Source organism: Myxocyprinus asiaticus, chromosome 26 (assembly GCF_019703515.2).
Source record: "Myxocyprinus asiaticus isolate MX2 ecotype Aquarium Trade chromosome 26, UBuf_Myxa_2, whole genome shotgun sequence".
Classification (NCBI taxonomy): domain Eukaryota; kingdom Metazoa; phylum Chordata; class Actinopteri; order Cypriniformes; family Catostomidae; genus Myxocyprinus; species Myxocyprinus asiaticus.
Window position 1 is genome coordinate 3881797 of NC_059369.1, and position 144179 is coordinate 4025975.

The 144179-nt window shown below is 41.9% G+C and overlaps 1 protein-coding gene across 1 annotated transcript; it reads right to left on the minus strand.

The window, feature by feature from the left end:
- Nucleotides 1-12959: 12959 nt before the first annotated feature.
- On the minus strand, nucleotides 12960-101423 carry LOC127417334 (chromodomain Y-like protein 2). The gene is made up of 7 exons (XM_051657300.1): nucleotides 101296-101423; nucleotides 56767-57322; nucleotides 49029-49246; nucleotides 33916-34088; nucleotides 20727-20937; nucleotides 20049-20192; nucleotides 12960-17625 (listed from the first exon to the last, which is right to left on the minus strand). Exons 1-7 carry the CDS (start codon nucleotides 101317-101319, stop codon nucleotides 17467-17469), a joined length of 1485 nt encoding a protein of 494 aa, XP_051513260.1. The 5' UTR covers nucleotides 101320-101423; the 3' UTR covers nucleotides 12960-17466.
- Nucleotides 101424-144179: the final 42756 nt, after the last annotated feature.

Consider the following 144179-nt stretch of genomic DNA (forward strand, 5'->3'; position numbering starts at 1 on the left):
GTAGGACATATTATAGTACAAGAAAATTATTTAAATTCAACACCCCCCCCCCCCCCCCATTAAACTGTGGCTGAAAGTCTTTGACAGCATCATCAAACCTATACTTCTATATGGGTGTGAAATCTGGGGCCCCAAGTATAAACTAAATTAAGAATCCTGGAATAAAAGCCCTGTTGAAATTTTCCACCTTCCAATTTCAATTTTCCAGACCTTTATGTATCACAAGCAGCAGAAAGCCTGGTCTGGTGCGGTCCATTGGGGATAAGTTAACGGTTTCATGTGTGTCCTTTTGATTGACATATCGATGGAACCAATGGCAGCTTGAAATTGTGCTCCACCTACCCTTCTTCCTTAAGGCCATTACAAACTGACCCGAAATCAGATACATATTCCATCTTAATTTCGCCTCAAGTTTCTATTTATAGAAAGCTGAGGTGAAATATATATACACAGTATATATAACTCAATGGTATAGTCCAAAAAAAAGTGGGTATTCTATAAATGTGGGCCAGCTGGTGGACCTAATTCCCAACATACACCACACAGAAAGTGCATAAAGAGCAGCTGGCCTATAGCAGCAAATTAATTAGATTGTTCTGTCGAATTACAATTAATTAAAATACAAGATATACAAGATAATTACAATTCTTATTTCAAATTAGTCTACTAAAATTATTAAATCCTTCAAATTATTAAAATTGTGCCCTCCAATTACTCAAATGACTCAACTACGTTGTGTCTACAAATCAATATGGATCATCTGAATAGAGTTTGGCATATTATTCTCTCCAGCCATTTCGCCAAAACTATACTGCCTTTTGGTCTACTTATCAGTACATTTCAGCCAGAATACAATTTAACACATGACTTAACACAACGACTTAATTACTACAGACCTGTTGCCTTGACGTCTGTGGTCATGAAGCCTTTTGAGAGACTAGTGTTGGCCTGTCTGAAGGATATCACTGGACCCTTTCTGGATCCCCTGCAGTCATCGGGCGAACGGGTCTGTGGATGATGCAGTCAACATGGGACTGCATTACATCCTGCAACATCTGGACAAACCAGGGACTTAAGCATGGATCTTATTTGTAGATTTCAGCTCAGATTTAAACACCATCATCCCTGCTCTCCTGTGGACTAAACTGACACAGCTCTCCCATTCCTATCTGTCAGTGTATTATCAACTTTCTGACAGACAGTAGTCAGTAAGGCTGGGAAAATTCACTTCCAACAGCTGCACTATCAGCAGTGGCACCCCCCAGGGATGTGTGCTCTCCCCACTACTCTTCTCCCTGTATACCAATGACTGCACCGCCAAGGACACCTCTGTCAAACTCCTGAAGTTTGCAGACGACACTACAGTCATCGACCTCATCCAAGATAACGATGAGTCTGTATACAGAAGGGAGGTTGAACGGCTGGCTCACTGGTGTAGTAAAAACTAGATGACTGTGGACTTTAGGAGGAACACCTCAAACACTGACCCCCATCACCATTCTAAACAGCACTGTGGCAGCAGTGGAGTCATTCAAGTTTCTAGGCTCTACCATCTCACAGGACCTGAAGTGGGAAACCCACATAGACTCTATTGCGAAAAATGCCCAGCAGAGGTTGTACTTCCTCTGAGAGCTTAAGAAGTTCAACCTGCCACAGGCTGCTCATACAGTTCTACTCAGCAGTCACTGAATCTGTCCTATGCACTTCAGTAACTGTCTGGTTTGGTTCAGGTACAAAATTGGACATCAGAAGACTGCAAAAGACAATCAGGACTGCTGAGAGGATTATTGGGGTTCTCCTGGCCACCCTCCAAGGACTTTACACCTCCAGAGTAAGAAAAAGGGCTGCAAAAATCACTCTGGACCCCATACATCCAGCCCACTATCTCTTTGAACTGTTGCCCTCTGGCCGGCGCTACAGAGCACTGAGCACCAGAACTGCCAGACACAAGAAGAGCTTCCTAAAGCAGTCTTCCACTTGAACAATTAACTGCCAACAGGGACTTATTGTGCAATATATCCATTTGTCTTTATATATAATTTATATACATATTTATTCACTTATCTATCTCTTCACATTCATTTCACTTCCATTTGCACATAACTGTATATCTGTACAGTATTTCATATCTGTCATTCTGTCTATTGTGTATTTTTATATATGTTTTTTTTTATTTGCAGGCAAAATGTTATATCCTTGTTTATAAAACGATCTGTCATCTCAGCCTCAATAACATCCTCAAAACATTATACGAATGTTGCAGTGAGAATGTTCCTCCTTTGTTATTATGAAACATTGTGCCAATGTTTTATAAAAGAACATTGTATAATCTGTTACCTCAACAATGTCCTCAAAACATCCTCAAAATGTTGAGGGCAAAAATGTTCTACCTTTGTTAACACATCACATTACAGGAACGTTTTATAAAAAACATTCTGTCATCTCAGCCTCAATAACATCCTCAAAACATTATACGAATGTTGCAGTGAGAATGTTCTTCCTTTGATGTCATGCAACCTTATGGGAACATTATTTGAAAAGAGAAAACATCCTTAAAATATTCTTTAAACATTAGATTAAAACATTTTCTTTAAAACATTAATAGAACTTGTAGGTAATGTTAGCCAATGTTGTGGGAACATTCCCTGCTAGCTGGGGAGCAGCTAAGTTCTGGTTCCATTTGTCAGACACACCTCCAGATAACTACCATCACTGTGTTTACACACAGGGCAGGACACCCAGAGAGTGACTCTATGCACTATTTAGTAGAAAAATATCAACTAAATTCATCCATCCATTTCCGACCGGCAAAACTGAAACAGACAGAAAGTATAACCCAGGAAGAATACATTCATGATCGGCAGCACAAAGCCACACAAGTACATAAATTAAGCTACTTCCACACAATCAAGACTGATTATAAATTGGCACCATATTTGATCCATATTAAAGACTATCGACAAAGAAAGATACTGTCAAAGTACCGTGTGAGTGAGCACAGTCTGTCTGTAGAGACGGGTCGACACAGACAGAACTGGAGACCCAGAGAGGACAGACTGTGTTCACACTGCACCTGAAGGAGTTGTGGAGGACGAGCTGCACTTCCTCACTTGCTGCAGTAAATATGAGTCAATTAGAAACACACACTTTACACAAATAGCTCATATTCTACCTGAATTCCAGGAAATAAATGGTTTAGACAAACTCTCGTATCTTTTGGGAGAGAATGTAGAGTGTGTTCAGCTGGCCCCGCAGTATGTGTCCTCCTGTCATCATATGAGGGAGATAGACTGACCCCTCATCATATTACAGCTCTTTTCTAATTTCCCTTTTTCTTCCCTTTCTCATTGCTCTCTGTATTTTACTTTGTCATTTGTGTGTATTTTATTTTATTATCATTATTATTTATTTATTGTATATACATGTTTTTTATGTTTGTAATATGTTTATCACTCAATGCTTTGGCAACATTGTACATTGTACACAGTCATGCCAATAAAGCTCATTTGAATTTAACTGAACTGAACTGTATATATCATTTGTAATTTATAATATATTGATTATTCCATATTTTTGATACAATATCCATAAATGTAGTGAATAATTCAACCCCATCACAGGCTGACAGTGAAGAAATATGACAGGATTGTGTGTGATGCAGTTGTGTTTTTTTGCTCAAAATGGCCACTGTTCCTTGTGTGGTGTTGGACAGGAGACCTCATAGCATGCATGAAAATTTCTCTCTCTCTCTCTCTCTCTCTCTCTCACTCTATATATATATATATATATATATATATATATATATATATATATATATACTGTATATATACACTCACAGACTTTATTAGGTACACCTGTACACCTACTTATTCATGCGATTATCTAATCAGCCAATCGTGTGGCAGCAGTGCAATGCATAAAATCATGCAGATACAGGTCAGGAGCTTCAGTTAATGTTCACATCAGCCATCAGAATTGGGAAAAAATTGGATCTCAGTGATTTTGACAGTGGCATGATTGTTGGTGCTAGACGGGCTGTTTTTTTTTTTGTTTTTTTTTTTTACATTAACATTTTTTTTATTGATAAAAGCAAGAACATATACAAACAGAATCAATACTTAACCCCCTCTATTATTACCCCCAATTTTTTATAAATTTGTCCCCCAAATTTATGACTGCTCCGTCACCCAAAATACAAAGTCTGGGGCAAAGCAAAACTTGAGTGCCCAAAACGTCAAACATATAGCTCTGCACTTTCATCCAAAAATCTTGAATCTTAACACACCCCCAAAAGTCATGAGTTGTGTCTTCTGATTGACAACGCCAGCAGTTGGGTGTGTCTTTAAGACCAAGCCTATATAATCTAGAGGGGGTCCAGTAAAATCTATGTAAAATCTTAAATTGCATAAGGCAAACCCTTGCATCTCTAGATGCAGACTTGACATTTTTTAGAATCCTAGTCCACACTTCTTCCTCCAATACCAAATTCAAATCTTTTTCCCATAATCTCTTGATAGAATCTAAAGCTCCATCCCCCAGACTACGAACCAGCAGGGAGTAATACACTGATGCCTCATGACCTTTTCCAAAAGCAGTAATCACCTCTCCCAAAGCATCTGCCACTTTAGGGGGGTGTGTGCTACTCCCAAAAATAGTACAGAGCATGTGGCACAGCTGTAAATACCTATAAAACTGAGATCTGGGAATCCCAAAATGATGACCCAAATTCTCAGAAGATCTCAACACAATACTCTCATACAGGTCGCCGAGTGTAACAATCCCTCTCACAATCCACTCTGACCAACAGAAAGGGGACTTATTGATACATAATTTTGGGTTCAGCCATATGCTTGAGGCAACATTAAAATAAATGTCAGAATTAAATACTCTGGCCACTCTTGTCCAAATCATGTGCAAATGTGAAATAATGGGGTGTGACTTAACTTCTCCGGTTAGTTTAATAGAAAGACTTTGCAATGGTGAAATAGGGGCAAGGACTTCCTGTTCAATAGAAAACCAGGGAGGGGCTCTCTCAGGTGGAAGCGACCAATGAGCCAAATGCCTGAGACCGAACGCATAATAATAAAACAAAATCTTGGGTAAGCCTAACCCACCTTTGTCAATCGGCCTATCAAATTGCTTAAAATAAGAGAGGGGGACATCTATAAGGAGTGACTGTAGCAGGTAGTTGAATTTTAGAATACAGTTAATTTTAATAACATTAATCTTCCCAATCATCGATAAATGTAATGAAGCCCATCTGTCCACATCGCTCGAAAACTTTTTAATTAAAGGGTCAAAATTAACTCTAACTACATCACACAAATTTGCTGGGAATAAAATACCCAAATACTTAATGCCCTGTTTGGGCCACTGAAAGGCGCCCGGCTGAAAGGCCGTTACTGGGGAGTTTGCAGTCAGAGATAAAGCTTCGGATTTAGACCAGTTGACTTTGTATCCAGAGAACTTGGAAAAGGAATTAATAATTCTGTGGAGGCAAGGCATAGATCTAGTGGGGTCAGAGACGAATAATAAAATATCATCTGCGTAAAGCAGAAGCTTATGCGCCACAACTCCCGCCACCACCCCTTGAAAATCATCCTCCTTTCTTATCGCGGCTGCCAATGGTTCCAGGGCAAGACAGAACAATAATGGGGAAAGAGGGCAACCCTGCCAAATGCCACTATCCAGAGTAAAATAATCTGAAATTAATCCATTTGTTTGTACCGCTGCTACAGGGTGTCTATAAAGTAACTTAATCCAAACAATAAATGTACTCCCGAACCCATTCATTTCTAAAATCTTAAAAAGATAATCCCATTCTACCTTATCAAATGCCTTTTTGGCATCAAGTGAAATGGCAGCGACTGGAGACTGATCATTTGCCACATGATATTAATAAAACGCCTAATGTTATCAGAAGAGCTGCAGCCCGAATAAACCCCACCTGATCTATATGTATAAGAGATGCCATAACCTTACTTAAACGATTAGCCAAAATTTTGGAATTTTTTTTTTGCATCTAGCTGGATCAGGGAAATTGGATGGTAACTTTTACACACACTTGGATCTTTGTCCTTTTTAAGAATCAGACTGATCCGGGCTTGTGTCATGGTTGGAGGAAGATTTCCATTCTTTAATGATTCCGTATAAACTTCTAACAAATGTGGAGCCAGTTCTGTATCATAAGATCTAAAAAATTCAGCAGCAAAACCATCTGGCCCTGGAGCTTTGCCTGTAGGTAAGGCCTTAATTACCTCGTCAAGTTCCTTCAAGATTATCTCAGAATCAAGATAATTTTTTGCTCAGTCGTCAGTTTAGGAAGATCTAATGGTTCCACAAAGTTTCTAATATCTTCATCAGTAGACGAAGACATAGAACTATAGAGATCAAGAGAACTCTTTAAAAGCATTATTAATATCAGTGGCCGAGGTAAAAATTTCACCACCAGCAGATTTCACTGAAGGAATGGTAGAAAAAGACTCTCTCTGCTTTATATATCTAGCCAAAAGCTTCCCTGCTTTGTCCCCTGACTCAAAATATGACTGTCTTGCCCTGAATAACCAAAACTCCACTTTCCGGGACAAAATAGCATTATATCTGTTTTTCAATCGAGTCAATTCTCTGAGGCCATCAGACGACATTCTGCGCTTCAGCTATGCCTCGGCACTTTTAATATTCCCTTCCAACTCCACAAGTTCTCATGCTTTGGATTTTTTGGTGAATGAGGCATATTGTATGATCCGACCCCTAAGAACCGCCTTAAGTGCCTCCCAAGCCACGCCCACAGAAAATACTGAGGACCAGTTGGTCTCCATATAAACATTGATTTCGGACTTTAACATTTGTTGGAAATCAGGATTTTACAAAAGGGATACATTAAAGTGCCAACTATATGATTTCTTTTTCCCGTATGTGGCAACATCTCCAAACTCACCAGGTCGTGATCCGAGACTAAAATGTTTCCAATTGAGCAATCCACAACAGATGAAATGAGGGACTTTTATATATATATATATATATATATATATATATATATATATCTATCTATTCTAGAATAAATCTTATGGACTGATGAAAAAAATGTATAGTCTCTATAACACGCCCACGAGAGCCCCCACGACAACTTTGCCATCGGATTGCTCAAGTCCGGTGCTTCTATACAAATTTTGTGAGGCAAAATTACATAACAAAAAATACTTTGTAAAACAGACCCCAGCCAACAGGCAGAATAACAGAAAAAACATGTAGACTCATTCACAGAACCGCCTTGAAGGTATGATCGTCTGCAAAACAAACTCCAGCTAATATAAAGCCGTTCAGTTTCCTTGGACAGACAAACAATTGTTCAGTGAGCCAGCTGTTATGAGTTCAGCAGATGACGTGATCATTCTACTGTCTCTTAAAAATACTCCACAAAACAAACTCCAGCCAGCAGGAGGCATAAGCACAAAGAAGGAACAGATTTATCCACAGCTGTTCCAAAGGAGTGTTATTCAACAGAACAAGCTCCAGCCGCTAGGCGGAGCCAGCACAATCCAGAGCCAAACTGGCCACACAAAAAAAAGAAAAAAAAGAAAAATACACCATAACTTACTCAGCCCATCAATTTTTGCGGTCATCCATAGTGTCCATTCTCGATCTGGCTGGGAACTTCAGTGTAAAAAACGATTTTCCGTCAATGCAAAAGTTTCTTGGTGTCATGCCACAAAACAAACTCCAGCCGCTAGGCGGAGCCAGCACAAAAAGAAACAAAAATAGCACCCAGCTTCCTCAGATAATAGAGTACTTGAACCGTGAGTCAGTCCACTAATATAGGAAACATCAAATGGCTTCAACATCAAATCTACCGATGTGCCGTCCAAATCGAGTCCCTGGTCCGTGTCTTTTAATGTCTCCAGAGTCTGAGGATTTTGACTTCTTTGCCATGTTTACCTCAAAGAGCAAGTATGTAACTGGGTGTATCGAATCTCACTGGATTAAAACATGAAAATAATTAAAAACTAGCAAAGTTCGCAGAGCTCGTGTCTCACACGTCTGCTTCTCGCATGGCATCCGTGGACCTCTCCCTAGACGGGCTGGTTTGAGTATTTCTGTAACTGCTGATCTCCTGGGATTTTCACACACAACAGTCTCTAGAGTTTACTCAGAATGGTGCCAAATACAAAAAACATCCAGTGAGCGGCAGTTCTGTGGATGGAAATGCCTTGTTGATGAGAGAGGTCAACAGAGAATGGCCAAACTGGTTTGAGATGACAGAAAGGCTATGATAACTCAGATAACCGCTCTGTACAATTGTAGTGAGCAGAATAACATCTCAGAATTTACAACATGTCGAACCTTGAGGCGGATGGGCAACAACAGCAGAAGACCATGTGGGGTATCACTTCTGTCAGACAAAAGTGGTACCCGGAGGGGTCTTCTGCTGCTGTAGCCCATCCGCCTCAATGTTTGATGTGCTGTATGTTCAGATATGCTTTTCTGCATAGCACTGTTGTAACGCGTGTTGAGTTATTGTCACCTTCCTGTCAGCTCGGACCAGTCTGGCCATTCTTCTCTGACCTTTGTCATTAACAACCTGTTTTCACCCAGAGAACTGCCACTCGCTGGATATTTTTTGTTTTTCGTACCATTCTCTTTACACTCTAGAGACTGTTGTGTGTGAAAATCCCAGGAGATCAGCAGTTACAGAAATACTCAAACCAGCCCATCTGGCACCAACAATCATGCCATGGTCCAAATCACTGAGATCATATTTTTCTCTATTCTGATGATTGATATGAACATTAACTGAAGCTCCTGACCTGAGTCTGCATGATATTATGAATTGCACTGCTGCCACACGATTGGCTGATTAGATAGTCACATGTATAAGTAGGTGTACAGGTGTATACCTAATGAAGAGGTTGGCGAGTTTATATTAGGGATAAAAATATAATTTGAAAAAGTACTAATTTAATATTAATTTCATGTGATGGGGTTGAATTGTTAAGATTGACGATACTTGGATGCTGTACTTGGAGTTTGAGAATCCATTTGCAGAAGTTTAAGAAAAACATGTAGAGTTACAGTCCTGCTTCGGTATGTGGTTCAAAAGAAGCGGAACAGTACAAGTTGGGTACAAGTTTGAACCCAGTAGTCACATCAGTACATTTAACTCCCCTGTTAATAAAATTTTACTGCCCAGCCCACAAGCATAATTATTTTCCAATCTACACATTAATAATCAGTTACTATACTTTAATACATTGTTTTATTTTTAACAGTGTAGTAACTTCTTATATGGCTTGAGCTTCACTTGGTTATTTCTTATTTATAAACACTTTAATGAACAAAACAAAAATATAATAGCATTGATTATGAATTTTATTCATAAACTTTGTCAGCCACAGCAGTTTACAAGATGCACTTCATTTTTTTGGCCACCGGATGGCAGTAATTTGAACTGCACACAGAAGTTTTGAGTAATTAACCCATTTTCAATACATTTTTATTGAAAGCGTCTTTTCTTCATAAAGCTTTACTTTCCCATCACTACTGAATGAACCACATTGACATTTATACTAACAAACAGGAAGTAAATGACAGGTGAAATGAGTAAAACAATCATGTTGCTTCATGAAGCTACTGTCCAGGCGAGGGCTTCCTCTTGTGGGCTGGAGGAGAAACTGCAGCCTCTGATGTCACAGAATCCCCCTCTTTAGGAAGGCCTCCAGTGACATTTCTCCTAGGCCTACCCCTTACTCCTCTGTAACATTTTTTTTTTGTGACAGATAAATTGCACAATGTCGTGGAAAGCTCCTTTATTTATCTGGAGCAGGGGCATAGATTCCAGGGGGAATGGGTGGGAGGTAACCCCCCCCAATATTTATACCATGATTAATGGAAACAAGTAAATGCTTCCTGCTGCACCCCACCTCCCCCCAACCCCCAGTCAGATTTTTCAGGTAAGGCTAAAGTTAAAGTATGTTAAGAGGTAGATGTTGTTAGCATTGTAGGTGCAGACGAAGAGGCATGGTGTGATGGCAGCGACTGAATGTATTTGGCCATGCTTTCATTGGCTTTAAAGTCGGCAATAAACAGAAGTTTTGACGTATTTCCTAGTGAAAGTTTATCGAACAAGAAAAAAAATGTAGGGCGGGATTTGAGTTTATCCGTTGATTGGATTGTGAAAATATGGCTGTTGCATAGCGGAACGGAGGCAGATCTAAATGCAAGTTTGCAGTGGACACACACACACCTACCACCGTGCTGCTTGAGCACACTTACTAGTGCTGTGCATACCAAGATAACCGTATTCAAAAATATAAATAAACTCCACAGGCATCTGAAGTGTTGTATTCATTAGTGATCACCTCAGCAGTTCAGTCATGAAATGTCTTGAACACAACTGCGAATTTGCCGTTATTCCTCCTCATTTGAAATGTAAATTCAAGCCAGCTGACCCGTAACCAAGGAAATTTGGGTTAAGTAATGATAGTTTTGAAGGAAAACAGATGAAAATACACCTTGCCATCTTCACCAACATGCAATTGACGCTTTGCTCAGCTACGCAAGGTTGTGGTATTTATAAGAAAGGGGCGGGGTTTAAGCGGACTAAATGATTGGAGAAGTCCTGCATACGTCACCAGAGAGAAGTCTGTCGTTTCACTGGAAGATCGAGTTATTACATTTTGATTAAAGATTACGAGGCTAAAAAATAATAAAATAAAAAATAAAACATATGCATTGATGAATCGTTCACAATAAGATCAATAACATGCATTTAGAAAATAGATAGTGTGCCGACTTTAAGAAGGGCTTGTAAATGTTGTTTGTGTTCCTTGAGAATTTAAGCTTGAAAGGAGAGTGTGGTCTGTAGGGACTGCACTTCTGCTGGATCCTGAAGTGGCGAAGTCTTCTGTAACAAAAACGCTGAACTTGGAGTTCAAGTTTAATAAAAACATGTAGAGTTCTCACACAACAGGCAAGGCTCAGAATCCAAACAGTCAGAATAAATCAGTGAGCAAACCTAAAATGAGAGCAAAAAGGGATAACTAGGCAAGAGATCAGCAACATAACAGACCGAAAACAGAGAGTGTAAATGCTCAGAATTACACGATAATCGGCAAGGCTTCGCAAAGCACTGAACAAACCACATTGCTATTTATATTAACAAACTGGAAGTAAATGCCAGGTGAAGTGAGGAAAACAACCAGGTTGTCACAAAAGTGTGAATACAAATTATGATGTTTCTTACCTATTTGTCCACCACGCTGTTGAAGAAAGCTGATTGTCACTTTTGATTAAAAATGTCACATATGGTGGGCCTGGGTAGCTCAGTGAGTAAAGACGCTGACTACCACCCCTGGAGTCATGAGTTTGAATCCAGGGCGTGCTGAGTGATTCCAGCCAGGTCTCCTAAGCAACCAAATTGGCCAGGTTGCTAGGGAGGGTAGAGTCACATGGGGTAACCTCCTCGTGGTCGCTATAATGTGGTTCTCACTCTCGGTGGGGCACGTGGTGAGTTGTGTGTGGATGCTGTGGAGAATAGCGTGACGCCTCCACACGTGCTGAGATTCGTCCTCCGCCACCCGGATTGTGGCGAGTCACTACGCCACCACAAGGACTTAGAGCACATTGGGAATTAGGCATTCCAAATTGGGGAGAAAAGAGGAGAAATGAATAAAAATCACATATGGGTGGAAAACGTTTTGGAAAAAATCATGTTTATTTTTTTAAAATATGTTTCTCAACAAAGGAACACATATAAATGTTTACATTAATGACAAAAAATTATAAACAAGTGCACATTGTATTAATTATTTTCTAGGTAGAAGTGGAGTGCCTCAGGGACAAGACCAAATGCTTTTTATAATATAGAAAGACATTGTTTTATGATAAAGATTATTTTAATGCAATAATTCTCTTAATTCATTATGATGGACATATCAATATTGTAAAAAGCTTTTAACATTTCATTTAAGTGAACCATCACTTTAAAAAGTCTGGGGGACTGAAATATTATTTGGATCCCAAGAATGACCCATATTGTAATTTTTAATCGCAAATATGAGCAAAACTGTCACACTGTACAGCCCTGATATGTGATTTCTTGAAATGCTGTTGCCTTTACTGATCCTCAGTCAGACAGGATGAGACATCTGACATGTAAAGCAATCAATCACAGTTCATTTTGACATTACGTATCATTTAGGAGCGGTTTAGGGGAAGAAATTACTTAAATAATGGTGCGGCAGTCTCTGCGAGTGACTGCACAGTCAAAACTCACTGAAAAATAGCAGAAAATGTGTAGACAGTCTAAGTAGATCATGGAAAATGTTAACAACCACTATTTCGTAGACATAAGACAAACAGAATATGCAGTTTTGCTTGCAACTACATGCCTAAAACAAAACTTTGATGTCACTTACCTGGTGAACTTTGGCAAATCCAGTGATTATTTCATCCTCATATGAAAATCAGCCTGTTTGTTGTGTCAACACGGAATATTGTGAACACGACTCTGTTTCCAGGGGGACTAATAAAATGTCCAGTGAGATTAAAGCTGCTTAAATCAATATAGCATGTTTCAAGTTTTGTGTGCAATATACATCAGATGGTTAGTGCATGACTGTCTGAGGTTGAGACTAGTCAAGATTAGACATTGTGATTCAAAATGAAACCAGTAGTCTGCATTCACTGAAGCTAAACTGCTCAGACAATATGCATCTGCTCAAAGGTGCTGTAAGCAATGTTAGCTGTTCTGGAACTTCCATCAGACTTAGCTACTGAATTAGACACAGCCCTTTTTTCCAAAACCCCGCCCTCCAAAGACACGCACACAGAGATGTTGAGAGATAGCTGTAATCACATGAAGCAGGAGAGCATCTTAGTGAATAAGTCATAACAATATACTGTAGATGTAAAGCATATTGAACATCACATTTCGAATCACCAAACTGAAGTCAATTGTTTATTAAAGGCAAATCTCCCACCCATACAATAAAGACACAGCAAAATGACACAGAAATACATAATCTAAGGCACACAGAGATGTAAGGGAAAAGTGTACTTCGACACTGTATGACTGTAAGAACAGTCGTCTGGGAGATCTGGGGTCCTGAATGGAAAGCCTTCACCAAATATAGACATCAATACAATACTCATATCTTCAGTGAAAATAGATGATTTAGAATTATTCTCAATATTAGTTCTCAAACAACAAGTGCACTGTCTGCAGGTAAAAGCTTTGAAAGGGAAAATAATTCATAAATAATAAAAATACTCTACCATTATTATGTACCACTGGTTTTTCAATAGCCACACGTAATTCAATAACACATTTTACAAAGATGATGTTTTGGAACAGATTTTTAGTAATTCGCTTTAAAAAGTGACAATGAAGAAATATCATGCAAACATCCAGTTTCTAAATGAAGATGAACACAACATGGTAATTTTGTTTAAAACTGGGCCAATAATCAATAATCATGTTATACACCAACAAACAGAACATTTACAACACAGAATTTTCACAAAATCTTAAAATAATAAAATGGCAGCTGCTGTAATGCTGTCATTATACAGTTGTGTGTAAATTGCACCTGTGTTTGTTAGAATTTGTCTAAGCATCAAATCAGAAGCTCATGTGACTCCGGAGGCATGAAGAGAAATAGAAATAGCATTTAATGGCACTCCACAGGATTGAAAACTGCAATATATTCTATTTTTTAGTCAATAAATAAATAAACAGTACAACCTTACTTAATTACTTACCATGGAAATACAAAATCATATCCTGAAATATAAGACAAATAAATAATTTACACACATTATAATTTACCCTTAAAGAACAATAATATTGATCTATCTATCTATCTGTCTATCTATCTATCTATCTACCTGTCTGTCTATCTATCTGTCTGTCTATCTATCTGTTGTATGTCTGTCTGTCTGTCTATCTATCTGTATGTCGATCTATCTATCTGTCTATCTATCTGTCTGTCTGTCTATCTATCTGTATGTCTATCTGTCTGTCTATCTATCTATCTATCTATCTGTCTGTCTGTCTGTCTATCTATCTGTTGTATGTCTGTCTGTCTGTCTATCTATCTGTTTGTCTATCTGTCTGTCTATCTATCTATCTATCTATCTATCTGTCTGTCTATCTATCTGTCTGTCTATCTATCTGTTGTATGTCTGTCTGTCTGTCTATCTATCTGTATGTCGATCTATCTATCTGTCTGTCTGTCTATTTATCTGTATGTCTATCTATCTATCTATCTGTCTGTCTGTCTGTCTATCTATCTGTTGTATGTCTGTCTGTCTGTCTATCTATCTGTTTGTCTATCTGTCTGTCTATCTATCTATCTATCTATCTGTCTGTCTGTCTATCTATCTATCTGTCTGTCTATCTATCCGTCCGTCCTTCATCCCCTTTCATTTATTTATTATTATCTGCTGAATATCTTTTTTCATATTGTACAAAACTAATTAAACATACGTGTGTATATACTTGTATAACTGATTGTAGTCATATATGTATGTGCACTTTTCCTGAAATCAACACATGCAAAAATAACATCAATGTCTGTTATTAAATTATAATATTGACATCAATCCATAATCAAAAAGTGCAGAGACAGGATATGTTTTTGGAATAAATAGAAATGTCATTTACTATTTTTTCACAAAAATACACAACAAACTATACATATCACAACCTGACCATTCTTAAATATATTCTCACTTATAGTACATAAGCTGCACAAGATGTGAACACTGAAGTCTACAGAGACTAAATATCCAAAGATGTTTCTTTTGATGGAAAAACACTTCACAAATCCAGATGCAGAACGTTTTTGTTAACGTCAGCATGTCACAATAATGTGCTATTCACTACTCTAACCAACAGTATTGCATTTCCTCTGCTCAAGAGGTCAATTCAGTGCCAAATGAACTTAGAGTCAAGTGATGGTTTTGGCAACTCCAGATGGAAAGAGGCTCTAAATGAACCAGTCTGTGAATGCACCCAAAGTGTGAGTTACATTGGGAATAAGAAAGATATTTAAAGATAAGACAGTGAGAGAATATAGACAAGTCATTAAATAAATAGATTTTGGTTGAATAAGTAAAAAAATCATGTTAATTCTGTCATAAATTATCTTTTTTTTTTAGACGAGTCAGTTATGTGGTGAATGCATCAAATTATAGTGATAATTTTGCCAATACTGTAGGTTGAATCATTCTAATGACGTCCACTCAGCTGTGCTCATCAAACTTCAAATCTCTGAATTGGCAATCACTCCGTCACACAGAATAACTGCCAAACGACATGCATCAGTTCTTTTCAAAGCACATTACATGCCTACCCTGTTGATCAGATGAATGCAACTCATCAAATGTTCAGTTGGTGAACTGCATACAGTAATGAGCCCCTCGCAAGCATCGCTCTAACTCACACACACAATATTGTGAATGAACAGAGAATGTAACTATAGTCATCTTTATATCATAGGTTGCTTGTTCTGGTAACTGAATTTTCTATTTCATATGATAGTTATAAAATAAAAAAGCATAAATGGAGGTTATAGTGAGGCACTTACAATGGAAGTCAATGGGGCCAATTTTTGGAGGGTTTAAAACAGAAATTTGAAGCTTATAATTTTATAAAAGCACATACATTAATTCTTCTGTTAAAACTCGTGCATTATTTTAGCTGTAAAGTCATTTAAATTGTTGTTTTAGGGTTAACTTACGTCATCATGGTAACAAAGTTGTAAAATTGGATATACATTTTTCACAGAAAAGGTTAGTAAGTGGTTTTATCACACTAAAATCATGTTAACACACATATTGTTTATGTCTTGTGGCTATACTTTTGAAACAGTGAGTATTTTAAAGTTTCCGATTGGCCCCATTTACTTCCACCTCCATTTTTGCCAATTCTTTAGAGAAAAGGAGGGACGGGTCGAAATATATTTTTGTGGTAATCAATACTATGCCACAAATGCTGTCGATTGAGCTTAACTTGTATTGAACCCGGAATATTCCTTTAAAGGGATAGTTCACCCCAAAATGAAAATTCTCTCATAATTTACTCATCCTCATGGCTTCTGCAGAACACAAATGAAGATTTTTAGAAGAATATCTCAGCCCTGTAGGTCCTTACAATGCAAGTGAATGGGTGGCAAAATGTTGATGCTCCAAATATCACATAAAGGCAGCATTAAAGTAATCCATATGACTCCAGTGGTTAAATCCATATCTTCCGAAGTGATATGATAGATGTGGGTGAGAAACAGATCAATATTTACGTCAATTTTTCCTTGAATTTTTTTTTTCCTGCCCAGTTGGGGACGTATACATGAAGAATGTGAATCACCAAAAACACAAGAAGATGAATGTGAACGTGGAAGTTAAAGTGGATATTGACTGAGCAGGGAGGAGAATTTATAGTAAAAATGTACTTAAATATTGATCTGTTTCTCACCCACACCTATCAAATTACTTCTGGAGACATGGATTAAACCACTGGAGTCTTATGGATTACTTTTATGCTCACTTTCATTGTATGGACCAAAAGACCGGATAAATTCTTCTAAAATTCTTAATTTGTGTTCTGCTGTAGAAAGAACGAATGTCATACACATCTGGGATGGCATGAGGGTGAGTAAATGATGAGAGAACTATCCCTTTAAGCCATATTTGATATAATATTCGATGTGCACCATGGAAGTGTTTTTAAAAGGAAGATGAAACATATCAAATATCACAGAGGCTTTGGTTTTCAAAACTTCATTCCAGACAATAATAATAATAATAATAAAAAAAAAAAAATCTACCAAAACCTCAAACTCACTAAACAAAATTTGAAACAACAATCAATCTAGACTGTACATAACATTATATTATAAGCTTTTTTACCTTTGTAAAATGGCTTTCATTGAATATCACAAATAAAGAAAGAAAACAACAACAACTAAAACATTAAAAAATAAAATAATGTTTCTAATTAAATATTATTTATCTTTTGGCGTATGGAATCCTGGTTGGAAAGCATTCGAGAAAAACCTGAATGCCTGTAACACCAAAGCATTCAAAATTCTTTAAAATAAATAATTTATTCTTGGCTCTGTTTGACTTGAAAATCATGCCATTATCTGCTCTAGTTTGTGTCCATAATGTCTTTTGTATGTCATACATACGAGACAGTGAAGCTGTCTAAAGTTCTCACAGTGAAAGTTCCTCTAGCAGATCTTCAGCCCAACTAATGCCTCACTGTTCCAGTCAAGAAAGTCAAGATATAAAACACCAACCACAACCAGGAGGTTGTTTACCACATTGTTAGCCTTGATTTTGTTTTCTTGCTATGTAATCCAGCTGTAATTGGGCAGTTGACAGTCTTAGACACGCTGATTCCACACAAGCTGGTTATTTTAAGCTGGACTGAAGATCTGACCAATTGGAAGGGGAGACTGTAGTTTAGGCATCATAGCCCTTGTTTTGCAGGTAGTTAAAGAGAGCATCCAGTCCTTTAGTGGAACACCAAAGTTGTTTGAGCATCTGACACTCCTTCTCATTCACATCTTCCAGAATAGACTTCAGGATGCTCCGCATCAGGCATTTGGACTCTTCCAGAACCTATTAGAGGGATGAAGAAAGGAGAACGCTGGTATATGAAGAAAGCTTTTTAAATGAAAGAGAACAAGTCCTTTACAATTCATTTAACACTTCTTTAAATTACATAACAGACTTTCTAATACAAACATACCAGAGAATAGCGTTGGTAAATCATTCAATGAATCAGTTAAAAAATAATTCAGTGACTCAATGAGTCAACGCTCAAGTGTTCCTATACATCCCATCACAGTTTTTTTCAGGCATTTCACTGGGCGTTAAAAATATGACTTGCTAAGTTCTCCCACATTTTTGTGCTTATATTATCCCACACGGACGAGTGATGCACTAAAAGAAATGTGCACTTAACAACCACGCAAAATACACTCACTGAGCACTTTATTAGGTACATCAGTACACCTACTTATTCATGTGATCTAATCAGCCAATCGTGTAGCAGCAGTGCAATGCATAAAATCATGAAGATACAGGTCAGGAGCTTCAGTTAATCTTCACATCAACCATCAGAATGGGGAAAAAATGTGATCTCAGTGATTTGGACCGTGGCATGATTGTTGGTGCCAGACGGGCTGGTTTGAGTATTTCTGTAACTGCTGATCTCCTGGGATTTTCACACACAACAGTCTCTAGAATTTACTCAGAATTGTGCCAAAAACAAAAACAAAAACATCCAGTGAGCAGCAGTTCTGGGGACAGAAACGCCTTGTTGATGAGAGAGGTCAACGGAGAAAAGCCTGACTGGTTTGAGCTGACAGAATGGCTACAGAAACTTGCGCATGAAAATCCTAGAAGATCAGCAGTTACAGAAATCCTCAAACCAGCACGTCTGGCACCAACAATCATTCCACGATCCAAATCACTGAGATCACATTTTTTCAACATTCTGATGGTTGATGTGAACATTAAATGATGCTCCTGACCCATATCTGCATGATTTTATGCACAGCAGCCACAGGATTGGCTGATTAGATATTCACATGAATAAGTAGATGTACAGGTGTACCTAATGAAGTGCTCAGTGAGTGTATATGATCTTTCAGTCTTTAACAATTAAGAAAACTATAATTAATAGTATCCGTCTTTTTGCCACATCACTGAACAACTCCTAAACTCCTTGGTCATTCAAAGCTCAGAAGATTTAATGGAGTTCTCAATTTTGTTTCATTTGACTATCAACTCTGTCTCAGATGTTTCTCTAAAAATTCCTTATAGACACAACAGACAACTGTTGACATGATTATGGAACAGCCTGCCCTGGGAAATTAAATCTGCTGAATCTGTGTCTGTTTTTAAGTCTTGTTTAAAAACTCATTTATATAGACTTGCTTTTACTCCTTTGTGAATTTTTATTTTTTACCTTGTGTTATACTGAGTGTGTTTTGATTTTATGTTTTGTGAAGCACTTTGTGCTAAATTGCTAAAAAGTGCTATAAAAATGTTATTATTACTATTGAACAGTTATATACTAAATGTTTATTGCATAGATCAGATTACAGGTATTTATCAGAAGAATATGAGAAATGTTTGAATTCATATTTGAGATCTTTAGACTTTTGATTGCAGACTTTGGTATGTTGGGAAATCTGAGCACAATTTGAGACACTGAGATCTCTTTTGAAACTCTAGATGAGAAATGTGAGATTACTAGGTTTTTATCTATGTAAAATAATCTGAGAAGCAGGAGACTTCAGTTGGCTCTCCATTTGATCTCATTACTGTCTAAGTGAAACAACTGAGGTATTAAATATCTAATTTGTGATATTGGTTTTCTTTCTGATGGAATAGCAGTTTCAGTGTTCAAAGATGAAACACAGTTTTCACTCATGAACAACTAAAGCAGCAATCAGCCAAACTTGGTTCGATTTCAATCAATTCGGTCTAATTTGCAAAACTGGTTTGACCAATTGATTAAAAAAGAAGCAATTCAAAAGAATGATTTGCTCATTAAATGTCACTACAAGCTAGTAGTTACATTACCAAAAATGCTGGTCAGCCAGCATGGTCTTTCTGGTGAAGCTGGTTATCCAAGGAAGTCTAGCTGGTTAAATTAGTTGAAAAGCCTGGTGGGGACACCAGTACACCAACATCCCATGCTGGAGACCAGCATAAAAAAATCAAAACGACATATGCTGGTGATCTGACCAGAGAAATAGAGACTGCAGTCACAAATTGCAACTTCTAGACAATGGAATAATTTAGAAATTAGCATAACAAGAAAAATCCTATTAACTATAAAAAAAATTCCTTACATTTCCAGGCCTGGAAATCACAATTTCTAAATCCCCTGATATGTTCAGGTTTTTCATGACCATGTGAATCTTGCACAGTTGTGATTATGTTGATGAATAACCAGTTGTGTATATTTAGTGTTTAATACTGAACAGACATCGTGATATCTTTGAACTTTGATGACCAAAGACACTTACCACAGCACTGCAGGCAGCCATCTCCTTTACACGTAACATGACTTCCTGGTTGAAGGTAGTGGGCCAGAACACTTGAGACACCAAACCTCGAGTACATGCCTCCTGTGCCGTCAACCTGCGGCCACAAAACAACATCTCGTTGGCCTAGATGGGGTGGATTGGAGACACAGAAGAGAAAAGGAATCAGGATTTTTACCCCAAATTGGCTGCTACTAAATAAACATGTTATTTAGGCCATTTCTAATTAATTTCATGTTGGCTACAAATGTACCAGTGCTTCCAAGACCCTGTTTACACCTGATCCAATCACAAGTGGACAGCGCCAAATACAGATGTAAATGAGGTTTGAAACAATTTGTGATCTGATCACTCCAACTACATTCAGACAATGGAGTGATGGTTTTAAAACAGTACAACATAACAGAACCTTGTTTGTTGAAATCACATGACATGGCCACTTTGATCACTAGTTTTAAACAAACGATTTGTAAAGGTTTCATGAAGCAGTCTTTCTGTTTTCACCCATCGCTACTGATCAGATCAACTGTGACAGATGTTAATACCAGGTATAAACAGGGTCCATGTGCTAGTGTGAAGTGCAATTGCAATAATCAAAGTTTTGTGTGGAAATCCAGGCATAAATACTCTCTGATAAGCATCTGAAATGAATGAACTCACTAGTGCCACTCCCAGTATATTTGGGAAGGTGTATGAAGAGCAGCCAGAGGGGGTCATCCGCAGGGCCGCGCAGGGGGTCTGGAACCAGGCTCTATCACTGGCCCATACAATGTCACAAAGGGGCAAGATGGTGGCTCCCAGTCCCAAAGCTGGTCCATTGATGGCCACCACGATAGGTTTCTTAAAATGGATGAAGGCCTTCACAAAGTCTCTGTTGTAATTTCAGAGTTACAGCAGCCATGTTTATATGTGTTTCTGTGTAGGTCAATGGGTGTTATAGAATTACAGTGCTGTGAAAAAGTAAGTACACCCAATGAAAAGTGTTTTCCAACATAAGCATTTCACCAATGTAGATTGATAGAAGGCAATATAATTTAAAAAATGACACTTGGAATTTACATTTTGTATTAATTTGTATAACAGAAATGTCCATTTCTTTTGTGGAATAAATTTATGCACCCCTACATTTATCACTACATCAAGTGGTAATAAGTAGAACATCATTAAAGATGAGAGAAGAAACTGGTTAGTCATTATTTATTTTAATTATTTAAATATGTATGTTTAAATGTTCAGTATTTTGTGGACAGTTAATTAAAGGTATAAATCTTTGAAACAAATATATATATGGATACATGCCATAGAATCAGTGGATATGTTGTTATTAAAAGTTGGGCAAAATCTTCTGCCACTTTCCAGGGTACTTTTTGAAAAAAATTGACCCTTTTCACACTTCCAGGTTTTGGAACTTGGAAGTAAAACCATTGCAGGGTAAACTTCAATAGCGGTGAATAAGAGTGAATAGGAGACCATGTCAAAAAATATTTTTGCTTACCCATTTGCTCCAACATCAAAAGAAAAATGCCACTTCTATGTTTTCACAACTTTCCAAATGAAGAAAGAATTAGAGAGCGATGAATTATGACACAGAAAAGAGAAGATGGCAAATTTACCATCACTCTCTCAGCAGCTTTATTAAAAAAACCTCATCGCCAGGGCCGTCGCTAATGGGGTGAAAGGTGGTGACAATTCTTGGGGCCCACAGCCCAGCGGGACCCACAGAAACTCCAGTAATTACGCTATGGGCCCCTACACTTTGACTAAATGACCATTTAGATACAGCTTGTATGCCTAAGAGTTAAATGAAAACCACAAAAACATAAAAATATTGCTGATATAAGTCAGCCAAATCAATGTCACCCATCTCCCCTCCCCTCCCTAAAAAAATTGTTTAGTCCCGATGGTTTACTTGCGCTAATATAAATTACCTCAGGATGACAAACAGCTGCGCAACCCAAAAAAATGGAAAGTCCCTCCCCAACCAATGAACACCACCAATCAGCGTTCAGAACATCGGCACTGATCTGAGAAGAGTTTTGATTTCCACTATGGCGATTCTGCTTGGCGAGTCTGACGCGAAATTAAATAAAGTAGTGGAAATAACTGGAGACTAAGAAAGACACACACTAGAAAGTATCAGGTGAAAAAACAATCCTGGGGATCAGAAACAAATGGAAAAAAATGAGCAGGAGGCCAGGAGAAGTGCAGGAGTCCAGTCTATTCAACTCAGACATTGGCTAAGTTCGGATTTATTCGGACCATACTACTCATACTATTTCTGCCATAGACACGTATGAGTAATTTGCTATTCTGAACTCAGCCACTGTTTTCTAAGACAGGTTAGTGCACAGTAGGGATGTCAAATGGGATGGGCCCTGACCAAATCTGATCAAAATCCCTGTCATGGCGAGGTATTAATGTAAACAGATTTGGTTTGTATAACGTGCAGGAAAAAAACTGTGTGTCAAGACGCAGGATGCATTAGACTTTACAGGGTAAATGCAGCATTATAGACCTGCCCCTGTTTGAAATGTTTTACTAAGACAACAATATTGTCAATAAAAATAGAAAACAACTTTCTGCCCTTGGGTGGATAACTTTAGTAGCTTTAAGTATCAATATATTATTTACTTGAATTTACTGAAATACTTGACACTGCTGTAAGACACCTGAAAGACTTGAATAACTTTTTATTCCATTGCTTGTATTTGTTTCTTTGTTCTTATTTTAGTAATTACTGTTTGTCTTGAATAATTGCTTGAGAACCTGAAACAGTGTTTCCTTAAGAAATTCTTGAAGGCTAAATGCCATCATTTTTATGTAATATTTATAAAAATGTATCTTTTTTTTTCAAATAAAAGTGTATACAAAAACATAGGCTATTACTTTTGGAATCGAGAAGCGTGAAATTTCACTGCCATTGGTATTGAATACTGACATTTTGGTGTTAATGTGAAGATTTCTTAGGATGGCTGAAGATCAGCTGTTATAACAAGTACAACTGTCTAGTACATTTGGATTTCAAAGACTTTATATGTGACTTAGTCAGCAAAAAGTTCCAGCATTTGGATTTTGGTTCAGCCCAGGTGTAGTAAGGTAGCCTTGTTATGGATATAAAATCATGTGAAACATATGCATAACTAATTTGTATTATTGTTTTTGCTATTTAACAATTTGCAGCAAAATAGCAACTTTTCACTTAAAAATATCCAACAGTGGATAGTTGTTATACAAGTGGGGTGTAAAGTTAAGCTGCTCTATGGTCAAGGCTTCAACTTCCTTCAAAAAAGTTGAATGACACTCCGATTACATTAAAAGCCTTTATTATTCCATGGCTGTAGACAAATTTAGGATTATTAAATGTATTGTCTATAGCCATATGATAATAAAGGCTTTTTAATGTCATAAAAATGCCATGGTTATTTAGCATTTTTTAGAGCAATTTTCACTGTTCAAGAAAGATTTTCTTTTTTATATTTCTGTTTATATTTAATACAGGCTATATTAATTTTTGAAGCAATATTTTAATTATTTGAATCAATATTTATATATAATTTATACATTATATATAATTGACAGTATATATATAAAAAATAATGCTTTAAAAAAATTAATGCAATTAATCATGTCCCCGGACCATAATAAGGAAGATTCCTGTTTTCTTCAATGCGCAGTAAGCGAAACTTCAGCTGTAGAGGCAACGCACAGCTTATACAGTGAAAAAAACAACCCTTCAGCAGACGACACGAGCATGCATCATTGCATTTAAAACACAGCTTGATAGAGCGCAAATCCAAACTAAGGGATCTCAAGATGTGTTCTTCTAAGTATTAAACTATGTTTAACTTGACACAGCGACTTTGTTTGTTTGACAAAAATTGTACGTTTATGATGCAACACAACCTAAGTGAGACACTCCAAAAGCATCTGATGCAGATGTAGACAAGTCCTCATAATAAATCTCTGACTGATTGACAAATTCACTTGCAAAATGGATTGCTGTGAACTGTATGCCAATGATTGTCTTATGTTCAATAATATGCAAATAAACAATACATTGTATTCTAAAGCTGCTTTTTGTATTGTCTTATCAATGCTTTACTCGTCTGCCACAATAATGTAATACATTTTAATTATCTGAATAAGGATCCATTTGGAGGTGGAGGGTCCGTCATGGTCTGGGGCGGTGTGTCACAGCATCATCGGACTGAGCTTGTTGTCATTGCAGGCAATCTCAACGCTGTGCGATACAGGGAAGACATCCTCCTCATGTGGTACCCTTCCTGCAGGCTCATCCTGACATGACCCTCCAGCATGACAATGCCACCAGCCATACTGCTCGTTCTGTGCGTGATTTCCTGCAAGACAAGAATGTCAATGTTCTGCCATGGCCAGAGAGCCCGGATCTCAATCCCACTGAGCACGTCTGGGACCTGTTGGATCGGAGGGTAAGGGCTAGGGCCATTCCCCCCAGAAATGTCTGGGAACTTGCAAGTGCCTTGGTGGAAGAGTGGGGTAACATCTCACAGCAAGAACTGACAAATCTGGTGCAGTCCATGAGGAGGAGATGCACTGAAGTACTTAATGCAGCTGGTGGCCACACCAGATACTGACTGTTACTTTTGATTTTGACACCCCCCCCCCCGCCTTTGTTCAGGGACACATTATTCCATTTCTGTTAGTCACATGTCTGTGAAACTTGTTCAGTTTGTCTTAGTTGTTGAATCTTTTTACGTTCATACAAATATTTACACATGTTAATTTTGCTGAAAATAAAAGCAGTTGAAAGTGAGAGGACGTTTCTTTTTTACTGAGTTTATATACACACATACACCGATCAGCCACAACATTAAAACCACCTGCCTAATATTGTTTAGGTCCCCCTCGAGCCGCCAAAACAGTGCCAACCCGCATCTCAGAATAGCATTCTGAGATGCTATTCTTCTCACCACAATTGCACAGAGCGGTTATCTGAGTTACCGTAGACTTTGTCAGTTTGAACCAGTCAGGCCATTCTATGTTGACCTCTCTCATCAACAAGGCATTTCCGTCCAGAACTGCCCCTCACTGCATGTTTTTGTTTTTGGCACCATTCGGAGTAAATTCTAGAGACTGTTGTGCGTGAAAATCCCAGAAGATCAGATGTTACATAAATACTTAAACCAGCCCATCTCACACCAACAATCATGCCACGGTCAAAATCACTACGATAAAAAATTTTCCCCATTCTGATGGTTGATGTGAACATTAACTGAAGCTCCTGACCCGTATCTGCATGATTTTATGCACTGCACTGCTGCCACACGATTGGCTGAGAATGGTCTGACTGGTTCAAGCTGACAGAAAGGCTACGGTAACTCAGTGTACAATTGTAACCCCACTGTACTATTGTAGTGAGCAGAATAACATCTCAGAATACACAACATGTCTAACCTTGAGGCGGATGGACTACAACAGCAGAAGACCACGTCGGGTTCCACTTCTGTCAGCCAAGAACAGAAATCTGAGGCTGCAGTGGGCACAAGCTCACCAAAACTGGACAGTTAAAGACTGGAAAAACATAGCCTGGTCTGATGAATCTCAATTTCCTTGTGTTAACAGTCCAGGCTGGTGGTGGTGGTGTAATGGTGTGGGGAATTTTTTCTTAGCAGACTTAGGGCCTGTTAATACCAATCAATCATTGCTTAAATGCCACAGCCTATTTGAGTATTTTTGCTGACTATGTGCATCCCTTCATGGTCACAATTTACCCATCTTCTAATGGCTACTTCCAGCATGATAATGCACCATGTCACAAAGCAAAAGTCGGGGGCCTGGGTAGCTCAGAGGTAAAGACACTGGCTACCACCCCTGGAGTGGCGGATGGGCTACAACAGCAGAAGACCACGTCGGGTTCCACTTCTGTCAGCCAAGAACAGAAATCTGAGGCTGGAGTTCGCTAGTTCGAATCCCAGGGCGTGCTGAGTGACTCCAGCCAGGTCTCCTAAGCAACCAAATTGGCCCGGTTGCAAGAGAGGGTAGAGTCACATGGGGTAACCTCCTCGTGATCGCTATAACGTGGTTCGTTCTCGGTGGGGCACGTGGTGAGTTGAGTGTGGTTGCCGCGGTGGATGGCGTGACGCCTCCACACGCGCTATGTCTCCGTGGCAACATGCTCAACAAGCCACATGATAAGATGTGCGGGTTGACGATCTCAGACGGGGAGGCAACTGGGATTTGTCCTCTGCCATCCGGACTGAAGCGAATCACTACGCGACCACGAGGACTTAAAAAGCACATTGGGAATTGGGCATTCCAAATTGGGAGAAAAAAAACAAAAACAAAGCAAAAGTGGTTTCAAACAGGTTTCAAGATCATGAAAATGAGTTTACTGTTCTTCAGTGGCCTTCCCAGTCAGAGGAACTGAATCCAATAGAATACCTTTGGGATGTGGTAGAACGGGAGATTCGCAGCATGAATGTGCAGCTGACAATTCTGCAGAAACTGTGTTATTCAATCATGTCAACATGGACCAAAATGTCAAAGGAATGTTCCCTATCTGTCACTAACTCGACATTGTGTCAATGTAGTGACACTAGGGGTCACTCTTGGGAGCCCCAAACACCTCTGGTCTTTGATAAAAGACCAATGAAAATTGGTGAGTGGTATTTGCATGCCACTCCCCCGGACATACGGGTATAAAAGGACCTGGTATGCAACCACTCATTCAGATTTTCTCTTCGGAGCCGAACGGTCATGCTCACTGAGCTGAATACTACTGTTCATTCACCTCTGCTGGATCTGACAGCGCATTTCAGCGGCTTCTCCCCCCTCTGCACTGGTGCACTGCAGAGAATGCCCCTAGGCGCTTCGGCAGAAATAAAAGAGTGTATTTCTCTAAAAGAGTGGAACACATGGAACGTCTTTTTAAAGACGCGTCTTTTTAAAGATGCTTTTCCGATTGTGTGTTATTCCTGGTTGCGCTTGTTATCTCTCGCCTTCTGACGGTCACAATCACTGTCTTTCATGTCTGGGCACTGCTCACGCGGAGACAGCGTTCGTGGATGGTCATGTTCTCATTGCAAGAATATGTCAATGGCAACGTTGTGGTCACGGCTTGCCTTCATAAGAAAGCAAGCCACCCCAGAGGCTCCTGCCTCGGTCCTTTTACCCACAGGTATGAGGCCAGCGCGGCTAGCACTGGGGGCAATTTGGGGACCTCAATGGGACCACCTCTGCCGGGTATTCCCCCGCGGACCTCCCATTCCCTAGCACGCTCGTCTGCCCCGATCAGGCTTCCGGATGAGTCTGCCGGCTCGTCTCACGGCGAGTTCGACCTCTTATTCGGAGCCCGTGAAAGTGATGAGCTCTCGAGCGCAGCATCGAACCCGATCTTTTCAGCTTCCCCGCCCTCACTACTCTCGATGGTGGGGCGGCCAAGGGCTATTCGGCAATCCCCCGGTGGATAAAGGCGCTCACGGTGCACCTATGCCCGCAGAGCGCCGCCACCTGGCACGGGTGCCCAAAGCCCCCGTCCAGGGCCTGTAGGTTTACGTCGTCTCTGACGGCCAAGGCCTACGGTGCCGCTGGACAAGCCACCTCCACCCTGCACGCCATGGCTCTCCTGCAAGTCCGCCAAGGCGCTAAAGGAACTGCACGAGGGTAGTTCCGCCCTAGGATTGATGCAGGTACTGCGCTTGGCGACCGACCTCGCTCTCCGAGCGACAGAGGTCATGGCGCGATCTCTCGGGCGGACGATGGCCACACTAGTGGTCCAGGAGCGCCACCTTTGGCTCAACCTGGTCGAGATGGGTGAGGCCAACAAGACACGATTCCTTGCTGCCCTCATTTCCCAGGTGGGCCTATTCGGCGACACCATCGAGGACTTTGCCCAGCAGTTTTCGATGGTAGAGCAGTAGACGGATGCTAGCTGGCATACCCTGCCCCAGCGCGGCTCAAGATCCCACACCCCGTCTGCTCATCGCCAAGGGCGTCCCTCTGCGGTGACTGCACCGGCTCCGCCGCAGCCCGCCCCTTCGGCCTGGCCCCGGCGTGAAGCCCACCGCAGGAAGCAGACACCACTTGTCTCGCGGCCGCCCAGAACCCGTGAAAGGCTTCAAAGCGCCCTTGAGACGGGCAACCCAGGGACAACGAAACCCGCTTCTCTGGAGCTGGTAAGCAGATCTCCATCTTTTTGTTACCTTTTGCATTTAATTGCACTGCATGCCCAAGTGGCTGCAGTACTCAAGAGCTCAGCAAGAGCGGTTTCCTTGTTCCCTGGGTCACATATCTGGTGTGCACGGCTGTCATCACGACCACCGTCCACCACTCTATTTGGCAGGTTTGGCGCTCCAGCGGTGGTCTCCCGCCCCTGAGCGCCCAGCTGTGGCACAAATCCGCCCCTGATGTGACAGTCTCCACGGGTCACGAGGACAGGCCTCTTCCTCCCCCATCCCAGGCTGTTCCGGAGGTGGTCACAAGGAGCCAGGTAAGTGCTTCGATGTCCTTAGACTCAGCACGGCCACGACGTGGTGTGGCACCTCGAGCTCCACCCCGCCGCGAGGCCCCACCTGCCGGTACGTCCGATGACGTTGTCCCTTTGGTCCCCCTTGCACGGAACTTGGACGCATGGCTTGCGCTTTCCAATCCGTCGTAAGGGCTGGTCCGGACCGTCCGACTTGGCTGCACGATTCACTTCGCCGGGTGTCCGCCCAGGTTCAGCGGTGTCCACTTCACCTTGGTGAAAGACGAAAATGCTGCTACCTTGCGCGGAGATCGCTACCCTCCTACGGAAGGGCGCGATAGAACCTGTCCCTCCAGCTGAGATGAAGAAGGGGTTTTTCAGCCTCTACTTCATCGTACCGAAAAAAGGCGGTGGGTTGCGGCCAATCTTGGACCTGTGAGTTCTGAACTAGGCTTTACACAGACTTCCGTTCAAGATGCTGACGCAAAAACGCATTCTGGCGAGCGTCCGGCATCAAGATTGGTTCGTGGCGGTAGACCTGAAGGTTGCGTACTTCCACGTCTCGATCCTTCCTCGACACAGACCCTTCCTGCGGTTTGCGTCCGAGAGTCAGGCGTATCAGTACAAAGTCCTCCCTTTCGGCCTCATTCTCAAGACATGTTGTGCGCACACAGGGACCTGGTGCTCTCACACCTCAGCCGACTAGGGCTTCGGGTCAACTAGGAAAAGAGCAAGCTCCTCCCGGTTCAGAGCATCTCTTTTCTCGGTTTGGAGTTGGACTCAGTCCCCTTGACGGCACACCTTATGAACGAGCACGCCCAGTCGGTGCTGGCCTGTTTGAAGGCGTTCAAACAGAAAACAGCGGTTCCACTGAAACTTTTTCAGAGGCTCCTGGGGCATATGGCATCCTCGGCGGTGGCCACCCCGCTCGGGTTTATGCATATGAGGCCGCTTCAGCACTGGCTCCAGACTCGAGTCCTGAGATGGGTATGGTGCCACGGGACACGTCGCGTGGTCATCACGCCGGTCTATCACCGTCTTTTCAGCCCTTGGACAGTCCTCTCATTTCTACGGGCAGGTGTTCCTCTAGAACTGGTCTCCAGGCACGTCGTGGTCATGACAGACGCCTCCAAAACGGGCTGGGGTGCTGTTTGCAACGGGCACGCAGCCGCTGTCCTCTGGACGGGTCCGTGACTGCATTGGCACATCAACTGCCTTGAGTTGTTGGCAATTCTGCTCGCCCTGCGGAGGTTTCGGCCGTTGATCCAGGGCAAGCACGTGTTAGTTCAGACAGACAATGCGACAATGGTAGCATATGTCAACCGCCAAGGCGGTTTGCGCTCTCGTTGTATGTCACAACTTGCCCGCCGTCTCCTCCTCTGGAGTTAGCAGCACTTCAAGTCGCTGCAAGCCACTCACATCCCGGGCAAGCTCAACACTACAGCGGATGCGCTGTCACAACAGGTTACCCTCAGGGGAGAGTGGAGACTCCACCCTCAGGTGGTCCAGCTGATTTGGAGTCGATTCAACAGGCACAGGTGCACCTGTTCGCCTCCCAAGAATCCTCCCCACTGCCCGCTCTGGCAAGCCCTGACCGAGGCCCCCCTCGGCATAGACGCGCTGGCACACAGCTGGCCCCCTGGCATGCGCAAATATGCGTTTCCCCCAGTGAGCCTGCTTGCACAGACCCTGTGCAAGGTCAGCCCAGACTTGGCCTGCCCAGACTTGGTGCTCGGACCTCACGCTCCTCGCGACAGCTCCCCCCTGGCGAATTCCCCCGAGGAAGGACCTTCTTTCTCAGGAACGGGGCACCATCTAGCACCCGTGCCCAGACCTCTGGAATCTCCATGTATGGCCCCTGGATGGGACGCGGAAGACCTAAGAGGTCTACCATCTGTGGTGGTGGACATGATCACTCAGGCTAGGGCCCCCTCTACGAGGTGCCTGTATGCCTTTAAGTGGTGTCTGTTCGCTAAGTGGTGTTCTTCCCGTCGGGAAGACCCCCAGAGATGCGCAGTCAGATCAGTGCTTTCCTTCCTGCAGGAGAGGTTGGAAGGGAGGCTGTCCCCTTCCACCTTGAAGGTGTACATTGCCGCCATAGCAGCACACCACGGCGCAGTCGATGGTAAGTCCTTAGGGAAGCACGACCTGATCATCAGGTTGCTAAGAGGTGCCAGGAGGCTGAATCCCTCCAGACCGCGCCTTGTTCCCTCATCAGACCTCTGTAGTTCTTCAGGATCTACAGAGAGCCCCCTTTGCAGTCAGCCGAGCGTAAGGCACTCTCCTTGAAGACTGCCCTCCTGACTGCGCTCACTTCCATCAAGAGGGTAGGTGACCTGCAAGCGTTCTCTGTCAGCGAAACATTCCTGGATTTCGGTCCAGATTACTCTCACATAATCCTGAGACCCTGACCGGGCTATGTGCCCAAGGTTCCCACCACCCCTTTAGGGACCAGGTGGTGAACCTGCAAGCGCTGCCCCAGGAGGAGGCAGACCCAGCCCTGTCGTCGCTGTGTCCGGTGCACGCTTTACGCATCTATTTGGATTGCACGCAGAGCTTTAGAATCTCTGAGCAGCTCTTTGTCTGCTTTGGTGCACAGCGGAAAGGAAGTGCTGTCTCCAAGCAGAGGATCGCCCACTGGCTCATTGACGCCATAACTATGGCATATATCGCCTAGGACATGCCGCCCCCGGTAGGGCTACGAGCCCATTCTACCAGGGGGTGTAGCGGCTCCCTGGGCCCTGGCCAGGGGTGCCTCTCTAACAGACATTTGCAGAGCAGCAGGCTGGGCAACACCCAACACCTGTGCAAGGTTCTACAACCTCCGGGTGGAACCAGTTTCATCCCAGGTAGTGGCACGCAACACAAGCAGAAAAGCCCGGGATAGCTGGCCGGGTGTATCGCTTGCACATAGCGCCTTCCACCTCCCTTGGAGCTGAAGACGTGTGCCATTAATTCCCAGTAGTGTTCACAAACTTTGTTCCCTGGTTGACTTCCTCCGAGCCCTGTGGCAGTCAAGTTTTCGGAGAGACTCGCTGCTGGCCCAGTACACGCGCTAACTAAGAGCCCTGTTCTGGGGTAGGTGCTCCGCATGTGGCGGTTCCCTGTAAGGCTAACCCCATGCGATATATATCTTCTGCTAGTTCGTTTCCCTGCTGGCAAACTGTGTCTTCCTTAGGCAGAGCCCCTCTGCCACAGTCTCCATGTTTGTAGTAACTCCTCCCCCATTGGGCAGGATCTACCTTGAAGGCTCTCCACATGGTTGGAAAGACCGTGTGACATATTCTTCCACTTAAATATCCCCCCCCCTCTTTGGGCGAGGTGTGGTCTCCGTGGTGTCTTCCCCTTGGGAGAGACACCCCCTGACTAGACCTGGCGGCCCAGTCAGATAATCCCCCTTCTTTTTTAGGGAGTGGAAAAAGGGAAGGGGATAAGAGGCCATGACTGGGTTAAGCCTGTCTCTATCTTTGGGTAGTCGACTTGTCCCCAAAAAGGGCCGTTCAACACTCATAACTATGTTGGGGGAGGTTACGTGTCAACCTGGTGCGCTGGCTATGAGGCACACAGTAGTCTGCCCACCACACACCACCAGTTCACGTAACACAGTTCAGCCAGTTGTGGCGTTTCGTATAGGGACCCCTAGTGTCACTACATCGACACAACATCGAGTGAGTGACAGATAGGGAACGTCATGGTTACTGGTGTAACCTCCATTTCCTGATGGAGGGAACGAGACGTTGTGTCCCTCCTGCCACAACGCTGAACTACCCGCTGAAATGGCCGGACCTTATATCGGCTCCTCAGCATAAAACCTGAATGAGTGGTTGCATACCAGCTCCTTTTATACCCGTATGTCCGGGGGAGTAGCATGCAAATACCACTCGCCAATTTTCATTGGCCTTTTATCAAAAACCAGAGGTGTCTCGGGCTCCCAAGAGTGACCCCTAGTGTCACTACATCGACACAACGTCTCATTCCCTCCATCAGGGAACGGAGGTTACACCAGTAACCATGACATTTCCAACATCTTGTGGAATCCACAAAGAATTGAGGCTGATTTAAGAGCAAATGGAGGCCCTACCCAGTATTAGTATATATAATTTATATTTAATTAAATATAAAATTAAAGTTATATAGTATATAAAACACAGTTTAATGTTATAAATTTACACTAAATGTAAAATTTAAAATTGCAAATATAAAGTTTGCTAGATTTATGCTGCTAAATAAGGCAAAAAGACGTCATCACAGTCTGTGAAAAGGGGCCATTCGATCAAATGGGAAAATTCAATTCATATCAAACTTTATTGGAAAGAGAAACTTAAGTGTACATTGCCAATGCATTATTAGACACTATACATACAGATATAAAACATATTGAATGATAAAATTTAATTTGATAAAGTTTAAAATCTCAAAACTATTATTTTCTGTGGTCCTTCTCAGTCTCTAGCGTGCAGACCATGGGTTACTCTCGTAAGGTTTCGCTGTTGACACTGGTTCAGATGACATCTGATGAGCGTTTTTGGGCGATAAAAAGAGATACAGCAGCTTGCCCATATCTCTCCCACATCTGGCTCACCATATTGTCTCACTGTTTACGTTCACTTAAGACATAACTGACTGTACATTAATACCTCGCAGAGACAGGCATTTTGGCATAATTTTTTAGTGTATTTGACCGCTTAGACGTGTATCCACATTAGCACGAGCACTCTCGGAGCACACAAGCATATAAAGCGCACACACATAAGCCACCTATTAGTCAAACAGCGCACGGCTAATGAAAGGAGGAAAAAAAAGTCACCTTTATGATTTTATCGAGATAGACCAGTGGTTGTCTTGTGATGCCGATCGACATAATGAGCTCCCCTGGTCTAGATGAAGAACATAGGCTAAAAATGGAAAATTACTCAAAAGTTTATCATCGCTATTGAGGATTTTTTTCCCTATAAATAGAGATTGTTTTATTGCCCAGCTCTACGCAAATTATATTTAAGAGCTGCAGCAAAAGGTTTTCAGTGAATATTGACTTAAATGTTTGTCACACAATACTTGGAATTTAGTGTACAAGTCATTCGGGCAATGGTTCCTTTTTGGAGCTTGACAGCTGCTTGGAAAAGAGCAGCTTGGAAACTCTTCAAAATATTTTATTTCCAAAATATATTCCACAGAAGAAAGAACATCACATGGGTTTGGAACGACATGAGGATGAGAATGATGACAGAATTTTAATATTTGGTTGAACTATCACTTTTAGAATGTTGTTATTTGATAAGAAATTTGTCAAAGCCCCTAGACCTATCCCTAAATTCTGATTGGTTGATAGGGATGTTGTTTTAGGATGTTGGTTAAGGAAGATTAATTTTCACTGAATGTGTATTGTGATGTCTTGCTTTTTTTTACCTCACTGCATCAGCGATCCTGCTGCTCTCTTTCCTGCGGTCAGTGGACAAACGTCCGATAAGGTAGGAAGCGTCCAGGCCGCCACAGAAGATGCTCCCAACTGCACTGAGCAGCAGAAGCTTGCTGTCATCGGCAGCCGCGTTCCCCAGAGCCCGACACACTTCCTTCATTATCTGCACAGAAACACAGTGAGCGTTTCTATCAAATATAAACCAAAGCAGAGATTGACGCGAATAGGAGTCACAGCACAAATGCTGTCAGAGCCCTGTGGCTACTTACTGTGGTTTTATTACTACTCATAAAAAAGACACAAAGACAAAAATGATAATTTGTGATTGTGAATGACAACTGAATTAAAAACACTGGAAAAATATAAAACTACTGATTTGTTGTAAGTATCCACAGTTTTCCTGACTAACCACTGGGTGCCGCCATGGTTCTAATTGCTGCTGGACTGTTTATTGGTTCCTGTCGCCAAAAGAAGAAAGATAAAAATGACCGATATAAGTGTTATTTGGTGTAAAAATTAGATTGTGCTCAACTTGGGCAGATGTTGGCTGTCATTACTCGAAGTAGTTAATATCAACATAACTCACATACTGTAGCTTCACATCATGCACCCACTCTTTAAATTTTGACGGGTGAGGCACTGTCAAAAAACAGTCATCGAGACTTTCTCAGCCTCGTACACACATGCAGCGACTTCCAGCGACAATGTGACTAGATCTCATTCATTTTAATTGAGAGCTGGCGACTACTGCCGACACGAGCAACAGCGACCTCTGGCGACTAGAGGTGGATGTGTCCAGTGACTTGAGAAAGTAGAGAAAAGTTTAAACTTTATGCCAATGAAGAGCGATTTTCGGGAGTGACAATCAGTCTAGTGGAGTCGAGTGCAGGCAAGACAGAGGAGAAGTTTCTGTGAGTGATTCCACTGTTCTATTTGATTTGTCTGTAGGCACACACATGGATATAATAAAAATGGAAAAGAAATTGTCGGCAGTCTGAGCAGTAACGGATTTAGGCATGGGTGACATGTGCCCTTGCCCAGGGCGGCATCTTGCGGGGGGCAGCACGAGGCACCCACACAGACCACCCTTCTCAGTCAAACTCTGCGTACACTCATGCTCACAGTATCAACTCACTCATCGCATTTCGTCATTTCAGACATGTCTGAATAAGATGGTTCTCAGCTCCGTGCACAGTGGACTCGAGAACCGTTGCGACCAGATCGTTCAGTCCAATTTGCTGAACTGATTTAACTGGATCACTGAAAGGAACCAATTCTAAAGAATTATTTTCTAACAGTAGAGAAGATCAAGGAAAAAAGTATTTAACCATTAAAAAATTACACACTTTTAAAAGATGCATGCTAAACCTACTGTCAGAAAGCAAAATAGATTTTTTCAACAAAATGGCAAAGATCCAAAAGCTCAATACAATAGAACCATCCAGTGGCAATCCTGCTGGACTCCTGCAGTAGTTTCTATGGGTTAAGCTCTTAAGACGCGTCTATGAAGATGAGCTGATGTGCTGTTTGTTTATCCTCATAATAGAGTGAACAGTGTGTGAGAGTTAAGCCTGTTAGACGAGCGCTTATCTGAACTCTTTCCTCCCACATTTTGTGCAGCAGCTCAGCGTGCCCCAGTCGTGAGCGCAGGCATTTAGTGCTGCATATCGTCCTTTGTCATGCTGCTCTGCAAACAAGTTTTCTGGAGAAGCGAGTGAGCCATCACAGCGGAGTGTGTTCGCTACCATTACCACCTGATTTACTGTGTTTTACTGATAGCAAAGACAGCAGCGGAGTGCAGTGCTCTAGTTTTAGCTAATTTTTTTAGCTTTACTTGTATTGACTTTGGTATCATAGGCAGGGGCTAAATTGGGATTTCAGAGGTGGGGGAACCCTAAAATGGGTCTGCTGGAGCTGCAGGGAACCTAGGCACTTCCAGGACCAAATGCTCTGCGATGGAGACATTGGTTCAGATCCCTGAAGCGCCACAGGCTGCCCCCGATCGAGCAGGAGTGTACCGGATACCTGTGAGTATTAAGGGGGGTACATACCAAGCCTTGGTGGACTTAGGTTGTAATCAAACCTCCATTCACCAAAGCTTGGTTCAATCTGAGGCTTTGGATACAGGCCGGTGGGTGAAGGTATGGTGTGTGCACGGGGATATTCAAAATTAGCCTTTAGTGATGGTCATTATTCAATTTCGGTGACAAAAGCGTAGCGTCGAGGCTGCGGTTAGTCATCCACTCCATCCACTAATCTTGGGTATGATTTGGCCGGCATTTACTACTTTATTCTAGGGAATATGTGTGAATGGGTCCTGCAACAAAGCCCTGCTCCAGTGGCTCCATCACATGAAGGATACCTATGCGCGGATCACCTGTTGGTATCTAGCTCTCCAGCCTTTTAAGTTCGAGGTGGTCCACTGGCCGGGGGCGCAGATGGCTGTTGTGGATTTTCTCTCCAGAAATGAGGGGGGTAAGTGACAGATGGCTTCCTGGCCTGAGTCGGGCGATGGGGGTATGTGGTGATGGGAGCGTCTGTAGAGAGCAAGGCCGGGAGAGGAAGAGCGGTAAGGATAGACAACTGTGGAAAATTATCTCTAACAGCTGTTTTGTGTTGCAGTGAGAGCTGGATAGGGATAAAAGGGCAATTCAGCCCAACGGAGGTGAGAGAGAGAGAGAGAGAAACGAACACAGCAGTGTTTGTGTGTGTTTTGTGTTCTGCTGAAAAGCAAAGCTTTATTTGGTTATACTGAAAAGTGTGTGAATAAACAACTACGTGGATTGTTTATCCGGCTCCCGCTTCCTCCTTCATAAAGAGAGTTAGTGATCTTTCACAGGCACCTATTATAAAGGCGTGGATGTTCTAACGGCAACCATTTGCTTCACTTTTTATGTGAATGGGCTGTTCGTCTGCGATTAATCTCTCATTATTGTGTCACCTCTGGTCTGGAAAGGCCTTAAGTCTAAAGTTAAGATTTGACAAGTTAGGACATTAATCCTAACTGAAATCACCATGGTTACTAACAAGAAATAAAAAGGATTCTTAAATTGGGATGTTTCTGTAATATGACCCACTGCATCCTATCATTTGCCAACTATGAAATATTTATTAAAGGTGCTGTAGCAATTTCAGCAATTCTGGAACTTCCACCAGACCAGCCGTTGAATTAGCCACGCCCCCTCTTTGTGAAACCATTGTGTTGTAGAAGATGGAGGGCAATGGGTACCCCTAGCATTTCGCCATCTGACCCTGAGCATTTCGCGGGAGCAGGACACCGTACCAGCACTTATACGAGTATATATACTAGCGGTCAAAAGTTTTGAAACACGACTGAAATGTTTCTCATGATCTTAAAAATCTTTTGATCTGAAGGCATATACTTAAATGTTTGAAATTAGTTTTATAGACAAAAACATAATTGTGCCACCATATTAATTTAATTATAAAACTAAAATTTAATATAAAAAAAAAAAAAAAAAGTTTTTGAAATTGATGACTTTTCCCAAATAATAAAGAAAAGCAGCCAATAAGTGCCCAACATAGATGGAAACTCCTTCAACACTGTTTAAAAGCATCCCAGGGTGATACCTCAAGAAGTTGGTTGAGAAAATGTCAAGAGTACATGTCTGCAAATTCTAGGCTACTTTGAAGATATAACACAGTTTTGATTTATTTTGGATTTTGTTTAGTCACAACATAATTCCCATAGTTTCATTTATGTTATTCCATAGTTTTGATGACTTTACTATTATTCTAAAATGTGGAAAAAAAAATTATAATAAAAAATGAGTAAGTGTTTTAAACTTTTGACCGGTAGTGTGTATATATATATATATATATATGCTGCCTTGTGAATGAGCATTTTTGACAGGCAAAAAGTCTTCGGATTGGCTAAACATAGGATCACGGACATCTTCTACCCCGCTATTTACCCAGCCTATGTTTGTTACAGATTCAGGTGTGATATTTCATGGCACCTATTTCAATGATATCAGACAGCTAACAGGCAGCTAATAACATGTCATTACATATTAAAACAATCACTAACAGCACCAATGAGCTCTTGCTCATGTGATGCTGCATCAAGTCCAGTATTTCACTGCTTTTTTAAATTTTTTCAATAGGAAAAAATTATTTAAACATTAAAGTATTAGTGCTGACATTAAACTTAAATGGCAACAAATGATTAAAAACGGCATGTTCACATAACTGCAGTCTCATCATAAAACACTGGCAGTACATTGGAGTACATTGACATTGAACCTCTCAAAATGTGGCAAAAATTCTGGAAATATAAACATTTGGTAACACTTTACAATAAGGTTCCATTTGTTAACATTAGTTATCATGAACTAACAATGAACAATACTTTTACAGCATTTATTAATCTTGGTTAATGTTAATATCAACATACTCTAATACATTTTTAAAAACAAAAGTTGTATTTGTTAACATTAGTTAATGCACTATGAACTAACATGAACTAAGAGTAATAAATGCTGTAAAAAATATTATTTATTGTTAGTTCATAATGTTGTTAACTAATGTTAATGAATGGAACCTTATTGTAAAGTGTTACCAAACATTTTTCACAATTTTTATAGGGTCTATGATGCTACTCGTTTTCAACCATAAGTATCCATTTTCATGAAAAATAGTAAATGCAATGTTAGCTAAAAGGCTGTCATTGCTGTGTGCAGATGTAAAACATCACTAACCTCTGATTTCTGAATGGAAGAACAGTTGTCAAATCTTTAAGTTTTTTTTAGACATTTCTCAGCTGTCACACTGACACAAATTCAAAACTCTAGGGAAGAATGATTACTATGAATGCATTGTATTGCATTTAATGGCACCTATAAACTGGATTTGACATGAGACATGGCATTTGAGAAGCTGCATCTCCTGAAGCTCAAGGCTTTTCCTCTTACTCTCTATCTTCCTCTTCATGTATCTCTATTTGTCACACGGTCTGTGCTGTAATCCAGAGATAATGACGGAGACTCTGCCACACTCTCTCTGTTACACACAGGTGTGTCACCACACTGGAAAAACTTTCATTAAAGCTCTCTGATACTGCATACCTTGGAAAACTATGACAGAGTTTCAACAGAAAACGTAATACTATTAGTGTGGATGTGGCCTACAGCACAACAGCCTGGTTTCAGATTTATAAATCCCATTAATTTTCCCATAGGGAAATTGATTTTTACATTAACTTACAAACATCTAAAGACAGACCTACCATGAACTCTGAGGTTGTTAATCAAACCCTTACAAAAAATCTTAACTAGCCGCAAAATTGCCGCCAATTTGCAGTAAATTTGCCACTTGTTATTTTCACATGCAAATTAGCTTTTGATTTGCCACAAATGGTTGCCAGAAGTTTGCAGATCTTCGCCGGTAGTGGTGAACCTCCGGCAAACCTTTGGCAACAATGGACAATTTGTCACAAGTTTGCCACAAAGCTCATTTGCCTGTGAAAATTATCAGGAGCGAATTTGCGGCATGTTTGCGGCAAATTTGCCATGAACTCTCGATTTTCGTAAGGGAAGGTATATGCCTCATTTGAAGCAATTAGTCTGCATTATTTCAACTTTCAAAAAATAATGTTTAAAGGAATATTCCTGGTTCAATACAAGTTAAGCTCAATTGACAGCATTTGTGGCATAATGTTGATTACCACAAAAATACATTTTTGCTAAAAAGCAAAAATCGCGTTACAGCGAGGCACTACAATGAAAGTGAATGTGGCCAATTTTTGAAGCATTTAAAAGGTAGAAATTTAAAGCTTATAATTTTATAAAAGCACTTATATTAATTATTATGTTATCACAATTCTTCTTTTAAAACTCATGTATTATTTGAGCTGTAAAGTTGCTAAAAGTTTTACAGTCATTTTAAGGTTTTAGTGTTTGTTGACATTACATCGTCATGGCAACAGAGTTGTAAAACTGGCTATAACGTTACACAGAAAAGTTCAGTAAGTGATTTTATCACACTAAAATCATGCTTACATGCATACTGTTTCCATCTTGTGGCTATACTTTTGAAAAAGTGAGTATTTTAATGTTCAAAAATTGCCCCCCATTCACTTCCATTGTAAGTTCCTCACTGTAACCCAGATTTTAAATTTTTTTAAAGAAAAGGAGAGTCAAGTCAAAATTAATTTATGAGACAGCATCCCATTAGAAGTTTAGGGAGTGAATATATAGCAGATCTGTCAGATAAACACATGGCAGGATTGGTTCTAAAGCAGCTGAAAGAGGGCTTGGATAAGATACGAGGAGAAGGGCGGGGCCTGGCTGTGAGGACACATGGCTGGCCCTGGAATGGGCTAATCAGCCGGGAGGGGGATAAAGATGAGCCGGAAGCGCCAGTTTGAGAGAGACGTACGTGGCCACGTTGCATGTGTGTCTGCGTTTCTTTATGTTTGTTTTATGTTGAGTTTTATCATTAAACTGCCATTAAAATTCATCTCACTGATACTGTATACAAGCAGGAGAAGACCAGGCTGTTCTTAGAACTAAGGGAATCAACAGACCAGTCAGTGAGGGCTTGTCAAGCCCAGGTCCGAACAGGCCGCACCTGGAAGGCAGAGGAGGTTGTAAACAGGGTGGTTTCAAGACTGAAGCAACAAGAGATTGCTGGAAGAACCCAATCAGGAAGAGCAGGCCTTGGATGGGAGATCGCTCCAAACTGTGGTCAGCAGCCTCTAAAAAAACAGAAGAAAGCAATGGTAGTGACAGAAGTAACGAAGATGGAAGAGGAAGGGTATATGATTTGAGCAGTCAGCCAGCAGCAGCAAGGGCACTGGACAGTATTGGAAGATACATTTAATAGTGTTAGGATGGGCTGACATGTGAAGATACCCCAGGCCAGGCTAAGATTTCTAATAAGATCCACCTATGACACTCTTCCAAGCCCTGGAAATTTGTCTCTGTGGTATGGTAAAGAGGAGAGTTGTCCCCTCTGCGAGGTCCCAAGAGCAAATCTGCAGCACATGTTGGCTGGGTGCAAGACTGCCTTGGTTCAAGGACGGTACAGGTGGCGGCATGATCAGGTTCTGCAAAAAGCTGGCAGAGATCCTTGAGGTGTGTAGAATAAAGGCCATCATGCTCCTCAGAAGTAGTACATTGAGTTTGTTAAAAAGGGAGGTACCACACAAGGCACGGCATGGAGGGAGGACAGGTCAATCCAGGCACATGTCAAGTGAAATCAAGTCAAATTTATTTGTGTAGCGCTATCCAAACAGGCGTTGTTTCAAAGCAGCTGTACGTGACATTATGCTATAACAGAAAATTTATGAATATAATGCCAATATTCATTATTTATATTTAGAACTATTAGTGGTTAAAATTAAGTAAATTAAGTAAGTGTTGTGGGTCAATGATTAAACAAAAAGAGTTTATATGAACTATAGGTTTTAGTGTTAAAGTCCTTGAAGTCATCCCGAATTAATTGAGGAAATACATGTAGATGTATTGTCCTTTGATTTGAAGTCTGGCTGGCACATACTGCAGTTGGTCATCATCACTCAGCGACACAGTGGGAATCGGACATCAGGCAGGACCGGAGATGGATCTGGCAGGCTCCCGAGGTTATAATCCCGAGGTTTAGACAGGGAAAGAAATAGAATAAAATTAGCGTAGATGCCATTCAATTTAAGGCAGGGTTAAAGAATAACAGAAGTATTTTCGGTTCCGGCAGACCTAACTAAAGCAGTATAGCTATGAAATGAGGGATAAATTATGTGTATGCCTGGATAAATAGATAAGTCTTTAGTCTAGACTTAAACTGAGAGAGTGTGTCTGAGTTCCAAACACTGCTAGGAAGACTATTCCATATTTTTAGTATTCTATGTATTGTTAACAGGCCGGAGTTTTGCAATCATAATGCAATCATGGCGCCACGCGATGTGTCCCGCGGCGCCATGCCCATCTTGGGACTCAAGTCTGAAGCCAGTGCTGAAGCGGTCTCATATGCATCAACCCGAGCAGGGTGGCCACCGCTGAGGATGCCATATGCCCCAGTAGCCTCAAAAGTTTCAGTGGAACCGCTGTTTTCTGTTTGAACGCCTTCAAACAGGCCAACACCTACTGGGCGTGCTCGTTTGTGAGGCGCGCTGTCAAAGAGACTGAGTCCAACTCCAAACCGAGAAAAGAGATGCTCTGAACCGGGATGCTCTGAACGTGTCGAGGAAGGATCGAGACGTGGAATTACGCGTCCTTCAGGTCTACCGCCGCGAACCAATCTTGATGCCGGACGCTCGCCAGAATGCGTTTTTGCGTCAGCATCTTGAACGGGAGTCTGTGTAAAGCCCGGTTCAGTACTTACAGGTCCAAGATTGGCTGCAACCCACCGCCTTTTTCAGTACGATGAAGTAGGGGCTGTAAAACTCCTTCTTCATCTCGGCCGGAGGGACAGGTTCTATCGCGCCCTTCCGTAGGAGGGTAGCGATCTCCGCGCGCAAGGTAGCAGCGCTTTCGTCCTTCACCAAGGTGAAGTGGATACCGCTGAACCCGGGCGGACGCCTGGCGAACTGAATCGCGTAGCCGAGTCGCACGGTCCGGACCAGCCATCGCGACAGACTGGAAAGCGCAAGACACGCGTCCAAGTTCCGCGGGACCAAGGGGACAATGTCGTCGGACGTACCGGCCGGTGGGGCCTCGCGGCGGGGCGGAGCTCGAGGTGCCACACCATGTCATGGCCGTGCTGAGTCTAGGGACATCGAAGCACTTACCTGGCTCTTCGTGACCACACCCGGAACAGCCTGGGACGGGGGAGGAAGAGGTCTGTCCTCGTGACCCGTGGAGACTGTCACATTGGGGGCGGATTTGTGCCACAGCTGGGCACTCAGGGGCGGGAGACCGCCGCTGGAGCGCCAAACCTGCCAAATAGAGTGGTGGACGGTGGTCGTGATGATGGCCGTGCACACCGGATACGTGACCCAGGGAACAAAGAAACCGTTCTTGCTGAACTTGACCAAAATCGTGACAGTGGTAAGATGCCATGACAACATAAATTTACATGATCACATGGGAAATCGTTGTGTTAGTTCAGAATTTGTTTCCACCCAAATTTGGACCCGCCATGCATTGAATGTTCATGCCCCAGAAATCTGTGCTGTGCCTTTGACGTCACATCCTTTCTGATCTCCCGCTTGTGAGATACTACATGTGCACAGAAGTGAAACAACGCTGTTTTGATCTCAGTACTGTTAGGGTTAGGAGTATATTTATGTAATTACTACTCAAATCTTGATAATAATTGTGTCTTTCATGACAGTAAGTGAAAGAACACAGTTGTAAAGATGCACATGTGTACTACTGTAGCTCCAGCTTCGGCCACTGGTAGGCAGTTCGGACATTTGGAGAGCTTAGACTGATTTAAGCAGACAAAACATATTATCTTGTGCTGCCGATTTTCCTTCGAGATCAGTTTGGATAAATGTTAGTGGTGCACCGATCAGGAAATTTGTGGCCGATACGATCAGATATTTTGAAACTGTGATCGGCTGATACCTATCCGATCAGCGATATTTACTTTTTTTTAAGAGCCCCCTTATATGTTGATGCTCCACACTGTAACATTACATTCAATTTAACAAAATTGTAAAATGCTAAAAATGTTTGGAATAGAAAACAGTTGTGAATAGTTCTGTTGTCACTATCAAAGATCATACTGGCATGACATACTGGCAAACAGTAAACACCATAAGAGCACCACACACAGCAGAGATACATTCAAAATAAGGAAGACATACAGTTACAAGCTCCAAAACAGCTCCAGTGTGAAATCATTTGTATCTATGATTTGTTTATAATCTTTGCGTTTTGTTGCATGTCAACTCATTGCCATGCTGTGTCACTTGCATTAGTAGGTCTATCTTTTATGGAGCCAAATAATCTTTGGCAAATATATCCAAAGCCATTTAGCCTCCAGTCATACAGACAATGGACCTCAGAGAGACATTAAATCAAAGTGTAAGAATACACAGGGTCTGAATGTAACACTTATGACAATAAACACCCTTATTAATATAACTTAATACATTGTATTACTTATATTAATTATGTGCCTACATATTCCTTTATTTGCATACGTTTTGCATGTATGCCACAACATCTGGATGTCAGAAATTAAGCAATGACATCATTACACATAATTTATATTCATCAGTAGGGATGTCAATCAGATGCACAAGTAGCTGTCTGAACCTGCTGGGCATTATTCCCCCCCCCGTGATAAAGGACCAAGTGGGTCAGCGGAAATAATTCCTCCCCATCCTTTCCCTCTCCCACATACTACCTTACCACATTTCTCAAATGTCCCATCTCCCTACTTTCTCACTTCTACACACCCCACTTTTTGTCCTTCCTCCTAAACCATACCCAAAAGCTCTCTTTCTTAGCTTCCTCTGCAATTTCCTTTACAGACTTCTTCAACGCTGATCCAGTGATACCAGTGTCTTTCAATAGATGCTGCACTGATCTTCCCATAAATCCTTGACAACTGACCTCCACAGGGAAAGTGGCAGCCCTCTATCTATATTCCCTGCACTCGGTGACCGGATCAGCCTATTTTAGCTTCTTCCTCTCATGCATCCAGTCCCTTTCCCATGGGACAGTTAGCTCAATCATTATGACTTTTCTAACTGACGCCAAACAAACTACTACATCCACCCTCAAGGAGGTAATGGCGACCTCAGAAGGAAAATTTAGCTGCTTGCCAAGGTTGACCACTATTGACCAATTACTTCCAGGCACCAGGATTGATCGAACTTCCTCTGAGCAGCATTGTGGCCTGTGTTTGCCTTTACACTAATCATCTCTTGGATATCCACCAGTTTTCACAGGACCTGATCATGCCAGCACTGTACCGTCCTTGTCCAAGGTGGTCTTGCACCCAGCCAACATGTGCTGCAGATTTAATCTTGGGGCCTCACAGAGGGGACAGCTCTCCACTTTGCCATACCACACTAAAAAATTTCTAAGGTTTGGAAGAGCTTCATAGGTGAATCTTATTAGAAAACTTAGCCTGGCCTGGGGCACCATCCACAGGTCAGCCCATCCTAAAACTCTAAAGATGTACCCTCCTATACTGTCCAGCACCCTTGCTGCTGCTGGCAGACTGCTCTAATCATATACCCTTCCTATTCCATCCTAGATACTTCCATCACTACCATCGCTTTCCTCTGTTTTATAGAGGCTGCTGATCACAGTTTGGGAGCCATCCCCCATCCAAGGCCTGCTCGTTCTGATTGGGTTCTTCCAAAAATCTCTTGTTGCATTAATCTTGAAACTGTGGAATATTTTTTACTAAGTTGAATATAAATTAATCAAGTATAATCAATGTAAATATAGCCATTTTATTCTACAATTATTTCTTTTGGTCAAGCATGTATCTTACTGTGTGTGTCTGTGTAGAGGCCTGTGCTCACATATGGTAAACTGAGTTTTCTGTTTTGACACTAGAGAACATGTATGGTGAGGCCCCTCAAACAGATGTTTCCTGTCCACTCCTTAAAAAACAGACTGGGGTCACAGAACAAAATGATAGATAACAGTGACATGTATTAGCCACACCTTGTTAGATCATATATAAGCGGGAAGAAACCCAGTTGCGTGAGTTCTTCAGCAGATGACTCAGCTTTTCTATCTCTGATAATAAAGTCTATCTCCTGGCACCATAACCCCAAGACTTGAGAGTAATTCTTCACAGAGGCAGCAGGAGCCTCCACAAAACCACCCTCCTCTGCCTTCCAAGCACAGCCTGTTCGAACCTGAGTTTGACTAGCACTCACAGCCTGGTCTGTCGATTCCCATAGTTCTTGGAAGAGCCTGGTATTCTCCTGCTTGTAGCCCAGGGTTGATGGACTTTAGTGGCAGTTGTAAGGCGTTTTGTCTTAACAATGCTACGTCTAAAAGACAACGCAGAAAGCCCAGCCACTTCCTGATGTAACTGTTGGCCTTGGTGTCCATCCTTGTCACTGTCGCTGCAGTGATCTCACACATTTTAGCGGCCACATCAGGTAATGATACAATGTAAATTGGTAACACAATACTTTGTATTTGCCTGGGAGATGACAATGGTCTATCTTATCCAAGCCCTCTTTCAGCAGCTTCAGAACAACCCTGCCATGCGAGTACACATGCCCACCGGCACATCACCATAAACATCTCTCATTTAGAAGTTAAAAATGTTTTTGTGTTGTTTTCTGGTCTGATTTAGTCACAGTATTGAACAAATGTCTGTGATGTTCCTGTCTGTATCAATGTAAGAGCTGCTTTTAATTCCTGAAGAAGGTTATTGTCGCATCTCACATTGCAGCACATAAAAGGGATATATAATTTTGGTCACAAACATGGTGGCATGGTCATACAGTGAAGTCACATGAAACAGGTCAATAGGAAGTGAAATCGAGCTTGAAATCACAAATGCCAAGGAGACTGCTGCCAAGATCTTTAGTGAAAAAGGAATTACATATTGGTCTTTCTCACCCAAAACAGATTGGATCGCTTCAGAAGACACTGATTAAACCATGTGGAGTCATATTGATTACTTTTATGATGCCTTTACATGATATTTGGACATTCAGAGTTCTGGACATCATTCACTTTGCATTGCATTGTATGAACCTACAGAGCAAATATATTCTTCTAAAATTCTTTGTTTGTGTTCTGCAGAAGAAAGAAAGTCATACACATCTGGGATGGAATGAGGGTGAGTAAACGATGAGAGAATTTTCATTTTTGGGTGAACTATTCCTTTAAACTCAGTTGACAGCATTTGTGGCATAATTTTGATTACCAAAAAAATGTATTTCGACTTCGAAAAAAAAAAGCAAAAATTTGTGTTCTAGTGAGGCACTTACAATGGAAGTAAATGGGGCCAATCCACAAAAGTTAAAATACTTACGGTTTCAAAAGTGTAGCCACAAGACATAAACAATATGTGTGTTAACATGGTTTTTGTGTTATCAAATCTCTTGCTTACCATGTCTGTGTAAAGTTTTATCCAATTTTACAACTTCGTTGCCATGACGACGAAACACTGTAAAACCTAAATCCCTAAAATTAATGTTAAAAATTACACAGAAAAGGTAAATAAGTGATTTAATCACTCTAGAATCATATTAACACACACTGTTTACATCTTGTGGCTATACTCTTGAAACAGAGCATTTATAAAACATTTGCGGATTAGACCCATTCACTTCCCTTAAAAGTGCCTCACTGTGACCTCGATTTTTGTGGTAATCAACAGCGGTGCAAAACAAATGAAATAAGCAAAACAAAATCTACTCTAACTATTTGTAAACCTCTAAACTGACTAGAGACAAAAAAGACAAAAGAAAAGATCTTCAGCATCCAAGACGCCCTAATTAAACTGCTCTTCCTAGCCAAAACATACAGAGGGTGGCACTCACTCCTAACCTAAATTTATACAATCCTAAAAATACCTACGTGTGCTCAATGTACATCACGTGACCTTCTGACCTGTCCGCTTTCCACAGTATCATGCTAACAGGCAAAATGATGAAATCAAATAACCATGAATAACAAAAACCAATATGGAAAACAAAACAGAGAACGTACAAACTCAAACAAGAACACAAAATGGATAGGTTATCTACAGACGATCGAACAATGTATATCACAGCCAAAACTCTCTCTCACAACTTCCTCTAAACTTCCTCCTCAAACCCAAAACTTCTTCCCAAATGTGTTTGGGGTGGGCTTTATATAGGCGGCGATCTGTGGCGATTGGCGGTGATATGATGTTGTCATCGGGGATTCCAGCAGGAACAACCAATGGAACGCCTCTCTATTAGGGATGGGCATACATCAATAATTTGGTATTCGAATATTTAAGCTCATAAAACACGAATACTCGAATATTCTATTATTTAAATGAAGGTAATTAATGATAACCACTAATAACGTCACCATTTAAAAAAAACAAGCTAATTATATCCAAAACAAGCTTATATTATGTCCTGTGTTTTTTTTTTTTTTTTTCATTTAAACAAGCAATGCATGAAAACAAAAAAGTATAGAATGAAAGCATTTAAGCTCACGCAAAGCGAAGAAAAAGATACCGCTAAGATTCTCACAGTAAGCCACATCGCAATAACCCGCTTTTTGGTGTCTATCTAAACGTACTGACAGAACGGTTTGCTCATCAAATGTGATCAACTTATGTCCACACTCAACAGCGCCACCCAGTGCATTCTGTTATAACTGCCAATTTTAGTTTGTGTGTTCAGGATTTAACATGCATCTCACTGTATATATGGCCGGCAAAGCAAAACTTTGCGAAATTTGATTAGTATTTTTACTTTTTGAATAATTATTGCAGAACGAATACTCGAGTATTCGACTACTCGTGCACATCCCTACTCTCTATGGTGACAGAACAAGGAAATCCGAAGACACACAGACAATGGCAACTAGCCACACACACACACACAGGGATGTAACACACATACTACACTATCTGATTTGCATTTTTGCAGTGTAAATAATGGGGTTTAAAAACTTGATAACCTGAGGTTAAGCGCAGTGTGAAAAGCCCTTAAGAGTGTTATTCCAGGATTAATAGCCTAAATGTACAGTGTGAAACCTTGAAACATAAAATAACAAGGATTAATTCCTAACCCAGGTTAAAGTATGAACAGTGTGAAACATGAAACAAGATTACCTAGGATTACATTTACCCAGGGTTAAGAATTTCAATTTTGAAAAGCCATTTTATTCACAAGTATGCAGACGTGAACACTTGGCAAAGGCATTGACAACACAGGTCCCATCGATAATATTTAGAGTCTGGTCTCTAACAAACCTCAGTACTCAAGGGGGCGATAGAGTTACCCTCAAATGCCACTGCCATTAAACTGTTTAAGTTATTATTCAGGTACATTGCTATTGACTTTAACTAACTTCATCATGAAGCCTTCACATTTGTCAACCATTGTGAAATTTCGTCATGTTTAATAATAGAATGTGGTGAGAAGAGCAATTAAATGTTTTGATACTGATTTCTCAGAAGTTTGCATAATATCTGTACAGAAAATTTCAAATGTGTGGACACATACCTCAGGGGTTAGTGCATTGTTGTCTGATGTTTGGCTCGATAGAAGGACATGTGTAAAACCCTCTTCTTTCCTGACTACGATGTCCCGAAATCTGCAGCTGGTCTCGTTCTGTCTGACGTTGTACCTCAGTCTCTTGTCAAAGATGTAGCCTTTGTCCTCCGTCAGCTTCCGTTTGACTGTACTGTGCAAATGTGAGTCTCCGTTAGGAAGTGCCGACCCTGTTTCGACAAGAGGAAAAAAGAGAAATTAGTATGAGAACTTCTTGTCCATCTAAGTTCTTTTAGGTTAACCAAAGAATCCTAATGATTATTATCAGCTAAATGCAGTTTATTATACTTGGCATAAAGTTTATGACATTTATTCTCATCTATTTGCCTTGATAAGGATAAGGCCTGTTTCAGCACACATAAGCAGCACGATTGCAAGTAAACCATTTAACCAGTGCTATTGGTTAAAAATATTATATATAAACAACTAATGAGAACTACATTGATGGATTGATTATGTACAAGTTACATTAAGTACACATGAGAGCACTACAATAAGCAAATAACTGGCTTTCTCACCATCTATTAAGAGAGATCGGAAAATATGTAAAAAGTGCCAGGATCCGACACTGAGCGTATTTAAATGCAATGTTATATGACAATAGTTATAACAAATGAGCTTGTTCAAGAAAACCGAGATTTGAAATAATCAGATTTTTCCATGCTTTCATGCACACAACACTTGAACACATTGGATACATTGGTAAGAATGCCTGAGAGCAAAATCAGTGTGTGTATATATATAAGCAATATCACTCAAGCAAGAGTGTGATATGGCCCTACATCAGCACTGTTGTGAATCGGCCGCAGGCCGAGTGCCATAGGAAATCACTGCAGTGCTGATTTAGGCCCATATAGCACAATTGCGAGTGTGATATTGCTTATAAACAACAGTTCAATGAACAAGTAAATTTTAAAATATTTGGCAAAACTGAGTACGGTCATAAAAACACATTTGTGCATGAAACTACTTACAGAATCTGCCGTTGCTGGTTCAAACCAAATGATGCGTCCAAGCCTTCGTTAGTAATTCAAAAATGTCACTTCAGAAATAGTTTCACGGCTTGTGCTGTTTCTGCCAAGTTACTGGATAAACAAGGATGGATATGTGTGTGTGAGAGACAGAGCGTGTGCAATCACCTGTTGCCACTTCCAAGCAGAGATGCTGTCAGCTTTCTGAAGATCAGATTTCTCAGTGGAAAAATAGCCGTCCAAGCGGGGGTATTCCTCTCTATTTCGCGGTAGCCAGTGCGCAAGAGTCATTCACTATAGAAACCGGAATGTCCTCCGCCATTTTAAACAGCACGTCCTCTCCAATGTGGAAAGTCCAGTAAGAGGTAAGCACCTTGAGTTTGTGTAATTAATCAGTCTGTTGTGTCTCTCAGCTGTGATAAGCCGTAATGCTGAAGTTGTTCGTTTAAAGCCGTTTAAAGCTATTAGTAATACTAGAGATCACGTAGAGCTGTTGTATGTAAACACTGACTGACACGGATTTACTTCACTTCATCAACTGGCTCATATTACACACAAAAATTATCTTTTGCCTCCACCTGCTGGATAACATATGTAATGTAAAAAAAAATACATGTAAAGAGACACACATACAGTAGCTCTTAACACATCTGCACTGCTCTTACACTTTAGTTTAGAACGGCACGAACACAAGCGGAGTGATACACACAGTGAAGCGTCCAAGTGCTGATGGTGTGAGACCATCAGCACTCATGGAATGCCTCTTGTCCAATCAGATTCGAGGACCGGAACTAACTGTTGTATATATATAATGGTCACTTTATCTATCTATCTATCTATCTATCTATCTATATACATTCAGTATTCTATTAATCCCCAAGCATGCATGTCTGTTAGGTCACGTTTTCGATTTAAGGCTTGTCGGTTACCTTTAATTGACAAGTAATAATGGTCGGTGAGTGACCGGTTAAAATTATTTGCTAATATATGCATCTCTAATTCAAATCTATTTCTCAATTTGATCTTTTGCATAGGCTTTTATGAAGCGAATTGAAATAATGGTGAACTCTTCACACAACGTTAAAAAAGAGGTTCCCTATCTGTCACTCACTTGACATTGTGTCAATGTAGTGACACTAGGGGTCACTCTTGGGAGTGCCAAACACCTCTGCTTTTTTGAAAAAAGGCCAATGAGAATTGTCATAGCTGGTATGCAACCACTCATTTAGATTTTCTCTTCGGAGCCGAGCGGTTCTATTCATTGAGCTGAATTCATCCGCCGAGTTCATTCACCTCTCTCTGCTGGATCTTACAGTGCATTTCAGCGGCTTCTCCCCCTCTGTATCTGTGGTTTGCAGAGAACGCCCCTGGGCGCTTCGGCAGAACATTTAAAAGAGTATATTCTAAAAGAGTATATTTTCTTTCTGAAAGAGCGGCACACACGGACCGTCTTTTTAAATACGTGTCTTTTTAAAGATGCCTTTCAGTTTGTGTGTTATTCCTGGTTGCGGTCGTTATCTCTCCGCTTCCGACGGCCACGATCACTGTCTTACGTGTCTGGGTGCTGCCCACGCGGAGACATCGTTCGTGGATGGATCATGTCCTCATTGCAAGAACGGCTCCTCAGCACAAAACCTGAATGAGTGGTTGCATACCAGCTCCTTTTATACCCGTATGTCCGGGGGAGTGGCATGCAAATTCCACTCACCAATTCTCATTGGCCTTTTTTCAAAAAAGCAGAGGTGTTTGGGGCTCCCAAGAGTGACCCCAAGTGTCACTACATTGACACAACGTCTCATTCCCTCCATCAGGGAACGGAGGTTACGAAAGTATCCATGACGTTTTTCAGGCTTGACGTCGTACATTATTTATTCTGTAAATCTGACTGAATACAGACGATTTAAGCAGTTTATAGTCAACACTTTATGTTAACAATTCTCAATGGCTCCTGATAACCATTTTATAATTTATGGCAGTCATTAACACAATTGCTAACAATTTTGGAACAAATGTAGCAATTTTCATGTTCACTGATTAAAATATTAAATTATTAATTACCCCAGAAATATAGATTTTAATAAATTTGATGAATGAATTGCTACTAAGCGCAGCAAAATGCAACACTGGGCTTAAGTGGTCAAACTATCTATCTATATTCACACAACGGAGCCCATTCAGTAAACCAATGATTTTCAGGCGTTTTCTGTGCTGTTCTGTAATTTTTGTACTGCACGGCCACACTAAAGATTTCAGCGTTTTTTACCTGCTATAAAATGGCTGGTAAAATAATCCAAGGTTAAGGTTAAAATTTTGGGAATCTGAACTGTCCGTGAGCCCTTGGCTTTCATTATTGTTGTTTCTCAAGTTCTCCGTGTGTCTGTAGATGTTGGTCATGTAAGAAGATACCAGAAAAAAAAGAAGCGCTTCATATCTTAGATAACGCTGACTGTTGCGCATGGATGGATGCATGTTTTTCCTCTAGTATTATATGCAATTATGTGTTTATTTACCCATGTAAAAGAGAAACAAACCAGCAAGTTTTCTTTTGATTAGGGAAATTAGGCCACAATCATGTAATATTGTTATTTGAACAGCATGAAGGGGAGAAGTTGTTTTTTTAAGTATTGTTCACTAATGGCTAATGTGAACGGATTGTCCATATTTTTAATTCAAGAGTGTAACACAGGATTACAGGTTCGCTAATGTCACCAGTTCTGTTGTATTTAGGTAGGTATTTCAGGTATCCCCCTATCCCCCCTGGCAAATCGCACCCTGAATATACTACATTACAGAGACATGAGACATACCATTAAATATGGGCTATCATCAAAATCAATAGTCCTCATTAGTTTCAAACAGTCATATGTATGAACTGTTCATGAATTAACACTTACTGCTTTTCAATCAATATTTTTTTCATATATTTTTGTGTGTTGTATTGTGTTGTGAATGCAAAACTTCCACTTACTGTCTAAAAAACAGTGGTGAAATTTTGCACCCCTCAATGCCACATACACATTGCCGTCACACGTAACTAACCAATTAAAAAATTTATTTAGCTGTGCTGATTAATTATGCAGGTAATATTAACATGATCATATCTGTATCGGGTATTATTAAAAGAAATTTATTGGAATATTTGGCAAAATTCAAGAGAACTGGAGACATTAGTGAGCCTTAAATTAAAAATATGGACAATTTTGTGTAATTTTATTAATCTCTCTGTTCCGAAAAGCAGTGCTGCAGTGTCTGTACAACATACAAACGTCAACACAATTTCTCCCATTCACTCTGCTCAAACCACAGAATTACGTGTTTGTTTATCTTCTAATTTTCCTAAATATATATGTATATACTGTGTGTGTGTGTGTATATATATATATATATATTAGTGCCCGACCGATATATCGGTTGGCCGATATTAGCCTTTCACCGATATATCGGTATCGACATATATTTTACTGATATGCGGCGATATGAAAAAAATTTTTCAGAACATATAATGCAGAAAACAATGCTTTAGAATTGGTGTCATAGTGTAGTTTGTCCAGCAGAGTGCGCCCTGACTCCATTGTTTACAGAGCTGACTCTGAGCTGACGGTGTAAAAAATCCCATATCTAATATATATATATATATGTGAATAAACAACATTTAGCTACATAAATATTATACAAATTCATTTAAATATTTGTAAAATGTCATGTGGGGACGCCTGTGAACACTTTTAACTGATGATGTAAAGAAACTCTAATGTTACATTAGTGGAATATAATACTGAATTAGTGGTATTATTCAACATTTTAATTTTATTATACAATGGCGCTGGTCAGGTAAAACTCTTTTTAATATGTTCCTCATTCAAAACCTGGTGAAATGCTGTCATCTCTCCCTCTTACCGGTGTTGCATTACTTGATTTTATAGTAACTTGGGAAGCACTTTAATTTACAATACTGTTCTACATTTATGTACTATATAATAACAAGTACAGGAATTACTAAGCACTAACCCTAAACCTAACACCAACCTTAACCCATATTAAGTACATGTATAGTTACCGAATATTACTCAGTACTTTCTTGGGTATGTACACTGTAAGTATACCGAAAGTACACGTACTGTAAAATAAAGTGCAACCTTAACTTGTTACAGTTAAAAGTGTTAGGAATTACCTGAAAGTGAAAATAAAAACTCAGGGCACTTTGTATTTTCAATGCACATTACGAGCGAACAGCACCGTGACTTAAAAACAAACCAAATTCAAACAACTCCTGAGATGGATGGAGTACTTGGGGGCAGTTCACTGATTGCGAGCTGCTCTGAGATCGCTGAAAACAGCATATCAGAAGCCTAGCAGGGTAGACCGTGTACATTTGGAACAGTGGACAGTTGAAACACTGTAAATATTTCCCTTCTAATGCAAGTTTGAACTTTTATTTTCAGTATGTATATTCAAATTAGCATCCTCTCTCTGTGTGGAGAATTTGAAGAACATTGATAAGAAATGATTAGAGAACATCAGTCTTTGGGGTATTTTTTACTCCTCTAATTGTGAATAAATCATTATTTCTGAATGACCATGAAAGGAAACTTTGCTTGTTGTAATTATTGATTTGTCTACTTTCAATTAATGTATTTTGGGACATCCTAGGATGTAAGGTCACAGAGAAAATCAGGAAAACAAGGTGATCGGGGGGATGAAACACCATGTTACACCTGTACCTGTGCCATAGGAAATATGGTAAAAGTACGATCACTTTTTAGGATTTTTTTCACATTTGTCCAGTAAACTTTATAATTCCAGCGCATGTTGGCCGGCACCAACATTTTTTAGCTTAAACTCGCATACATCACAGCTAGTGTTTAATCTTCACGTCTGAGGTGCGAGTTGGTAACGACCTCAGTTCATGTGGTGTGCTCACATAATGCACTGTTGCACCAGAAATGAGATTTAACATTCATGAAACGTGTTCATGATTGGCATTTCTATATTCGATTAAAAATCCCTTATTTTCATAGTACATTGTAATTAGAATTTCAAATGCTCAATAAATCACAGTTCTCTCAGATAAATTGAGGTTAAAAGAAATGATCGTGATCTGGTATTGTAATATTCGCTCATTTGTGTTTTTTGTTTTTATTTAGGTCTACTATTTTAACCTAAACAAAGTTTACTTACATTGTCGGAGGCAGATTTTTTTAATATATATATATATATATAAAATGATTAAGGGTCTTCCATTGAACTCATATTAGCTATATCTTGGGTTACACATCTTAAAAGTATTGTATTTTTGTGTGTATTTAAAAAAAGTTTTGCTTGCATATTCAGTTGTTATGCACTAAATAAAAAATAAATAATTAGCCTACTACAGGCAATTGCACTTATACCATCACTGACACAAATTACACAAGTATATGATTATTTGTGACACACACACACAAATGCCGCAAATGGCATCGAAATTTCTGAGCAAAGCCACAGCAAATTTGGGCTGAAATAATCAGGAAAAAGTGCAGTGAAATCCTGGTGGGACTGTTAATGTCAAAAAAGAAAGTAGATGTCCGCACACTGAAATTAATTCTCCAAACTTTTATTATAACAAAGCAAGGTTTCGACCAGTTAGGTCTTCAGCAGGCTCATTGTGCCTAATGAAGACCTAACTGGTCGAAACCTTGCTTTGTTATAATAAAAGTTTGGAGAATTAATTTCAGTGTGCGGACATCTACTTTCTTTTTTGACATAATTTTTTTTTTTGTCCTGCACCTGAGCCCAACTTGGGTTTTGAATGTGCACACTTATTTGACCATTTCTTGGGACTGTTTACTAAAACACTTAACTCTATAATTGGATCAACACATTCTGGTGCATCCTACAAAGACCTTGATGACTAACGATCTTGTGTCTGCTAACCAAGAGGCAAGCATCATAAAGGTCAAGTAAACCTATTCAACATGCAACAATGTCAAATGCAACATTGTGAGCATTTCCTCTAACTAGTTCAACAGTGGAAGTTCTAACAGTTACATCCATGTGGCTGTTTTATTTCTGCTTTTCTCATTTCCATACTGCTGAGCCAGAGTGCAGGTGTTATTTATCTTTTCATCTCCTTTGATTTGTTCTGCTTCTAGCTGATATTCCTCCACTCTCGCAACAATTTAATTACTTGCTGCCCACCTCTCATTTCATCCAGACGGCTCTTTGCTCTCAAAATAGACAGCTCAAACGGAGCAGCAAAAAAAAGAGCTCTACATTTAAATATGCTCTATATTTAAATATGGAAGTAACTTACTTTGAATCATTTTCTTTTCATATTTCCAAAGAAGAAAGAAAGATTAGAAGGACATGAGGGTGATTAAATGATGGGTGAACTATTCCTTTAATGTTTTGCAAGACTAAAAAAAACAAAAAAAAAAACGACATGAGTTTGCAATATTTTAAAAGTTATTAAATGTTTGATCAAATTACCTAAAAATCAACCTTTAGACATTGCACGTGATTACCTCGAGAACTTCCGCTGTTTTTAGCGATAAAGAACGCGTCGCTGCGCCCAAGCTTATTTTGTGGAATATATGTAAATATCTGTTATACAAGACAGCTTCATCAGCTACAAAAAATTGCAATTTTTATGATGCCTATGTTATGTTAGCATCTTGCAGATTCTGGAAACGGTATATAAACTTGTGAGCAGACCTATATAATATGGAAAGATGTCTTACCTAATTCATTGCCATGCAGTGCTGTGGCTTTATTTAGGTCCATGTCTCCTGTGATTCTGCTGCCCTGAGTCCTGCCTGTGGTCCTGTAATGCAGTGGGTCCATATCTCCATTTTGCAGTGCATTAGAAACCCTGGCAGATGGTACAAACTGCAGCCCCGCAGGGACTCTCTTATAAGTCACAGGTTTGGTCGTTCTGTCTGCCAGAGGTTTACTCATCTTCCGTGGTTTTGTGGGAACCCCCACGTTGTGCTCCCCCAAAACCCCCCCACCCACAGCCCCAGTGGTTCTTTTCTTCTTTCGTGACTCCCCGCGGGACTTGGAGCTGTCGTGTATTGCAGTGCGCCCGAAATGCCGATGTGTTGCCCCACTGGTCTTAGCAGGCTTCGAGCGACGGTCCTGCAAGCGAAGGCCATTAAATTGGTCTATGAACTCCTCACAATGTAGCAGGTGATGCTCTGGCTCCCAAGAGTCCTCTTTGCTTCCGTATCCCTTCCAACGGATCAAATACTCCCACTTTCCTTTCTTGTTCTTCCGCCTGTCCACGATCCTCTCCACCTGATGGAAGAAAAACGTGAGCATCCTCATCGATTTTATGACATTTATTGCTTCTTGCTATTTTCAGAAGTAGGAGGTATTAGAGAGGAGGGGACGTTCTCATTTTAAAGAGCTTTTTAATGGACAATTATTTTGTGAGTGTATGATGTCATCAAAATTTCAGAATCTGAATTTTTTTTCAACTTTTAGTTGTACACTAGAAGAGCACTAGCATTCAGAATTTAACTGAGAATGCCTTTTAAATTCCAATTCAGTTCTTGCATTTGAGTTGAGGTATAAAACAGGATGCAGAATTGTAATTCAGCAATTCAGATTTATAATGGAATAAAATTCATACTTCATAATTCATGTAAAACTTACTGTACAACTGATGTATGTGTATATTTTATATTTAGTTTTTTCATTATGAATTACCCATAAACATGTTATCCTACCCAAAACATGAAGCATATTTCCAGATATATTAGATAATATTACTACTCAATGTCTAAAATGCCACCTAAAGTTTTGAACTTATTTTAGCAAAAATGTCTAATCATTTGAGAAAAAATAACCAAATAACCAAAACACCAGGGACAGCACAAGATGACAACACGTTTTTACATTCAAACACAGCTGTGCGGAGCACAATTCTGAACGCAGGGATCTCAAGATGTGTTTTTCTAAGTTTCAAACAAAGTATTATTGGACACAGCTTCCTAAAAATGTTGTGTTAATGGCGTGATAAAACCAATGTGAAATGCTCCAAAAGTGTCCATCTGATGAATGTGGACATTGATTAATGAGAAAAGCCCTTATAATAAATCTATCTCTGTCAGATTGACAAATTAAATTGCAAAATGGATTGCTGTACACTGTAGACCAATCATAGGCTTATGTTCAATAATATATAGACTTCTAAAGCTTCTTTTTGTATTATCTTATAAATACTTATCTTCCACGATAATGTAATGAATTTTAATTCTCTTAATTATAATATTTATAATATATATTAAAATTGTTTAAATGTAACTATTTATAATTATTTAATCATTATATATGAAATTACTGTTATTTAAGGGGCCTTTCTCAGCAAATATTTATTTTTTTGATTTATTGCGATACATTTGATTAATTAATTGGCATATCATGCATTAAATTCGATTAAAAGATTTTAACTGATTGACAGCCCTAATACTTACTTAAAGTTATGTATTTATGTTTTGTTGCAAAACTTGTGCTGAACTAATGAAATTCCTCAGTTTTTGTTTAATTCCTTTGAATTCAGTAAATTCCTCTTCCTGTCATTCCAATTCAACATCATGAGGGCCGTGGCCAAGAGAAATTCTTAAATTCTGAGAATTGTGCCCAATCCTGGCATACAGATGACCTCAAAACTAACTGGCATGGACTAAAAGCCACAAAACTCCAAACTCCAGCATTAATGCATATTTTCTGTTGTTGCCACTACAATAAAAATCTGCTGAATGCATTAAACTAAAAATTGCTATGAGAATTACTGGAACTTCTGCTGGGTGGTCTATCAGGACAAACTATTACATAAATTGCATAATGTATTTTGTGTTTGTTCATAAAGACTATTGCAATCTATTAAATAATTTAAACTATTAAACCAATAAATACACCATATAAACCAATATTATAAAAACAAGCCCACTTTGAGACATCACCCACAGTATAAAAACAAACAAAACAAACAAACAAACAATTTACTGAACAAGGTGAATATCATTACCATATTTTCTCAAATCAAAGTGATTAATTGATGAAGGACAGACATGATTGCATATATAAAAACAGTCTGAAAGAAAATAATGACTGAAGATTAAAATTAATAAAATTTCCCTCATACAAAAGAGCTCAAATTATTGATAAAACATGGGTCTTGTGCAACAGCCCCTCTGATATGTGTTGTAATATAAAAGGTTCCCGAAAAGTTCATACCAACTAAGTCCTTACAAAAGTTTTTTTTGTTTTGTTTTTTGACAATTTTGGAAATTAAATTGACCATGTTACTAAATGTTGCTTTTTGACCACTGTTGATTTGTCTGCATACCTGGGGCAGGTAATGGTCTTATATGCTCTGGAAATTATAGCAGTTTCAACATAAAACATCTTTCAAAGTTTAAGTGTAAATTCTTAAAAAAAAAAAAAAAAAAAAGATCTGGGAAGCATCAATCGTGCATGGTCTAAGAATAAAGCCTCATGATTAATCATCTGTTACATCTGCACACTACATGAAATATCATAATAATTATCAGATCCGTTCACAGTGCTGTCAAGAAACCTCTATAGATGCTTCAAGCAGACTCTGGAAGAGCAATTTTAATCAGTGGTTCCATGCTGGGTGATATAGCAAAAAAAAAGCTATCCCAGCCTTTGGACAATATTCAATATCTTGATATTCATGTATTTGCTCTAGGATAGTCAATTAGATTCAAAATGTTTAATGTAATAAGTAAAACACAGTACAAATCTAACAAAAGAAAAGAAGGCACGTTTTTCATACTGTTTTTCGCTAAATCAACACAAGGAAAACTGATATTTAATCATTTTCATTTATATGCACCAATAAAACAATGCACTGTAAAAAGCTGCAAGGCTTACCAACATATACTGTATGTTTTTTTAATTAAAATATTTTAATGAAAATGCCACATATTTTGGGGACCAAATTATTCCAGATGAAATAATTAAATAAATCGTTAAGTATATAATGCATTAATAAAATGTAATATTAAATAGATAAATAAATATCTCTTATTTGATTTCAGCATTTGTTTTTTTGGGTTTCCACATTCTTTAAGGCTCCCCGGAAAATGGCAGTTTTAAATTAGCACTGTAGTGGGCACAGGCTCACCAAAACTGGATGCTAGATGATTGGAAAAACATCGCCTGGTCTGACAATTCTGGATTTCTGAGGTACACATATTGTAGGCCCAATGCAGCCTCAGCTTTCTGTTCTTGGCTGACAGAAGTGGAACCTGACATGATCTTCTGCTGTTGTAGCCCATCCACCTCAAGGTTCGACATGTTGTGCATTCTGAGATGTTATTCTGCTCACTACAATTGTACAGAGCGGTTATCTGAGTTATCATAACCTTTCTGTCAGCTCAAACCAGTCTGGCCATTCTCTGTTGACCTCTCTCATCAACAAGGCATTTCCATCCGCAGAACCGCCGCTCACTGGATGTTTTTTGTTTTTGGCACCATTCGGAGTAAATTCTAGAGACTGTTATGTGTGAAAATCCCAGGAGATCAGCAATTACAGAAATACTCAAACCAGCCCGTCTGGCACCAACAATCATGCCATGGTCCAAATCACTGAGATCACATTTTTTCCCATTCTGATGGTTGATGTGAACATTAACTGAAGCTCCTGACCCGTATCGGCATGATTTTATGCACTGCTGCCACACGATTGGTTGATTAGATAATTGCATGCTTAAGTATGTTTACAGTAGGCATGTAATGATACACAAATTTCACTATACGATACGATATGGTTTAAAAAAAAAAAAAAAAAACAGCAACCACAAATGTTTCGCTCAAACTTATTAAAGGATACAGCATAAATGTCTTTTAAATCATAAATGACACAACAGTGTCTGACATTGGCAACAAAAAGTAGAGCTCTATAATAAAGTAACTTAAACACCACTGCATTTATTTAGTTTGATTGTAATGAGGAAAAACTCAAATGAACTAAGAAAAGTACTCATCGTTTCAAAGCAGCTTTACAGAAAATCATGCCTAAATGTCTTAAAGCCCCCAGAGAGCGAGCTACTGTGACTGGAACAAGGAAAAAAAACGTATTTTAATGTTATTTAGAAGTAAAAAAGTAGAGAGTAACCTGACCTTTGCTCAGCTTGAGCAAAAACCAGTCGGCACACAGAATTTTTTACCCTCTTCATACCCGTTTACATTTCAATGACAAAACCAGAGAATAAATCTCATGTAATTTCTTACGTTGTCAGATTTTTTAATTCGCTTTTTTTGTTACTCTTGAGTCTCTGGGAGAGGTGTAACTTTGCTGCTGCTTTGTTTCTGCATTGCTTTGATGTCGGCGTAAATAAAACGACATGTTTCATGTACTGTTGCGCCAAAACTTGACTCTGTTATTTAGGAAATTCGACAAGCTGTAACGCTACAATCTACTTGCCGTTTGCCATCGATATTTTTGCCTATGTACTGTAGATATGTTGCTCTGTTTTTCCTGCGAGCGCTCAGTACTCAGCACCGCCTCTCCGGGGAGGAGACTGTTTCTGCAGCTCTCAGTGCTGTGTACTCGTACGATACAATACGATACAAAATGTTGATGTTCCAAAAAGCACATAAAGGCAGCATAAAAGTAATCCATAAGACTCCAGTGGTTTAATCCATATCTTCTGAAGTGGACTAATTGGTTTTGGGTGAGAACAAACTAAAATATAACTATAAATACAACTGTCATTGCAGTCTCTGATTTCAAGCTCAATTACATTTCCTAGTGCATGAAGCATTCGCAGAGGGTGCTAGGTGTAATCAAGCTTTAAATAATGATCGGCAAGGAGACAGCTATATTAAATTGTATTATATTATGCAATAGAAAATTTTATTTTAAGGCTCTCCGATTAACTCACAAGTCTTTATTTCTTATGAAGGAAGACTTTGAGATTCCGTTTCTTGCATTTTATCATCTCCACAGAAATAGAGTAGGTGGACACTGCGTGAATGAACCCGCAATAACCACAGACATTGCCATTACGCGGTTGATATATTAAAGTGAAACTGGAGCACTTCGCTTTCACTTAAATTAATAAGTTTATACCTTGTTTATATATTCGCGGGAGTTTGGCACGAGCCTCTGTAGACGCCGCACACATCAGAGCACTTGAGGAGTTCACGCGCTCTCAAGAGAGCTGCTCTGGTGACATCCGCGCTGCGGTTCAGGGGCACCGGAACTCTCAACTGCAGCTGATAAAAAAATATGCGCACTTCTGGCGCACACATTAATAGTAGAACAGCATGTGAATTGACTGTAAAGGAGTGACTACTAGCCACTTTGAGTCATTGCTTCCCTGTTCTTGATAGATAATAATGATCAAACTGATGTCTTGCTCAAGCAATCAATAGGCCAGGCTTCAGTAAACATAAACATGTGATGAGCACTTCAGAAACACGCTTCATAATGCCTTGATATCTTAACAAACCACTTATTGTGAACCAATGCTTCTCAGTATGTACCACTCTAGCCAAGATCTTTTATTTCTCCAACAGATATCACTAAGGCATGGCATATTGAGCACTTCAAGTCATCATCTTTATTGCAAAAAGTATCACACCTTACTCAAAGGAACACTAATCTCACCCAGGGTACCAAAAAATTAAACCCATGTCATAACATAAAACAACATAATTAACATTAAATGGAACTTAAAACATAACTATAACCCCCATTAACTTTTAAATGTTAACTAATAACACCCCCAAACAGTCATCAAAAACTGCACAGATGTATCTCATTACTTGTGCAATGACAACAGCCAATAGCAAGTCCTCAAGCATTAACAACAACAGACGTTAAAATATATTCCTGGTAAGAACTATGATTCGATGATGTTTTAGCATCTGATATTCATGGTAAATGTGCCATTTTGCCCTATGCACCAATAAAAGTGATACAAAAAAATGCAGATGTCTGATCGATCCATCTAACCATCGATCCATCTAGCACCGGAACCTGAATAAAAAAATCCAGAAATGAATGAAAGTGGATGAGGGCACGCTGGCTAGCTGTCACTGCCATTTTATGTTGTTTGTAGACGTGTGTTGAAACATAAGATGATTATATAAGTAGTTATAACTTGCATTATATGACTTATATGATAGTCGTAGAATGACCATATACAGTTTGCACAATGTTATAAAGCTAAACTGTTTGCACAATTTTATCAAGCAAGTAAAATAACGGGTTATAAAACCTATGTGAGTTTCATGTTATTCTTCTTTCAAGAGGGAAATTGGACTTAATTCACAGTGAGACATGACTGATATCGAAGATCAGTCATAAAGTTGGATAATGAACAATATTGCTTTGTATCCTATTATTGGGCATGTGGAAATAACTTTGACCCTTAATTCTTCAAGTCACAATGTCGAATGCAATATGCTGCTTTAAAGGTGCTATATGTAAGATTGACAACAAGCGTTTTGAAATGGGTACTGCAGTCCAAATTCTAAATATTGGAGAGTTGTCTGCCCCGCCCCAGACTCAAAGCTCATGCAGGTTGCCAGAATTACCCAATCAGCATCTGTTTTAATGGATTTCTGGGCTTTAAGCTGTCTCCATCTTCCAAAGGCATCTCCAATATTTATCCTTGTTTTACTACGCCTCTGGTCATGGTGGTTTTTAGACGGATGGCGAGGCTTTTTAGGTTGGGTGGAATCTGTTATCTCTGATCCAGTTCGTTTGCTGGCTTCCATGGCTGCAGCACACAATGTTGTTTGCCTGCAAACTTGTTTAAATCTGGCAACCCGGCGGTGTTGAAACACTATTGGTGAGTGGAAGTGGGTGGGATCTTCGAGAGAATTGGCATGGACCTCGTCGGGTCATTAGAGCGGTCAGCATGCGGACATCGCTTTGTATTAGTTCCTGGGGCTGGCTGGCTATTATAGGAGGTTTGTACCTAATTATTCGGACGTCACCAGCCCGCTGACTGATCTCACTAAAAAGGGGGCTCCAGACCCGGTCCAGTGGACGGAGCAGTGCCAACAGGCGTTCGCGCAAATTAAAGCCGCACTTTGCAGGGGGTCGCTTTTGCATGCACCTAATTTCTCTCTCCCTTTCCTATTACAGACGGACGCTTCAGACAGAGGACTGGGGGCCGTACTCTCGCAGGTGGTGGAGGGGGAGGAGCGCCCGGTGCTGTACATCAGCCGCAAGCTCTCATTGAGGGAGACCAAGTACAGCACTGTGGAGAAGGAGTGTCTGGCCATCAAGTGGGTGGTCCTCACCCTCCACTACTACCTGCTGGGGCGGGCCTTCACCCTGTGCTTGGACCATGCCCCACTCCAATGGCTCCACCGCATGAAGGATACCAATGCGCGGATCACCCGTTGGTATCTGGCTCTCCAGCCCTTTAAATTCAAGGTGGTCCACAGTCCGGGGGTGCAGATGGCTGTCACCGACTTCCTTTCCAGAAATGGGGGGAGTGGAAGACAGGCTGGATGGCTCCCCGGCCTGAGTCGGGCGGTGGGGTTATGTGGCAGCGGGGCGTGGTCGAGCGCCCGTCCGGCTTATACCTGAACTGAATTACGTCTAACACCTGTCTCTAATTCCAGTGAGCTTGAGGAGAGCGGCATATAAACAGCCACGCCACCGCCAGAAGAGAGAGAGAAAGTCTGGCACGAAAGTCTCACTGTGAGTTTGTGACGCTACAGAGTTGTGATAAAGACTTTGTGATGATTAAGAGGCTGTGACTAGGAGCCTGTGATGCTAAAGAGTTTGTGAAGCTGAAGAAGTTACTGTGCCAGTTGTGACAGTGTTATCCCTAAGTTTGTGATTAAAAGCTCACCTGAGACCTGAACCTTCCTGTCCCAGTGACCTCATTCCCTCACAGTAATATGCAAAATCAGGCAGTACCACAAACAGCCCAAAAATTCTGGGCTGAATGTAATTTGCATTGCACAATGCTCTATCTTGCCAGTCGGTTCAAGTTTCAAGTTTTATTGGTGACATACATAACTGTACACAGTATGACATGTAGTGAAATTCTTGGTACGACTTTTCTCCCCACAGTTTACGATAAAATTATATATATACGCTACCGATCAAAAGTTTTGAAACACTTGACTGAAATGTTTCTCATGATCTTAAAAATCTTTTGATCTGAAGGTGTATGTTTAAATGTTTGAAATTAGTTTTGTAGACAAAAATATAATTGTGCCACCATATTAATTTACTTCATTATAAAACTAAAATTTCATTTAAAAAAAAGTTTTTATGAAATTGATGACTTGGACCAAATAATAAAGAAAAGCAGCCAATAAGTGCCCAACATATAGATGGGAACCCCTTCAATACTGTTTAAAAAGCATCCCAGGGTGATACCTCAAGAAGTTGGTTGAGAAAATGTCGAGTACATTTCTGCAAAATCTAGGCAAAGGGTGACTACTTTGAAGATGCTAAAATATAACATAGTTTTGATTTATTTTGGATTTTTTTAGTCACAACATAATTCCCATATTTCCATTTCTATTATTCCATAGTTGTGATGACTTTACTATTATTCTAAAATGTGAAAATTATAATAAAGAATGAGTAAGTGTTTCAAAACTTTTGACCGGTAGTGTATATAGATAAGGAGTAGAAACAGAAGTAAAAAAACAATGAAAAAACAAAAAATAAATAATAAAATACACAATAAAATAGGAGAAAGAAGAAATATACTGTATGTACAAAGAATGCATATGAATATGAAATGTCAGTGCATAATGACAGATGTAGAGGTGGTAGCAGCAACAGTTGACTGGCAATATGTACATGTGCAAGGTTAAGTGCAACTGTGCAGTATGTTGACCTGCAACAGGCTAATGTTTTAGAGGTGATGTTGTAGATGTATGATAATGATATATAATAATATGATAATGTAGAGTGTATATTGCTTCAAGTGTGTGGTGTTGAATAGTGAACCTAGTCCTGGTGTTGTCCTTGGTTCAGAACACGGATGGCCTGGGGAAAGAAGCTCCTTCTCATTCTCTCTGTTTTGGCCATCAGGGAGCGGAAGCGTTTCCCTGACCGCAACAAAGAGAAGAGTCCATTATTAGGATGGCTGAGGTCTTTCATGATCTTCCTGGCTTTGGTCCAGCATCATTTGTTGTAGATGGACTGCTGGTCAGGGAGTTTGATGTGGGTGATGCGCTCAGCTGATCGCACCACTCTTTGTAGAGCCAGTCTATCTTGTTTTGTACAGTTTCCAAACCAGGCTGTGATGTTTCCTGTCAGGATGCTCTCAATGGTGCAGGTGTAAAAGTTTTTTAGCACCATAGAGGGCAGTTTAAAGTCCTTTAAGCGCCTGAGGTGGTAAAGATGCTGACGGGCCTTCTTCACCATTGTGTTAATGTGGTAGGTCCATGACAGTTCGTGTGAGATGTGTATGCCAAGATAACGGAAACTGTCCATTCTCTCCACTGTGGCCCCGTTGATCATAATGGGGTGGTAGTTCCTCACCTGCTTTGTGCTGAAGTCCACTATCAGCTCCTTTGTCTTGCTGATATTCAAAAGGAGGTTGTTCTCCTGGCACCAGTCCTCCAGGCCTTTGATCTCCTGCAGATAGGCCCTCTCATCGTTATCAGAGATCAGGCCCACCACAACAGTATCATCAGCAAACTTGACAATGGTGGTGGAGTTGGAAGTGGCCACACAGTCATAAGTGTACAATGAGTACAGCAGGGGGCTTAGAACACAACCCTGGGGGGGCTCCAGTGCTGAGGGTGAGGGGGGGTGAGACATATCTGTCCACCCTTACTGCTTGTGGCCTGTCAGTCAGGAAGTTGGAGATCCACTGACGCAGAGATGGGCTAAATCCTAGGTCCTCCAACTTGGTGGTGAGTTTAGAGGGAATTATAGTATTAAAAGCTGAACTGTAATCAACAAACAGCATTTTAATATAATTTCCCTTCCTCTTGTCCAGATGATCTAGTACTGTGTGGAGGAGATGTGTGATGGCATCGTCCATTGAGCGATTTGGATGGTAAGAGAACTGTAAGGGATCCAGGGTGTCAGGTAGTGAAGAGGTGATGAAGTCTTGGATCAGTCTTTCAAAGCACTTCATCAGAATTAAGGTCAGTGCTACAGGACGATAGTCATTAAGGCAGGAAGGTTGGGGTTTCTTCGGGACAGGAACAATGACTTCCAACAAAGCAGGATGGAATTACTGACTGCTCCAGGGAGAGGTTGAATATCTCTGTGAACACCGGTGCTAGCTGGTCAGCGCAGGCTCTGAGGACCCAACCTGATATTCCATCTAGTCCTGCTGCCTTCCTGATGTTCACTCTCCGGAAAGCCTTTCTCACGTCACACTCTGTGATGGTGAACACGTTTCCAGCGTTAATGCTCTCCGCATACAAGCAGCCGTTATCACTATTGGCGCTGTCAGCACCGTTAGTGCAGTAAACTGCAGCCTCCAAGCGAGCATAAAAAGTGTTCAGCTCATCTGCGAGAGAAGCATCAGCATTCGCTGTTTTTTATAGTCCTTTATCGTTCTCAGTCCCTGCCACAGGCTTCTAGAGCCACCCTGTTGAAACTGTGATTCCTCAATTTCTTCCCATATTGCCGCTTTTCCTCCCTCACCACTATGCGTGTGTTGTAAGAAGTGATTTTGTAATTGTCCATGTTCCCGGTGGCGAGCCCCGCTTTATAGGCAGCGGTGCGGGATGACATAGCGTCGCGGATGGATTTATCCACCCACGGCTTCTGGTTGTATCATCTACCAGTTTCCCAATCAGTCCCATGACTGCTTCCGTAAACACATTGATGTCATCAGAGCTGCGCCGGAACATGTCCAAATCTACGTCATCTAGAGCGTCTTGCAGAGTGGCCACTGATTGGTCCATCCAGCGCGTGACCTCCCTCTGAACCGGAGCTTCTTTTTTCAGCCTTTGTTTGTATTTGGGTATGAGGAAGATGGCAACATAGTCCGATTTCCCAAACGGTGGTAGAGACTGTGCTTTGTAGCCTTCTTTAAATGGGGTGTAACAATGATCTAGAGTCATGTTGCCTCTAGTAGGGCAGGTAATATGTTGGTGGAAGTTTGGCGCTGCACATTTTAGGTGGGCGCTGTTAAAGTCCCCCATCACAATAAGCACAGCGTCCCGGTGATGAGTCTGATGAACAACAAGAGCCTCATGTAGTTCACATAAGGCAGTGTCCGTGTTCGCCTGAGGTGGTATATAAACAGCACTTACTATGATCGAGGTGAATTCTCGAGGAAGGTAGAAAGGGCGACATTTGATGGTCAGAAGCTCCAGGTTGTCTGGGCAGGAACGTGTGAGAGGAACAATGCTCGCGCTGTCGCACCAGCTGTTGTTAACCATCAGACATACACCACCTCCCCTTGACTTCCCCCTGTTTTGTCCATGCGAAAAACCGAAAAGAACTCGGTCGGCTGGATGGCGTGGTCCGGAATCGCTGGGTTCAGCCATTTCTCAGTGAAGCAGAGGAGGTTGCAGTCTCTAAGGTCCCTTTGGAACTTAACCCTGGCCCTGAGGTCATCCAGCTTGTCTCCAGTGACTGAACGTTGGCTAGCAGAATACTAGGCAGAGGAGCGTGGTGAGCGCGAGTCCTCAGTCTGTTCCTGATGCCGGCTCGTTTCCAAAAGAGATAAGAGTATGGTTCTGAGTGCTTGGTTGTGTTCGATGCAGCAGACAACCACGATCTGGCATACTTTATAGCAAAGATGTCAAAGTTAAGGCCCCCAGACTGGATTCCTAATTTCATGTGGCCCGCAAGCTTATTTCTGAAATGCAGGATGGCAGGTGATCAGAATGTCTCACTGACCAATCAGTTAGCACTTTCCTCGTGAATATGGATGAGCCTTCCCCTGTTATCCAAAAATGGAACGAAACAGCGCTATCCGGACCAATTGTCAGCATGGCTCAATGGATAGAGTGGGATGATATCAGAGCAGGTACTTGAGTCTTAACAAAGTGACTTCTATACACAATGCTCTTGTATTCAAGTGTAGAGTTGTATAATAATCATAACACTTAATCAGCATCTGGGTTCCGGAAGCATTTTCCCCATTAATTTCTTCCATAGGCTTTTTATAAAATCCTTCATAAAATAGTTGTATGCCATGAACCAAACCAACCAGCTCCGTGGTGAATCACAACATTATAAACTTTGTTTTGAGGCAAAAAAAAAGTATTTGAAAATCAGACAAGAAGACAAAGGTACAAGGCTGTGTATTTACAGTCTTTTGCGAGGGTACAAGCTACAATCCAATGAAGCTTTGCAAATTATGTAATTGAATAAAAAAAAAAAAAAATGTATACGTTTTTACAAGTATAGAAACAATATATTTGATGCTTAATGCAAAATATTGTTATATGTACAAATATATAAGTAGTTTAAGGGTGTAAGGAGACTCAATGACATCATTCACAGTGCATCATGGGGTGGGCAGTCACTCCGAGGCAAATTTCGCAGGCTTCGTCGTCTGCGGTTCTCTGATTGGTGAACCGTTCTCTGCTGTACCATGGGTCATGTAGTTGTTTACGAGGAATTCTGCTATCAAACACACTATTTAAACAATGAAGTTGAAACCCAGATAGCAAGCACATTTGCACTGATTCCGGCAGAAGTGTGGCACTGTCGGATCAATGCCGACATCGGCGAAAAGATCACTGGCCAGAGCTGTGCCGACTGTACACACCACTTCTGACTGACAGATGGCTTTTCCCATGTGGGCCAATCTCGGCTGAAAGCAGTTCTATGATGCAGATCCATATTCGATGTAGTTGTTATATATCTACTTGTGGCCCGAGTCTGATACATCACAAGTGGCCCACTGCTAAAATTATGGAACACAGCCAACAGGCGGTTTTAGCGGGTAATACTCGCAGAGCCCAGCTATCTTTGACACTTGGATCCTGCTTGGTGTGAATGTAGGTATAACTTGACTCTTCTTTTTCAAGAGTATCAAAATCAGTTGCAAAAAGGGAAGTCATGGTACTTAATGTTCAGTTCCCAGTCTTGTTTTAACTATCAAGTGGAAAATAATTTTCTATTTCTATATAGCCTAACTTTAGTTGTGATAGCCTTTTAGGAGAAAGAACATTACGTTAGAAAACTCATTCAGCCCTGGAGACTGTTACTCTGACTGTTGTTGTGTACCTTAAAACATTCCTTAAATTACAATGTATTAATTTTAGTTAGCTATCTAATTTTGTATAATGACTACTGAACTGTATAGCTAACTAAGTGACTTTCCACGAGCAGGGTTATCTAGTTCGTTTGTTGTGGTATCGTTTGTTAACGTTAGCTGAAATGATCTTGAATTAGCTAGCATTCTGTAATTAATCAATTCATTAATTATATTAACTATACTTCATGAGAAAGTTGAATCTTGTGTGGATTTGTGTAGGCTACAATGATGTTTGATGTCGAGGCAGACAAGACAAGTGTATCCTACTGCTGCCAGAAGTTAATGTATTTGATCTTTCTACTTATGTTCATTTGCTGTCCGAAAGAATCCCTTGACGTCGAGGCCAACAAATACAGAAATAGAGTCAGTAATGAAACGGTGGCTGCAGCTGGCTTCAGACCACGAAGGAGAAAGGAAGGTCTAATAATCTGCCCTTCCCATGCACTCACACACTCACATTAATAACATCAGTAAATTGATCAAATTAATTGTAATTGATAAAATCATTAATTGATCAAATCAGTCAGTGCAGTTTACTAGTAAACATCCCTGTTTTGATTGTACAAGAGGACAATATATCCACCCCATTCCCAGACTTCTGTTCTACATGTTAAAAGAACTGTTTTTTAAAAGTTAATTTAGCCATAGGTAAAGTTATGCCTTGTTAAAAATAAATGAATGTGTTTAATGTACACTGGTGGCCAAAAGTTTGGAATAATGTACACATTTTGCTGTTTCGGAAGGAAATTGTTACTTTAATTCACCAAAGTGGCATTCAACTGATCACAGAGTACAGTCAGGACATTACTGATGTAAAAAACAGCACCATCACTATTTGAAAAAAGTCATTTTTGATCAAATCTAGACAGGCCCCATTTCCAGCAGCCATCATTCTAACACCTTATCCTTGAGTAATCATGCTAAATTGATAATTTGGTACTAGAAAATCACTTGCCATTATATCAAACACAGTTGAACGCTATTTGGTTTGTTAAATGAAGCTTAACATTGTCTTTGTGTTTGTTTTTGAGATGCCACAGTATGCAATAGACTGGCATGTCTTAAGGTCAATATTAGGACAAAAATGGCAAAAAAAGAAACAGCTTTCTCTAGAAACTCGTCAGTCAATCGTTGTTTTGAGGAATGAAGAATATACAATGCTTGAAATTGCCAAAAATCTGAAGATTTCATACGAAAGTGTACACTACAGTCTTCAAAGACAAAGGACAACTGGCTCTAACAAGGACAGAAAGAGATGTGGAAGACCAGATGTACAACTAAACAAGAGGATAAGTACATCAGAGTCTCTAGTTTGAGAAATAGACGCCTCACATGTCGTCAGCTGACAGCTTCATTGAATTCTACCCGCTCAACACCAGTTTCATGTACAACAGTAAAGAGAAGACTCGGGTGCAGGCCTTATGGGAAGAATTGCAAAGAAAAAGCCACTTTTGAAACAGAAAATCAAAAAGAAAAGGTTAGAGTGGGCAAAGAAACACAGACATTGGACAACAGATAATTGGAAAAGAGTGTTATGGATCTTAACCCCAATGAGCTTTTGTGGGATCAGCTAGACTGTAAGGTGTGTGAGAAGTGCCCGACAAGACAGCCACATCTATGGCAAGTGCTACAGGAAGCGTGGGGTGAAATGTCACCTGAGTATCTGGACAAACTGACAGCTAGAATGTCAAGGATCTGCAAAGCTGTTATTGCTGCACGTGGAGGATTTTTTGATGAGAACTCTTTGAAGTAGTTTAAGAAATTCAGAAAAATTGTGATTTTGCATTGAATTTTTTTTTTTCAAATTGTAATAGTAATTTTTATGTTATTAATGTCCTGACTATACATTGTGATCAGTTGAATGCCACTTTGGTGAATAAAAATACCAATTTCTTTCCATAAGAGCAAAATCTGTACATTATTCCAAACTTTTGGCTGCCAGTGTAAGTATTCACAGAACTGCTTTTATGGGTTGCAACATAATTTTGTTGCATTTTACTATTCCCTGAATTGACATCTGATGAACTTAAAAAATAATTATTTTAAAGGGATATTTCAAAAATGAAAACTCATTCATTCAATCATTTACTCACCCTCATGCCATCCCAGATGTGTGTGACTTTCTTTCTTCTGCAGAACACAAATGGAGATTTTAAGAAGAATATCTCAGCTCTGTAGGTCCATACAATGCAAGTGAATGGTGGCCAGAACTCAAAAGGTCCAAAAATGACATAAAGGAAACATAGAAGTAATCCATAACACTCCAGTGGTTAAATCCATATCTTCAGAAGTGATATATAATAGGTGTGGGTGAGAAACAGATCAATATTTAAGTCCTTTTTTCACAACAGTATAAATCTACACTTTAACTTTCACTTTTATATCTGAAAGTCACTTGTGAAGCCTGATTAGTTTCACTTGAAAGTTAAAGTGGAGATTTAGAGTAAAAAGGACTTAAAGGGGTCATGAACTGAGAAATCAAAATTCCTTTGATCTTTTGACATATAAGAGGTCATTGTACTATAAAAACATCCTGTAAGTTTCAGAACTCAAAACTTTCTCGTTAGTCTAAAAACAGCTTATATTGAAGCCAATCTGCAAAAACAACAGGATGTGGAATGTGGCACTTTATTACGTAATATTGTGGCTAAACACCGCCTCCGCAGAAGAAGATCAATGCCTGCTTCTACAACACTGCCTGTTTAGCCCCGCCCACCGATTCACGCATGTAGTAGGTAAATAACGAGAGAGGCAAACGCAGGTCTACGCAGAAACCAAACGATAAAGATGGCTCCGAAGACAACATGACGCTGTGCATTGCCAAGTTGTGGAAAAACACAGTCTTTGCATTGCCTTCCTTCTGATCCCAACATTAGGAAAGAGTGGATGAACTTTATTTTTAATGAAGTTCCAGACCACGTCAGTAAGAACTTGGTCCTTTGTTCACTTCATTTTACCGTGGATTCGTTTACAAACAAGGCACAATTCGACGCAGGATTTTCAGAAAGATTGAAACTAAAAGACGATGCTGTGCCGACTATATTGGATCCAACAGTAATGTCGCACCACACAAGTGTGAGTAACTTAAGTAATTTATTATGTGGTCACTATTGCTTTGTCTGTTATTACAGATCGTTTGATATGTACTGAGTATTTATGCGTTTTTAACCTAAATCACAGCAGCGTCCATCTATGAAGGATGTAGGATTTTTAAATATGCAAAACTGTTAGCCAATCATACCAGTGGGCGTTTACTTCTGAGTCTACAATCCGCCACGCCTATTCAAATGGTATGTTACGATGAGGGGGGTCACAACAGGACAGAAAATAGCCTATTACTTCTAAATTATGATGTTTTTTGATGTAAAAATCTTGATAACATTATAAGTGGACCTCAAAGAACAGTACAAAAAAAAAAAAAGAAAAAAAAAAGGCAGTTCATGACTCCATTAAATATTGATCCGCACTTGAAAAAGCCAACTCGGCGGGAAAATAACTTGCAAGAACGCACAGATTTAGAGAAGACACAAATGTGAAAACATCCATAGTGACTTGCAAGCCAACGTTTTGGAAATTTGCTTCCCACACCACCACCGAAGTGATTTTCATAGCTACTTTGCTCATCTTGCGAAAGGACATTTTCCTGCCCGCGCCGCGAGTGAGAGAGAGAAACGTGCGCAGCCTAAGGTCAAATTAAATTTTCTATCCATCTGCTACAGATATCCTCTTTTTTAAATAATATTTGTATTATTAATTATATTTCAAATGTGTAACATTAACCTGACAGTAATTTAAATGCAGTCTCTGTAATAGTATAAAGCCAATTGAAAATGTGTAAAATGTTGAACAGTTTAATGGGGAAAAATATTAACCGACTAGTAATTCCAGTGTCGACTAGCAGCATCAGAACCATTTAGTCGACTAGTCGGCTAGTCTCACACATCCCTAGTGGACAGCACTAAATAAAGGTGTGAAAGGGGTCCCAAACTTATAGATCGGAGGGAAGATGAGCTAAATTAAATGCCACTGTTCAAAAAGTACCCGCCTTTTGGTTAATTTCATACTCTGGTTAAGAGTAAAAGAAGTGCATATCACTGGCTTTATCTTGACATACAGTATGTCCTGGTAGATGGAGGTTCGTCATTTTATGTAGTACTTTAGTTTTGCAGTATTTGGAAATCGTGCAAGTCGTGTTCAACTGCCGGGTTTAGGTAAAAAGCAAAAATGCACATGTATTTCAGTTTTGTTGGTGGTAGCAAGAAAAAAAAATATCATGTGGTTGGAACATGAGGAATAGTACAAATAATTTTCATTTTTGGGTGAACTATTACTTAAAGATACAAACACCCCTAAATCAAAATATACTGCAGTGACTAACAGCATGCTCATTAGTGTAGCATGGTGAAAATGCAGATGTACATGAGTGCCTGCTGCCATTGCCTCTGCTCCACTGTGGCCTGAGCTCCTGGAACAACACGTTCCCAGAGCAAATAGTACAAGTTCTCTGTAGTGAGAAAAAGATGAGCAAAAACAGATTTATATATATTGTACTGGATCATAACATTGTCATTGCTCCACAACAAGAGCTATTGTTCAAATGTGAAAATGAAACAATCCACCGAGTGGAATGCAAATTGATTCTCTCAATATGTCCACTGAGCCATCATTCGGTGCAATAGGGCAATCATTGCGGATTGTTTTCACACTGGCACATGCACACACAGTGAGAAAACTAGTTCTTATGTTTATAACTGAGAAGTCCAATATAGCCTATAAGTAAAATGGGAACAAACAAAAAGAGAGAATTTTGTGAGCATATAAAAAACTGTTAATGGTAACAGCAGGGACAATTCTGTACACTGGATTTCTGGGGCTTAGCCCAGACCTCTGTGGATATGTACAGTATGGGGCCATCCATTGATTAAATATTGAAATACAATAAACATTTAAAAAGAGCCCGACCGATATGGGATTTTCGAGACATATTCCGATTTTAGAGTGGGAAAATTCACCGATTACCGATATGGTGGCCGATATATTTAATTTTTCAGCTGGAATGAAAACAGACCTTTTCTATGTGGATTGTTCACAGATTTTGCACCGATATGACTATGCAAAAGTACTCAGAAGGCTGTTTTCTTAAACAAATATTTTTATCAAAGAATATTTGACATTATTATTATACATTGTCAACAAATTCTAGAAATGAACACTGAGAAAATAAAGAATAAATAAAAATAAAATAAATAGCTTAATGAACATCAGTACTGTTTAGTATCAGTCAAATGCTAACCATTAAAATAAAGAATAAATAAAAATAAAATAAATAGCTAAATAAACATCAGTACTGTTTAGTATCAGTCAAATGCTGACCATTTAAATAAAGAATAAATAAAAATAAAATAAATAGCTAAATAAACATCAGTACAGTTTAGTATCAGTCAGTTGCTGACCATTAAAATAAAGAATAAATAAAAATAAAATAAACAGCTAAATAAACATCAGTACTGTTTAGTATCTATCAAATGCTGACCATTAAAATAAAGAATAAATAAAAATAAAATAAATAGCTAAATAAACATCAGTACTGTATGTTTAGTATCAGTCAAATGCTGACTATTTTAATACTGCAGAGTCAAGATAAACAGATAAGCAGCGGTGTTACACCATATTCTGCTATACAAGTTCAAGGGAAACTTTCAACGGTGGAAAACCAGACTTTTAAATATTACATTTTATAAATACAATGGCTTGAATTGTTCGGTTGAAGGGGGTACCAAACTGTGAAACCTGAACAAAACAGTTTGGTAAATATATGTTTACACATTAGCTTCCACTCAGCTGACAACAATGAAAGTAGCTATGTGATTAGCTAGTCAGCTATAAGCTCGTTGTCACGGAGATTAAAGACGGACATTGTTTATTTTACTTTCCAGCACTGTGTCTCACCAACAAGGTAATAACACAGCGTGAAATCAACACTCAACAGACACAATCCACCACTGCACCGTTGTCTGCTGAGCTGCTAAAAGAAGCTCTGATGTTTACCTTTCAATCTGCTACATTATTGACTGCACTGACAAACTATAGCTGGCTAACAGCAAACAGACATGAGTGACATGGTTGTCAGGGACAGGGTTTATGTTATATTAGTTATACTGAAAAGGGAAATTGATGGGGTCATTGTTTATTAAGTTTCCAGTATGTATTTAACAAACTAGTTAACAACTTACCGTGATGACACTGCTGAACTCCGCTCTGTAAACAATGGAGTTGGAGAGCGCTCTGCTGGACAAACTACGTTATGACACCAATTCTAAATCACCCCAAGCATTGTTTTCTGCATTATATGTTCTGAAAAAAAATTTTCATATCAGCGCATATCGGTAAAATATCAGCCGACCAATATATTGTTCGGGCACTACATTTAAATAATGGTTTAAATCTCAGATATGTTATGGGTCAAAGTAAATCTTTAAATATTACAAGAACAAAAACTATACAGTCCAACTTACTTTTGTCTCAACCTCAGATATGCTCAAGATCAGAAGTTAAGTGCATTTAACACAATGAAGGCCTAATTGAAAATGTGGTAGTAAAAAAAATAAAAGAAAAAAAGAAAAGGTATCCTTTCTGTACCTTCTGGAATTTGCATGCCACTCCCCTGGACATACAGGTGTAAAAGGAGCTGGTATGCAACCACTCATTCAGATTTTCTCTTCGGAGACGAGCGGTTCTATTCATTGAGCTGAATTCATCCGCCGAGTTCATTCACCTCTCTCTGCTGGATCTTACGGTGCATTTTAGCGGCTTCTCCCCCTCTGTATCTGTGGTTTGCAGAGAACGCCCCTGGGCGCTTCAGCAGAACATTTAAAGGAGTATATTCTAAAAGAGTATATTTTCTTTCTGAAAGAGCGGCACACACAGAACGTCTTTTTAAAGATGCGTCTTTTTAAAGATACCTTTCAGTTTGTGTGTTATTCCTGGTTGCGGTCATTATCTCTCCGCTTCTGACGGTCACGATCGCTGTCACTCGTGTCTAGGCGCTGCCCATGCGGAGACATCGTTTGTGGATGGGTCTTGTCCTCATTGCGAGAACATGACCATTGCAACGTTGCGGTCGCGGCTTGCATTCATAAGAAAGCAAGCCACCCCAGCGGCTCCCCGCCTCAGTCCTTCTACCTACGGGTAAGAGGCCGTGCTGGTTAGCACTGGGGGCGATTTGGGGACCTCAGTGGGACCACCTCCGCCAGGTATCCCCCCACGGTCCTCCCATTCCCCACGCTCGCTTGCCCCAGTCGGGCGCTTGGACGAGATCGCCGGCTCGTCTCAGGGCGAGTTCGATCTCTCGTTCGGAGCCCGGGAAGAAGACGAGTTATCGAGCGCAGCATCGGAGAGCGGGCTCGTCCAGTCAGACGCAGAGGCTTTGACTGGGCTTCCTCCTTCAGGAATGGTCGCCCAGTCCCAGGCCGACGCGGAAATGACGGACATGCTTTCCCAGGTGGCTGCGAGCGTCGGGCTAGAGTTGAACCCTCACGGCTCGACGATTGGTTCCTGGGCTCGGGGCGCCGCCCACGGCCACTCTCCGCCCCCGTTCCTTTCTTCCCGGAAGTGCATGAGGAGCTGAAAGATCGTGGGAGGCACCTTTTACTGCCCGGTCCTGGTCTTTCAGCTCCCCCGCTCTCGCTACCTTCGATGGCGGAGCGGCCAGGGGGTATTTGGTGATCCCCCAGGTGGATAAGGTGCTCGCGGTGCACTTGTGTCTGAAGTCCAGGGCCTGTAGGTTTACGTCGTCCCTGACGGCTAAGGCCTATGGTGCCGCTGGACAAGCCACCCTGCATGCCATGGCTCTCCTGCAAGTACACCAAGCCAAGGCGCTAAAAGAACTGCACGAGGGTAGATCTGACCCGGGATTGATGCAGGAACTGCGCTCGGCGACCGACCTCGCTCTCTGGGCGACGAAGGTCATGGCGCGGTCTCTCGGGCAGGCGATGTCCACCCTGGTGGTCCGGCATCAAGATTGGTTCGCGTCGGTAGACCTGAAGGACGCGTACTTCCACGTCTCGGTTTTACCTCGTCACAGACCCTTCCTGCAGTTTGCCTTCAAAGGCCAGGTGTACCAGTACAAGGTCCTCCCCTTCGACCTGTCCTTGTCACCTCATGTCTTCACAAAGGTCGCAGAGGCAGACCTTGCCCCGCTAAGGAAAGTGGGCATCCGCATCCTCAACTATCTCGACGACTGGCTAATCCTAGCTCACTCTCAAGAGTTGCTGTGCGCACACAGGGACCTCGTGCTCCGGCACCTCAGCCGACTGGGGCTTCGGGTCAACTGGGAAAAGAGCAAGCTCTCCCCAGTTTAGAGCATCTCTTTTCTCAGTTTGGAGTTTGTCTCGATGACAGCGCACCACACGAACGAGCGCGCACAGTCGGTGCTGAACTGTCTGAAGGCAGTCAGACGGAGAACAGCGGTTCCACTGAAACTTTTTCAGAGGCTCCTGGGGCATATGGCATCCTCAGCGGCGGCCACACCGCTCGGGTTGATGCATTTGAGACCGCTTCAGTACTGACTTCAGACTCGAGTCCTGAGATGGGCATGGCACCACAGGACACATCGTGACCATCACGCCGATCTGTCGCCGCCTCTTCAGCCCTTGGACCGACCTTGCATTTCTACGGGCAGGGGTTCCCCTAGAGCAGGTCTCCAGGCGTGTCGTGGTAACAACAGATGCCTCCAAGACAGGCTGAGGCGCCGTATGCAAGGGGCACACAGCCGCAGGCTCCTGGACTGGCCCGCGGCTGCGTTGGTACATCAACTGCCTAGAGTTGTTGGCAGTACTGCTCGCCCTGCAGAGGTTTTGGCCGTTGATCCAGGGCAAGCACGTGATGGTCCGGACAGACAACACAGCGACGGTAGTGTACATCAACCACCAAGGCGGTCTACGCTCCCATTGCATGTCACAACTCGCCCGCCGTCTCCTCCTCTGGAGTCAGCAGCACCTCAAATTGCTACGAGCCACTCACATCCCAGGTGACCTCTACACCGCAGCGGACATGTTTTCACGTCAGGTTACCCTCAGGGGAGAGTGGAGACTCCACCCTTAGGTGGTCCAACTGATTTGGAGTCGATTCAGTCGAGCACAGGTAGACCTGTTTGCTTCCCGGGAATCCTCCCACTGCCCGCCTTGGTACGCCCTGACCAAGGCACCCCTCGGTATAGATGTGCTTGCACACAGCTGGCCCCCTGGACTACGCAAATATGCGTTTCCCCCAGTGAGCCTACTTGCACAGACCCTGTGCAAGGTCAGGGAGGACAAGGAGCAGATCATCCTAGTAGCACCCTACTGGCCCACCCAGACATGGTTCTCGGATCTCACGCTCCTCGCAAAAGCCCCCCCCCTCCCCTGAGGAAGGACCTTCTTTCTCAGGGATGGGGCACCATCTAGCACGCGTGATCAGACCTCTGGAATCTCCACGTCTGGCCCCTGGACGGGACGTGGAAAACCTAAGTGGCCTATCACCTGCGGTGGTAGACACGATCAATCAGGCTAGGGTTCCCTCTACGAGGCGCCTGTATGCCTTGAAGTGCCATCTGTCCGCTAAGTGGTGTTCTTCCCGACGCGAAGACCCTCAGAGATGCGCAGTCGGATCAGTGCTTTCCTTCCTGCAGGAGAGGCTGGAGGGGCGGCTGTCCCCCTCCACCCTGAAGGTGTAAGTAGCCGCTATTTCGGCTCATCATGATGCAGTAGATGGTAAGTATTTGGGGAAGCACGACTTGATCATCAGGTTCCTGAAAGGCACTAGGAGGTTGAATCCCTCCAGACCACGCCACGTCCCCTCGAGGGACCTCTATGTAGTCCTTCAGGGTCTACAGGGAGCTCCCTTTGAGCCCTTGGAATCAGCTGAGCTTAAAGCATTCTCTTTGAAGACTGCCCTCCTGACTGCACTCACTTCCATCAAAAGGGTAGGGGACCTGCAGGCGTTCTCTTTCAGCGGATCGTGCCTGGAGTTCGGTCTGGGTTACTCTCATGTGATCCTAAGACCCTGACTGGGCTATGTGCCCAAGGGTCCCACGACCCCTTTTAGGGATCAGGTGGTGAACCTGCAAGCGCTGCCCCAGGAGGAGGCAGACTCAACCTTGGCGTTGCTTTGTCCGGTGCGAGCTTTACGCATCTATTTGGATCGCACGCAGAGCCTTAGAAGCTCCGAGCAGCTCTTTGTTTGCTTTGGTGGACAGCAGAAAGGAAGCGCCCACTGGGTCACTGACGCAATCGCGATGGCATATCAGGCTCAGGATGTGCCACCCCCTGCAGGGTTACGAGCCCACTCCACCAGGAGTGTGGCGGCCTCCTGGGCCCTGGCCAGTGGCGCCTCTTTGGCAGACATCTGCAGAGCAGCGGGCTGGGCAACACCCAACACCTTTGCGAGGTTCTACAATCTCCGGGTTGAGCCGGTCTCGTCCTGTGTATTGGAAGGCACGAGCAGGTAAGTTCCCGAAAATACTGGCTGGGTGTACCGCTTGCGCACAGCACCTTTCCCCTCCCTTGAGGTGAAGAGGTGCGCTCTTGACTCCCAGCCATGCTCACAGACTGTGATCCCTGGATGACTTTCCTCCTTAGCCCTATGGCAGTTGAGTTTGCGGAGAAACTCGCTGTCCGGCCCAGTACATGCCCAAATAAGCCCCTGTACTGAGGTAGGTGCTCCACATGTGCTGGTTCCCCAAAGGCGACCCCCATGTGATATCTTCCGCAAAATTGTTTCCCTGACGGCAAACTGCGTCTTCCTTGGGCACAGGCCCCTCTGCCCCCAGTCGCCATGCTCTGTAGAAACTCCTCCCCCTTCGGGTAGGACCTACCATGGGACCTCTCCACATGACATACTTCCGACAAGACTCGGTAAGACCATGTGATGTATTCCACTCAAAATACCCCCCCCTTTGGGTGGGGTGTGGTCTCCGCGATGTCTTCCCCTTGGGAGGGACACCCCCCGACGCAGACACTTATGGCTCCCAGTCAGTTAACAAATTCCACTCTTTTTGGGGCGAAAAGAGAGGGAAAAGAGGCCTCGGCTGGGCTAGCCTGTCCCTATAGTTGGGCAGTCGACTTGTTCCTGATGGACCATTCGATGCTCATAAGAGCGTCAGGGGAGGTTACGTGACGGCCTGGTGCGCTGGCTATGAGGCACACAGCAGTCTGCCCGTCACACACCGCCAGTTCACGTAACACAGTTCAGCTAGTGAGTGACAGATAGGGAACATCCTGGTTACTTTTGGAACCTCCGTTCCCTGATGGAGGGAACGAGACGTTGTGTCCCTCTTACCACAATGCAGAACTACCCGCTGAAATGGGCGGGACCTGGTCTCGGCTCCTCAGCACAAAACTTGAATGAGTGGTTGCATACCAGCTCTTTTTATACCCGTATGTCCGGGGGAGTGGCATGCAAATTCCACTCGCCAATTCTCATTGGCCTATTTTCAATAAAGCAGAGGTGTTTGGGGCTCCCAAGAGTGACCCCTAGTGTCACTACATCGACACAATGTCTCGTTCCCTTAACGGAGGTTATGAAAGTAACCAGGACGTTCTCAACTTGTTTTGCTTCGGGACAAAGATTTTACGTTGAACAGAAAGTCGTGACCCAACATGGTAACATTTTTTACTTGTATTCAATGTAAACTGGGTGGCATTTTCTTTTATTTAGCATGGTTTTCAAGAATAAGGGCATAGATTCCCCCCCCTTTTATAACACATAATAAAATAAGCAAACCACATTAAGCACAGTTAAAAGCAAGTGAAAAAAGGTGAGTCTTCAAATATGATTTAAAAACATCGACTGATGTACAGGACCTGATATGTAGTGGAAGGCTATTCCAAAGCCGTGGAGCTGCCACTGAAAAGGCCTGATCTCCCTTTGACATAAGAGGGGACTTGGGGATTGTTAAAAGTAAATTCTGCGAAGACCTTAATAGTCTAGAAGGCGTGTGATGCTGAAGGAGATCCATAATATAGGGAGTAAAGCCCGACCGATATGGGATTTTTCAGACCGATACCGATTTTAGAGGGGGAAAATTCACTGATTACCGATATGGTGGCCAATATAGTTAATTTTTGAGCTGGAATGAAAACAGACCTTTTCTATGTGGATTGTTCACATAGTTTGCACCGATATGACTATGCAAAGGTACTCAGAAGGCTGCTTTCTTAAATATTTTTATAAAAAGAATGTTTGACTTTATTATTATACATTGTCAACAAATTCTAGAAATGAACACTGAGAAAATAAAGAATAAATAAAAATTCAATAAATAGCTTAATAAACATCAGTACTGTATGTACAGATTCAGTCAGTTGCTGACCATTAAAATAAAGAATAAATAAAAATGAAATAAATAGCTAAATAAACATTAAAACTGTATGTTTAGTATCAATCAAATGCTGACTATTTTAATACTGCCAGTCAATTAGGGGCAGGTTGTAAAACAAGAAGCATTTACACCTGCCGAGACAAGAGAAAAACAGCGGTGTTACACTGTATTCTGGTACACAAGTTCAGGGGACACTTTCAACGGTGGAAAACCAGACTTTTAAATATTACATTTTATAAATGCAATGACTGGAATTATTTGGTTGAAGGGGGTACCAAACTGTGAATCCTGAACAAAACAGTTTGGTGAATACATGTTTACTCATTAGATTCCACTCAGCTGACAAGGTATGAAAGTAGCTACGTGGTTAGCTAGTTAGCTGTAAGCTTGTTGTCATTGAGAGTAAAAGATGGACCAGCATTGCGTCTCACCAACTAAGTAACAGCGTAGCGTGAAATCAACACTCAACAGACACAATCTACCGCTGCACCGTTGTCTGCTGAGCTGCAAAAAGATGCTCTGATGTTTACCTTTCAATCTTCTACATTACAGACTGCACTGACAAACTATAGCTGGCTAACAGCAAACAGACATGAGTGACATGGTTGTCAGGGACAAGGTTAACATTATATTAGTTATATTGAAAAGGGAAAATGATGGGGTCATTGTTTATTAAGTTTCCAGTATGTATTTAACAAACTAGTTAACAACTTACTGTGATGACACTGCTGAACTCCGCCCTGTCTGCAGAGCCACCGTCAGTTCAGCTCTGTAAACAATGGAGTTGGAGCACTCTCTGCTGGACAAACTATGTAATGACACCAATTCTAAAGCATTGTTTTCTGCATTATATGTTCTGAAAAAGTTTTCATATCTGCGCATATCGGTAAACATATACACAGATACCGATATATCGGTGAAAGACTAATATCGGCCGACTGATATATCGGTCAGGCACTAATAGGGAGGAGCCATGCCATGTAATCCCTTAAAAGTAAATAATAAAATCTTAAACCGAATCCTCAATTTGACTGGAAGCCAATGAAGAGATGCTAACACCGGAGATATGTTGTTGTGTTTTTTATCCCAGTCAGCAATCTGGCAGATATGAGAAATGCCACAGAGCAATGAATTACAGTAATCTAATCTTGAAGAAATAAAAGCATTTATAACAACTTCCATGTCCTTAAAAGATAAACAGGGTTTCAATTTCACAATGTTCCTTAATTGAAAGAAACCACCTCTGACCACAGAATTTATGTGTTTATCAAGCTTTAAATCAGGGTCAAAAATTACTCTAAGATTCTTAACTTGGTTATGTAATTTAAAAGCAAAGGAGCCTAAATCATTAATCATGTGTTTGCTAGAGCCAGGTGGACCAAACACCATCATTCAGTTTTTGATTCATTTAGGTGAAGAAAATTCATTGCCATCCACTTTTTGATATCATTTATACAGCAGATAAGGGAATCTAATGCAAAGTTGTCCCCAGGCTTTAAAGGAAGATAAAGCTGGGTGTCGTCAGCATAACAGTGATAGGAAATATTATGCTTTTGACAGATTTGGGCCAAAGGAAGCATGCATAAATAAAATAAGACTGGGCCCAATATTGTGCCTTAGGGAACCCCACAGGTAATGGGAGCCGGGGATGATGAGAAGCCCTCTAGTTCAACAGAAAATGTCCTATCTTTAAGATAAGAGGAGAACCATTTAAGAACAGTCCCCTGAATCTCTGCCCACTGTCTTAAGCGCCTCAAAAGGATTTCATGATCTATGGTATCGAACGCGGCACAAAGATCTAGGAGAACTAAAATTGCATGACTACCTGAATCAACAACCAGCAACAGGTCATTAAATACTTTTAAGAGCGCAGACTCTGTGCTGTGTTGTGCTCTAAACCCTGACTGAAATTTATCAAAAATTTCTTTTTCATTTAAAAAAGGAGAGAGTTGATGGTAAACAACCTTCACTCAAATTTTTGACAGAAAAGGCAGTTTTGAGATAGGTCGATATTTTATTAATGCTGTTGAGACAAGGTTGGGCTTTTTTAGTAGAGGATGCACCACTGCGTGCTTAAAGCAAGATGGGACAGTACTCTCTGCCAGACTGCAATTCACTATTGACAATAAACTCAAGCCAACTACATCTAGAACCTGGCTGAGGAGGTGAGGAGGAACAACATCTAAAGAACATTGCGCATGCTTCATATGGGATATTGAGACTGGTTCAAACTCACTAAAAAGGACAGCAGATGGAGGGGGATTTGAGGGGTCTTGGTTATGGTCGGAAGATGAGGTGCTAGCTATTAGAGCAGCAATTTTATCAATAAAAACTCTGAGAAACGTTCACAAGCTTCAGAAGTAATATCCGGAGAAGTACTAATAACAGGATTTAGCAAAGTATTTATTGTGCTAAATAACGCTTGAGGCTTACTAGAATTCTTTTTAATAATATCCCAAATTTTTTTTTTTTTGCCTTGGCTACTTTAACAGACTGTTGATATTTAATCATGCTGTCTTTTAACATGTCATAAGACACTTGGAGTCTGTCCTTCTTACATTTCCTCTCTGCTTTCCTCCACATTTGCCGGAGCCTGCGTGTACCATCATTTAGCCATGGCTGGGGTCTAGTTTTAGGTATTACATTTTTAAAAGGAGCGCAGTTGTCCATAATAGCCTTGCATGTAGAAATAAACATTAATATCATATCATTTATGCCCAAAACAAAAGGCGGTGACTCAATTATATTAATCAGAGGGGAATATTTATATGCCTCAGAGAATTTGCTACCTATTGAGGGATTTATGGAACTAACACATTTGCGTAACGGCTTTGAATTAGACAATTCGGAAAAGAAGAGGAAAAGACAACTGGCTTATGATCAGAGAGACAAAAGTCATCTATGTCCACATTAAAAACAGGGACAACCAGAGACAAAACCAAATCCAGCATATGATCTTGCTTGTGAGTGGAATTTAAAACAGACTGAGTTAAGTTAAAAGTGTCAATTAAATGTAAGAACTCTTTTACCATAGGCTTGTTTGGGCAGCACACATGAATGTTAAAATCACCCAAAATTAACAGACAATCAGATTTAGGTACAACAACAAATTCTTGAATAAAAAGTTTGTTGTAATTTTGGGGGATGATATATGAGTGCAGAGGTGACAGGAAAACCCAAGTCTATGTTGAACAGCAGCTGGATAAGACGTTGCATAGCGCTGCGCTTTGCGCACTCATGAAAATAGAGCCCAGCATGTGGCTAATCCAATCAGAATTTAGAATAAGAAAATGAAGAAATGCACGCTCATGCATAGAAATATTGTCTTCTGCTGAATACCACAGTTCAAGTTTGGTGAACTCTGACCTGCGGATTTGCATTACAGAAAATGTTCGACCAATGGAGAATCTAAATGTCACAGATTAATCTTTTGTCTCAATATAAAGAATTCAAACTTCAAAACTGAATAACAGTTACTAATGCTGCGTCAGAATATCCATACTTCCCTGTGTATTATGCCTAAAGAGTACACCAATGGACTAGAACAACTGAATCCTCAGTATTCATAAAACAATAGGCCAAAAATACCAGGATAACTTGCTATTTCCAGTGAAATTCTGTGCGGACCGACTGGGCAGTTTACTATCCCATTATGCCTTGGGTGCAGAGGAGACGTCACATTAAAAACGCTGGAAACGAAAAAAAAAAAAAAAATGACAGAAAACCGCTAGTTGGACAGTTCTTTTCATCTGTAAGTGCATATCAGAGAAAATTGTTCCCTGTGCTTATCACATAGTCACTGCCAATTTTTTCTATATAAACTTTTATTGGATTCAAAACTTATTTAACCAGTTAATAGAAAGATGTTATGCAAAATAAAGGAATATTCCAGGTTCAATAGAGGTTAATCAACAGCACTTGTGGCATAATGTTGATTACCACAAATAATAATAATAATAATAATAATAATCTGATACATCCTTGCTTTTCTTCAAAAAAAGCAAAAATGGAGGTTACAGTGAAGCACTTACAATGGAAGTGAATGGGGCCAATTTTTGGAGTGTTTAAAAGCAAAAATGCAAAGCTTATAATTTTTTAAAAGCACTTACATAAATTCTTCTGTTAAAACTTGTGTATTGTTTGAGCTATAAAGTTGTTTATATTGTAGTTTTCACAGTTGTTTTAAGGTTTAGCGTTACGTCTTCATGGCAAAAAAGTTGTAAAATTGGATTTTACTTTACAAAGAAAGATTATGCGATTTTATCACACTAAAATAGTGTTAACATGCATATTGTTTACGTCTTGTAGCTATAATGCATACAGATTGGTAACTCCTGGTTGTATTGACAAGTCCAACGTGATCTCTAAAGAATTCATAGGTATTCTTATGTAAAGTTTGCTTCTAGCAAACATACATTTTCTTATATTTGCATATATACTGAATCAATATTGACAATATTGACATATTGGGCTGAAACAATTAGTCGACTTTATCGACACCGTCGACAATAAAAAAAAGTCTACAAACATTTTCGTTGTCGAATAGTTGTTTGATCTCATTTAAGGTAACATGAGATCACATTAAACTCTAATGATGACATGCAAGAGCAGCACTGCAGCTCACGCCTGACTGAGGAGAGGAAGAATTACACAAATCACAGTCCAGACACACTCCAAACATTCCAAACAGCTTCAGTTGATGTAGATCGCAAAGTATGAGGGAATTATAATGCAAAAATACAAAATAAGTAAATACAGAAGCACTCTCGTTGTGGAATAAGCAGAGCCGGAGCTCTTGAAAGGAAACACCCCGGCGTTACATCTTTAATTCAGTTATTTTTAATGCATTTTAGCTTTATTAAAGTTCAAATAATACGGAAGCAGATCATGTAAATAACTACAAATCCGAAACTGCCATTTCTCTGTGCGGTCAGCGCCTCTTCTATGAGTTGTGTGAAGCGTCCCGATCTAAGGGGGAGAGATTGAAACTGCACCCGGCTGAGGCGCACACTGTCCGGGATGCTCACCCCTTGAGCGCGCATGCTTAATGCAGCTGGATTATAACGTGATGACACGCGACTTATTGAATCATAATATATGTGTCTGTGCATTTCTTATCCTGAAGAAAATTGGCAATACGCAGCTTTATTAATAAAAGAGAGTTTGTTTTTTTGTGAGTTAAAGATGGATTGAAGTGAACAGAAAGGTGACAGAGGGAAGTCTTCACCCCATTATTGTCACAGTGTGAACCCCTTTTGTCGTCTTTCTGTGCCTTTCTGAGGCTTTTATGTTGAAATGTTCAGGGACTCTTAGTTTGAAATGTATTTTTGTCTTCCTTGTCAAGCCTGTATTCCTGATTTAATCCCTTGTTGTTTCCAGCTATCTCTCGTTTAGTCATTAGTCTTCATGTGTGTATATATAGCCTTCGTGTTTCCCTTAGTCTTTGTCGGTTCTTGTTTGTATGTAGTGTTAATAGCCAGCATACTGCTGCTGAGTTTGAGTTACCGTCTTCGTATGTTTACTGCCTTTACTGTATCCTCTTCTTTTGTTTATTATTAAAGTTCTGCAATTGGATCCTCACTCTCTCGCCTCTTCCCTGACAATTATACACTGCAACAAAATGCGTTTTTGATTTGTTTTTGTTTTGGCTTGTTTTCCAATATAAATATCTAAAACTCCTTTAAAACAATGTACATTTTCTTTAGCAGCTATACTGCAGAAGAAAGAATTGTTATCTGAGAATGTTGAATATAATATTAAAAATACAAATATTTTAAGATATCTAAAAATCCTTTAAAAAAGAAGCATTCACCTGAGAAGCAGCATGTAAGATATTTAGATATGCTTTTAGAGAATAGATCTTGAATATAAGTATATTTTGTCTTTACTGCACTCGCAGAAGTATAACCAAGTGAAAAAATACACTTACAAAATACACTTAAAGCAAGTCTAAATATCTTATATGTTATTTCTCAAGTAAATGTATCTTGTTTTAAGGATTTTTAGACAATTTTAAATGGAAAACAAGACAAAAACACTTGATAACAATAGGATTTTTATTTTTTCAGTGAATTTCTTTACTGAATTAAACTTAATAAAAAGTTTTTTCCCCTTTAATTCAGTGAATGTCATTTAGAGGTATTTTTAAAAGATGATTTTGTCCATTTTATTGTTAGTAAGCATGTTTAATACAAGTCAGAGCACAAGCTGAATAATCGGTTAAGAGCTAATGATTAATCGTTGCAATAATCGCTGAATAGTTGAATAATTGTTCTAATAATTGTTGGATTAATCGATTATCAAAATAATCGTTAGTTGCAGCCCTATTGGCAGCATCTAAAATTGTATCATTTTACATATTAACACCTTTGGAAATTGAATCGATAAATACTGAATTAATGGAATTAATCAGTTAATGATATTACACTCAAAAAAAGTATTTTTGCAGGTTGTTCACTTTACTTAATTAAAATGAACTAAAGCAACACAATTCTAAAACATTTTGTCTTAACTTAAAGCTATGCAGCTTAGCTCTATAAGCCGTTGCTATCAAACTGACAGTGCAACAGCTTCACTGTCCTTATACTTGCTCACCTGGCATATACTAACAATCAAAAACAATAAATTAATTTGAACCAACAATTACTTAAATAAACTCATAAAGAGTAAATTCATAAAATTACATTAGACCAACATAAAAAAATTAAGTTTGATTAACCTAATAAAGTTAACCCAGTTAAACCAACTATAGTAAATTGATTTAACCTATTCCAACTAAATTACAGTGGTTTAATGCAACTGAATTAATTAGAAGTAACTTCATTAAATTGCTTGTAAAAACTTTCTTAAATTAAATTAAGGTAATTAATTTGTTTTTTGAGTGTAGTTAAATGTTAAATGCCATAAAATGTAATGCCTTTGATGCATTTACCTAATATGACATTATAACGGTTTCATTTGGGTGTGATTTCTGCTTGCTTTTCAAAGATTTAAAGGACTATAACACTTTAACCAAGACTAAACATTAAAATGTTAAAATAAAAAAATGAAAAATCTGTAATTGTTCAATCATTCAATGAGCACTTAATTTTTTTTGTTTGCCATGGGGCACAAAAGGAGTTTTCAGAATATGGCAAAAAATAAAAAAATAAAAAAATAAATAAAACACAAAAGCACCTTTAAACAATCATTACAGTACTCCATTTAATTTGTTCGCTATATTCAAATTTTCAGATAGTTTTGTGTGAGGAATAGTCCCTAATTCAAGCCTTTTATTCAACAACCTGCCGTAACTATCAGATCGCATTAGTTTTGTTCTCATAATTAAAAAATTGCCGCCTCAAAAAGCATTACAACTACGGCTATTGTGTGCCAGTCATTGGATGCAGCGCATCATCCTTTGGACTACTTTTGTACTGAATTTTGCAGGTTTTGAGAAAAATTATTGTGATTTATTTTAACTATTTATTTATTTTAAGTTTTTTTTTTTTTATATAGATAAGAAATGGTTAGGGTTAGGTTTAGGGTAGGGTGGGATAAGGGGCTGTAAAATATATATAACTTAATATATTGTAACAAAAATGATTGTCACATTAAACTGACTGTTAGCCTACGTCTTTTTATATTGTTGAAAAGTGGTTATGATTAGGGGTTGGGTTAAGGGATCTAATATACACTGAACAAAAAGATAAAAGCAACATAGTAAAGCGTTGGTCCCATGTTTCATGAGCTGAAATAAAAGATCCCAGAAATTTTCCATACGCATTGATTAGATTAGATTAGGGCCTAATGAATTTATTTCAATTGACTGATTTCCTTAAATAAACTGTAACTCAGTAAAATCTTTGAAATTGTTGCATGTTGCGTTTATATTTTTGTTCAGTATATATATAAAAGAGTAAAAATTTACAAATATATTTATTTAGTCTAAATATATAATAAATTATTCATACAAATATGTTTATAATGGATTTTTCTATTAAAATATATTTGTAATGGTTTCATAAATATTTTACATTTCTAAAGCTGTAAATACATTTAAATATATATACACTATATTGCCAAAAGTATTCGCTCACCCATCCAAATAATTGAATTCAGGTGTTCCAATCACTTCCATGGCCACAGGTGTATAAAATGAAGCACCTAGGCATGCAGACTGCTTCTACAAACATTTGTGAAAGAATGGGCCGCTCTCAGGAGCTCAGTGAATTCCAGCGTGGTACTGTGATAGGATGCCACCTGTGCAACAAGTCCAGTCATGAAATTTCCTCGCTACTAAATAATCCACAGTCAACTGTCAGTGGTATTATAACAAAGCAATGGAAGCGATTGGGAATGACAGCAACTCAGCCACGAAGTGGTAGGCCACATAAAATGACAAGAGCGGGGTCAGCGGATTCTGAGGCGCATAGGGCGCATAGAGTCAATCGCTACAGACCTCCAAAGTTCATGTGGCCTTCAGATTAGCTCAAGAACAGTGCGTAGAGAGCTTCATGGAATGGGTTTCCATGGCCGAGCAGCTGCATCCAAGCCATACATCCCCAAGTGCAATGCAAAGCGCCGGATGCAGTGGTGTAAAGCACGCTGCCACTGAACTCTAGAGCAGTGGAGACGCGTTCTCTGGAGTGACGAATCACGCTTCTCCATCTGGCAATCTGATGGACGAGTCTGGGTTTGGCGGTTGCCAGGAGAACGGTACTTGTCTGACTGCATTGTGCCAACTGTGAAGTTTGGTGGAGGGGGGATTATGGTGTGGGGTTGTTTTTCAGGAGCTGGGCTTGGCCCCTTAGTTCCAGTGAAACACACTCCTAAACCTTGTGGAAAGCCTTCCCAGAAGAGTTGAAGCTGTTATAGCTGCAAAGGGTGGGCCGACGTCATATTAAACCCTATGGATTAAGAATGGGATGTCACTTAAGTTCATATGCGTCTCAAGGCAGATGAGCGAATACTTTTGGCAATATATCCATTATGAAAAAGGCTCAGCAGAGGTTGCACTTCCTTTGCCAGCTGAGGAAATTCAACCTGCCACAGGCGCTGCTGATACAGTTCTACTCAGCGGTCATTGAGTCTGTCCTCTGCACTTCAATAACTGTCTGCTTTGGTTCAGCTATGAAATCAGACATCAGAAGACTACAAAGGAAAGTTCGGACTGCTGAGAGGATTATTGGTTGCCTCCTTCAAGAACTATACACTTCCGGAGTGAGGAAAAAGGCTGGAAAAATCACTCTGGACCCCACTCACCCTGAGCACCAGAACTGTTAGGCACAGGAACAGTTTTTTCCCTCAGGCTATCCATCTCATGAACAGTTAAATTGCCCCATTGAGCAATAACTATGTGCAATACACAGTTTAGTCTTTCTTATATTTATCCAACACATCCAACCTCTTCTGCCATTTCATTCCTCTGGAAAAACAAAAAACAAAAAAACAAAACATTTGCACTGTACATAACAGATTTGTATTTACACTGTACATAACAGATTGTATTAGATTTGCACTACCCATGTGTATGTGTGTATGTATGTATGTATGTGTCTGTACGTATGTGTATAATTATCTTTTATTTTTAATTTTTTTAAATTATTATTATCTATGTCTTGCTGCTGTTTTTGTATTGTTTTTGTATGGTTGTACACTGGAAGCTCCTGTCACCAAGACAAATTCCTTGTATGTGTAAGCATACTTAGCAATAAAGCTCATTCTGATTCTGATTCTGATTCAGGTTTTGTGCTGAAGAGCCGAGACAAGGTCCCGGCAATTTCAGCGGGTAGTCCAGCGTTGTGGCAGGAGGGACACAACGTCTCGTTCCCTCCATCAGGGAACGGAGGTTATAAAAGTAACCAGGACGTTCCCTATCTGTCACTCACTCGACGTTGTGTCGATGTAGTGACACTAGGGGTCCCTATATGAAACGCCATACTAGCTGAACTGTGTTACGTGAACTGGCGGTGTGTGATGGGCAGACCACTGTGTGCCTCATAGCCAGCACACCAGGCCGACACGTAACCTCCCCCAACACTGTTATGAGTGTCGAACGGCCCTTCGGAAACAAGTCGACTGCCCAAAAGATAGAGACAGGCTAGCCCAGTCGTGGCCTCTTATCCTAATTTTTTCACTCCCCAAAAAAAGAGTGAAATTTGTTAACCGACTGGGGCCACCAGGTCTACGTCGGAGGGGGTGTCACTCCCAAGGGGAAGTGGAAATACATCACATGGTCTTGCCGAGCCTTGTCGGAAGTATGTCATGTGGAGAAGTCCCATGGTAGGTCCTACCCTACGGGGGAGGAGTTTCTACAAACATGGTGACAAGGGCAGAGGGGCCTCTGCTCAAGGAAGATGCACTTTACCATCAGGGAAATGAATTAGCGGAAGATATACGTCACATGGGGTTACCTATGGGAAACCAACACATGCGGAGCACCTACCCCAGTACAGGGCTTAGTTAGCACATGTACTGAGCCGGCAGTGAGTTTCTCCGCAAACTCGTCTGCCACAGGGCTCGGAGGAAGTCATCCAGTGAACACAGTTTGTGAACACTACTGGGAGTCAACAGCGCACATCTTCAGCTCAGGGGAGGTGAAAGGCGCTATGTGCAAGCGATACACCTGGCCAGCTGTCCCGGACTTACCTGCTTATGCCTGCCACTAAACCGGATGAGACCGGCTCCACCCGGAGATTGTAGAACCTTGCAAAGGTGTTGGGTGTTGCCCAGCCCACTGCTCTGCAAATGTCTGTTAGAGAGGCGCTCCTGGTCAAGGCCCAGGAGGCCGCTACACTCCTGGTAGAGTGGGCTCGTAGCCCTGCAGGAGGCGGCATGTCCTGAGCATGGTAGGCCATTGCTATGGCGTCAATGACCCAATGGGCAATCCTCTACTTGGAGAAAGCGCTTCCTTTCTGCTGTCCACCAAAGCAGACAAAGAACTGCTCAGAGACTCTAAAGCTCTGCGTGCGATCCAAATAGATGCGTAAAGCACGCACCGGACACAGCACCATCAGGGCTGGGTCTGCCTCCTCCTGGGGCAGCACTTGCAGGTTCACCACCTGATCCCTAAATGGGGTCGTGGGAACCTTGGGCACATAGCCCGGTCGGGGTCTCAGGATCACGTGAGAGTAGCCCGGACCAAACTCCAGGCACGTTTCGCTGACAGAAAACGCTTGCAGGTCTCCTGCCCTCTTGATGGAAGAGAGTGCCTTAAACTCAGCTGACTGCAGGGGCTCAAAGGGGGCTCCCCGTAGACCCTGAAGAACTACAGAGAGGTCCCATGAAGGAATGAGGCACGGTCTGGAGGGATTCAACCTCCTGGTGCCTCTCAGGAACCTGATGATCAGGTTGTGTTTTCCTAAGGACTTACCGTCCACTGTGTCGTGGTGTGCCGCTATAGCGGCTACATACACCTTCAAGGTGGAGGGGGCCAGCCGCCCCTTCAAACTCTCCTGCAGGAAGGAAAGCACCGATCCGACTGCGCATCTCTGGGGGTCTTCGCATCGGGAAGAGCACCACTTAGCGAACAGACGCCACTTCAAGGCGTACAGGCGCCTCGTAGAGGGGGCCCTAGCCTGAGTGATCGAGGCCACTTAAGTCTTCCATGTCCCGTCCAGGGGCCCAACATGGAGATTCCAGAGGTCTGGTCGCAGGTGCCAGATGGTGCCCTGTCCCTGAGAAAGAAGGTCCTTTCTCAGGGGAATTCCCGGGGGGGGGGGGAATTCCCCTGAGGTGGGGGCTGTAGCGAGGAGCGTGAGGTGGACCAGTAGGGTGCTACTAGGACGACCTGCTCCTCGTCCTCCCTGACCTTGCACAGGGGGCCGCATCTATACCAAGAGGTGCCTCGGTCAGGGCATACCAGAGCGGGCAGTGGGAGGATTCTCGGGTAGCGAACAGGTCTACCTGGGCCTGCCCAAATCGACTCCAAATCAGCTGGACCACCTGAGGGTGGAGTCTCCACTCTCCCCTGAGGGTAACCTGTCGTGACAGCACATCCGCTGCAGTGTTGAGGTCGCCCGGGATGTGAGTGGCTCGCAGTGACTTGAGGTGCTGCTGACTCCAGAGGAGGAGACGGCGGGCGAGTTGTGACATACAACGGAAGCGTAAACCGCCTTGATGGTTGATGTATGCCACCGTTGCCATGTTGTCTGTCCGAAGTAACTCTTGCTTGCCCTGGATTAACAGCTGAAACCTTCGCAGGGCGAGCAGAATTGCCAACAACTCGAGGCAGTTGATGTGCCAACGTAGCAGCAGGCCCATCCAGGAGCCGGCGGCTGCGTGTCTGTTGCATACAGTGCCGCAGCCCGTTTTGGAGGCGTCTGTCGTAACCACAACGCGCCTGGAGACCTGCTCTAGGGGAACACCTGCCCATAGAAATGTGAGGTCGGTCCAAGGGCTGAAGAGGTGGCAGCAGTGCCCATCCCGGGACTCGAGTCTGGAGCCAGTGCTGAAGCAGTATCATATGCATCAACCCGAGCAGAGTGGCCACCGCTGAGGATGCCATATGCCCCAGGAGCCTCTGAAACAGTTTCAGTCGAGCCGCTGTCTTCTGTCTGTACGCCTTCAAACAGTTCAGCACCGACTGTGTGTGCTCGTTCATGGGGTGCGCCGTCATCGAGACTGAGTCCAACTCCAAGCCGAGAAAAGAGATGATCTGAACCGGGAGGAGCTTGCTCGTTTGACCCAAAGCCTTAGTTGGCTGAGGTGCGAGAGCACCAGGTCCCTGTGTGCACACAACACAACCCGAGAGTGAGCTAGGATTAGCCATTCGTCGAGATAGTTGAGGATGTGAATGCCCACTTCCCTTAACGGGGCAAGGGCTGCCTCTGCAACCTTCATGAAGACACGAGGGGACAAGGACAGGCTGAAAGGGAGGACCTGGAAGTACGCGTCCTTTGGGTCTACCGCCGCGAACCAATCTTGATGCCGGACGCTCGCTAGAATACGTTTTTGCGTCGGCATGTTGAACAGGAGTCTGTGTAAAGCCCGGTTCAGTACTTGCAGGTCCAAGATTGGCCACAACCCACCGCCTTTCTTCGGTACAGTGAAGTAGGGGCTGAAAAACCCCTTCTTCATCTCGGCCGGAGGGACAGGCTCTATCGCACCCTTCCGTAGGAGGGTAGTGATTTCCACGCACAAGGTAGCGGGGTTCTCAACCTTCACCGAGGTGAAGTGGACGCCGCTGAAGCTGGACGGACGCCTGGCGAACTGAATCGCGTAGCCGAGTCGGACGGTCCGGACCAGCCATCGCGATGGGTTGGAAAGCGCAAGCCACATGTCCAAGCTCTGGGCAAGGTGGACCAAGGGGACAATCTCGTTGGATGTACCGGCAGGTGGGGCCTCGCGGCACGGTGGAGCCTGAGGTGCCATGTCGTGCCGTGGCCGTGCTGAGTTCAGGGACATCGAAGCACTTACCTGGCTCCTTGTGACCACCCCCAGAACAGCCTGGGACGGGGGAGGAAGAGGCCTGTCCTCGTGACCCGTGGAGACCATCACATCGGGGGCGGATTTGTGCCACAGCTAGGCACGCAGGGGCGGGGAGACCGCTGCTGGAGCGCCAAATCTGCCGAAATGGAACGGTGGATGGTGGTCGTGATGACGGCCGTGCGCACTGGGTATGTGACCCAGGGAACAAGGAAACTGCTCTTCTGCTGTACTCTTGGGTACCGCAGCCACTTGGGCATGCGGCGAAATTAAATGAAACGGTAACAAAAGATTCTCCTCCCGGCCCTCCACCGGGGGATGGAGTGGTCTGCTTACCAGCTCCAGAGCAGCAGGTTTCCAGAGCAGTTGGGTCGCCCATCTCAGGGGCACTGCGAAGCCTTTCTCGGGTTCTTGGCGGCCGGCCGTGAGACGGGTGGTGTCTGCTTCCTGTGGCGGGCTCCACGCCAAGGCCGGGCCTTGGGGACGGGCTGCGGTGGAGCCGGTGCAGTCACCGCAGGAGGACGCCCTTGGCGACGAGCAGATGGGGTGCGGAATCTTGAGCCCCGCCGGGGCAGGATGTGTTGGATAGATTCTGTCTGCTGCTTCACCGCCGAGAACTGCTGGGCAAAGTCCTCGACGGTGTCGCCGAACAGGCCAACCTGGGAAATGGGGGCACCAAGGAACCATGCCTTGTCGGCCTCTCCCATCTCGACCAGGATGAGCCAAAGGTGGCGTAGTCAAAACACTCGAGCCACTTGGATAAATTTAAATCCCACAATGCACAAGCACAGAGTAAAAAATTAAATTGTGCACATGCACAGTTGTCATTATTGTAATTGATTAAATCATTTATTCCGGACCAGCTTGTGCTCAATCTTTTATTGTCACGTGTGAAACAGAAGCAAGTGCTCCACAAGATGCCCTTTATTTTTGCAGCTAATTTGTAATACTTGAATCTTTAAACTACTACAAATATTAAAACTATATAACATGTATATATTAATATAATATTTGTACTTTAATTTACTTTAATATATACTGTAATATATTAATACTGCAGTGCACTATAAAAAAAAATGTGACCTCTAAAATTTTGAGCCAATGCTAAAAGACTGTTGCCGCAACAGAGAATATTCAATTCCCAGAATTTTATTTGTGCCAATTGAAAAATTTCAATGCAACAAGTCACTATAACATTTTGTAAACAGTTGACTGAATTGTTTATTCCTCATTGTCCCAGTGTAAATAATGTATACAATATAATTGGGGGAAAAATGCAATCCATGAAACATAATATCTCTTTTTAACATACACTTTATTAACACTTTATTAATCACCTGCACGACAGAATAATTTTTGTAGACAATACTTCACCTTAGATTACAGAGCAAAAACACTTGACAGAAAAAGAATATTGCATACATTCAAGATGGCTCTTACAAGCATCTTAAAAGAGGTAGGTCTATCAAATTGTACACATTTTAAATATAATAAACATCTGAAAACACATTATCTGACAAATATTTGCAGAACTGATGCCAGTGTATCTTACCAAAGAATTACAGCACAATCATAAAACTGAAATAACTGTGAAAAGAAAGAAAGAAAGAAATATACTGTATAGTGAAGATTACTTTTATGCTGCCTAAATGTGCCTTTTGTACCATCAAATTTTGGTAGCCATTTCCTTGCATTGTATGGACATACAGACCTGAAATGTGCTTATAAAAATCTTCATTTCGGTTCTACTGAGGAAGGAAAGACATACACATCTGAGATGGCTTGAAGGTGAGTAAATCATAAATGAATTTTCATTTTTGGGTGAACTAACCCTTTAATAAAACAAATGACCAGAATGGTCTTTGAAATAGAGCCCTTCTCTCTCAAATTCAAGCACAGATCCCGAAGAGCAGTGGACCTCTGTGCTGTCAAATCTGCCACCTGTAACAGGGGATAATAGGATTATTAGACACATATAACAAAATGATAATAACATTTGAGAGTGAAACACAATCTTTAATTTCAAAAATTCCATTTTGTAATTGTTTAAGCATTGTTGTAAAGAAGTGTTTGCCCTTTTCTGAATTTTTAAGTTTGTACACATTTTAACTTTGTATGTGGTCAGATTTTGTTGTGAACTGTGGTAGAATATAGACAATAGAGTGAAGTGGTAAAATGTACACAAGTTTGGTCTTTCATTTCTTTGGTGGTCAAGGTTTCAGTAATGCCATCTTCAGGTGTAAGAGATTCACTTCATACACGTTAGTGTTTCATCTAGACGTACCTTTCATTCTGAGTAACTACATAAAATTTTGAAGATTAAAAAAAAAAAAACCCTGAAAAAAATTATAATAAATTAAATTAATTTTTTGAAGTTCCCATACATCAAAACAATAAGTTATGATATGTTCTTCAAAGAGTTGTTCTTTTTGAAAATCTTAGCTTGACATCATGCTCCATGTGGGCACAGTATGATTTACATGAAAGGAAAACATATGTTCTGCCATCTTCAGTGTTTAAAATGAGTCTGTGACTGTGTTCTGTTGGGATGAAGGATAAATATAACCTGAACAACTACCTGTTTGCTAACCACTGATGATGATGCATTAATTTTCATTGTAAACCATAAAATCTTTGGTAACAGAAAGAAAAAAAAAAGCAGATTAAACTGGAAAATGGCCAGAAAAAACGGAACCACGACAGAACTCTATAGCAGAAGAATGGGACTGATTTGTAAAAGTTTACCATGAAACCATTGAGAGCATGGAATTATCGTAATTCTGCCAAATATAGTCTAAAATGTATGTACTCGGTGAGTATAAAACATGTGGAGAGCGAACCAATACAATACAATAATCCATAAGGCTAACATGAAAATTCCTTTCGTTTCTGTCACAAGATTTCTCTAGTATACATTATGTTAAAGTCACAGAATGAGAGCTGCAGTTAACCTTAAAATCAGTACTCAATACTCACCACTTGTTTTATGAAACTCAAGATGAAAGTCTTCTCTTCTCTTGGGACCAACGGTCGTTTGTGTCTTCCGACTTCGGCACAGCATAACGCGTTCCCAGCTCCGGTCCAACGTGTACGTACGTTCACCTTTCAAACGTACGGTTTGTCAGGCTGCACATGCGTAGACGGTTTTTCATTTAATATGATTTGTTCAGCCGATAAAAAAAATTAAATTCGACTTGACATAGTAACTGAATACATTTAAATGTGTTCGGTGAATATTTTATTTTAATGGTAAACTTTCAGATCACCACGTATTTATGTTTTGGGGCAATTATTTGCATGTCTTTAATTCTCAATTCTCTCAATTTTTCAAAATCTAAATTTTTCACAGTGTGTAAGTGTTGGGTCTGTGCAAGCCACCTACTGACAGCTGTGTCCCCCCCACTTTTAAAATGACTACTACGCCCCTGCTTGTGCCACAGGTAATTAGATTTTTTTTTTCATAAATGTTTTCATTTAAACTGTGAAGCTCTGTTGTCCAGCATTTTATTTGACCAAAAAAAAAAAAAAAAAAAAAAAACAATTGCTATTTTTATTATTATTATATTTTATTTGATTAAAGCTTTATGTATTCATTTGATTAAAAACTGTTTTGATGATAACATTTAATTAAACTATAAAACATGGAATCCAGACAAATTTAATTGGAAAAATGCAGAATTTGCAACTACAAGACTTTATGCAGTTCTTTTAATCAAGTCCTTTTCTGTGTGATTTCATCAGTAAATTCTATTTTGTTGCCGAAGTATCGATTGAGTATCGATAGCGAGGTACCAAGGCTGGTATCACACCGATGCTAAAATGTTGGTATGGAAGCAACCCTACACTGAAGCTAGTACACAAGGTTGGTTTGGTTAAAAGGAAAATGTATGTGCTTGGTTATGTTTGTTCTTCTTGTTTACTATTATTATTATTATTATTATTATTATTATTATTTATTTAGTTTTTTATAGTCAAATGACTAACAAAATTTTGAATCTCAATTTTATTTAGTTTTTTACATAACGGAAATATTTTTGTATGCAACCTCTCTACACTCTCTTGTAGATTTTTTATGTTCTTAAAAACACACCATCTAACCCATGAAAACAAGTCTACAGATGGTGCAAAAAAGAGATCATGAATCATAAATAGACTTAGATCACAAAATATAATAAGGAAAAGAGTGTTCATTTTACAGTCACTAGCCATCCTGTTCAGAGCAGACACAAATATTTGAACAATGGGCTGATTATTAAAAAGGACAAATATTAGAAGGAGAAGGTGATCCCATATTCATTTGATTTACAGCAATAACTGTAGTAACTATGGTATTTAATCACATTTTGAAAGGGGAAACAGTGCTTGACACCTGTTGGACCTTCTTTAAATACATCACAGCTGTCTGTCGCTGAAATATTCTTGCGGGTCAAATTTGATGCCACCTCATTTTTAACGAATAACTTTGAGAATGACAACTTTGAATGACGTCTCAGCCATATTTTGTCGAGGAATCGACACCGCAATTAACCATGATTTATTATGCGCTTTTAAACTATACTTGATGTCTTATGAATGTCTCCACAGAAACTGTAAACAATAAAGATGCTTTTCATTATAAATAATTAATTGTGTTTCTTCAATAACACAGAGCGAAACAGGCGCCATGACAGCATTCCAAGAAGAGTTTGATAAATGTTTAACAACAAAACATCGACCATAAAACCAAACTGTGATCCTGACTATTTGACAAAACACGAGCATTTTCAGTTCTAAAACATATAAAGCCATATTCGTCAAACCGAAACTTTTGATAGGTTTTCCCATTAATGGAGCTTCAATTATTCATTAATCACACTCAATTATGTTTCTCATTAAGCTTCAATAAAACCACTTTTAACAAAAAGAGAAGAGCAGAAATGAACATTTGACTGACAGTCAGAAGCAGGGCACAGGTCACACACCTGCCATCCCATAATATTCACTATTACCTCTCATCAGCTTACTTCACCACTTTACCAAAGCAGCTCCAAATGAGTCGCAAATTACCAAATGCATTTGTCAAGTCCAAGTCCTAAATTCCCATGCAATACACACACACACACAAGCGCGCGCGCGCGCGCGATCTGAAGGCTGTGATGAACACACACTCATCGCATCTCGAGTCTCCGCTGACTTTCGCCTGTTTAAAGGGCTTCAGATAATCGGCTTTTCCATGCGCGTTCAGGGACCTAGCATTACTTCCTAATTCCTTTATTCGTAAACATTAAAAAGTAAATCCATCAGACAGGAGCAAACTATACCTCGTAAAGGTCCCCTGAAGCCATATCCCTTCGTGCGGATCCGGTGTCAAGGGCAGTGTCGGTGGGTTTGTATATCGATGGCCCGAGAGATAGACGCGGGAATTTACGAGAAGCCCAGCCGCAGTCAGCAGCAGAAAAGATCAGCAGACAACGTCAATCGAGCGCGGCTGACATGGATCGCGCTTCACTTCAGAGAGAGAGAGAGAGAGAGAGAGAGCGATAGAGAGAGAAACGGGGCGGGGCTGTTTGTGTAATCTGGAGGGTTTTATTCACATTAGTCCGCCTAATGATCTGGAAAACAATCCCTGCCCATCTTTAAAAAATCAAAACAATAACAACATTAGACTGAAGTAAGGTCTACTAATGAATAGAAGGCCACTATAATATTTCATATACTAAGACTGGGGACAGTTGTCACATTTTATTGTTTCTCAAGGTATGTTTATTTGTGAGGTATTTCTGTGGTAACTGAACATTAATGAAGCAAGAAACAATTAATGAAACAGCAATTCCCAAAATACCCAGTAGCGGTTTTAACCACCACGCAATTGCGTGGGGCCCTGGACATCGAGAGGGCCCCCACCCCTGTAGGAAAGCTCAGCAAAAACCGCTTGAAGTGACATGTTGTTCTGGGTACATGCGCGAAAACACCCTTGTCAGTGCTCTCAGAGTGGTTCATGTTAGAAGCTGCCGGGTTCAGATCAGTAGGACCTTGGGTGTGTAATTTATGAAAAAATATATAGGCCTTCCGAACTTGTTTCACTCACACGCTCAGATACGCCTAAACAGATGAGTTAGGGGCCGTTCACACCAAACTTGTTTTTGTGTGCGTCTGCTCTGTTTTTTCATTGTTTTCCTATGTAAACGTGCTGGACGAACATCACCACGTCTCGCTGTTTCTTCAGTGTCTCACACAGTGACCGGCACATTTTTAGACACTGTTTGAAGTTAATAAGAACTTCAGGTTTCAAAAACGCATGTCAAGACACCTGCGTTCTGTTTCATTTGTCGCGCTGCGTCTAGATTGTTTTTAGCGCAGGTGTCACAAAGATTTAACTTTCAGGTTGCAAAGAGGTGACTGTTACAATGTTTAACATTATTACAGATTGTTCTGCACCAAGCAAAGTTTCAGCGCTTGATAAACAGCAATGTTTTTTTCCTTTTGCTCTAGTGTACTGATGGGCCGCCGTGCTTGTGTGTTTACTGTTACCGTTATGAATGTTGTCTACGATGCTTACAAAAAATACAGCCTTTTGCAACATGGTGAACAATACACTGCAGCATTAGAATATGAGCTCCAGGTGAAAGTAAAGTAAATAAGACAGGAATATAATACTAATGTATAAAACAAATCCTCAAAGTAATAATAATAATAATACTGTATCATGTTATAATGACAAACTGGACAATAATAAATACTGTAATTGATGGGTTATATAATATTAATAAATACCAACTAAATTCCAAAATGTTACTGGGTGAAGTATTAGGTTTTTGCACACCCTGTTCACCCAAAAAAAAAAAAAAAATATATGTAGGTAAATATTGCTTTTTTTACCTGTGGAAAAACTGGAAAACATGCATTCATAATAGTTAACTAGATTTTTATTTCATTAAACATTTTGAATGTACTTGGTTACAACAGCTGATAGGATGAATTTAAAATTATGATTTAAAATCAATTTTACGTAATTTTTTAAGCAAAATGTTTTTTAAAACGGGTTGGTCGGTTGCTTGGGGCCTCAGAAATCGTAAACTCACCTCTGAATATACCTTGTCACTATGCACTGTAAACTTAATTTGAGGTAATTTGGCCCCTATAAAACACACTGTTTTTCTTCAGTGGGAGGAATAGATTTCTTAGAATGTTCAAGATCGCATTGACTGATCCATTTACAATGGAGATTCATTTGTTAAAGAATACTTGAGATGCTATGAAATGCCAAATGTGATTGAAACTAATAGGAATAATAATTTGTTACTCCAAAAATGTGCATAAGTTGACAAATTTTGCAGTATAACTATTGCCCCTATATCTATACTGTAATAGTATTATAGCGTCCCAGCATAACTTTGTTCTTAGTTCTGATTGGCTGTTCACGTTGCAAATGATTATGGGTACTTACTATTTTCTCTCACCATCCAGTAGAAGTGTAGTGCTTTTTGTTAGGTGCTTTTGTGAGTTAAGTATTATGTCTAACCTGTGGTATGTTGCAAATGCGAAAGCTCTTTTGTGTTTATCATGCCCTGCCTGTTTTCTGTCTTGGTGGTATCAATAAAGGACATTTTGATGAACCCCAAAATCTGTATGGATTTTCAGGTCTCGGCTCAATCCCCTAACGCAGGTGCTCTAGGAGGCGGAGCGTGCGGTGGCTCACTGTTTGACACTGTGCACTAATAATAGTGGGTGACCAATATATCAGCCAGGCAGTTTTATCAGCTAATATTTGGCATTATTGAGACTATAAACATTGGCCAATAACTGTGCTGCCTTGGCATCCAACCATCCATTCATCCATCATTATATTTAAGTGTCTATTTATTTTAGCAATTTAATGTAATCATTTATTAATTTAATTTAAATATTTTTTTTGACAAAAATATTTTGCACACAAAAACATTTTTGCAGAATTTTTTTATTTTGCACACAATTTCTTTGCACCCTTTTTTTTTTTTTTTTTTTTTTTTTTTGCACAAATCTTTCTTTGCACTGCTATATCGAGGAGTTAAGAATCTTCAGTGCCTCAATCTTCTGAGGGCCCAGAGACTGACGATGCACCAAGTTGCTGGGCTCTTCACCACTGATTTCACAGAGGCTTCCAACACATCTCTGAGCAAAGGTCCCCAGAACAATGACTGCTGACTGGCTTGAGTGGTGTCACTGTCAGGGATGGTGTGTGGGGTATGATCTGGCACATATAAGGAGGCCATCTTCTGGAGTGTTGGCAAGCATGGTGGCCTCATTGCTCCAAGGGCGCACTGTTGACTGGGAGCAGAGGTCTGATCGGGAGCCGGTGATGTGGACTCCTTCATCTCCTGGAGGTGCTTACAGTGAGGAAGAGCAGGGAGAGAGGGCTGGTTAGGGGGCAGGTTAGTCACTGGCATTTAAGAGTCAAGCAATGCAATGTCAGAGCTGGCCGGCAATGCCATGTCAGAGCTTTCCTGGAATGCCAAGTCCAAGCTGTCCTGCATTGTTTTAGGCTCCTCCCATATCTTCTCAATGATGATATCTGGTGTCTCAGAGTTGTCTTTGTTGTCTCCTTGAGGTGTCTTCTCCATGTTCCGGGAAAGTGCGACTCTCAATTGCCTGTTATTGACAATATAGCCGTTCATCACGGACAATGCCTTTGTGGCAGCTTCAAGGGTTGTGAAGGCTACAAAGCCAAAGCCCTTGCTCCGTCCACTCTCCATCATTATCTTGGAACTTGTGATTGTCCGAAACAGAGTGAAGAGTGCATGGAGCTGCTCACTGCCCATTGTGTATGGTAGGTTTTGAACTTAGAGACTCACTCCTGGATAGCATCTCTTGAGGTCCCTGGTCTCCTGGTCTTGCACTTAGCTTTCAGCTCCCCGTGGGTCTTATAGTGGCATATGGACACCTCTTGATCATTTAGCAACATGCCGTTCAGCACAGCAATGGCCCTCTCAGCCGCCTCAAATGTTGCGTAGTGGACATAGCCATAGCCCTTGGATCCACTGTGGTCAGACACCACTTTGCACGACAGGACCTCGAAGGTATCGTGTAGGGTAATGGTGTCAATGTCCTTTGCCAGGCCCTTAATGAAGGTATTTCTGATTCCACAGAGTGGAATTGGGTTGGGCCTTCATGATTCTCATTGGCTTACCCAAGAGAACCTGAAACATCAGGGTGTCTATGGCAAACTCTGCATCAGCAAGGTGTACGAAGTTAATGTACCCATATCCCAGAGACTGGTTGGTCAGCCGATCGCTGCAGAACCAGACAGAAGAGATGGGTCCAAACGGGAGGAAGGACATCAGAAGCAGCTGCTCTGTGACTTCAGGGTGAAGATCACCCACGAACAAAATCCCATCTGGTCCTTCTTTGGAGTAGTATCACCTGTAGAAACGCCACAGGATGAGGCCATTATGTTGTCTGTTCAATAAGAAAATTGTTTAGTTAGCAGCAAAGTCTTTCTAGCAAGTCAGTCCACAGTCGGCCATCTTTGGAATGCTCTCAGGAGGCTTTTTCCTGTCATGCCAGTGCAGCTCCTATCTACTTGAATGGGGGGACACTGAAATCTTAAAAACAGCTGGTCAAGATTACGATAAAGAACATATTTCAAATCAGCAATAAAATTTGATCAGTTCAAGGACTGTTACCAGAAGAAGTAACCCTTGACGACCCTTGAAGCTGCCACAAAGGCATTGTCCATGATGAATGGCTATATTGTCAATAACAGGCAATTGAGAGTCGCACTTTCCCGGAACATGGAGAAGACACCTCAAGGAGACTGCTACTGTCACTTGCAGGAGAGCCATGGCATGCAGGGCGGCCACGGCTTGTCCAGCGGCACCGTAGGCCTTGGCCGTCGGAGACGACGTAAACCTACAGGCCTTGGACGGGGGCTTTGGGCACCCGTGCCAGGTGGCGGCACTCTGCGGGCATAGGTGCACTGCGAGCACCTTTATCCACCAGGGGATTGCTGAATAGCCCTTGCCCGCCCCACCATTGAGGGTAATGAGGGCGGGGAAACTGAAAAAATTTCACTTGGAAACCAGCAAACTAGCAACAAGAAGGTTATTCTTTCATTATATCTTCTAATGTTTCTTTTTTAATTATTTTTTTTATCCCTCAAAAACATAAAACTTTGTCGATTTCCAGGTTTAAATTAGATTCTGAATCCTTAATTTCCAATGTGGACTCAGACTTTTGAATCCCACTCTGTTTAATTGTCATTGCATGCTTTGTGATCTTGGTCCAATGGCCCCCAAAGGTAAAATCACGATTCATTCTGCATGCAGTAATAACATATGCAGTTTATTTACCTCTAAGAAAGTTTAGTTGGGTACAACAATGCTAAAGGCTCCACAGGGTAAAAGACTCCTTTGATTTAATTTTTTCCCAAAACATTAAATAGTAACAAAAACTCCAACAGTACTTTCCTAAACACCTGTTTGTCACTATGAACTACACAATTTTCCTGATCCACGAGATCATTGCGTGTAATGTTTAAAGGTTGATTTTGAGGCAATTTGATCTAATATTTAATCATTTTTAAAAAGTTGTAAATTATGTAGCTTAAGATTATCCTGGAAATTATCAAATTTATTTTGAGATAAAATACTTATTTGTCATTTTCAATTTTGTTTAAGGTGATTTATACAAAAACATTTCAATAGCTGTTCAATAAGTGAAAGGATAGTATTTGGGATAAAAAGCCCCATGTTGCAGGGGCTAAAGGCCCCTATAAAACACATCGTTTTTAAAAAAAAAAATAACAAAAACTATGGGGGTTATAGATTTGTTATGAAGAGTGTTCAGAGTGGGCTCATATTGACTCATCCAATCACAACAGAGATTAATTTGTTAACAGAACACTTAAGATGTAATGAAATGTCAAATGTGATTGAAATGAACAAGAAATAATGCCTCATTTTCTGAAGTGGTTATTTTAAATAAGCATCATCTTAATTTGTTTCTCAAAAAAGCATATTTCTGTCTCAGAAGTATTTGCATAAGTTGACAAATTATGCCCTATAACTATTGCCCCGGTATCTACACTATATCAATATACAATATATAAAAAGAGCTCAACAGGTAAGATTCTCACTTTTACCATCTGTATAGATACTTTTACTATTAGTATTCAGATCCTGATTCATTTAGTTTAGTGCTTCCCTTTAAAGTTGCTCAGAGGACTAGAACTAACAAAATTAAAGGCCAAAATGGGGAGGAAATGATTACAGAAAAAAAGAATAATGTCACCTGCAGGAAGAACACAACAAAAGGTGTGGTTTTGGTATTGGCATTTTAATACTAAGTCGTTGTGTCTGGTGTGAAGATGTTGATTCAGTTTTTTTCTGGATTAAACTGTTTCTCACCTGCATCTATCCTATCTATTCTGAAGACATGGATTAAACCATTGGAGTCTTATGGATTACTTTTATGCTGCCTTATGTGCTTTTGTAGCTTTAAAGTTCTGGTCACCATTCACTTGCATTGTATGGACCAACAGAGCTGAGATATTCTTCTAAAAATCTTCATTTGTGTTCAGCAGAATAAAGAAAGCCATACACAACTGGGATGACATGAGGGTGAGTAAATGATGAGAGAAGTTTCATTTTTTAAAGTCCCCATGATATCGCAATTTTCTTTCCTGTGTTCACGTATTTTCTTTTGAAACAGGAAGTTGGGGCGGGACATAAATAGCTAAGAACCTTAAGTTTATGTCATAGCCATGAACCATGATTGTAACTTGCTGCTGCTAGTCTTGGTCACTTGAAGAGAACACAAGAGCCGGTCTCAGCGACAGAACAATTTTTTCTGTCATGTTGGATCCTTTTTTCTATTGCTGGAACCAATAACTCAGCAGGGAGTCCAGGGAGACAGTCAATGGTTTAATGACCTCCCACTGGCAGATGCTTATACGCGCTTCGTCTCTCACCTACTGGCCGGCAATTATGTTAATGAAGCTCATGCCTGAAAATCACTGGAAAAATTGGTAGTGTGGTGCCGGCTTAATATGTCAGTAAAGTGATGAGAGATTAAATTAATCTGATGAAAAACAGCCTCCTCTGTTTATCCTCGTGCGACCCCACGTCCACATGCATTGGCTTCACTATATGCAACGCATAATTAAAATGAATTTAAACTGACTGAATACTGTTCACAAGACTCTACACTGTCATTTATGGGTTAAACTTCTGCCTCACCACGTCACGTGACACAACAGCATGACGTTGATTTCAGTGGAGCGCTACTACTGAGGACAGATTAAGAACTGAGAGGCCCATGGTCCGGTACACCATGGAGGACATCCCCCCCCCCCCACCACCCCACCCCGTGACGTGTCACGTGACTTCGTTCACTTTTATGCGCTATAGGACGCTTGCCAGATTTGGTCGGATTTTTAAAATTTACGGAAGAAAAGTTTGGAGCAATGTCTTACATGGCCAGTTATATGTACTTTTTAATTATGAAATGATCCAAAATCATGCATTATTATTAGGGATGTGCATGGTATTCAAATACCAAAATCACTATTCGGTTATTCTGCACGTGTTTAGAGGTCTTCAACCCAATCTGAGTCTGATGGTACACAACAAACCTCAGGTCAGTTTTTCAAGTAGGCTATAGGACGAGTTACGGGCTGTTCACATGTGCGCCGAGGCCATGTAAACAAGCACTGGATGGATCTTGATCGTTGTGCCACAACTCACTTTTTTCAGCGTACCGCGCAGTTGCATTTTTTTAGACACTGTGTTAAGTTTAAAAGAACTTTAATATTTATAGACACCTGCATTCTGTTTTACAATTCATTGTGCAGCACTGTTACACATGATTCCAGATACTTTTCCACCAGGCAAAGTTTTAGCGCTTGATAAATGGTGAGCCAATGTTTTTCCCCCTTTTGCTCTGGTGAGCAGACATTAATTACACAAGTTAAATGCTGAATAATTTAAAAATCAAAGCATCCTGAAAAAGTCCTATAATCTGTAGCATTCGCTGCCTCTTGGAAAGCAAATCTGCCCAGGCAGAATTACACATTTTCCATCGGTAAAGAATAGGCCTACTATGTTGCAGGCAGTGACAGAGATTATTTTTGTTCGACTTTAAGATGATTTTAACATTTGAAGATCTATGTATTGTGCCATTTAGACTCATAGCTCACTGTGCACTTTATTCCCTGATAATCTGAGATTGTGTTTGACGCATCCATGGCAATAAACGTTCTTTATTCCGACTCCCGACAAATAACACAATAAACGTTCGTGAACTCTCACGGTTAACCAAATATTACAAAAGCTTACTGTGCACATATTTAGGGTATTAAGGCACCTTTCTCTTTATCATTAAACATTAAATGCATGCAGGACTTAAACATTTTAAAGTACTCTATTCTGTTGCACGAATTCTGTCGCTTATTTCTGTCGTCCAGCACGCATTCGGCCGAACAAATGGTACTTCACATAAGGCTGACATTTATGTAGATTTATAATAGATATCTCAAATATAAATAAATATTTAATTTAGAGCTCGGGGCTCTTTGGGTTTAGAGGCCCCTGGGCCACGTCCCAATCGGCCTGGTGGTTAATCCGTCCTTGGCTACTACGGGCGTAGCGTCAACAAAAGTGCCTCTGGTAAGAAACTAATACGTTTTTTCATTGAAACCTGTTTGGGTTTAAAGAGTAGCGTCTCTAGTTTCATTTGATTTGCCGCTTTAAATATATATTCATTTTTGGCGCGTCAGCGCGATGATAAACATGCTTTCATCATATGTTGATTTTGGGACATTATTCTCTCAAAAGTTAAAAAACAAAACAAAAAAAATATGTTAGTTATTTTAAATAACTTTCAACATTAGCAAATCTGTGGGTCATTTTGCTTCATTTTTATATACATTTTGTTGTATTTTATTTTATCACTGTACAATACGGTTCTATTCATTAACATTAGTAAATGCATTCCTATATATTTACTATGAATTTTCACATTGGGAATAAATGTATTCATGTAAAAGCTGAAAAATTTTGCTTTCAGAGGCTTTATATGGAGTTAGGATTAAAATAAGGTGCATTTCTAACTGTTCTGAGACCAGTGCAGAAAGACAGCACACTGGAGGTTAAGTCATTCACTAAATAGGGAGCAAGGGTGCATATGCAGCTAAGTGCATTCACTCCTAAAATCCAATCAAATGTTCAGTTTCAGGCTGCAGATGATGTTTGGATCACTCAACATGTATGGCAGACATGTGACATTGATAATCAGTACATAGATTTAGAATTTTATAATGCTAAATTGTATTTAAACATGGTTGGCAGTGATTGGATGATGCTGGACATTACTTTGAATAATAATTATTAATTCAGCTTTATAGAAAATCAGCTGTGATGTCTGTAACATCTCAAAAACATGAATAACCAACACTCCTGGACACATAATAAACTATCTGATGAAAAATATCTGACTTTCTATAGCTTGGTATTATTTTAAACTTCACAACTTAGTCCCGCTGTCCACAAATGTGGACATACATTTTTAAGAAAACTATTTGCTATTTGAATATATTTCAGTTTGACATTATATTCAAAAATGGCTTATCATTACCCCACATGTTATGGTGCCATGTACACTTTGGCTGAGATAAAATGGTCTCTGGGTTATTCAAGACAATATCTGAGAACATTTGGTCAATAGCCGTGATCACCTGCTCAGTAATTACTGTTATAGACGGCTAGTTTTTACACAGGACAAAACCTCAGCAACTATAAGGTTTGAGTCAAAAGTCCAATTACACAAATGTGTATTTTTCTAGCAGTGGTTTCCATGTTTTAAATATCTAGTTTAAAATTAAATACATTTCAAAAAGTAGAATATATTTTGTGAATTATCTGCTCCAAAAAAAAAAAAAAAAAAAAAAATTCTAATATCATCATATTTTTGTAATAGTATAAGTGAATAAATTCAATAGCATCTGACCACAATTTGCGGGGACACATCGTCTTGTGTTACTTTGATTTAAAAAATACAATAAAACCACACTGGCATACAGTACATTGAGACAAGAGTAAATTACGTAATGAAGGTAGAGTTTGACCTAAAGATAGATCTACTGTACATTCTCAGAACAAGGGTAGGCCTACTGTATATCTCATAAATGACAGTTTAGGCAAGTTGTCACATTTATATAGGCTGTCCACAAAAAGTCAGTATGTGTTATAATGTGTGTTTTTGGTTTCGTTAATCTTTTTCGTTGGAAATAATGTGGAAGTGTTCAAAGGGATTTTTTGTAGCGAAGGTGTGTTTATACAGAAAAGACTTTTAAATATAAACCTAATCTGAAACCCCAGTCTCCCATGTGTTTAACTATTCATGTTAGAATTAGTGATGGGTCGTTCATGAACGATTAGTTCATTTTGAACTAATTTTTTATGTGACTAAGAAGAACAAGTAGTCTCAGAGAGTGATTCGTTCATTTTGTGAACACTAGCGTATACGGCTGTCACATCACAAAAGAACCAACGTCTCGGACAAGAAGATTCCAGAGGTGAACACATTTTTCTGTTTCTCATAATTTGTCCTTGGCTGCATTATCAATTTCTCCTTATTGGGACTATAACCAAAGTTTGTGTAAGTAGACGTGTTGGGGGGATTTGGCTATTGAAAATGTAACATTTTAATTTAATTCTGCTCAAATGAACTAAATGACTTGAATTAAGATTCGTTCATTTTGCTGAACGAGACTCAAAGATCAAAGTCAGTGAAATGATCCGATCTTCCCATCACTAATTAGAATGGTTAGACATAACTATTAACTCCTGCTACATAACTGTTAACAATACCAATTGCCATTATTGATTGAGTACATAAACAGTCAGTGTTCAAAACAATGTCCATACCTTACCCCAATTCACTACGGTAAGCCTATAAAAATAATTTGTATTTTGAGCTGTTGGGTCGGATTTGGCACAAAATCGCTGGCTTATGTCGTTCATCCTTAAGTTATTACGTCATGTCTGTAAACACAGAAAAGAAGTACCAGCTGTCATGTGTTCCGGCTGGGGATACTATGCTTTTCATTTCACTCAATCAATGTCACACAGTTCAGGACAGCATCGCTGCAGTCTGGATGGATGATTATCTGTTAACAGTTTGGCAAAGTTCTTTACTTGCTCTGTTGCTTGGATATTTTGTCTGGTAGGGTTTTTGAAGCTTATATTGCTTGTCATACTTTTATGAATCGATCATTACCTGTGTGTTGACTGATCGCGATGTATGTACATTCCCAGTTAACACAGTTATGTTGTGAAGATGTAACCAGACCGAATCAGATTCATTTCACTGCAGTGACGTACCAAATAATGTTGCACTGACGTAATTTTGCGATTCCCCTTTTTGTCGTGGCAACGTTATTGTACGATGTTGCTGGTACGTGGTGAGTACGTTCCAATGACCTAACACAGTTATGTTGTGAATAAGTAACCAGATTTGTCACAGTGACATTCCAAATAACATTGTACTGACGTAACTTTGTGATTCCCCTATTTGTCATAGTGACATTATTGCAGGTGGCTGGAAAGTGGCGAGTATGTTCAAACGACAAAATACATTTTTGTACCAGCAACATCACCAGTATGTTTGTCACTCTACTCATGTAGTCATGTTTTAAATACCACCTTACCTGCAGAAAACCAGGTTTGACCTTCACTTCATGTCCCGTTTTATCTTTTACCTCCTAAAATCTAAACGAATATAAAGAATATCTGGAATTTAAAAATTAAAGAGCCATATATGGAACATGTCTTCACACTGGTACACCTGATGTAAAATAGCAAAGAAATTCTAGCAGATTGAACTATTCTAATGAAAGTTATAAACTTTTTATTTTATTTTATCCCCTTTTCTCCCAATTTGGAATGCCCAATTCCCACTACTTAGTAGGTCCTCATGGTGGCACGGTTACTCACCTCAATCCTGGTGCCTCCACTTCTGAGACAGTCAATCAGCGCATCTTATCACATGGCTCATTGTGTATGACACTGCGGAGACTCACAGCATGGGAGGCTCATGCTACTCTCCGCGATCCATGCACAACTTACCACGCACCCCATTGAGAGCGAGAACCACTAGGAGGTTACCCCCTGTGACTCTACCCTCCCTAGCTAATTTGGTTGCTTAGGAGACCTGGCTGGAGTCACTCAGCACACCCTGGATTCAAACTTGCGACTCCAGGGGTGGTAGTCAGCATCAATACTCGGTGAGCTACCCAGGCCCCAAAAGTTATAAACTTTAAACGTGAAATGTTACACGTACATTTTGCTGCATTGTGAAATTTTTATAATTTCAGTGCAATTAACAATTCTGAATTATGTTCCATGAACAAAAAATATGACCATGCTTTACATATGCAGCCATAAATGATAAATCAATCCAAAAACTCAGGTTACGGTAATGTTTTAATAAATATTATAAGTTAATGCTAAGTCACTGTGGATTTTATTTATTTATTTATTTATTTATTTTTAGAAATCAAATTATTTTCTATAAATAGTTATAGACTAATAGCTGGAATTTAAATATGAATAATTAATTTCACTCTTAAACGCAGATAAATCTAATATTTCAAAACAGTAACAAGTGGAACGGTGTAGATCATTTAAAACTTTTATGACAAACAAAGAAACAAATAATAAAAACTGCTGCAAGCACTGATTATGGGGCCAAGTATGTATATACAGTATACAGAACAATAACATAATTTGATCACTTTTATCAGGCATGCTAATTGGCAAGATGTCAGGCAAGATAAATAAACTGAATTTTGGTTAAGATTGGACAAAATTTGTAGATTAAAGGAATATTCTGGGTTCAGTATCCCTTAGAAAAAATCTAGAGTTGTCGCAAATTTGCAGCAAACTCGCCACTCATTCATTTTCACATGCAAATGAGCTTTGAGGCAAACTCTTCATTGTCGCCAAAAGTTTGCTGCAGGTTCACCACTACAGGTGAAGAGCTGCAAACTTCTGGCAAACATTAACAAGCTCATTTGCTTGAGAAAATAATGAGTGGCAAGTTTGCAGCAAGATTGCAGCAACTCTAGATTTTTTGTAAGGGAAGTTAAGCTCTATCAGCAGCATTTGTGGCATAATGTTGATTACCACAAAAATTGATTTTGACTTGTTCCTCCTTTTCTTAAAAAAAAAAAAAGCAAAAATCAAGGATACAGTGAGGCACAGTAATGTGTAAGGAAACAAAACTTCAATGCTCCCATTAACTTAGCAGATGTTTGACTGTAACCAGAGATGTCTCCTAGCAACCCAGTTGATAAACAATGCTGCAACCCTAGCAGTTTTGCTACAGGTGTACGATTATCAAAAGAGAGTATAATTTACCATGTTTTATAGGGTACAACGGGGATAAAGGCACCCCTTAAGGAAATTTAGCTTTTTCTGGTCACAAAATGTATTAAGGGGGAAAAAAAAAGTTATTGAATATTGATGAAGCAGCATAATTTGTTTGAAAGGAAATGATAATGGAAGGTTGTATCGATTAAAATTCAGTTAAAAAAAAAAGGTGGTGAGGGAGCCTTTTACCCCACACTTGGTTTAAAGTGATATTGTGTAGATACAGGGGCAATAGTTGTAGTGCAAAATTTGTCAACTAATGCAAATAATTTTGAGACACAAGATGCTTTTTTTAGTAACAAATTAAGATGATGCTTACTCAAAATAACTACTTCAGAACAAGGTCAACCATTTCCTGTTAATTTCAATCACATTTGGCATTTTATTACATCTCAAATATTCTATAAACAAACTAATCTCTATTATGATTGGACGAGTCAATGTGAGCCCACTTTAAACATTCATCAGAACAAATCTATTCCCCACTTTAAAAAAAAACAAAAAAACTATGTGTTTAATAGGGGCCTTTAGCCCCTGCAACAAGGGGGCTTTTTATCCCAAATACTATCCTTTCACTTATTGGACAGTTTGATTTAATAATCTTAAACAAAACTGAAAATGATACGTATATTGCCTAAAAAGAAATGTGTTCATTTCAGGGAATTTCATTAGCTACATAAATTTGCAACATTTTAAAAAATATTATTAAATTTCTTCAAAATCAACCTTTAGACACCACATGCAAAGATCTCATGGATCTGGAATATTTTGCTGTTCATAGTGTCAAACAGGTGTTTAGGAAAGTACTGTGGTTGTTTTTGTTGCTATTTAGTGTTTTGGGAGAAAATAAAATTAATGGAGCCTTTTATCCCGCAGAGCCTTTAGCCCTGTTATACCCTATACCTGTTTCTGCAGGCATTTGTTAAACAAGCTTTAATATCATGTAATGTAGGAACTTTGATTCATTGATTGACATTATTTAATAAAAGTTACTGTTTATCACTTTCTCCCTGCGTGCCGACATGTTTGTGTGACATCTCTGACGGACATCATAGAAATTTGAATTGAAAATTTACACACCAGTTTCCAAGTTGGAATTCCGACTTCAAGTGGCTTTTTATAGCACACTTCTAGTAGGAAGTTGGAAAATCTGACTTTCTGAGTTGAATGGAATGCAGCATAAGTGCCTTTCAATTTGCCATCTTCTCTCTTCTGACTGTCGTAATCAACCACTCTCTGTTTTTCTCTTTATTTGAAAAGTTTACATAAACCTTAGCCAAATACATTTAAAACTCAGTTTTTCACAATTCCTGAAATTTAATTCAAATTCCTCATGATGTCATCTATTTTGTGAAGTGCACCAGTCCCTTATCCTGCAAAGCACTCCCACAACATGATGCTGCCACCCCCATGCTTCACGGATGGGACGGTGTTCTTCGGCTTGAAAGCCTCACCCTTCTTCCCCCAAACATAGCAATGGTCATTATGGCCAAACAGTTACATTTTTGTTTCATTAGACCAGAGAACATTTCTCCAAAAAGTAAGATCTTTGTCCCCATGTGCACTTGCAAACTGTAGTCTGGCTTTTTTATGGCAGTTTTGGAGCAGTGGTTTCTTCCTTGCTGAGCAGCCTTTTACTGTTTAAGAGTAAGAGGTGATGCAGGCTCTGAAAATATAGAAATTGTACATTTCATGATTGAACACAGAGGATTTAACCATGGCAGTTTTCTGGTTGGGCCGAGTGTGCATAACCAGAGAATAAACCGGGTCCTATCAGCATACTTCAAAGACTTATTTCTTTTCATGGAGGCTGAGGGAGTTTTAAAAATCCACAACCCCAATCACATTATGTATTCCTGCCAAGAATCAACAGGGCTTTAACTGAATATGCGAATCAATGGAAACACACAGCCTTTGCTCTGAACACAATATGTCCCCGATGCAGCTTCAGACAATTGGAAGAATTCAGAGTGCAGGACAATACATTGATTTTACACACCTGCCATGTTAAAATTGAAAGCAAGGCTCAGGTTGGAAGAAACCTGAAGTATCGTCTAAGTATCATCTGGAACACTGGAGCTGCGATGTTGTATTGTTGTGTACCAGGCTGTATATCCAACAAAGGAAAGAGTTTGATAAAAATGTATTGTTTCATTGCTTTCTGAGCGACCCAAAAGCCCGTCGTGAATGGATTGTCAAAATAATAAGGGATGTTGGACCTCATTTTTAAGTAAGCAAAATAATGCTAGCACACTAGTAAGTGATCTGTAGATTCATTAGGCTGAAAGTTAGACCAGATAAGCTGTTCAAAATGTATCATATCGCAAATTTCAAGTCACCTTAGCTAACCGTTTCTCTCTTAAGATTACAGACAACACGAGGATGTGCTCCAAACACTTTACCAAGGACTGCATAGTTTGATTGCTCAGGGGTTTACATCAACTGAGACGGGGAAGCGTGCTGACTTTGTATACGTGGTGCTGTGAACTCAAACCCAGGAGGACAATTCAGCTAAATTTGAGGTCCATTAACTTGTTTGTCATTATAGGAATACTTTATTTTTCAAAATTGATACATTTCAATAAGCATGAATATGTGAACATTTTCTACCCCAGCTGTGTGTGCATTGACAGTTTTTAATAATTTTGGTGCTATTTGCACTAATTGTAAATTTCAAAACTTTCCAAACAACCGTAATCACAAGTGTAACACAGCTAGTTTATCACTTAAAACCTGATGTTGTGCTTTCATTAAGGTTGTACAGATGTCCTTTCACACAATCATTGGTTCAAAACAAAAATATTGTTGTGATTAATGTGTTATGTAATAAGATTATTTGGTTTAATCACTAAACATAACAGAATTGTCTTTAAATGTAGTAATTTTTACATTGCAAGGTACATGTTTTAAAATGCCCTAGGAGGTTCTGAATGAAAAATTTGACAGTACTGTAATCTCCTGTTAAATAAAATCCATAATTCCTATCATATCTGTCCTTTGTAGGTTTCTGTCTACATAACACAGTATCATTTACTGTATTGACAGAATACTCTAATCTCTGATTTGACCAAAAATATACCCCCACCGCCCAACTCAGGCCAGGGGAACCGTTCAGTCTGCCTACTCCCCCCCCCCCTCTAGAGAAGAAGTCTGCGACAGCCATCTGTGCCCCTGGCCTGTTGACCACCTCGAACTTAAATGGCTAGAGTGCCAGATACCAACAGGTGATCCGGGCGTTGGCATCCTTCATGCAGTGGAGCCATTGGAGTGGGGCATGGTCTGAACAGAGGTTGAATGCTCATCCCAGCAAATAGTAGCGGAGTGTGAGGACCGCCCACTTGATGGCCAAGCACTCCTTCTCTATGGTGCTGTACTTCGTCTCTCTCATAGAGAGCTTCTGACTAATGGGCAGCACCAGGCGCTCCTCCCCCTCCACCACCTGGTCTGTCTGCAAAACAAAAGGGAGAGAGAAGTCAGGGGAATGCAGAAGCGGCCCACCACAAAGTGCAGCTTTTACCTGCATGGATGTTTGTTGGCATGGCACTGTCCACTGGAACAGGTCTGGAGCTCCCTTTTTAGTGAGATCAGTCAGCAGGCTGGTGATGGCACAAACCTTCGATAATAGCCAGCCATCTCCAGGAACTGTCTCACCTCCTTTTTGGTCTTGGGTCTCGGGCAGGTTGCAGTCGCTGTGGTTTTATCAATTTGGGGTCACACCTGACCATGACCCAAGTGGAACCTCAGATACCGTACCTCCACCCACCCAATTGCGCACTTCTTCAGGTTTGCTGTGAGCCCCGCTCGTCGCAGCGACCCCAGAACATCCCCCAGATGCTGCATGTGCCTCTGTCAATCATTACTATAAATAATTATGTCATCCAAATAGGCAGCGGCATATGCAGCGTGCGGTCTGAGGACCCTGTCCATAAGATGATGAAATGTAGCCGGGACCCCAAACCAACTGAATGGAAGGGTCACAAGTTGGTATAAACCAAACGGTGTGGAGAAGGCCGTTTTTTTCACGGGACATCGGTGTTAAGGGGCTCTGCCAATATCCCTTTGTCAAATCCAATGTCGAATAAAAACGAGCTGCGCCCAACCGATCTAGCAGTTCGTCAATACAAGGCATTAGATAAGCATGAAATTTCAACATCGCCTTAACATTCCTATAATCCACACAGAACCGGACCGAGCCATGGCTCTTAGGTACCATAAGGTACCCAATCACTGTGGGATTCTTCTGTTACCCCCATATCAAGCATGGCCTTTAATTCTTCCCATATTACCTGTTTCTTGTGTTCGGGTAAGCGGTAGGGACGACTATGCACCACTACCCCTGGGGTTGTCTTGATGTGGTGTTTTATGAGATTAGTGCGGCCGGGGAGAGGCGAGAACACATCAGAGAAATTATTTTGCAACCTGGCAACCAACCTGGCAACCTCCATTGCGACGGTGAGAGGTGGTCTCCACAAGTGACCTGGGTGAAGTGATTGGCTTTTAGATTCACCTCCGGTCCAAGCTCCTCCCTCTCCGGAACTACCGTAGCCGCATCCCTTCATGGTTTTAAGAGGTTGAGGTGGTAAATCTGACATGCCCTGCCCCTATCCGTACGGACCACCTAGTAGTCGACTTCCCCAACTTGCCATGTGACCTCAAAGGGCCCTTGCCACTTTGTGAGTAATTTCGAGCTCGATGTGGGCAGCAATACAAGGACCTTATCTCCCAGTGCAAATTCCCGTAGACGAGCTCCCGTTATACAGCTGGGACTGACGTTCTTGCACCTGTAACAAATTCTCCTGTGATAGACACCCCAATGTGTGGAGTTTTGCTCTCAGGTCAAGAAAGTATTGAATTTCATTTTTACTCTATGAAGGTTCCTCCACCTAATTTTCCTTCATGACATCTAACACGCCACAGAGCTAACGCCCATACAACAATTCAAATGGGGACAATCCCGTGGAGGATTGTGGGACCTCTCGTACTGCAAATAACAGGGGTTCAAGCCACTTATCCCAATTAGAATCTAGAATCTTTGTGCACGAACTTACGAATCATATTTTATAAGGTCTGATTAAATCGTTCTACCAAGCCGTCTCTTTCTGGGTGGTACACACTTGTCTGAGTTGATTTAACCCCCAGTAATTTGTACAGTTTGCATAGTGTACATGACATAAAAGTAGTGCCCTAATCAGTGGGGATTTCTTTTGGAATCCCCACTCGGGGAGATAATTTTGAAGAGTGCCTCCGCAACACTACATGCTGAGATGTTGCGCAGCAGCACTGCTTCCAGATATCCCGTTGCGTAATCTACCAGGACTAAAACAAAATGATGGCCACATGCTGTCCCTTATAATGGCCCAACGAGGTCCATGCCAATTCATATGAAAGGAACCTCGATCAACTGAAGGGGGCGCAATGGTGCTTTTGGAGTGGCCAGCGGATTCACCAGCTGACATTACCTGCATGCCGCACACCATCGGGGAACATCCACGTGAATGCCCGGCCAATAGAAACGGGCCATGAGATGGCTTAGTGTTTTCCCCTCTCCTAAGTGACCTGCCATCAGAATATGATGAGCCGCCTAGAATAACATTAGCTGACGGCTCTTTGGTACCAAAAACTGGGTCGTACCTTCTTTCGTGCGAGTGTCCTGTGTCACTCTTTACGACCGATCTTTTATAATTGAAAAATATGGATATGTGAGTGCAATGCCCAGCTGAAAATGTTGACCATCAATCACTATCACTTGGTCAAACTCGTGCCTCAGTGTTTCGTCTCACGACTGCTCTAGCGAGATATCCCCTATGGGAATTCCCTAAGGGTGGGGAGTATGACAGCTCCCCTTCCCCAGCGTCAGCCTGACACGGAGCTGCCACAGACGGCCCAGGCCACGCCTCCCCAGCCAGCACTTTGCACATCCCACACAATTCACTTTCTCGCAAGACCCATCCACACACATCCCCTTCAATAATGATTGCAAAGCTGGCCAATTAGTTCCCAAAATTATCGGACGTGTGAGGCGAGGACTAACCACCGCCTCAATATTATGCTTTTGTCCCTGGAATATTACCATGAAGGTCACTAAAGGATAATCATGAATATCCCCATGCACCTTCACACAATTATTTGCCTCCAATGCCCTGTTTTGAAACAGACATTGATGAATGGAGGATTGATTACAACCTGAATACACCAAAGCTTTGTATGTACCCTCCTCAATACTTGGTATGTCCCTGCTCGATCTGAGGAGGCCTGTGGGGTGTCAGGGATCTGGATCAAGGCCCCCACATCCATTACCTGGCACTGCTCTTGGACATGACCCGGCTCCCCGCAACTCCAGCAGACCGGCCCAAGCCTCCCGCCCACACTCATGGCAGTGGACTCCCTCACCTGGGATGAAGAGAGAGGAGAGACGGGGTTTGTTTGAGCAGGGAACCCCCATGACCGGGGAGCTAAGCTCTGCAGCACCCACCAGTCATCCTCCTGGGCACGAAGGAACACCTCAAAATGCTGTTACTGCTCTCTCCGAAGATCCATGAGAGCCTGGTGTTGGCCCTGGTGGATCCTGGTGAGGGAAGACTTCCTCCAGCGGCGATGACTCCATGACAGCGTATCCTTCTTCCTCTTATCCTGGGTTTTGGCACAAAGTTCATTAGCGGGGAAAGGAGGAAGCGGGAGACAACGAATCCAAACTTCCAAAATACAAATTTTTATTTTCTTTCACTTAAAAAGCTTCACACTCAAATGTTGGCTGCACTGACACACACACAGACACACACACATGTGCAGGCTCGGCTCTCTCTCCCCACTCTAGGGACTGGACTCCCCAGAAATTCATTAATGAGCGAGTACACCAATAACCCTTCTTCCAAACCATGTTTTTGCCTTACCCCGATTCACTACAGTAAGTCTACAAAAGAGATTTTTATTTAGAGCTGTCGGGACGGATATGGCGTTAAATCGCTGGCATACGTCATTCACCCTTGCATGTTTACATCATGTCCGTAAGTTCAGAAAGAAGGTCCGGCTGTGGTGCACGAACGAATGGGAAGCGATCGCAACAGCTGTTCAACAGCGGCGTGAAATCACTCTCCTCACAGATTTTTAACTGTTTGGTGAAGTTGTTTAACTGCTGTAATGTGTGAGTATGTTTTCTGGTAGGGTTTTTATGCTTTAATAAATCAAATGTGTTCCTATCCTGATGTGTTTATAAGTTTAGATTTTTTCTGGTGAAGTTTCTGTTACATGCTTACTAATATTCATTACTTCTGAGTATTTTATAACATTGCTGCAGTTTCGAGATTCCCAATGTGTGTGTTTCCTACTGTTTTCTTAAGCTTTTTTTTTTTTTTTTTACCTCAGTCACAGAAATGCACAAGTTGAAAGATTATTTATTTATTTATTTGCCTGCCGAAGACCTAATGGTCTAAATGTTTCAAGCAAGAGGAAGCCAATAAAGTACAGTGCTGTGAAAATTCATAATATCTTCTATTTTTTTTGTACAGTTTTTAAATTATAATGTTATGTAATGAAGCAAAAAAATTATCCAATACCAACTGGGCTTGTGTGAAAAACTTCACCTCCTTAGTTACTAAATTCACAAATCTATGAATTTAGTATTTAATGGGGTTCAGCTGGACTAGACACACCCAGGCCTGATTACTGACAGTCCTGTTCAATCAAATCAACACCTTAATAGAACTTTTTCAGCAGCATGAATTTGGCTAAAAGGTCTCACTCAGTACCACACTATGCCAAGGTCGAAAGAAATTCCAGAAATGATGAGGAAAAAGGTGATTGAAATACATTAGTCTGGGAAAGGTTACAAAACTATTTCCAAAAAACCACAGTGAGAGCCATTATCACCAAATGGAGAAAACGTGGCATAGTAGTGAACCTTCCCAGAAGTGGCCGACCTTCCAAAATTCCTCCAAGAGCACAGCGACGACACATCCAGGAAGTCACAAAAAAACCAAGGACAACATCCAAGGAACTGCAGGCCTCTCTCGCATCAATAAAGGTCACTGTTCATGACTTCACTATCAGAAAGGGCCAGGGGCAGAGTGACTTGCAATAATCCTAAAGGAGAACATCAGTTCATCAGTCTGTGAGTTGAAGCTCAAGTGCAACTGGATTATGCAGCAAGACAATGATCCAAAGCATAGGAGTAAGTCCACATCTGAATGGCTCAAAAGAAGCTAAATTAAAGTTTTGGAGTGGCCTAGTCGAAGTCCTGACTTGAACCTGATTGAGGTGCTGTGGCAGGACCTTAAATGGGCAGTTCATACTCAAACCCTCCAGTGTGGCTGAACTAAAGCAGTTCTGCAAAGAAGAGTGGGCCAAAATGTATGAAACATACTGTGAATTATGAAGAAAATAAACATGCACCCGGTCTCAAAAATTCACATATTTACATTTTTATATATACAGTACATATGTAAAATGTGTAAGAAATATATTCTTTCCATAAAAAGTTTTTGTTTTATTTATTTATTTTTTTTCTTGCTGGCATGGTGTACAGAACACTACTAAGAACCATGGTATGGTAACTTGATGTTAAAAATGTATTTAAATTTATAGGTGTCATTAATGTTCCATTCATTAGGCTACTATGAAAATTGTTAATACTTTATAATTACTCTAATTAATAAACTAATACATACAGTACATTATACATAATAAACTGTTAAGCATTGTATAGCTAATATGAGTGTAGTAATGTTTTATTGTTTGTTTTATTTGTGTACTATAATGTGCTTTTCTGTGTATAGTTAGAAAAGCTGAATGTAAACTGAATGATTTGATATCATGACAAAAAGGCACCACCGTCAGCAGTAAAAGGCAAAAAATAAAGAAATAATTTTTTTTATATAATTACGTGACACAATTGTCCAGCATCTGTGAAGAGCATCAAAAACTAGCACGGGTTCAGTAACTTTCAGTATTTTCACAAAGTTTAATTGCATAAGTTAAATGTAAATTTATATAGGCCTATATATATACAGTATATTAACGCATCAGCGTTTAACTGTAGAAATGTCCCGCCCCGTACTGAAACGGAAAATATGATTGGTTAGCAAATATCTGTTCGTGTCTGAAATTTACACGGAACGTTACTCAGCTGAGACTGACTTGCCCATGCCATCGGTTGCACTAATGCAGCTCTGTGCATGTTAAGAGATAATCTCTGTACACAAACAGACAAACGCAATGCCACGGTGCTGTGGCATTGCGTTAGTAGATTGAAAAAGTTCTGGGTCAAAAGCCTACTCGTTGTTCTGGCAGCCATACATATCATCACTTATTTCAGGTGGGCATATGCAAAATCTTAAGAAAGGTAGGTGGACATACGGCATATGCCTGCGTATACCCTAGACTACACTACTGTCTTCAATCGAACTCATATCAGCCATTTCACAAGTTTCACCTCTTAAATTGATATATGTAGTACAATACAAACATTAATGTGTATTGTGTAGTGGATAAAACACTTTAATAATCATGTTAAAATATAATTAAGAGTGTTGTTTATCTTCCTCAAAGTAATATCGGTTATAAATATTTAAGCGAATAATATAATTTCAACATGAAAACAGCTCATTATGGCTCCGCTCTGCAGGTAATCTCCGAGTCCTTGCTCAAACCATGAGATTCATCCGCCACGAGCAGTGCCGAATAACAACTGACGTAAAGCGTTCCTCCGCAAGTAACTCGCAGTTCCCTATCTGTCACTTACTTGATGCTGTGTCGATGTAGTGACGCTAGGGGTCACTCTTGGGAGCCCAAGACACCTCTGGTCTTTGATAAAAGGCCAGTGAAAATTGGCGAGTGGTATTTGCATGCCATACGGGTATAAAAGGAGCTGGTATGCAACCACTCATTCAGATTTTCTCTTCGGAGCCAAACGGTTATGCTCACTGAGCTGAATTAACACGACTGTTCATTCACCTCTGCTGGATCTGACGGCGCATTTCAGCGGCTTCTCCCCCCTCTGCACTAGTGCAATGCAGAGAATGCTCCTGGGCACTTCGGCAGAAATAAAAGAGTATATTTCTCTAAAAGAGTATATATAAAGATGCATCTTTCTAAAGATGCTTTTCCGATTGTGTGTTATTCCTGGTTGCGCTCATTATCTCTCGCCTTCTGACGGTCACGATCACTGTCTATCATGTCTGGGCACTGCTCACGTGGAGACAGCGTTCATGGATGGTCATGTTCTCATTGCGAGGACATGTCCATGACAACGATGCGGTCACGGCTCGCCTTCGTAAGAAAGCAAGCCACCCCAGAGGCTCCCCGTCTCAGTCCTTTTACCCACGGGTATGAGGCCAGTGCGGCTAGCACTGGGGGCGATTTGGGGACCCCAATGGGACCGCCTCCACCGGGTATCCCCCCGTGGACCTCCCATTCCCCAGCACGCTTATCTGCCCCGATTGGGCTTCCGGATGAGTCCGCGGGCTCATCTCACAGCGAGTTCGACCTCTTATTCGGAGCCCACAAAAGCGATAAGCTCTCGAGTGCAGCATCGGAGAGCGGGCTCGTCCAGTCGGAAGCCTCAGCTGGGCTCCTCCCTTTGGGGATGATTGCCCAGTCACAGGCTGACGCAGAGATGACGACATGCTTTCCCGGGCAGCCGCGAGCATCGGCTAGAGTGGAACCCTCTGCTCTTCCCTGAAACCTCGCAGCTCGATGATTGGTTCCTGGGCTTGCGGCGCCGCTCAAAGCCACGCCCCGCCCCCGTTCCTTTCTTCCTGGAAGTACATGAAGAGCTGACAAGGTTGTGGGAGGCTCTTTTTACTGCCCGATCCCGATCATTTCAGCTTCCCTGCCCTCACTACCCTCGATGGTGGGGCGGCCAAGGGCTATTCGGCAATCCCCCAGTGGATAAAGGCGCTCGTGGTGCACCTATGCCCAGAGAGTGCCACCACCTGGCGTGGGTGACCAAAGCCCCGTCCAAGGCCTGTAGGTTTACGTCGTCTCTGACGGCCAAGGCGTACGGTGCCGCTGGACAAGCTGCCTCCGCCCTGCATGCCATGGCTCTCCTGCAAGTCCACCAAGGTGCTAAAGGAATTGCACGAGGGTAGGTCATGCCGCGGTCCCTCGGGCAGACGATGTCCACATCAGTGGTCCAGGAGCGCCACCTTTGGCTCAACCTGGTCGAGATGGGTGAGGCTGACAGGACATGATTCCTTGCTGCCCCAATCTCCCAGGCTGGCCTATTCGGCGACACCATCAAGAACTTTGCCCAGCAGTTCTCGACGGTGGAGCAGTAGATGGGTGCTAGCCGGCATATCCTGCCCCGGCGTGGCTCAAGATCCCGCACCCCGTCTACTCATCGCCAAGGGCGTACCCCTGCGGTGACTGCACTGGCTCCGCTGCAGCCCACCCCTTCGGCCCGGCCCCGGTGTGGAGCCCACCGCAGGAAGCAGATGCCACCCGTCTCGCGGCCACCTAGAACCCGTGAAAGGCTTCAAAGCGCCCTTGAGACGGGCAACCCAGGGATGACGAAACCCGCTGCTCTGGAGCTGCTAAGCAGATCTCTCCATCTTTTTGTTACCTTTTGCATTTAATTGCACTGCATGCCCAAGTGGCTGCAGTACTCAAGAGTTCAGCAAGAGCGGTTTCCTTGTTCCCTGGGTCACGTATCCGGTGTGCATGGCCGTCATCACGACCACCGTCCACCACTCTTATTTGGCAGGTTTGGCGCTCCAGCGGTGGTCTCCCGCCCCTGAGTGCCCAGCTGTGGCACAAATCCGCCCCCGGTGTGACAGTCTCCACGGGTCACGAGGACAGGCCTCTTCCTCCCCCGTCCCAGGCTGTTACGGGGGTGGTCACAAAGAGCCAGGTAAGTGCTTCGATGTCCTTAGGCTCAGCATGGCCACGACGTGGTATGGCACCTCGAGCTCTGCCCCGCCACAAGGCCCCACCTGCCGGTATGTCCGATGACGTTGTCCCTTTGGTCCCCCTTGCGCGGAACTTGGACGTGTGGCTTGCACTTTCCAGTCCGTCACGATGGCTGGTCCGGACCATCCGACTCGGCTACGCGATTCACTTCGCCAGGCATCCGCCCAGGTTCAGCGGTGTCCACTTCACCTTGGTGAAGGAACGCTGCTACCTTGCACGGAGATCGCTACCCTACTACGGAAGGGTGAGATAGAACCTGTCCCTCCAGCCGAGATGAAGAAGGGGTTTTACAGCCCCTACTTCATCGTACCGAAAAAAGGCGGTGGGTTGCGGCCAATCTTGGACCTGTGAGTACTGAACTAGGCTTTACACAGACTCCTGTTCAAGATGCTGATGCAAAAACGCATTCTGGCGAGTGTCTGGCATCAAGATTGGTTCGCGGCGGTAGACCTGAAGGATGTGTACTTCCACATCTCGATCCTTCCTCGACACAAACCCTTCCTGCGGTTTGCGTTTGAGAGTCAGGCGTACCAGTACAAAGTCCTCCCTTTCGGCCTGTCCCTGTCTCCTCGCGTCTTTACGAAGGTCGCAGAGGCTGCCCTTGCCCCGTTAAGGGAGGTGGGCATTCGCATTCTCAACTATCTCGACGACTGGCTAATCCTAGCTCATTCTCGAGACATGTTGTGCGCACACAGGGACCTGGTGCTCCTCACACCTCAGCTGACTAGGGCTTCGGGTCAACTGGGAAAAGAGCAAGCTCCTCCCGGTTCAGAGCATCTCTTTTCTCGGTTTGGAGTTGGACTAAGTCTCCTTGAAGGCACACCTTACGAACAAGTGTGCCCAGCTGGCCTGTTTGATGGCATTCAAACAGAAAACAGCAGTTCCACTGAAACTTTTTCAGAGGCTCCTGGGGCATATGGCATCCTCGGCTGTGGCCACCCCACTCGGGTTGATGCATATGAGGCCGCTTCAGCTCTGGCTCCAGACTCGAGTCCCGAGATGGGCATGGCACCACGGGACACATCGCGTGGTCATCACGCCGGTCTGTCACAGTCTTTTCAGCCCTTGGACCGACCTCTTGTTTCAACGGGCAGACGTTCCTCTAGAAGTGGTCTCCAGGCGCATCGTGGTCACGACAGACGCCTCCAAAACGGGCTGGGGTGCTGTTTGCAACAGGCATGTAGCTGCTGGCTTCTGGACGGGTCCGCGACTGCATTGGCACATCAACTGCCTCAAGTTGAGCATGTGTTAGTTTAGACAGACAACACGACAACGGTAGCATATGTCAACCGCCAAGGCGGTCTGTGCTCTCGTTGTATGTCATAACTCGCCCGCCATCTCCTCCTCTGGAGTCAGCAGCAGTTCAAGTCGCTGCAAGCCACTCACATCCCGGGCAACCTCAACACTACAGCGGACGTGCTGTCATGACAGGTTACCCTCAGGGGAGAGTGGAGACTCCACCCTCAGGTGGTCCAGCTGATTTGGAGTCGATTCGACAGGCACAGGTGCACCTGTTCGCCTCCCAAGAATCCTCCCCACTGCCCGCTCTGGTACGGTCAGGGAGGACGAGGAGCAGGTCGTCCTGGTAGCACCCTACTGGCCCACCCAGACGTGGCACTCGGGCCTCAAGTTCCTCGCCACAGCTCCCCCCTGGCAAAATCCCCTGAGGAAGGACCTTCTTTCTCAGGGACGGGGCACCCTCTGGCTCCCGCGACCAGACCTCTGTAATCTCCATGTCTGGCCCCTGGACGGGACGCAGAAGACCTAAGCGGTCTACCACCTGCGGTGGTAGACACGATCACTCAGGCTAGGGCCCCCTCTATGAGGCGCCTGTATGCCTTTAAGTGGCGTCTGTTCGCTAAGTGGTCTTCTCCCTGACATGAAGACCCCCAGAGATGCGCAGTCAGATCAGTGCTTTCCTTCCTGCAGGAGAGGTTGGAAGGGAGGCTGTCCCCTTCCACCTTGAAGGTGCACACCACGATGCAGTCGACGGTAAGTTCTTTTGGAAGCACGACCTGATCATCAGGTTCCTAAGAGGCGCCAGGAGGCTGAATCCCTCCAGACCGCGCCTCGTTCCCTCATGGGACCTCTCTGTAGTGCTTCAGGGTCTACAGAGAGCCCCCTTTGAGCCTTTGCAGTCAGCCGAGCTTAAGGCACTCTCCTTGAAGACTGCCTTCCTGATGGCACTCACTTCCATCAAGAGGGTAGGTGACCTGCAAGCATTCTCTGTCAGCGAAACGTGCCTGGAGTTCGGTCCGGGTTACTCTAAAGAGATCCTGAGACCTCGACCGGGCTATGTGCCCAAGGTTCCCACCGCCCCTTTTAGGGACCAGGTGGTGAACCTGCAAGCGCTGCCTCAGGAGGAGGCAGACCCAGCCCTGTCGTTGCTGTGTCCGGTGCACGCTTTACACATCTATTTGGATCACACGCAGAGCTTTAGAATCTCTGAGCAGCTCTTTATCTGCTTTGGTGCACAGCGGAAAGGAAGTGCTGTCTCCAAGCAGAGGATCACCCACTGGCTTATTGACGCCATAACTATGGCATATCTTGCCCAGGACATGCTGCCTCCGGTAGGGCTACGAGCCCATTCTACCAGGGGTGTAACGGCTTCCTGGGCCCTGGCCAGGGGTGCCTCTCTAACAGACATTTGCAGAGCAGTGGGCTGGGCAACACCCAACACCTTTGCAAGGTTCTACAACCTCCAGGTGGAACCGGTTTCATCCCAGGTAGTGGCACGCAACACAAGTGGATAAGCCCGGGATAGCCAGCCGGGTGTATCGCTTGCAAATAGCGCCTTCCACCTCCTTTTGAGCTGAAGACGTGCACCATTAATTCCCAGTAGTGTTCACAAGTTTGTTCCCTGGTTGACTTCCTCCGAGCCCTGTGGCAGTCGAATTTTCAGAGAGATTCGCTGCCGGCCCAGTACACACGCTAACTAAGAGCCCTGTTCTGGGGTAGGTGCTCCGCATGTGACGGTTCCCTGTAAGGCTAACCCCATGTGATATATATCTTCCACTAATTCGTTTCCCTGTTGGCAAACTTTGTCTTCCTTGGGCAGAGCCCCTCTGCCCCAGTCTCCATGTTTGTAGTAACTCCTCCCCCATTGGGCAGGATCTACCATGAAGACTCTCCACATGGTTGGAAAAACCATGTGACGTATTTTTCCACTTAAATATCCCCCCCTCTCTTTGGGCGAGGTTTGGTCTCCGCTGTGTCTTCCCCCTGGGAGGGACACCCCCCAACTAGACCTGTCGGCCCAGTCAGATAATCCCTCTTCTTTTTTAGGGAGTGGAAAAAAAGAAGGGGAAAAGAAGCCAAGACTGGGTTAAGCCTGCCTCTATCTTTTGGGTAGTCGACTTGTCCCCAAAAAGGGCCGTTCGACACTCATAACTATGTTGGGGGAGGTTACGTGTCGACCTGGTGTGCTGGCTATGAGAGTACGTCACACAGTAGTCTGCCCACCACACACCGCCAGTTCACGTAACACAGTTCAACCAATTGTGGCATTTCGTATAGGGATCCCTAGTGTCACTACATCGACACAACTTCGAGTGAGTGACAGATAGGGAACGTCATGGTTACTTGTGTAACCTCCGTTCCCTGATGGAGGGAACGAGACATTGTGTCCCTCCTGCCATAACGCTGAACTACCTGCTGAAATGGCGGACCTTATATCGGCTCCTCAGCATAAAACCTGAATGAGTGGTTGCATACCAGCTCCTTTTATACCCATATGTCCGGGGGAGTGGCATGCAAATACCACTGGCCAATTTCCATTCGGCCTTTTATCAAAGACCCACCTATACCTCGCTTTCGATTTCAAAATGGCCGCAGGGAAGAGGGAATGCATATTAAAAGACACTATGAACGATGAGAACCATGGTATTGAGCACTTAATCTTGGCTTGCAACCTTCTGGATGGTGTTCATATTTAAGGATTAAAAAGGGTTAAAAATGTCAAATGAGAGCATACATTTAAGAAAAAAAAATGATATATTGTAGTGACTGAGGCATGGAGATATATGTTTGGTCTGAAGCATCAAAGGATTCTCAGTTTATTCTTGACAGCTCACAAAAATATCAACACAGAGCTCGCAGCAGCCGAAACTATACATCATCAACAAGTGACAGTGTCAGGTAAACATAACCATGACAACCAACAGCAAGCAGAACAAATGAACACACAAACAAAAGCCAGATGTCTGTGAATTCTTAATATAAAACAGTTACTAATATGTCTGACTACAATCAAGTGAGTATGTAACCACCTCAATATCCTACTGTAAATCATACAGTAAATACTCATTTGAAACACATTACAGGAATTTATTGGTGCTTTATGAACTTTAACATCAAATGAATATCAGCAACACTGTTATATTCTTGAAAAGCATTTTTTCTTATCTAGTGTATGAATATTTGTTTAAAAAAAAAAACATGTAACATTTTTATTTTTCATTTGTTGTATCCAGTCATGTCATAACATGCCTTTGTTTGTATTGAGTCAAATAATCAAAAGTGGCAAAAAAACAAAACAAAAAAAAAACAAAATCCCTACAATTTAATTACACCACTATTATGAACAAAGAGTAAAACTGTTAGAATACTGTAAAATAATCAAGTTGCTCCAAAAAATAACTAAGCATAATGTGGAATGCATCAGGATATAACATCTACTGTACCAGCAGAACACAACATTCTCTTTTTTTTGCGTTTGTGTGCTTCACACTAGAAATGCACTTACATTTAAGCCATACCAAACCCAGGGGATTTTTTATGCCAAAGTCCATGTCATTTTGAAACTCTTCATAACTGTCCTTCAGAGGAATTCTGATTACATTTTCACTTGTAGTAGCAAGTGGGAAATTTGAGCATGAAATAAACTCCAAGGGTGGCTCTGGAGTAAAACCAAGAGCTGGAGGGCAGCTGGATCCAGCAAAGATAAAAAAAATGCTCAAGTGTAACTGCTGACATAGTGACTGACACAAACAGAGGAAGATCATAATGTACAAAAATCCACAATCCACAAACAACAAATAAAAACTATATTATACATGTTGTTTAAAAATAAAAAAAAGTGATACCATTTCTAACATTCTGCATCCTGCAAGTAATCCCTCCAGAAACCCAAAGTTCTGCATTCCTTCTCATATCTGTTGCTTCCTTTTTCAGAGAGCTGACACCTGAAAAGCAACTCAAGTTCTTCTGCTGACAGTTTTTTGGTTGGTTTCAGGAACAGGGTCTGCATCTGTTCAGGATGTTGTTGCAGAGCTTCTAGGATTTCTAAGACACATTTGACAGTCGAATGTTAAAAATGTATCCTTTTTTGAAGGCGCTTGTAGAGCCGAGGAGGGCGGGGCCGGGCTGGAATGAGACACACCCGGTCCCCAGTCAGCCTGATGGGGCGCGCGAGGGATAAAGGCGGCCGGGGACGACAGTTTGAGAGAGAGAGAATTGCAGACAGCTGTACTGTGTGTTTTTGGTTGTGTTTAAGTTGTTCATTAAATTATTATTTATATTATTAAGCTGGTTCTCGCCTCCTCCTTTCCACTAAACCCCCTTACACTGGTGCCGAAAACCCAGGAAGGAGGAGGGATTCCCGTCGCAGGGTCCTCGACACTGCCGTCCACCCAGGGGAGCGCCGCTGCCGTCCAACGGGGGAAGGAGTAGCCCGACCACCCGGACGTGGGGAACGGCCGCCGTCCGCGAGGCGAGTGGGGACGGGACTCCCCGACCGCCTGGAGCGAGGGAGCCGCTGCCGGGGGTGGAGGAGTGCCCTGCCGTCCCCCGGGAATGCGGAGGGGTCGAGAGAAGACCGCCGTCCGCGGGGGGAGGAGGGAAGCGACTCCCTGACCGCCTGGAGTGGTAGGGCCGCTGCCAGGGGCGGACCGGAGTCAGACCTCCGACCCCCAGCGGACAGAATGCCCCTCCGCGTTCCCGGCATCCCGTGGGGACTCTCCTCCACCCCTGGCCCCGTCGGACGGCAGCGGCACTCTCCTGGGTGGACGGCAGGGTCGAGGACTCTGCGACGGGAATCCCTCCTCCTTCCCGGGTTTTCGGCACCAGTGTAAGAGGGTTTAGTGGAAAGGAGGAGGCGAGAACCGGCTTGATAACTTAAATAATAATTTAATAAACAATTTAAACAAAACACACAACCAAAAACACACAGTACAGCTGTCTGCAATTCTCTCTCTCTCGAACTGTCGTCCCTGGCCGCCTTTATCCCTCGCGTGCCCCATCAGGCTGATTGGGGACCGGGTGTGTTTCATTCCAGCCCGGCCCCGCCCTCCTCGGCTCTACAGCGCTGTATGCAGTGTTAGCCATTCTAGATTGTCCACAACATTTAGCCACCTACTGTAATTAGCACTTGCTGTTCTTTAAGTATATACTATTTGTACAAGAGTATTTTTTGGCAAACCACTGCATAAAAAAATTCTTACAGCACCTTTATGTTGTCATTTTACTTTTTAATAAAAAATTTGGGCATGCCACCAGAAATGTGACTCCCTTATTTTGAAAACTACTATTTTGTGTGCCTGTACATGTATACCTCCTAATACATAATACCAAATAAAATAAAAGTTGCATTATTACTGGTCATTTTTTACCTTTCAAATGGTACTCTTGTTCTCTTAAGGATGTACCAATGTGCCAAGTCCTTGGACATGTCTTTGTTTGATTTATTAATCTTCCTGCGGCACCCTGACAGACTAGTCAAATGATCTGCCTTACTTACTGCCTCCATTATCTAGGCCTCTGAGACTGACTCCCTGATCTAAAGACAAAAACATGTTTTAAGCACGTTTACAACGCATTACCTGATTTCCCATCAAATAAACAATACATTTGTATTGATGACAAAGGAACAATTTCTTTCAAGCACATGTCCAAAAATGCAGTCGCTACAATGAGGCAAAAAATGATTGTGAAATTATGACATTCAGTATGTATAGTATGTTTTTATATACTGTACATCACACATCTATCAAGGCTGACTGGGTTTCCATGTCTGGAATGTCCTCAGTTCTCACTTTAGTCTTCTCAGGGTCATGAATAAGAGCATGTAGCAGTCTCTCTGACAGGAAGTGAGGTGTCTATCCTCCATGTACAATGGCAATTGCCATTAACTGACCAGTAAGGTAGTATGCTATAGCAGAGAATGAGAACACAAAATATGCAGGTAACAACAGATAGTGACAGTTTATTGAAAAAACAACTGACCGAACAACAAGGATGGGAATGCTGGATGATGAAGATGACTGGACACCGGAGAGGAAACCACAAAGGGAGCAAGGTAGGGAGCCACACAGATGAGTATATATCTGGGAACAGACACAATACAAAGAACAAATGAGCAAAACTCCAAACAAACCAAACTGAGAGATGCTCAGTGTGGACCAACTACTTGGCACTATGACACAAGACAATCTGGCAAAAACATGAGGGAAGGAAACACAATATATTGTGAGGAAAACACATGAAGAACAGGTGACACCATTTAACACAATGAGGACTAGACAAGGACTAGATGAGGAGTCATGGTTGAGGGAAAGAGTGGGGTTAGGGAAGCACATGGCTGGCACAAACACAAACAGAGCCATGTGCTTATACACAAAACAAACACACCAACAGAAGACAGAAGGAAGAGGGCTGCCAGACCAGGATCATGACAGTTTCCATCATTTTTCATAGGTACAAACAGAAAGAAATAAAAAAGGAAACACTGTGTAAAATGAAATAAGGTATTGTAACAGGATTCAAATGGGAAAGGAGGAGGTGGGAACCGGCTGAACAGTCAAAATAATATTTAATTTAAACAAAAAGACACACAACACAAATGCACACACGGCAGCTGTGTGTGGATCTCTCTCTGGAACTGTAGCATTCCGCTGCACTTATCCCTCTCCTCGGCTGATTAGCCCGATTGGGGGCCGGGCATGCATAGTCACGGGACTACATGTGTAGTCCTCCTCATCACAGATATGCTAAATTGTAACGTGTAGGACAGCTAAGCTTGAAACAGACAATTTAAACTTGATTTCGGGCTCAGTTTGATTGATTTTATGTGATTTTATGTTTATGTGTAGAATGTAGTTTGGGTACTATGCCTTTGAAATTCTTAAAAATAGTGACATAACTTACCATCTGAATTGCAGGCAAGATGATTTGTATCAGATGGCCCTTCAAACATTCCACTTGAGTCTTTAAACTCTTGAAAGCACAGGCGTAAAATTTCTCGCTTTGGTTCACCATGATCAGCTGCACCCTCAGATTTAACAATATCATCTCTAAATTTAATATCCAGCCTTTTCTCGAGTGAAAAGTTTGCATATCATTGGTTTTACCCACTAAATGAATACATCCCTTCAATGAACTAGTATTCTGCCATTTGAGTCTGAATGAGACGAGACATCTCGTTCATGAGCAAACTGAATGTACTGGTGATAATTAATAATTATAATAATTTTATTTATTTATCACATATTTGCACATATACAGTGAAATTCTTTTTTTTCCACATATCCCAGCTAAGCTGGGGTCAGAGTGCAGGGTCAGCCATGATACAACACCCCTGGAGCAGATAGGGTCAATGGCCTTGCTCAAGGAACCAACAGTGGCATCTTGGCAGTGCTGGGGCTTGAACCCCCAACCTTCTGATCAGTAACCCAAAGCCTTAACCGCTAAGCCACCACAGCCACCACTGCCCACGAATTTTACATAAAATAACCAGAAACATTATTGGTTCCTGCTGTGTGTACAAGAAGAAAGTCTTATAAAATCCTTTGGATTCCATTCATTAAAGGAGTCAGGATTTTTAATCATTTTTAAATGTTTTTATGAATAAACATGACTTTACTACGATAAACATAATATGTCATGGTTACTTGTGTAACCTCCGTTCCCTGATGGAGGGAACGAGATGTTGTGTCGATGTAGTGACACTAGGGGTCCCTATACGAAATGCCACAATTGGCTGAACTGTGTTACATGAACTGGTGGTGTGTGGTGGGCAGACTACTGTGTGCCTCATAGCCAGCACACCAGGTCGACATGTAACCTCCCCCAACATAGTTATGAGTGTCGAACGGCCCTTTTTGGGGACAAGTCGACTACCCAAAAGATAGAGACAGGCTTAACCCAGTCGTGGCCTCTTTTCCCCTTCTTTTTTTCCACTCCCTAAAAAAGAAGGGGGATTATACGACTGGGCCGCCAGGTCTAGTTGGGGGGTGTCCCTCCCAAGGGGAAGACACAGCGGAGACCACACCTCGCCCAAAGAGAGGGGGGGATATTTAAGTGGAAAAATACATCACATGGTCTTTCCAACCATGTGGAGAGTCTTCAAGGTAGATCCTGCCCAATGGGGGAGGAGTTACTACAAACATGGAGACTGGGGCAGAGGGGCTCTGCCCAAGGCAGACACAGTTTGCCAACAGGGAAACACATTAGCAGAAGATATATATCGCATGGGGTTAGCCTTACAGGGAACCGCCACATCTGGAGCACCTACCCCAGAACAGGGCTCTTAGTTAGCGCGTGTACTGGGCCGGCAGCGAATCTCTCTGAAAACTCGACTGCCACAGGGCTCAGAGGAAGTCAACCAGGGAACAAACTTGTGAACACTACTGGGAATTAATGGCGCACGTCTTCAGCTCAAAAGGAGGTGGAAGGTGCTATGTGCAAGCGATACACCTGGCCGGCTATCCCAGGCTTATCCGCTTGTGTTGCGTGCCACTACCTGGGACGAAACCGGTTCCACCCGGAGGTTGTAGAACCTTGCAAAGGTGTTGGGTGTTGTCCAGCCCGCTGCTCTGCAAATGTCTGTTAGAGAGGCACCCCTGGCCAGGGCCCAGGAAGCCGTTACACCCCTGGTAGAATGGGCTCGTAGCCCTACCGGGGGCGGCATGTCCTGGGCGAGATATGCCATAGTTATGGCGTTAATGAGCCAGTGGGCGATCCTCTGCTTGGAGACAGTGCTTCCTTTCCGCTGTGCACCAAAGCAGACAAAGAGCTGCTCAGAGATTCTAAAGCTCTGCGTTTGATCCAAATAGATGCGTAAAGCGCGCACCGGACACAGCAATGACAGGGCTGGGTCTGCCTCCTCCTGGGGCAGCACTTGAAGGTTCACCACCTGGTCCCTAAAAGGGGTGGTGGGAACCTTGGGCACATAGCCCGGTCGGTGTCTCAGGATCACGTGAGAGTAACCCGGACCAAACTCCAGGCACGTTTCGCTGACAGAGAACGCTTGCAGATCACCTACCCTCTTGATGGAAGTGAGCACCGTCAGGAGGGCAGTCTTCAAGGAGAGTGCCTTAAGCTCGGCTGACTGCAAAGGCTCAAAGGGGGCTCTCTGTAGACCCTGAAGAACTACAGAGAGGTCCGATGAGGGAACGAGGCGCGGTCTGGAAGGATTCAGCCTCCTGGCGCCTCTTAGGAACCTGATTATCAAGTCGTGCTTCCCTATTATCAAGGACTTACCGTCAACTGCGTCGTGGTGTGCTGCTATGGCGGCAACGTACACCTTCAAGCTGGAAGGGGACAGCCTCCCTTCCAACCTCTCCTGCAGGAAGGAAAGCACTGATCCGACTGCGCATCTCTGGGGGTCTTCGCGTCGGGAAGAAAACCACTTAGCGAACAGACGGCACTTAAAAGCATACAGGCGCCTTGTTGAGGGGGCCCTAGCCTGAGTGATCCTGTCTACCACCATGAAGTGCTGCTGACTCCAGAGGAGTCATACAACTACAGCACAGACCGCCTTGGCGGTTGGCATATGTTACCATTGTCGTGTTGTCTGTCTAAACTAACACGTGCTTGCCCTGGATCAACGGCCGAAACCTCTGCAGGGCAAGCAGAATTGCCAGCAACTCGAGGCAGCTGATGTGCCAATGCAGTCGCGGACCCATCCAGAGGCCGGCGGCTACGTGCCCATTGCAAACAGCGCCCCAGCCCGTTTTGGAGGCGTCTGTCGTGAACACGACGCACCTGGAGACAAGTTCTAGAGGAACACCTGCCTGTAGAAATGAGAGGTCGGTCCAAGGGCTGAAAAGACGGTGACAGACCGGCGTGATGACCACGCGATATGTCCCATGGTGCCATGCCCATTTCGGGACTTGAGTCTGGAACCAGTGCTGAAGCGGCCTCATACGCATCAACCCGAGTGGGGTGGCCACCGCCGAGGATGCCATATGCCCCAGGAGCATCTGAAAAAGTTTCAGTGGAACCGCTGTTTTCTGTTTGAACGACTTCAAACAGGCCAGCACTGACTGGGCGCGCTCGTTCGTAAGGCGCGCCGTCAAGGAGACTGAGTCCAACTTCAAACCGAGAAAAGAGATGCTCTGAACCGGGAGGAGCTTGCTCTTTTCCCAGTTGACCCGAAGCCCTAGTTGGCTGAGGTGTGAGAGCACCAGGTCCCTGTGTGCGCACAACATGTCTCGAGAATGAGCTAGGATTAGCCAGTCATCGAGATAGTTGAGAATGCAAATGCCCACCTCCCTTAACGGGGCAAGGGCAGCCTCTGCGACCTTCGTAAAGACGTGAGGAGACAGGGACAGGCCGAAAGAGAGGACTTTGTACTGATACGCCTGACTCTCGAATGCAAACCGCAGGAAGGGTCTGTGTCGAGGAAGGATCGAGACGTGGAAGTACGCATCCTTCAAGTCTACCGCCGCGAACCAATCTTGATGCCGGATGCTCGCAAGAATGCGTTTTTGTGTCAGCATCTTGAACGGGAGTCTGTGTAAAGCCTAGCTCAGTACTCACAGGTCCAAGATTGGCCGCAACCCACCGCCTTTTTCCGGTACGATGAAGTAGGGGCTGTAAAACCCCTTCTTCATCTCGGCTGGAGGGACAGGTTCTATTGCACCCTTCCGTAGGAGGGTAGCAATCTCTGCCCAAGGTAGCAGTGTTTTCGTCCTTCACCAAGGTGAAGTGGACACCACTGAACCTGGGCGGATGCCCGGCGAGTAGGACGGTCCGGACCAGCCATCGCGACGGACTGGAAAGTGCAAGCCACGCGTCCATGTTCCGTGCAAGGGGGACCAAAGGGACAAAGTCTTCAGACGTACCGGCAGGTGGGGCCTCACGGCGGGGCGGAGCTCTAGGTGCCACACCACGTCATGGCCGTGCTGAGTCTAAGGACACTGAAGCACTTACCTGGTTCCTTGTGACCACCCCCGGAACAGCCTGGGACAGGGGAGGAAGAGGCCTGTCCTCGTGACCAGTGGAGACTGTCACATCGGGGGCAGATTTGTGCCACAGCTGGGTGCTCAGGGGTGGGAGACCACTGCAATGTGGACATTGTCCACCTGAGAGACCGCGCCGTGACCTCCGTCGCTCGGAGAGCGAGGTCGGCCGCCGAGCGCAGTTCCTGCATCAATCCATTAGCGCCTTGGTGGACTTGCAGGAGAGCCATGGCATGCAGGGCGGAGGCGGCTTGTCCAGTGGCACCATAGGCCTTGGCTGTCAGAGATGACGTAAACCTACAGGCCTTGGACGGGGGCTTTGGGCACCGGGGGATTGCCGAATAGCCCTTGGCCGCCCCACCATCGAGGGTAGTGAAGGCGGGGAAGCTGAAAAGATCGGGACCGGGCAGTAAAAAGTGCCTCCCACGACCTTGTCAGCTCTTCATCCACTTCCGGGAAGAAAGGAACGGGGGCGGGACGTGGCTTTGAGCGGCGCCGTGAGCCCAGGAACCAATCATTGAGCCGCGAGGGTTCAGGGAAGAGCAGAGGATTCCACTCTAGCCGATGCTCGCGGCTGCCCGGGAAAGCATGTTGTCATCTCCGCATCAGCCTGTGACTGGGCAATCGTCCCCGAAGGGAGGAGCCCAGCTGAGGCTTCCGACTGGACGAGCCCACTCTCCGATGCTGTGCTCGAGAGCTCATCACTTTCGCAGGCTCCGAATAAGAGGTCGAACTCGCTGTGAGACGAGCCGGCGGACTCATCCGGAAGCCCGATAGGGGCAGACAAGTGTGCTGGGGAATGGGAGGTCCGCAGGGGGATACCCAGTGGAGGCGGTCCCATTGGGGTCCCCAAATCGCCCCCAGTGCTAGCCACGCTGGCCTCATACCAGTGGGTAAAAGGACCGAGGCGGGGAGCCTCTGGGGTGGCTTGCTTTCTTACGAAGGCGAGCCGCGACCGCATTGTTGCCATGGACATGTCCTCGCAATGAGAACATGACCATCCACGAACGCTGTCTCCACGTGAGCAGTGCCCAGACATGAAAGACAGTGATCATGACCGTCAGAAGGCGAGAGATAACGAGCGCAACTAGGAATAACACACAATCAGAAAAGCATCTTTAGAAAGACACGTCTTTAAAAAGACGTTCCGTGTGTGCTGCTCTTTTAGAGAAATATACTGTTTTAGAGAAATTTTATTTCTGCCGAAGCGCCCAGGGGCATTCTCTGCATTGCACCAGTGCAGAGGGGGGAGAAGCTGCTGTAATGCACCGTCAGATCCAGCAGAGGTGAATGAACAGTCCTGGGAATTCAGCTCAGTGAGCATGAACGTTCGGCTCCGAAGAGAAAATCTGAATGAGTGGTTGCATACCAGCTCCTTTTATACCCGTATGTCCGGGGGAGTTTCATGCAAATACCACTCGCCAATTTTCATTGGCCGTTTATCAAAGACCAGAGGTGTCTCGGGCTCCCAAGAGTGACCCCTAGTGTCACTACATCGACACAACGTCGAGTGAGTGACAGATAGGGAACATGATATAAACACTATATACTGGTATAAGAACACAGATTGTGAGAGTTTAGCGGAACAGATGGTGTCAGAATTAACAACTTGGCAATGGCTTATTACCATACTACTTTTATTACTTCCATAGATTGATATAGCAGAAGTAGTAAGAGTAGTATGTGAAGTATGCCGTTGTGAACTCAGCCCACGAAACACACGTCACCATTGCCATGCAGTGAGTCTGCCCAATCATGAATAAGCAGTGTCGTCATTCAGAGCTTGTGCAGCTGCTTTGGAGCAACAGCAGCAGCTGAGCCAACTGGCTGCTATCGAATCACTCTCTCAACCTGCACATCTCAACAGCTTCATCCTTCCTCATGGGACAAATACTTGTTGCTTAGCCCATATAGGCCAATTTTCACATTTCTACAGCTTAAATTAAATACACAAAATATGATTGAACATACCTTGACTTCTTGCTCTTCTTGGTCTATGCAAAGATCTTGCTGCAGTGGCAAAACATATGCCAAAGCCTTGTTGAGACTGCTTTCACATCGGAGGAACCTGACACTGTAGTCAGAAGGTGGCAATGAGATCTGTGTCAATGTCCTGTTCCTTCCGCACCTCATTAATTTAAACCCACCTGCCTGTCTCAGCAAATGGTAAGCACTAATGTGTCGTTCTCATAATTCTGTGTAGGAAAAGCTGTTGTTGTTGTTGTTAGGTAAAGTAATCTTCTGCTTTCCCAGACCTATATTTTGCAACACCACATTCTTCAACTACAGGTGCAATGTCAGCTTTAGGGTCAGCATGGCAAAAAAACTTAATGGGACCAGGGTGTTTCATACGATCTCCTGGACTAGGTAGACCACCTTGCTGTTGGCTGAAAAAGCCTTGACAGATTTGCCTGGACTAAATCAGATCTATAGGCTGATGGTTGAGTGACTGGAACTACCAAATTAATGAGATTCATTCCTTATTAAATCTAAATGAGAGGGAAAGGATCTCATTTGGCCTGTGTGCCCTTTGCCCATCTGACATTCAGTCGTTACTGCAGTGTCAACAGGGTCTGACTTTGCTTTGTCACCCAATAATAACTGAAATGCCTCCTGTATACAGTAAGTCTGGCAGCTTGGATGCTTGCTTCACATCTGCTGAAGAAAAAGAGAGATGTGATACAATATCCAGAGTAACATTAGGCTACCATTAACCTATATTTTAATTTATTTTTCCAAGTTTATAATTCAGACATTTGTAAATGAATGCTTTTGATTCCAAGAAGACAGAACTTAAAATATTTAAGCAATAAGTTATGAGAGGCCGAAGCTGAAGGCCGTTGTTAGGCACAATGTTAAGTGTGAAAAAATTAAAAGGCCATTTTAGGTGTTATTTTAGATTTTTATTAAATACCATCCTTCCATTAGAAGATTTATGATGCGTACATGTCATTTTTGAATTATTATAATTACAAGATTCCCACTTGTAAAAAGCATTGATGTCTTCACAGAACTTATAATTACAAGTTGTAAACTCGGAATTCCATGACAGCTCCAACTTCACATACATGACATCATGTTAAAGGGAGCAATATGGCAGCGGCCTTAACAATTAAAGGTAATAGTGAATATATTTCTGTTATATATGCCACTTTATTATGCCAATGTTACCTGGAGTATAGTGATGGAAAGATCGGATCATATTACTGACTTGGATCTTTGAGTCTCGTTCAGCAAAATGATAGAATATTTATTGAAGTCATTTCATTCATTTGAGCAGAATTAAATTAAAATGTTAAATTTTCAATTTTCATCTGGTCCAAGTCGTTCGTTCTTTTGTCACGTGACAAAAGAACGAACGACTTGGACAAGAAGACTCGAGAGGTGAACTAATCATTTCTGTTTCCTGTGTGTGTGCATAGCGTATTCGGCTGTCACATGAAAAAAGAATGAAAGACTGGGACCAAAAGAGTTGAAAGGTGAACTAATAATTTCTGTTTCCTGTACAGCGCCTATGCGGTTTTCACATAACAAACAAACGGAGGTTGCGCAATGTACATGCGTGGCCAACACAAAATGAACGAATTACTCTCTGAGACTACTCGTTTTTCTGAGTCACATAAAAGATTCATTCAAAATTAACAAATCATTCATGAACGACCCATCACTACTGGAGTGCTTTCCCGGGGATGGCACAGGACCCATCATTTTGGGGGTAGCTCGTGAAAGGAACAGTGGCACGCTCCTTCCCTCTGTAGTGCTAGGGTCTTCTCCTTGGGCAAGAGAAGAATAACCCTTAAGCCTCCCTTACTAGGGTTACAAACTTTTCTTTCTTTTTACTTTGATACACATCCCCCATGAGGACCCAGGGTAGAATAGGTCCCCAGCACCCCCTTGCTGTTCATAAAAGTCAACAAATGGGGCAACTTCTTTGCCGTAAGTTGCAACACGTGTCTGTGGAGGAAGAGGTCCTGGTACTTGAGAAATGCGGTTAGCTGCAGCTTTCCCAGGCCCAACACAGTGCTTTGGCTCTAACTTCATACAAACGGGAGTTTGGAAGGTCCTGATCCAATCAAGCGGCTAGTCATGACTTGCCCTGGATAGTCTTTGGCAATTCAATCAGCCATATCCTACTCATCCTGAAGGCGATGGCTTAGGGTCAATCGAGTAAGTTGAACTTTCAGTTCTTCTTGCTCGAGTATATCAACTCTGTATCTCTGGTGCATATCTGCAGGAGATCCGCGGCTCTGTGCATCCCCCAGTTGGGCTCCGAGGTGGGTGGGGAGCAGAGATGATGAAACCAGATTATACTAACATGGCTAACAAACAAACCCCAAAGAGACGAATGTTGGATCAGAATTCAGAGAATGGTTGGGTGTTCTCCCAAAAAACTGTAAACTGACAGAGGTTTATTCTACTTGAATCTTTATCACCTGACACACCCCTTACCAAGTTATCCCCTTTTGCAATACAGAAAGGAATCTCAGGTATAGCAGGGACTGTCAAAGGTGTGAAGAATTTGAGGTCTGGTCAAATCCTTGTGGAATGTGCAAAGAAAGCTCATGCTGATAATCTAATGCGTGCTTATATATTGGCTGGGGTTCCTATGAAAGTCTCTTATCACCCACATCTAAATAACAGCAGAGGAGAACTTCAGGATATGGATGAGGTCGAAATAGCCTCAGAACTAACACAGCAAGGAGTAACATATGTGAAGAGAATCACAATTAAAAAATAAGACGAATTAATAAAAACTAACGTATATCATGACTTTTAAAAAAACTCAACCACCAGAAAGAATCAGATTAGGATATTTGAGTGTTCCTGTTGATTCTTTCCTAATCCTTTAAGATGTTGTAATTGCCAAAAGTTTGGTCATGGCTCTGCTGGATGTAAGAACAAGCCTATTTGCTGTAATTGTGGAGAAGAAGGACATGCAACTTGTTCAAAGCCATCAAAATGTATTCATTGCAAAGGCGACCATCGAGCCTCATCTAAAGATTGTACTATATGGATCAAAGAAAAAGAAATCCAAAAAGTAAAATGCCTTAAAAAGATGAGCTACCTGGAAGGACGCAAAGAGGTTGAGAGGATGACTAACTTCAAATTTGAAAAATCCTTTGCCTCTGTAGCTCAACTGACGAATACTGTTGAATGCCAAACAAAAATTACCTGGTAAAATAAAGACAAACCACAACTAATTATCAAAAGTTCAACATCCTCAAAAAAGAAGGTGCAAGAAACCCAAACTTCAACAAGTCAGACTCAAACCAGTGAAGATCAAAGCTTGATAATAGAGAACTCTCTCTCTTTTCAAAAGGAAATAAGTCACAGCATGGCACAAGAGCACATCAATCAAAGGCTAGTCAGGAAAGTAGATCTCGGAAGACTGAACACACAAAGGACATCAATATGGAGGGAATATTAGCCCCCCGTAGCTGTAGTGCTTCCCCTAAGGGTAGGAGTAGAGGGCATGTTCCCGTTCTACCCACCTGATGGGTTGTCACATTATTCAGTGGAACTGTCAAGGAGTTAAGGCAAATTTTGCAGAACTTCAGCGTCTAACTGCTTTACTTAATCCTCTTGCTGTTTGTCTCCAAGAGACACACTAATCACCAAACAGCACTTTTTCTCTGAAACAATTTATAAGTTTTAATGCATTTGGCCCAAATATACATCGTCCGTCTGGCAGGGTGGCCATCTTATTAAGACAGG

Coding starts and splice junctions, on each gene's coding strand:
- LOC127417334 (XM_051657300.1), bottom strand. CDS start 101,319: ATGGCTTCAGGGGACCTTTACGAG. Junction 57,323..101,295: donor CTTCAGGGGACCTTTACGAG/GTATAGTTTGCT, acceptor TTCTTCCATCAG/GTGGAGAGGATCGTGGACAG. Junction 20,193..20,726: donor ATATACTGGGAGTGGCACTA/GTGAGTTCATTC, acceptor CACCCCATCTAG/GCCAACGAGATGTTGTTTTG.